The sequence below is a fragment of the Pempheris klunzingeri genome, chromosome 13 (assembly GCF_042242105.1).
Source record: "Pempheris klunzingeri isolate RE-2024b chromosome 13, fPemKlu1.hap1, whole genome shotgun sequence".
NCBI classification, from domain to species: domain Eukaryota; kingdom Metazoa; phylum Chordata; class Actinopteri; order Acropomatiformes; family Pempheridae; genus Pempheris; species Pempheris klunzingeri.
This window is the reverse complement of record NC_092024.1, coordinates 10,718,493-10,849,721: the sequence shown is the minus strand read 5'-3', so window position 1 is coordinate 10,849,721 and position 131,229 is coordinate 10,718,493. Positions and strand designations below refer to the sequence as shown.

General features: G+C 43.1%; 12 protein-coding genes across 15 annotated transcripts; 4 read left to right on the top strand and 8 right to left on the bottom strand.

Annotated features, from left to right (window-relative positions):
* The first annotated feature begins 1,315 nt into the window (after positions 1-1,315).
* Positions 1,316-26,822, top strand: esrrb (estrogen-related receptor beta). Of its 2 annotated transcripts, none has more exons than XM_070842105.1 (6): positions 1,316-1,727; positions 7,504-7,620; positions 13,528-13,663; positions 14,176-14,333; positions 23,178-23,447; positions 26,578-26,822. In XM_070842105.1, exons 1-6 carry the CDS (start codon positions 1,331-1,333, stop codon positions 26,820-26,822), a joined length of 1,323 nt encoding a protein of 440 aa, XP_070698206.1. In that variant the 5' UTR covers positions 1,316-1,330. The 2 variants fall into 2 exon arrangements, with proteins under 2 accessions (XP_070698206.1, XP_070698203.1); XM_070842102.1 differs by having other exon boundaries at positions 1,318-1,727; positions 13,528-13,638; positions 14,172-14,333.
* Positions 26,823-65,044: 38,222 nt separating this feature from the next.
* On the bottom strand, positions 65,045-71,904 carry prox2 (prospero homeobox 2). Its single transcript, XM_070842985.1, has 4 exons — positions 70,351-71,904; positions 68,346-68,453; positions 66,829-67,023; positions 65,045-65,252 (listed from the first exon to the last, which is right to left on the bottom strand). The coding sequence occupies exons 1-4, from the start codon at positions 71,902-71,904 to the stop codon at positions 65,085-65,087; spliced, it is 2,025 nt and encodes a 674-aa protein (XP_070699086.1). The 3' UTR covers positions 65,045-65,084.
* Positions 71,905-74,747: 2,843 nt separating this feature from the next.
* On the top strand, positions 74,748-81,320 carry dlst (dihydrolipoamide S-succinyltransferase). Its single transcript, XM_070842521.1, has 15 exons — positions 74,748-74,874; positions 75,822-75,855; positions 75,968-76,007; positions 76,361-76,422; positions 76,510-76,584; positions 76,716-76,771; positions 76,979-77,087; positions 77,194-77,370; positions 77,552-77,637; positions 77,753-77,850; positions 79,236-79,366; positions 79,761-79,834; positions 79,939-80,022; positions 80,136-80,303; positions 80,652-81,320. Exons 1-15 carry the CDS (start codon positions 74,812-74,814, stop codon positions 80,784-80,786), a joined length of 1,392 nt encoding a protein of 463 aa, XP_070698622.1. The 5' UTR covers positions 74,748-74,811; the 3' UTR covers positions 80,787-81,320.
* A 739-nt stretch (positions 81,321-82,059) lies between these two features.
* rps6kl1 (ribosomal protein S6 kinase-like 1) lies at positions 82,060-87,835 on the bottom strand. Its single transcript, XM_070842617.1, has 12 exons — positions 87,796-87,835; positions 86,921-87,037; positions 86,605-86,778; positions 86,166-86,290; positions 85,783-85,875; positions 85,592-85,639; positions 85,101-85,233; positions 83,478-84,917; positions 83,305-83,394; positions 82,623-82,705; positions 82,444-82,539; positions 82,060-82,333 (listed from the first exon to the last, which is right to left on the bottom strand). Exons 3-12 carry the CDS (start codon positions 86,738-86,740, stop codon positions 82,223-82,225), a joined length of 2,355 nt encoding a protein of 784 aa, XP_070698718.1. The 5' UTR covers positions 86,741-86,778; positions 86,921-87,037; positions 87,796-87,835; the 3' UTR covers positions 82,060-82,222.
* Positions 87,836-88,589: 754 nt separating this feature from the next.
* Positions 88,590-91,422, bottom strand: LOC139212280 (olfactomedin-4-like). The gene is made up of 5 exons (XM_070842791.1): positions 91,346-91,422; positions 91,098-91,262; positions 89,730-89,942; positions 89,518-89,659; positions 88,590-89,431 (listed from the first exon to the last, which is right to left on the bottom strand). The coding sequence occupies exons 1-5, from the start codon at positions 91,400-91,402 to the stop codon at positions 88,638-88,640; spliced, it is 1,371 nt and encodes a 456-aa protein (XP_070698892.1). The 5' UTR covers positions 91,403-91,422; the 3' UTR covers positions 88,590-88,637.
* A 1,397-nt stretch (positions 91,423-92,819) lies between these two features.
* On the bottom strand, positions 92,820-94,693 carry olfm4.2 (olfactomedin 4, tandem duplicate 2). The gene is made up of 5 exons (XM_070842600.1): positions 94,614-94,693; positions 94,365-94,532; positions 94,065-94,277; positions 93,829-93,970; positions 92,820-93,742 (listed from the first exon to the last, which is right to left on the bottom strand). The coding sequence occupies exons 1-5, from the start codon at positions 94,668-94,670 to the stop codon at positions 92,949-92,951; spliced, it is 1,374 nt and encodes a 457-aa protein (XP_070698701.1). The 5' UTR covers positions 94,671-94,693; the 3' UTR covers positions 92,820-92,948.
* A 2,125-nt stretch (positions 94,694-96,818) lies between these two features.
* On the bottom strand, positions 96,819-98,630 carry olfm4.1 (olfactomedin 4, tandem duplicate 1). Its single transcript, XM_070841709.1, has 5 exons — positions 98,556-98,630; positions 98,278-98,451; positions 97,978-98,190; positions 97,753-97,900; positions 96,819-97,664 (listed from the first exon to the last, which is right to left on the bottom strand). The coding sequence occupies exons 1-5, from the start codon at positions 98,607-98,609 to the stop codon at positions 96,838-96,840; spliced, it is 1,416 nt and encodes a 471-aa protein (XP_070697810.1). The 5' UTR covers positions 98,610-98,630; the 3' UTR covers positions 96,819-96,837.
* Positions 98,631-99,080: 450 nt separating this feature from the next.
* LOC139212405 (leucine-rich repeat-containing protein 74A) lies at positions 99,081-102,679 on the bottom strand. Its single transcript, XM_070842946.1, has 13 exons — positions 102,571-102,679; positions 102,178-102,353; positions 101,995-102,102; positions 101,784-101,877; positions 101,581-101,630; positions 101,379-101,460; positions 101,173-101,258; positions 100,913-101,107; positions 100,725-100,820; positions 100,427-100,570; positions 100,169-100,273; positions 99,911-99,996; positions 99,081-99,690 (listed from the first exon to the last, which is right to left on the bottom strand). The coding sequence occupies exons 1-13, from the start codon at positions 102,677-102,679 to the stop codon at positions 99,081-99,083; spliced, it is 1,941 nt and encodes a 646-aa protein (XP_070699047.1).
* Positions 102,680-103,167: 488 nt separating this feature from the next.
* On the top strand, positions 103,168-107,304 carry angel1 (angel homolog 1 (Drosophila)). Its single transcript, XM_070842099.1, has 10 exons — positions 103,168-103,254; positions 103,750-104,634; positions 104,752-104,984; positions 105,110-105,179; positions 105,263-105,705; positions 105,799-105,934; positions 106,071-106,181; positions 106,299-106,332; positions 106,417-106,580; positions 106,675-107,304. The coding sequence occupies exons 1-10, from the start codon at positions 103,188-103,190 to the stop codon at positions 106,833-106,835; spliced, it is 2,304 nt and encodes a 767-aa protein (XP_070698200.1). The 5' UTR covers positions 103,168-103,187; the 3' UTR covers positions 106,836-107,304.
* Positions 107,305-110,862: 3,558 nt separating this feature from the next.
* Positions 110,863-113,961, bottom strand: vash1 (vasohibin 1). The gene is made up of 7 exons (XM_070842836.1): positions 113,740-113,961; positions 113,303-113,391; positions 112,838-112,894; positions 112,370-112,444; positions 111,882-112,263; positions 111,199-111,308; positions 110,863-110,988 (listed from the first exon to the last, which is right to left on the bottom strand). The coding sequence occupies exons 1-7, from the start codon at positions 113,959-113,961 to the stop codon at positions 110,916-110,918; spliced, it is 1,008 nt and encodes a 335-aa protein (XP_070698937.1). The 3' UTR covers positions 110,863-110,915.
* A 1,311-nt stretch (positions 113,962-115,272) lies between these two features.
* fcf1 (FCF1 rRNA-processing protein) lies at positions 115,273-117,667 on the bottom strand. Its single transcript, XM_070842539.1, has 8 exons — positions 117,616-117,667; positions 116,963-117,027; positions 116,780-116,851; positions 116,550-116,698; positions 116,337-116,409; positions 116,144-116,231; positions 115,612-115,706; positions 115,273-115,499 (listed from the first exon to the last, which is right to left on the bottom strand). Exons 1-8 carry the CDS (start codon positions 117,616-117,618, stop codon positions 115,451-115,453), a joined length of 594 nt encoding a protein of 197 aa, XP_070698640.1. The 5' UTR covers positions 117,619-117,667; the 3' UTR covers positions 115,273-115,450.
* Positions 117,668-117,721: 54 nt separating this feature from the next.
* Positions 117,722-130,054, top strand: arel1 (apoptosis resistant E3 ubiquitin protein ligase 1). 3 transcript variants are annotated; one of them, XM_070842649.1, is made up of 22 exons: positions 117,722-117,769; positions 118,661-118,888; positions 119,339-119,507; positions 121,164-121,384; positions 121,739-121,810; positions 122,072-122,298; positions 122,480-122,717; positions 122,826-122,995; positions 123,204-123,384; positions 123,524-123,768; positions 123,927-124,004; positions 124,086-124,227; positions 124,322-124,443; positions 124,538-124,613; positions 124,742-124,851; positions 124,956-125,135; positions 125,462-125,587; positions 126,051-126,180; positions 126,289-126,347; positions 126,433-126,522; positions 126,613-126,788; positions 127,673-130,054. In XM_070842649.1, exons 2-22 carry the CDS (start codon positions 118,741-118,743, stop codon positions 127,773-127,775), a joined length of 3,063 nt encoding a protein of 1,020 aa, XP_070698750.1. In that variant the 5' UTR covers positions 117,722-117,769; positions 118,661-118,740; the 3' UTR covers positions 127,776-130,054. The 3 variants fall into 3 exon arrangements, with proteins under 3 accessions (XP_070698750.1, XP_070698753.1, XP_070698749.1); XM_070842652.1 differs by having other exon boundaries at positions 117,731-117,750; XM_070842648.1 differs by lacking the exon at positions 117,722-117,769 and having other exon boundaries at positions 118,600-118,888.
* The last annotated feature ends 1,175 nt before the right edge of the window (positions 130,055-131,229 follow it).

Here is a 131,229-nt window from a genome sequence, read left to right as displayed (position 1 = left end):
CCCTGTGTCTGAATTTGCATAAACCATGCAAGGCTCAATTTTGTTAATGCAGGCAAGTGCAAGTGACCTTTCACCCCTTCCGTGGTACCTAATGCAAAGGGTTGTGTGTGTATGTAAGTGTGTGACCTCGCCTTGACCTTAAGAGGTCACTATGTCTACACTGCATCCCCCAATACATTGAGTTATCCATCTCCTCTACCAGTCCACTTCTTCACTTCACTCTGTGTGTGGACCAAAAAAAAAAGAGCTGAACATGCCCAGGCTAAGTGTCCCCCCCCCCCACATTGTTCTACCAGTGCAAATTCAACTTAAAGGTTATAATGTGGGACTGAAATAGATTTATACGGGCAAGGACATGCATTTTGTGGCCACAGACAAAAGGTTGCACTTTACTCCGTACACTTTACAGCATCATATTGCATGTACTCCAAAATACAGTTATTAGGCAGACAGTGAAAAAGTCAATATCTTGCCATCGTGTTTCCTTTTGGTTGACTGCTGACTCAAGGAGACATGCCAGGGTCCACTTTACTCTCTCAACTATGGAGATGCCCCTGACTAGATGTGCTCTGCTTGTGTGTGTGTGTGTGTGTGTGTGTGTGTGCACTTGGCGTGTTAAGTTGTTTGAGTGCTCTCTCTCTCTCTCCCTCTTTTTTATCCCTCTCTGAATCTCTCTTTCACCTTCCTTTGTTTCTCTCTCTGTGTTTGTATTATGTGGGGCGCATGTGTGTGTAGTCGTGTGTGTTTGTACACTGAAGATGCTTTTGCAGCTACCGTAGTGTGTGGCTAATGAAGCACTTAGGATCTTCCCTCTGGTTCACTGATATATAGAGAAGGTTAGGACACATACTGATATAGGGAAACACAATGTAGGCATACATTTAAATGTGACTGTTTGACCACATGAAACCTACTTAATGTCTCATCTCCCATCTTACCTGCCCACTGTATAGAAATTGCATATTGAGAAACATATTTTTTCACCATACCTTTATCTACTCTGGAAGAACAGTTGACCAGTGTGGTTGAATATAAGCTGTGCGTCAAGGCTCGTCTTACATTACCTCATAGCCTCTAGACACTTTAAAATGATTTCTAATTAAATGAAAAGAAGATTTTTATTGTAATTGACGTAAATTACCACAGAATCTTTACATTTTGTACTCAAGGTGAATCTAGCATTTTGCTGTTTAGGCATTTATGTCTCTCCACTGGTTGATGAGATTCATTTCTACTCTCTGAAGACCTCTGCTGATCATCATCCTCTTCTCCTCCTCCCTTTCCCATCAACCCTCCCCCTCCCGTCTCTCACCCCAGGCTGCTGAATAGAATGGCCGCTGATGACCGGCACCTACCCTCCAGTTGTGGGTCCTACATCAAGACGGAGCCATCCAGTCCCTCCTCGGTCATCGACACGGTCAGCCACCACAGCCCAAGTGGCAACTCAGACGCCAGTGGTGGCTATGTCAGCACTATGAACAGCCACTCCAACGGCCTGGACTCTCCACCTATGTTCACCCCCAGCGGGCTCGGGGCTGCCACCTGCCGCAAGCGCTATGACGACTGCTCCAGCACCATCATGGAGGACTCGTCCATAAAGTGCGAATACATGTTGAACTCCCTTCCCAAGAGGCTGTGCCTGGTCTGTGGAGATATAGCCTCGGGGTATCACTATGGGGTGGCCTCTTGTGAGGCCTGCAAAGCCTTTTTTAAAAGGACAATACAAGGTATTTTTCTTCTCTCCCCTTCCCCCAACAAACACTCAATACAAGTTATTTCATCGCATGTCGCCGTATCATCTGACATAAAAACACCCTCCATACAAGACACCTTTGGCCTTACAACAACACTGAAACATTCTCAGCTCAAGTGATTTACTATGTAAAAAAATCACTGGAGTGTGGAAGATGTTTTCTTTGCCTCCTGAGACCTCCATAGAAAATCTTTGTTTTGATTTCATTGCAATGTGCAATACCTAACCACTATAGGATAACATTAAAAACAGGCAAAAATACTTCTGTATTACCAAATAACTGTACATTGTAAAAATGAAGAAACAGAAACCAGATGAATATTTTGACATGGAACAGATCAATAGAGTGGGTGTGATTACATCATCTGTCATGGTTGGTGGTGTATGGTGGACATAACATCATCACTCAGGGCTCAGATTTGGTGGAGTGCAGGGGCTATTTGCCCAGATGCCTTGAGGGGGCAGGGGCTCAGAGAACGTGCTTCATTATTCCTGTCCTGTTTTGTGTTTGTGTGTTTATGTGTGTGTGTGCGAGTATGTGTGTGTGTGTGTGTGTGTGTGTGCCTGGGGACTAGGGTGCGATTGGCTATCTGCAAGGCATGATGTAGCGCAGCTTCTCATTAGAGAGGCAATGAAAGGCCCCCCACTGTGAAACTGTGCGCTCTGCTCCAGATTAATCAGGAAGACGGAGATATTGTTGAGCCTGGAAAAAAAAAATCTGCACAACAGGCACAGCTGCCCAGGTCTAAGCTGTGTCGGCTTAGTAGTGGAATACATGCAGAGGAAAACCTAGATAAAATAGATGAAATGAGCCAAAGGGTTGGGGTTTGGTGAAATGAGATGAGTAAGAGTGGAAGAAAAATGGGAATCTGATATTTAAACTAAATGAGTCTGACATCTTTTATCCAGTGCTTTCAGTAAATTTTCACCACCAAATGATTGCAGGCATTACATGGAGAGCAGGCTGTCTGTCTGGATGATAGGTGTTGATTTTGGACCTTACAGTCCTATCAGCTTTAGACAGTCTATGTACCTTTTGCAGGCAAACAAAAGCATTAGGCCAAATCCTCCTGTTTACCCATGCTGCCATCAGCAATCCTGTCTGTTGACAAAAGATGAACATTTTCTCTCAAGTAACATAACTGGGCTTTTGTCCTCTTACTAAAAGTACACTGACGGCAACACAATGGAACAGAAAGGGAGCATCGGGGGAAAGAAAGAGACGTCTTAAGTGGAGCAATGGCCCAAACAATTAAGAAAAAGTTACATGAAAAAAAATTGAAAGCTCTCTCTTTTTTCCCCCCTCACTTTGCATTGTCGATTTGAAATCCCTCTCTTTCTCTTCTTGGAGGGCTGCCTGTAATGGAGCTAATCTGCCGTCGTTTGTCCGAGCCACAGGAGTTTTGTCAATAACAATCAGCGTTTGGAAAGTGTAATTAAGGCCGAGGCTTTTCATTAGGAAGAAGGGAGGGGGCCGTCTCCAGGGACGGGCATGCCAATTAGAAACTCAGGCACGCGTCGCCGGGTAATTTCAGGGAAAGGAGGGGAAAAAAACCCAGGACTTCTTTAGATTGGAGAGGGACCCTGCTGCTCTTTCAGAGGAGAGGAGGAGAGGCTTAATGGCATAATAATCAGACAGGGGTCCCAGGCAGAGAAGGCAGGAGGACGCAGGGACTTTTTGGGGGAGGTGAAAGCCTTCTAAATGATAAAAGAAACACATGCAGGATTGCTGGAGGAAAATGGAGGCAGTAAATAGCGGGATGTAGAGCCCTTGAAAGAATGAGAGGGTGCCGTTGATGAGAACTGATTAATTAAAGGAATAACGAGGCAGTCAAGGGTGGAGTGTGAGACGGCCCTCTCTAATGAGAGGAAAACAAAGGAGCTGTCTTTTCCAGCCCTTTATCACATTGTTCTATAGCACTTAGGGCAAACAACATGCTAAGTTAATGTTAACCATGTACATGACAGTTTCTTTATCACCTTGTGTTCACCTTGTGTAACTCTTTGTATTTTCTTGTGATACAGCAGCCAGTTCGTGAGAGGAAATTTGTTGTTTTTTTAAAAGATATTAATATATAATGAATAATAAAGTATTTAAAATATTTGACTTTGTGTACAAATTTAGGCACTAGCGCACTATCTCTGTTTCACTTCCCACTCCGGCCTCCTCTTCTTCAGGAGATGCACTTACCTTTTCAACAAAAGCGGATTGAAAATCCATCTTCTGTCACCTATTCATCCAGCGAAAAGCCCCCTGAACTCTTGCGTGGAGATAGTTACATTAGTCAAGGCCAGGTCCAAATTAATGTCAACCTGGATCTCCATCCATCCCAGAAATACCCCCACTCTCATTGCTCCCTAATCACCCCCCCCCCATTCCTGTACTCCACGTGCCCCACCAATCAAAAACATAAATCTCTTATTGAACCGTGTTTTCTTCCCATTTTGAACCCAAGTGTAAAATTGCTTGAAAACCAACTGAACTCAGTGGCCCGCTTTTATATGAAGTAATAGACCTTGACAGTAAGCCTGTAAAAGTCAGTTTAGATTTTGATGAGAAATACCTGCCATTTTACTGTAATTTACTTACAAGACCTGACTTTCCCCTCTGTGCCCTGGCATGGGTCCTGAAAACCCATAAAATAGATTGAGACAGATACTTATCAAGAGAAGAAGGAGGGAAATCTTTTTCTTCTCCCTTCACTCTGTAATGTTATTGGTAACCATACCATAACCTCTCTAAAGACAGATAAACTCCAGCATGGCCCTCAGGTTAAAGGGGTTCCCGCCAGTATGCTTCATTTCTGAAAGTGAAACCGGCCGTACTATTACTCTACAGGCCAGGATTTCCAGGCATCATTTCAGAATGGCAAGGTTAAACAAAACGTAAAACATTTTGTAGGTGCGCCCCTTTTTAGTCAGTCTTTAGATTTGCCGTAACTAGACATTCCTGTTTAAATATCAGTATTTAGTTTGACCTCATAAAATGGAAGTAAAAATTCAGTAAATTCAGTTTTCTTTTACCCACTTATCTTGTTTTGTTGTCACAAAATCAGTTAAATCCAGTTAATTTCAGTTTACGTTATATAAGTCTAATTATATTCAGGTCTAAATAGTTTATTCATCCATTAGGCAGGAAATATGTGGTCAATGAGACAGGAAACGACTTAAGACTCGCAGAAACTACATCATTTACGCTCGAAGAGACAAGAAAGACTCAATAGATTTAAAAAGTGAATGAATAATAACTTCATCTTACTGTTATTAATGCCTTCTCTGTTCAAAGTAAGAAGTTAAATGCGTAAATCTAAATATCTATAGCATAGTGATGCAAACAATCATTTAAGAGCATCAGATATTATAATGACTTGAACACAAAAGGGCAAGAAAGGTCTGAGCATACTGGCGGATAAGTTAAGAAGGCATGTTTTGATGTGGGATGTACTCTGATATTGAAACGCTCCCTCTCCTAAATATAAACCAAACACAGAGATGAAAAATTAGTTAATCCACCCTTCTCCGTGCATTGAGCTAAGAGAAGCCTGTGCTGACAGAACATCAGATGCACACAGGGCTTGACAGGACAGGTGGACGCCGCAGCACAGCAGCGTGTGAGCGTGTGTTTGTTTTTGTTTCTGGAGTGTGTGATATCAAAGGGCTAACTCTCTTAGTTAGCCACCAGGTGTGGTTTGTGCACATGTCCCTGGCACCCCTGAGAAAGATTAGGGAAGGGAGGAGGAAAGGAAAATACACCCCATAAACAAAACGTCCTCAGGGACACACAGGGTCAACTGCGCTGTGTTGAGCCTTGCAAGCGAACTTGGAGCCTAGCGTGCACATGTTGCAATTTACTGGAATGATATAATGAAGTGAGAAGGAAAGATTTTTTTAAATTTGCATTTGAAATCCATGTATTGTTTAATGTATTTAGTACTTTATGTCCTATCAAATTGCTGATTGGTTAGTGTAAAAAGGGAACACAAACCAAAAAGATCTGCATGAAATGATTCCAGCACAAGATTGCACTGATTGCCTCCTCCCAGCATATGTGAAATGGATAGGATTATTATGGTCTGGTTCTGCTATGACAACAGAGAAAACACACAGAGGAAAGACAATCAGAGCTCATCAGCCGCTTCCCTCACACCTTTATTTACCCCAATCCCAAAGAGATGAGGAGAATTAGCATAATGATTTCTAACCCAGATATAAGGAGGAATTTCTAATTATTTATAACATCTTGGGACCCTCCACTTGATCTGTCCAATAATGTTAACATAATTGCATAAGTTGTCAAAGGATGTTGGAGGGCTAGTGGTGGAACGCCAGTGGAATATTACACAGTTTTCTGTTTCTCGATACAGAAATATGGAGTGAGGGTCAAAGCTGTGGAGCAGCTACGGGATGTTGGGATGAAATCCTCATGTGTTTGTGTGTGGATTTTTGTCTGCTAACATACTGCAGGCTATTAAAGGGGATTGTGTGTATTTAGTAGTTTCAACAGAAAGCATATTTCATTTCATTACATTTCATTTTTATTTGTTCCACTCATGCTAATGCACAATTCCAGAGAAAAATAGAAAAGTAATTCCCAATCAAAGCACTACTCTCTTTACACATACTTGCCGACATGCTGTTTACTTACATTTATTTTAGTGGATGAGGAAGAATATTGAGGTAATTATAATGATTAAATTACATTTTTACATCGCTGAACTATTTTTTTTAGTTCACCAACAAAGACAAAAAGAATAGGTTAAAAGAAAAGTTTAGAAAAATGCCACCAATGTCAAAAGCTTTAAAGCTGAAAGCCCATTGAAAATAATCATAATTCAAATTCCTAGGCTGAAGCAACCATTATATTGAAACCCTTTATTGAAAACCCCTGAATACAGTAAAATGTAGGGAATAAGACAGAAGCAGAGGAATTGCCTCACATATTCTGCCCTTTCTTTTGCTAATGCTAGAGTAGAGCAGAACCGGCTCTTTTATTGTGTAGCAATGAAACTCTTTTTCATTGCTCCATCCTGGAATCAGACGCTGCAGTTGAATAATGCATAAGGCCTCTTGCCTGAGCACTATGTAAATAGTCAACAATGGCTACAGTGGTAACAACAGGTTTGGGTCTGCGGAGTATTATGTAAAGTGGTCAGGGGCATCGTGTCTGGCTCTCTAGCCTGCTATTGAGGCAGTGGCAGACCCCTCTGAGTGCAGGGGGACATGGCCTGCGCCTGGGGCCCGGAGGGGACGCGCACAGAATTAATGAGGCCAATTTAGTGTTGGACCAGGGTGGCGTCTCCTGATGGGTCCTGAAGGACTATTGTAGCTTTACCACCACCCACCACCCCCAACCTTTACCTCTTACCCCAGCCTCTCCTCCCGCTCCTCCTCCTCCTGGCACTCAGTGTTGGAAGGTTCTGTACTCGCTGGAGAACACCTGAGCCAATGGACTACTGGAATGGATTCTGCGGGAATCCATATGATTAACAAGTGCCCATGCCTGGCTGCCTCATGATTTATGATAGACCATCTCAATGGCGCAGAGAGTACATATTGGTGTTTATTACGTCTGTAGCAACACCCAATTTACCATTATGCTCTGTCTAGTGCCTGGTGAAGTGCTTCCATCTCATATTCTACCCAATATTTGAATATTTACGCCAACATTTCATTTTGAATTATAATTTGTTGGGCCTCAACCAACTGTTGTTGTGTTGGTGATAACTTGGTCTTGTTCTTCTTCTCCACAGGTAACATAGAATACAGCTGTCCTGCCACAAATGAGTGTGAGATCACAAAACGGAGACGCAAATCATGTCAGGCTTGTCGCTTCATGAAATGCCTCAAAGTGGGGATGCTCAAAGAAGGTAAGAAGAGTAAGAGCATATTTATTATTCTTACACGCACAGATACACATACTCTATGCATTTTAACTTTCATAACAGCTTTCACACAACACTCGTGAAAATAAAGAAACCGTCACAGCTGATCTGATAAGGGAGCATCACACACCAGCTGACATGATAGTTCTTTAAAGTCCCAAGCTGCTTTAACAACGAGTCCCACTCGTATTTTACCAGCCCACAGTCAGAGAAACATACACCTGCCTGGCTTAGACAACAGTTCCCAGCCCCCCTGTCCTCCCCCTACCTATACAGCAGTAAATAATGTGCAGTTGAGCTGGGGACAGAAATATGCTGAATAGGTTGATCCCGCTGTCTGAGTAATAGAAATGTAACAGTATTCCGCCTGGGAAGGCTCAGGCCGGGTCCCTGAGCACACACTCGGCACAGTCTCAGCTCTCCCCAGCATATTGATCCACTAAATGTTTTCCGAACATCTCAGCTCTCTTCCTGTGGATGGTTTTTTAAAGTCACGCCAGTAGGGAATTCAGTGACAATTAAACATGCTTCCGATGGATTTGTCTGGCTGGGTTTCTCTGCCCCTCCCTAACGCCACTGACTGAGCCCGCTGAGACCCCGAGGCTTGGCTGCTCTTCCGGGGGGAGACACCTATCCGTTCTCCCTTAACCCATTGCATTAGTGGATGTGTTCTCACCTGCCTCTCTCTTTCTCTCTCTGTCTCTTTCTCACTTGTTGGTTGCACCAGAAAGGCCAGACAAATGAATAATGAAAGATATGTGGCTTGGGGGTGAAGCGGTGGTGTTATATTTATTCAAGCCTCTTCTGGGAGTAGCTCAGGGACTCTGTAAGGAAATGTGTTTTCCTCAAGTGCTGATGAGTATGGGTCAGGTAGCACTTATGTTGTGCAAAGTATGACTGTCCCTCATGGTTATAGAGTGATATAAATACTCTGCCAGATAGAAGCTCTGACAAATGAAATTCTGTAAAAACTTCCACTTTTAAGTTCTCTGTCAAACTCTGGGCAGTATATATATCCCACCATTATTCCTCCTATTATTCACCGGAGAGTGGGATTTATAGATGCATATATTTCCAGTTGCCACCTGAAGCCAGAGTCATAGCCCGTATGGATCTCCACACAGTAACAGAATCCCCTGGACTGCATGCAGCCAGATAAAGCCTTAGTGCCAGAAAGACAGAGTAATCGCATTACTATCTGATGAAAAATTTATGCCAATATATCATCTTGGAGAATAAGAGACTACAAAAATATGTAGCCGTGGCTATAAATGAATGACCAGTGTCAGGTCAGAGTAAAAAGAGTGTAAAACTCAAATATGCAGACTTCGGCTAAGCCCGAGGTTCTAATGCACACTTCTGTGTATTCAGCACATTCCCAGAATAAGAATGACCCTCCTCTTTTACACAGCGGCTGTCATCGCCGCACTGCAACTATTGCAACTGACTGATTGAAGTCTTGTGCAGGTATTAAACACATCTGTCATGATTAACAGAGAGATGTGAAGTGCATTTTTGCGTAAGCTCTGTCTTGAGGCCCTGTACTTTAAAGTGTCACCAAGACGAAATGGAAAGAGAGACACATGGTCTGTGTCCACTATAATCTCTATGAAGCTGTCGGCTCAACGCCACACTCAGGCCCAGGGTGTGGAGATGGCCACCGCTCATGTGACTGAGGTTGCCACTTACTTTCATTACTGCAGAAAGGTCACATTGTGTCTCAATGGAAAACCACCTAATTATAACTTTACAGCTCCTACAAAGTAACGTGCTGCCCCTCAATGAAACAGAAGATTAAATCCATCACTGTCTCAAAGTATAATAGTATTCATCATCTCCGGAGTAAATTAAGGTGCGGAACTTCTGTGTTTACCTTTGTTTATACTCTCGATAGTAAAATTCATACGATAGCAGTATCTACTGACCAAGCACAAAAGCTACATTCGTATCTCAAAGCATGGTAAGAGGTTTAAGGAAAGCGGTCTTCGAAGATCAGCAGTCTGATTACAGGAGACCTGCCTAAACCCTGTGTTGAGTCGCTGTACTTTCCCTTGACTGTATGAAGCAGGAAGTGATCAATAGAAGAATCAAATGTCAGGGGCAACAGGTTTTTCCTCTGATCAATGGAAACGGATCAGAGCTTAGAGCAGAAGAGAAGACAAGATACTATTGAGAGATTACATTGACATCATTCAGTGGCAGTTGCTCTCTGCACTCTTCCTTTCTCCTTCGCTCTCTAACACACAGTTTCTCTCACATACGCAGAGATGCAGAAAATACTATTTCTGTAAAGTTAAATATATATATATATTTTTTTTCTTTGTCTACACATCTGCAGTGTGACCAAAGACAATAGCTTTTTGTTCCATTGTCCTCACTATGTAACAGAGCTATATGTACAGTTAGAAATGAACCTTTCTTACTGTAAGAGAACAGTGTGACAGTCATGAACATTTGCTGAACAAAGGAGCAAAGTGTGTCTGTGCTGATACACAATACACCGCTCATTGTTCAGCAGCCTGGCATGCAAAGAACAACCACATCCCACAATAGCCCCGTCATGATCACATACACACAAACCACACTACACTCACATGTATAGTCACTGAAATACTAGACATGTAATAGTCCACGTGTGTTGCAGGACCTCTGAACCAAATACAGGCTGCCTCCGTGATGCAGTAATAGCAACAGTATAGTAAGTAATAATGAGGCTTTTGCTGAGGCAAACTTCACTTTTTATAAGATTGTAATTTAGAGCAATCTAACGTGTAGTTTAAGTACCATTTAGTCTTTTCAATTAGCAGTACAAGCAGTGATGTCAGCTCACTAGGGATATTGTAGCTAACCTGTAAATGGAGTATGTGACGAGGGTGTCAGTATGGCAGCCCCTGGGGTCAGCAGATGGGGAGGGGGAAATGCGTGACAATTTTTCCGCTACCCTCGCTCATCACCACTCGTGATTAAAAATGCTGAAACACACTTACAAGCATGCAAAGCTGGCAACAGGGGCCCTTTGAAATAGTGCTGACGGCAGTTTAGCGGAGCGGCTTCCTTGAAAGGCAAGGTTCACCATGCCTTGCCATGTGGCCTTCTGATTTTCCCAGCTAAAATAGGGTCCGCCTAAGCCCCCCTTGGCATTGCCAACCATCCCAGACATCCTGACACTTTCCCCAGGGAGAGACACCCAGAACAGGTGAGAGACTCAAAATAAGGGCCCCTACCACGGCCGGCCACACAAAGTGAGTGAAGACAGGCCCTTTTGTAGGAGTGTGCTCAGAGGGGGATTATTATTGTTTTTGGAGAGAAAGAAGAGCCCTAGGTCAGCTGGCCCCAGCCCCCAAACCAAGGCCTGCGCTAATCCGTGCACAAATGCCAGCCGCCTTGGCCAAAAGCCCTCTCCCCTTGCACCCTGCTTTGAAGAGATGATACCCGAGCTCACTCACTGCTACCCTCGCTGCACTATGTAGTGGGCCATAAAACAGTGAGATGACTTTGGATGAGGTGGTACTCAACTCTCTTCACACATTTATAACACACCTACTGTTTATTTTGGAGGGAGCGCAACAAAGTTAGACCACTTAAAGCTTCGGGTGCCACCAAAGGGACATATGAACCTCACAAAGGCCCCCATAAAGTCCTGGCCATAGTGCCCGACAGCATGAGTGAATGAATCTGTCTAGCTGCTCTTAATCACTCTCTCTTCCTCTCTGCCTGTATCTGGCCCTGTTGGACAGTAAAATGAGACAGGTTAGTGCCAAGCTTTAATTCCTGTCAGCATCTGTTAATTATGGCCAGGACTGTTCTAATTAAAAGAGGCACCCATCTACCTTCATCACTGGCTTTACACTGGCTGACACAGCCACATGACTCAACCGGCAGAGAGGATCGTGGAGAGCAGAAGCGCAACCACCTGGCAGCGGCCAAGCTCATCGGGAGAGCCGGAAGAAACAGTAGAAAGGGATGACATCATTTATGAAAATGAGAGGAATTTTCCATTTCTAAAGTGCAGCGTTTAGACCTGAGCAGCAAGTAGAAAGTGTTTGAAGATTCTCAAGACGCCTTCACAGAAGACAATCTTTCTGTATGTGATGCACATGAAAAGGAAATTGTCATGGCGTAAGCGTGTGAGTGTGTGTGATGTACAGGTGGTTGCCATCAGATGATTTCCTGGTGCTTGCTGGGAAAGATGAGGCTCTGTTGGGAATTTGGGGTAATTAGGTTAGTGGGTTGTCAGTGTCAGGAAATTGAAAGACAATCCTAATCAGATTTGTGTTTCTAGGGAATCAAATCATTTATACAGTATAAGTAGAAGAAATCTCTATTCTGCACTTACAAGTTACATGATGATACAGTTTACCAGAGCCGCTGCCCCTCCCCCATGCATTGAGAACGAGAGGCTTTGGCCGTGTAAGATTAGTGGTGAAGATCAAGATGTTTTGAATAAATCCACTGTTGGATTCCTCTTTGTTAAATGAAGGCCACCTCTTCTATCTTCCATCATCTGATTTTCCTTTCCCCCCGTTCACCGTGCGACCTCCAATCACCGAGCATGGGACACATCCAAACTCATCCCCTCCAAGAGCACTTGCTGATGGGCAAATTGTATTAGGCTCATTTGCAGTGGCCACACAATGCCCAGGTTTGACACCGTCCTCCCTGTTATAAAGTGATGAAATCATCAAGGAAGTGCTCTGGCTGCAGGTGTTGTTCGCTCAGAGGACGCAGGCAGCTGACAAATTAACTCCTCCTCCACCGCGAGCATTTCATTGAGCCTTTTCTCATCCCCCCCTTTAGTATTAAATTTGTTTGGGGGGGGGTTACATTATGCATACAAGTTAAATTGAAGGGATTCTCCCTCTTGACAGGATTAAGATATCAGGGATATTTAGGCTGTTGGGTAGCACCGATGCTGGACCAAATATGGGGGTGTAGGATATAAATGTTCGCATACACTTGCATTAAATAACCAAATACCTGCCTGGTGGTATCAAATAAATAGAACAGCGTAGATGAAATATTTTAACTATGTTGAAAATTAATAGAATAGAAAAGACATCCAAATGGAAACATTCTTATCAAATAATGAGATAATAAATAACTTATGTTATGATGAGGCTAGCTTGACATTTACAGTATCAGTGTGCAACCTGGCCCCCTAGCTGTGGCAGGGGGTGATAAGGCCTCAGTGCTACTCCAGTGAAAGAGGGGTGAAATAAGGGTCTTTTATGGGAAAGCAATACCAAGTTATCTATCTGCAGTATGACAGCGGATGTTTTGTACGGTGTGTGTGGGACTACGTCTTTTCTTGTCGGCCGGTTTCTTTTTCTGGACACTGAGGAGCACACACCTGAGCTCACGCAGACTTACACACACACAAGCAAAGAGGCATGTAGCTGGCAGCTAATTAGTATGCAGTCTGCCTCACCCCAAAAGCTAAATAATTAGAGGGCCAGTCTGTGAGATCATTGACCCTGCGTTAAATATTCATATGTTTAGACCTGCTCTGGGCTCAGCTGTGTCACAGTAGACCAGCCAGGCATGGACCACATATGGGAAGGCAGCCGTGCTTCTGACACATCCACACACACACACACACACACACACACACGCACGCACACACACACACACTGGAGTGCATGCTCGCACACACACTTATGCCACTATGCAGTGCTTTTACAGTTCTTACACACAAGACAGAACCCAGCATTCACACTGCTACTTTTACACATGATCACACACTTTTTTGTTCTACTGTGTTAGATGGATTTTCATTTGTTTTAACTTTTTAGTATTAACCAAGTTAATATTCTTGTGTTTGATATCCCTTAAAACCTCGGGGGAAAAAAACACTCTCTTCATCTCATGTCCCTCCTGTCGTTTCTAACCCAGGGGTTCGTCTGGACCGCGTGCGAGGGGGCAGACAGAAGTACAAGCGGAGGTTGGACACAGAAAACAACCCATACCTGGGCTTGACGCTTCCCCCTCCCACCAAAAAGCCTCGTGAGTACTTCTCCATCACTCCTCCATCGCTCCCTCCTCTGCCAGGCCAGGCCGCAGGTAAAACTAAGGCAAAATTCTAGGCCAGACTCGTGTTCCCACTGTCTCTCATGCTGACGGTTGAGAGTTCATTGGTCAGAAATATAGGCCAGGTATTGTTCCAGTCAGAGCTGAATTATGATAAGTCTAGGAGCAGATGACCGATATTAGAAAACTACAGAGTGCTTCAGTACACCAGTGTGTCATATTTTCACACAATAATTTTTTTCCACTTGCATGCATTCTGAAGAGATAAGAGCTATTAGTGCCTTCATTTCACTCATACAAACTCAAGCTCCATCCATTAGTTGGCATAATGAGAAAGAGAGAGAGAGAGTGCGAAAGTGAGGCCACCATTCTGCTGTGTGTTACAGTTTCGCCAAAAGTCCACTGTTTATCACCACGGTGCATCTTTGTGGCTCGCTCAGCTTTGCAGTGATATGACCTTTGACCTCCGCTTTGCTTTGACATCTCCCTCCTTCCTCCTCTATCCCCAGTCACAAAGATAGTGTCTCACCTGTTGGTGGCGGAGCCGGAGAAGATCTATGCCATGCCTGACCCCACCATGCCGGAGAGCGACATCAAGGCTTTGACCACGCTGTGCGACCTGGCTGACCGCGAGCTGGTGGTCATCATCGGCTGGGCCAAGCACATTCCAGGTACAAAACAAAGTGCTTTCGCTCCCTTTTCTTCTTTCTAAAGCACCTTTTCCCGGTTTTATTCGCCCCTGCCTTCCCCTGTCTCCTGTCTCACACACACTTTGTATGAATAAAAATGCACACGCACGTAGATAATTAATGACAGCAGCTCATACAGCCTCAGGGTGTGTGGAGGATGGAGGGGGTGCACAATGGACATAGCTGTGGAAGAAACAAATCAATAGCGCATCTAAAACCCCTGCATTGAATGGAGAGGGGGACACAGACCAAGTGCTAATGTATGTTGTAATCACCAGGGAGATTCAGAACAAAGTTGGGGACCGGCCCAATCAAACAAGACATCATATCACACACAGACACACACATGAATGCACACAAGCGGAAGCACACACACATTGAATTATTGATGGGCATAATCATGTTTCTTCCGTGCCCCATAGGCATTCTGATAGACGAGGTGTTAGGTTATAAGAGGCTGTTGAATTAAGGATACAGCACCTCACGTCAGCAGAGATTTTGCTTCCTTCAAGAGTTTTCCTCTGATTTTGACAGAGAACACATTGTTTAGCCGCTCTGTTTTTTGCAACCAAGGCAGATTCTCCTTGATCTTGAGCTTGACCCCCATAACTCTATAACATTACAGTGCTGTAGGCATGGAGGGGTAACAAACTAAATGAATGTGTCCCTCAGCGGCACCTACATAACCTCTTCTTCTCATCAGCATAACTTGGACAGGCACAGAGCTGTCAGCATGCAGGAAATGTGCGACATCACTTCAGCACTGACGCACACACACGCTGTCAGTCTCCCTCCCTCACACACACATGCGCGTGCGCACACACACACACACACACGCACTCACACATCCACGTGTTTGCATACCTTAAAGTCACATCAGTTAATTCAGAAGATACATTTCAATCCCGATTTATAGATGAAGAAAGGTTCATTTATTTGCAGTAAAGTGAAATGGACTTCAACTGACCTCGGGCAGGTGCATTTTGTACTGAAAAGGTATTAGAGTACTTCTCAGAAGGAGAGGTATTAATCAGGTACAGATCTGATAGTAAGGAGATTAGAGATGGATATGCTCCCAGCCCCTGGCCTCAGCCTCGGCCCCTTACGCATCTAAACTGTTTGGATCACTCCCAATGGGCCCTGCATGGTCAGCAGACTGAGAGTTTAACAAGGAGCTTAGTCAGGACTGGATCACAACTGACCCGATAACACACTCTCATCGTTGTGACCCAAAAATTACACCAGCATCACAGACACGCACAAAAACGACAACATTCCTGGACTGGCTGCTGGTTATAGACTGTGCAGGCTGGGAGACATCACTCACTAAGACTCTCATACGTAGTACAGATGCAGTAAAAAGAGTACCTGTCATCTTTTTGTATTTTCTGTGAAAAAGATACAGAATATCATCTAATGCCAGTTAGATGCCAGTGACCTGAAGCAGGTTAATCAGACTTAATCAGACTTACATGTATTGTGTATGACTCACACTTGTCATTTATCTCGATGAATCATATATTTTTTTAACATATCCTTAATCATGTCTCACCCATTTAAGTGTTAAAGGTTTTAACTTGTATCCTGAAGTGCATCATCATTTTAATATGTGTACACTCTAACTCGGATTTTGTGTGTCACAGCGTTGAAGCGCTGTTAATCAGATTACGCTAACACGTATTGTACAGTGGATAGATTCATAATGTTAATGGGATTTGCCCCACAGATTGCGGCAGAGGACTTATCATTCCAAATGCGTCGATAATGATCATTTAACCCAAAACCTGGGGCAGTAAGCCTGAGTGTCTGTTCCAACTGCGAGCGAATACCTGGAACGGATGCGCTGAACAATGTGCTGCACCTGCGAGATGGTAGACTTTAAGTAGATTATTCTGATCTGCTTCTGTATAAATACGCACAATCACACTTGTGCTTTTGTTTTATATTGGTCATTTTTTAAACTTATGCCATAAAATCACAGATATTCTTCTTTAAAAGGCAATATGATGGGATAAAGACCTCCTCTTCAGCTGAGTGCTCGGTCTGTGTCTGTCCCTTTGGTGGTGTCTGTATTAGGACAGTGGGTGTCCTCTGGCCATGAAATGGCTGCATAATTGAGTTGTACATGGCTGAACCTGATCAGAGACGGTTCACTGGTTGAGCGAGACTCCATGCACTAACACTCTGCGCTACAACGGCACCCCAGGGCAGCCTACCATGCTCAGTTCCTACGATATTTCTCTCTCCATCCGCTCCGGGACAAGAAAGGAACAGGGGGGAAAAACTGCTGATTGCATTCTGATAGATTTTTGCAGCCTTAGGCGATGGAATTAAAAAGATTAACAGTTCATTATGAAGTAGACCACATTGATTAGGCCATTGACAGATGGGCCAATAACTAAAGTCCAAATGTAACAATTTAAATGTCACGAAAATTGGCACTTACCTTCTCCCAATTGATTTTTAATTTCCCCCATTCTCAGCTAACATTTGAAAACGCGTTTTGAAAGTGGCATAATGTGGAGTAGAGTGGCCCCATTGAGTTTTAATTGGAGGGCGATTGGAGGATATCAAAGCTCTAGCATTAGTGTAGATGGTATCTTTGCCTTACAGGGTCCAATGTCAACTTTGTCATCCCAGCCTAGTTAGCATACCATGAAAGGGCAGTTTGCATACATGAAATGCTTTACTGGTTTTACAGTTTTTTTGTCCAATTTTAAATGAAATAAGAGCACAATTAATCAATCAGATCAGGTGCACTTGTTAACTTAGTTTAATGAGGTAGATATTGAAGGCTGGTGTCACATATCAAGAGCTTTTTATCGCAGGTTTGCCATTGCCAGACCACAGCCTTGCCCTCATTCTGAATCTGCCTTTGATTAATTGATAATCGCTGCGGAGCTTTTGGACACCAGTGTCACTGCTCCAAATAGCACCATGAAGCACGGCTGTTGCCTGAGGGTGGTAGGGTCATTAGGAGCCGTGTTAGGGGGATGCTGACAGATGGCTTGTTGCTCCTAAGGTGCTAACAACCTTTGACACACATAGCAGTCCACTGTCCACCCCTCTGGCCTCCTTCCATCCCATAAAACTACATTTCACTCTGTCCACGGGGTTCATGAAGGAACTAAGTATACTGACTACGCTAGAACCTGTTTACCACCTTGACATTGCCGCCTTCTTCAGCACCGATGGGATACCAGTGTGACACCCGTGGCCTCTTGCCACCTCACATCCCTCCCTACCCGCGGTGGGACTGTCATGTGTTCATATGTAAAAACTGCCATGCATGCTGCTTATACAAGTGCTGCTTGTCGTTTGGTGTTTGTCAGCTCTCATCCCAGCTTCCCAGGCCCGAGTGTTTTCAGCTGGGAATTCTTGGAAGGCTAAAGGGCCAAGCAAACATTGACTCACTGCTGCTGCTGCTGCTGCTGCTTTGCCCCAACACAATAAAACATATTTTTGCTCTGGCATGTAAACGCTAGAATGTGAAATATTCAAAAAACATTTAGAACTTATGTTTATAACTTAAAATAATGTATTAAAAAAAGTCCTGCTCATGTGTTAATTTATTTTTCTGTATTTGATTCAGATCAGATTAATCTAATGACACTGTCTTGTTTTCATTGGTGTATTCATTACTGGCGCTCTGGGAATATGCATCATCTGTGCTTTATTGGATCCCAGCTCATCAGCTCTGTAGCTGATAGACAACCGCCTGGCATGTTAGTTGTTAGCATGGTGGCAGCGATGTTAAAAAGAGATCGCGCCTCTTGTATGTTGTCGTGTTTATGTCAGCTCAACCCTCCACCATAATCTCCCACCCACCCACCCACCCATCAGCCCACCCTCCTCCAGCCCCCTCCGGGCTCCTGTTTTCTTTTTGCCATTAAATTGTGAAATCTACTTACTGTGTTTCCAGCCTGATCCCACTCAAGCTGCGTAATCTCCTTGTAATAGAGTGTGAATACTGCCCGGCAATAAATCAGCACCTCATCAGTGCACTTTATTAAATATAGACACCAACAGACAGCTCTTAGTATATTCAATTTACCCTCTGACGTAGGCTTCAACACAGGAGATAAAGATAGATTGAGCAATCAGGTGGATGCTGAGGCCTGAACCCCGGCAGGAGAGCGAGAGGAAGGCGGAAAAGCTGCAGGGAGATTGAGATGGGGGCGTATTGGAGGCAGACAGGCAGTCAGGAGTATGCAGGGCGAAGGAAAGGGACATCTGCCAGGCAGGGTGGGGGAGGGCTTTGTTTAGTGTTTGTTTACTGTGACACATGAACAGGTACATCCAGCATCACAAGTATGTGTTGCCTTTGATTATTTTCACCAAGTTGAATCAGTGTAAAATCAAGGGTCTGAAACTCTGTTGCATCTGTGTAGAATTTTGTCATATTTTATGTAAAATGTTCTGTAGGAAATCTTATATGCTGATGTGCCTTTAAGTGATCGTCAGCAGAGCGCCATCCCTCATTAAGCAATGTTGCTTGATGACAGCGGAGATAAATTATGTGTAATTATGGCAGTGATTAAAGCCTGATTCGTCCTGGTCTTTTGGGGCTAAACAGAGACGTGTAACATCAGTATTGGGCAGTGGGACCCTGGGGAGGGCTAAAGACTCCTGCGTTAGGGTCAGGAGGTCAGAGGGTGCAGATTAAAACAGGGGGATTACTGTATTTAACGTTCTTCATCCTCAAAACGTTCACAGGCTACTGGTCAAATCACCCATTCCCCAGCTACTTACCATGGGATAATGGGCTGGTTATCACGTTGAAAGAAGGCAGATAGCTGACTCTCCTTAAAGTGAGCGCTGGAGCTGAAAAAAACAAGATACATTTTCAGCCATCAACCTCTTATCCACCGAGTCAATTTAGTTTGTATTGACATGATTTTGTCCAATATAAAAACAGCCTTTGTGTCATCAAATCAGTGTCCAGGGAAAGCTTGCAGCAAACTGAGCTGTTTGTGTTGTACATGTGGCTGGACTTCAGGTCAAATTATTTATGTCAAGCACAGCAATTTATTACCAAGCTGCTATTGATTGGGTCCTCCTGACGCTGTCATGTAAATTCAAGAAGAATCATGGTCTGCAGCTGCACGCACACAGATCCACAAAAAACAAGCCTGCAGACACGCGTGCGCTCGCACAGACACACACACGCGCGCACACACACACTCACACCATTATGAAGCTGCTCAAAATTGCCCTTCATCCCTGTATTGGTGATACATCTTACACCGCGGCATGTCACTCTGCCAGATCAGTGGAATCTATACAAATTAGGGGTACATACATTTTCCTCTTGTCCTCTTTTAAATTGCCATCTAAAATAAAAAAGAAACTTTGATATAGAATAAGCTTATGGCAGTATGATCATTCAGCTCAGTTTGAGGTTAGAAAAAAGAGGCGTGCTGAACCCCCGGGGTCCTGTTAGGGGCAGTTTTACTCCAACTGGAGCCCAGAGAGCACTTGACTTGGCTGAGGTGAGATTGCCGCTGGGCAGAAGTCTTCAGGGCCTGCTTGTCCTTCTGATAGCTAGCCATGATAGATCAGCCCCTGTCCAGCCAGAATTACTCTCTTTCCTCTTTCTATCTCCCTCTTCCTTTTCCCCTCATGCTCCGGTCCCCTTTTCGCTCACTGCTGCCGCTTTCTTTCTCTCTTCCTTATCTCTCTCCTCTCTGGCCCATATCTTCTCTTCTCTTGTATCCTCCATTTCTCTCACTCTCTCTCTACTGCCATTTTTTTTTTTCTTTTCTCTCCCTCCCTCTGTCTGCTCTGTTGTCTGATTGAGGGTGAGTTACGAGGGGGCTGCAGCTGGAGGGGGCCACCGTGCCTCGTAATTACATCTCTTTTTATTACCCGCGCTAATGGCCCTCGGGGAGAGGGAAACAATAATAAATTAATAGAATATGAACTCCAGCTCAACAGAAATCTCCAGCATTTCATTTTGGACCGTCCTGTGCTCTGGCAGATGAAACGGTGCTCTGATTAATCTCTGCGAAGGGTTTGAAGCAGCCGTCTGTGGGTTTGGGCTGCCCCCTCCTGCACACAGCCAAGGGCTTTTGGGGAGATAAAGGGAAAGATGATGGTTTTGGCTCCTGTTGTTGGTCTTTAGTGGTCTTGTTTTCACCTTTTGAGCTATGAATGATGGTGTGCTGAGACAGTTAGTGGTCACTAGGCTGCTCTTTAGTGTTGTTTCTCTGTCTCCTATGTTTATTTATTGTTTCCTTTATCTAGATTGAACTGATTTTACCTTGAACGTATTTTACATCTTGTAATTTTGAAAGTGAAAATCCCTTTGAGGCATATGATCGCTGTATGAGCAGGGTGTTTAGGTCAAAGTGAACAAAGAAAAACTCTGCATTGTTATTATCTCTGCATTCCTGCCACAAAGACTTTCAGACAGAAATCTGCCAGTGCTCTCAGCAGTGGAGTGGAAAAGGCCCTTCAAGCGCATAGACAGGCCTCTCTGATTTGGTCAATATTGTGTCATGTTTGGTCAAACCCCGCCAAGGCAGTGGGCTGGAAATGAAGATGTAAATATTGATATTTCATTAGAGGAAATCACCCACTCTGACGGCACTTAACCGGGCCACCTTCAGAGTGCGGCGGCCGGAGCGCCGTGTGACCTGCGGAGTCGGGAAGTCACTTCATTACTCGATTAAATTGAGTGGAAAAAGGCAAGGCAACGACACGAGATCCCATTTGGAGCGATAATTTAGGCCCTGAAGAGAGGGGATGGAGCAGGGGAAAAACACTACCTCTCCATCTCACAACACTGGATTAAATTCAAGGACTTTTAGCGTCAAAGGTAATTGTAGGCTGCTGGGCTGCATGTGTGCATATGGCTGAGAGGTGTCTGCTGTATCAGAACAACTCTAAAGCCTCTCCAACAAGCCCTGAACAAGGCCTTCACACAGGCTGTCACATTGGGAGCAGCGTTTTAGTTCCGCTTCAGTCCTCCTTGGCATTAAAAGGCTAGACAAAGCCTTGCCTGTGATTGTGATGCCAACCTGATGCGGCAATCAAGACCGCGTCCACGCTTGCATGACAATTTCCCTCTGGCCAGTCCACATTCTGTCCAACTTAATGGCCATGTATGCAGACAAGGAAATAACACAACAAGAGATTTTAAGATGCAGTCTGGATATGTGTAATGGCACAGGCCTTTACAAAATATGGCTTATTGCTTCCGCTGATAATAGTCGGGTGTTTTGAGTGCTTTCGGCAGTTTGCTTTGTTGGGTCTAATTTGGGCTCTTCAGACCTCTGACCAGTCCAGCCGGGCACCAGCACCTTTCTGTTAGCACACTATTCTACTGACTATTGATTCCCCTTCAAAATGTGAAGGCCCTCACATTTGATCACAATCTGTTAATTAATGTATCCTCCAGCTCTTCCCCTGCAGTGGTCATCACCACGATAAGGGAAATTGAACACTCAGGTACTCCTCTCCCTGGCTCTTCTTTTTTTCCCCGTGCCTCTCCCTCCGTCCTGTTTCTTTTTCACTTTCTCTCACGCTTCCTCATCATGTCTCTTGTTCTTCTCAAAGTGCACATGTGTGTGTATGTGTGTGCACATGTTCATGGTGTCCTGGCAAGAGCAGATAAACAATAGGCTGATGGCAGCACCCCAGTGAGATCATTTATATTTAAGAGAAAACGTGGGGCATAGGTGCCGTGACTACTCTGGTCAATACTGTAATCTGTCACCTCTTAATCATGCAATGGCAGGTAGTGTGGCAACAGAAAACTTGTAATCATATTAATCAGGGGCGGAGCTGAAGAGCCTAATATGCTGTCAGAATGAGCCGCCTGCAGGCACGCTGTGCAGGGAGAGGGGAGGTGGGAGATGGAGGGGAAAAAGTGGTGTGTGTGTGTGTGTGGGGGGGGGTCATGCAGTTTATTGACAGCTGAAGGGTAGTACGAAGGGAAAAGGGATGAGATGGCTATCTGCTCCTCACGCGCTCTTCCTTTGTCTTTTTGCCTTTATCCTTTTTTAATTTGTTTGAATTTCTCACAGCTCTTTTGGGGATCTCGCAGTTTTTTTTATTTAATGTTCTATTCTGAGCATGTGTAGAGGTGTTGAAGGGGAAATGACAGTGGTTTGATGCGCTTGTCCTCAACAGCTCATCCAGCTGCTGTTGGAGAAGGAGGCCCTGGGTTTAAGCAAGTCTTCAGGCCCGGCTTGAACCATTTGACCCCCCGTGCTCTATTTGTGTGCTTTTATGTGCTTGGATTTATGTGCATACGAATAGGTGACATAATCCGCATGCGCACATGTGCGTCTGCTTGTTTTCCTGGTTGACACACGTTTGTGTATCTGTCCATGTTGCTATGTGTAAGTGTGTGCGTCCCCTCACCACCCTCTCCCGCTACACAGTGCATGTCATGTCCTCAACCCCTCCAACGAGAATGTGTCTTGGTGCTAATCCCCCTCACACCAATAGAAGTGTGACAGGATACAAGGGGTAACCACATGGCTTTGTATATCCTGGACCTTTGCACCGATTTACTGTCCTCACTTATAGTAAAGCCCACTCAAGTGCTCTAACACCGGCTTCAAAGAGGACCTTCTACTGTGCATTTAAATTTAAACACCACTCGCTAACATGTGCCCCGGCATGTACTCCAGGCTGCCAGGGCTTGACAAGTCATGTTTGGTTTACTGACCAACTCAAAGTGCTCTGTTGTTTTACTTTTAAATACTTTCTTTTACTTTTTGATACTCTCAAATAAAAGAAAACATCTGGCTTAATCAAGGAAGAGGCATGAATGTGCATTTTTTTCTCCTAAAGTTTTCCCCTCTGTCCTTCCAGGCTTTTCCTCTCTCTCTCTGGGAGACCAGATGAGTTTACTGCAGAGCGCCTGGATGGAGATCCTCATCCTCAGCATTGTGTTCCGCTCACTGCCATACGAGGACGAGCTGGTGTACGCCGAGGACTACATCATGGACGAGGAGCACTCGCGGCTGACGGGCCTGCTCGACCTCTACGTCTCCATCCTGCAGCTGGTCCGCAAATGCAAGAAGCTCAAAGTGGAGAAGGAAGAGTTTGTCACCCTCAAGGCCATCGCTCTCGCCAACTCAGGTGGGGTGTCTCCTGCGCGCTGACGCATCGTAAATAACTTTAAGGTGTCATGATTTTTAATTGAGGCAAATTTTATGTGCATTTTAATGAAAACTACATTATGTTTTAAATAAGCATCAGAATAACCTTGACAAAAAAGTGAAATTATTCATCTCAGAATTATTTATATTTATACGGGCAGCAGAAACATCGTTCAAAATAGAATGAAATATCGTCCAATTTAGCAAATGTCTTCTGATTAACTATTTATATAAATCATTCCTTTACTAATATATAATAATGATATTTATAATACAGATTTACTAACAGAGGAACAAACCAGTCCCTAAGAAGTCATTGGTTGGGAATATGTATATTATTTTTTGTTTGATATTACCCTTATTGTTTCATTCCATAATGTAATATATTTTTGTTTTAACAACATTTTATTATTCCCACTCAGTTTTAGTTTTGATATTTAAGTATCAGTGCATTAAGTAAAATACAACAAATAACTGCTGAAAAAAACATTTTGTAAAAGCAAATCAAAAATTAAATGCACTTTTTAAAAGTGAAGCCTTTATCATTTTTTATCTACTGAAATAGCAAATAGATATCACTCTGAAGTTATATATTCAACTTTTTAAAAATGCAGACTTCACATGAAAATGTTGGAGACATTCTTCTAGTGTGTTACTCGCTCAGAATATTTCACTTTCTCCGGACTGGACCTCTGGGTAATGCACAGTAGACGGTGTAATATCCAGAAACAGTAAGGTATTGTCTAACACAGTTTCAGAAATGACATTTCTTAGTTTTGCAGGAGTTTTTCAGTGTAACCTTTAGTTTGGAGTGTGAGATGGAGAGATGGAGAGAAGATAAGGGCAGTGTGCGGGAAAGAGCGATGGAGGAGTGAGCTTTTTTAATTGAACACCTTCCATGTTGTGGTATTTCTCCAGCACTCCCTCTCCCCTCTCTTTCTCTATCTCCATAACAGTAGCTGCAGGGCACAGCAGCCACGGGAGATAAATTTAGCATTTCATTAGGAGCACAGGGGCTGTCAATAAAATGTGTTAAGTCGAATGGAATGAGTATCAGGGAGTGATAGGCCTCGTTTGTTCCGATGCCGAGACGGCACGCTGCTATTGACAGGCTCCTTTTGAGGAGGCAGGACCTGTCCCGCTCTGATCAATGCACGCCTGGGTCACTGGGCCGCTTTCCTTGTTTTGTCCGGGGCTGAAAAATGAAAATGCTGATGGTGGGTCTTTGCTTTCAGACAACAGAGCTTCGGAAGGGAGGTAGGGTGAGGGAGAGTGGAAAGATGGGGGAGAGAGGTGGAGGAGGACAAGGAGGAGGAGGAGGAGGAGGAGGAGAGTGTCCGGAATGTTAGAACAAGGTCTCTGGGAGATCGCTCTCTCGGGAGCCCCTCTGTCTGACAGCTGTGAAAATTCATAGCGATTGATTTTGTAATTAGCAGTTTATCAATTGGATCGACGTGGGCTCACTGATGGATTGCGAGGAAATTGTTTCTTCAAAGTTGTTTTTTTAAGTCTACCCCTCCTCCAAGGACTACAAGCTGTGTGCTCGCTGTCTCCTGCCCTCTTTTCCTGCCCATCTGTTGAGATGTCGCTATCTCTCTTTTTATTTTCTCTTCTTTTTCTCTCCTCGCCGCAAAGCATTCAATTACAGAGGGTTCAAATTAGGTTTATTGCTAAAACATGTTTGTGAGTGTGAAAAATAGAGCAAAATATCGGTTTGATTTGTAAAAATGCAGCTTGTTAGGTTATGAATCCAGCCTCTGTGAAAAGAACAAGAGATAATTATGTCACACCACATCCTCATCTGAGATTTTTCTTTTCTTTTTTGCCTTTTGTTCTTCCATCCTCCCCCTCCCACATTCACTTTACAAAACGACCTACTTCATTTTACCACTGTGGATTTGAAAACCGTCAGGGTGAGAAATGTCTCAAGGTCTTGGGAATACAGTTGTTCCAGTCAATGAATTTGGGGCGAAGTCTGAAATCTGTTTTGCCTTTTATTGTCCCGTGTGGTAAAATATGCACCGCCAAGGTGAGACGAGTCAGGCAGCCAATGACATGCCGCCTCCGGAGTGCCAGACACCGGTTAACCAGTGAGAGAAAACGCGACCCCGGACTGTCCCTGAGAGAACTGGGAGATAGAAACAGTGGCAGGAAAAGGCGAGAATGAGAGAGGAGTACTGTAACATGGTGTACAGTAGGATCAGGAAAAAACGGTGGCAGCGTAGCGAAACGTTATAGGAGCAAAGAACCCCGGAGAGAAGCCAGACTGAAACTGTAGACTGCTCTAAAACTGGCCTAGAGGTGGGGGAGATTTGGGCCGACTGGAGCTGAGAAAGTCGCTGCTTTTGTTGTTCACAGTACAATAGAGTAAGCAAGTCCTTTTTTGGATATAGACAAATTATATTAAAAAAATACAGGATAGTTAAAAATGTAGCTGTTATATTCAGATAGCTGCTTTTGTTGTTGATTGTAGCAGTACAATAAACCCATTAGACTTTGTTTTCCCTCCTCTGTGATGCTCAGAAACCCCTTTAAAGGAGGAAGAAAGAAATTAATTGAAAGGAAGTGTTGTATTCATCGCAGGCATGTTTATGGTGTCCAATTCTCTAATGGAGCCCCTCTTTTTTCCTTTTTTTCTTGTTCGAAAACAATCTGTCCTTTGGAACAGTGAGGTGTTTAATGTGGACTCACTCAGCAGAGATTGGGTGCTATTCATGCCATTGTTACTGGAGGATAACATTGATTTTCAGTCTCGCTGGTCAAGGGCCATATGAATATCCCTCCCAGTCCACCACTCAATAAATATATAAATAAATAATAAAATAAAATAGAGCAGATGTTGTTTTTTTCTTTTTTTATGATCTATTCTTTATCTTGTCAGGGTGTGAGCTATACTGATAATGTGTTCCCCACCCCACTGCTACTGACAGAGCAGTAAAGATCCATCATGAGATTTAATTTTGTTTTAGAAAAATCCATTTCCCATCACTTCTGTTATATTTCCGTTGTCTCAAAGTGCAAACTACATTTCTGACATGTTGCTTTTTGTCTTTTCAAATTTCAAAACATATCAATCATCACGCTCCTTTCTCTGCTCTTTGTCCCGTCAGACTCCATGCACATAGAGGACATGGAGGCGGTGCAGAAGCTTCAGGACGCTCTCCACGAGGCCCTGCAGGACTACGAGAGCAGCCAGCACCAGGAGGACCCGCGGCGGGCGGGCAAGCTGCTCATGACCCTGCCTCTGCTGCGGCAGACGGCCACCAAGGCTGTGCAGCACTTTTACAGCATCAAGGTGCAGGGCAAGGTGCCCATGCACAAACTCTTCCTGGAGATGCTGGAGGCCAAGGTCTGATTGGCCACAGCAACAGCTGAGGGCTGCATTAGCGATACAGAAAGTGACTTGAACCACGGCTGAGGGTACTCACGGGATGGAGACCCCCACTGACTGTGCTAGGCAGGACAGAGACTGACCTCTCTCACTCCTCCTCCTGGAACCCTGGGACACTAAATAAAAAAGAAATGCAAAACTTGGTTATTAGTATAAATATAAAAATGATGCAGATTAATTTAAAATATATAAGAAATACAATGTACAGTAATAATTTTTTTTTTTGGTTTTTGCTAATTGTCCGTGGTCATACTGTATATGAAGAAGGACCCTTCTGCCCCTCAGCATCTTCAGAATAAGTAGTTGCCAGTTCAAGATAAAAAGGTTTCTTTTTTCATAAAACTAAAAGTTCTGTCAATTTGTTCTGAAGACAGCAGAGGTGTCAACACCCATAAACAGACTCACTTGTCTCACAGTTGTGTTTTCCTGGACTTGACCAGGACATGTATATATTTATTATCAGAAGGCTGAGTGTACAGTTCAAAGTCTGGTGACCTTGGTGGCCATTTTCTCTTGTTCTCCTCCTGGAAAAAAATGAATGAAAATTGTTACCTAAATGTGAACTCTTACCAGTTTAAATGTACTTGGATATACCTCTCCAGAGCAGTAAGCCGTGTGATCTTTGTGGATCCGTCTCAGACTGGCTGGTCCCATGTTTAATCAAACTAGCATAGGCAGGTACAATTAGTCAGTCGTCTTATTCTGTAGTAACTCAGCAATAAAGGGAGCCAGGCTTAACCTCCTATTTTCATGTGCTTTTTAATGCTGCTGTTGCTAAAAGACCATGCCTGTGTATCTCAGTCCCACCAGTTGGACACACCACTGCACCACTGTTGCACACTAGTGTTCCTCCTCTCCTTTAGTGGTTTGTGTCGGTGCTGCTCATGCAACCCATTGAACCCCAAATTTGGTCATTGTTTAAGCCCATGGAAATTGCCTCTTGGCATGCAAATAGCTGACCTGATTGGGGCTAGGTGAAAGATGATCAGCGGGTTTGGTGTGGCAGTATCAAAGGATTTATGCCGAGTGGCAGAGGTCCAGGAGATTCCATGTTCAAACAATCACAGGGCCATATGTCAAACACTCTATTTTGGGCCCTTTTAAGCCTGTGGCAGAGTCATCCCGCACACAGGGAGCAAGGTGCCCAGCATCTGCTCTCACCATTTTAGGCACCTCCTGTCTTTAAATAGTTGTGGCTGCATTTATAGAGCCTCAACCAAACGGAGGTGAATGGCAGGTGCAGAGCGGCAGTGGTGGCACTTCACACTGGGTTTATTTTTAACCCAGCAGGAGGTTGTTGTCTGCGCGGCCTCCCTCCAGGAGTACAGTAGACACGTGGAACACTTCTTCTTGACCTCATGTTGACACAGTGGCCAGTGCAGAGTAACACCCTTCCCACCGGCCAGGAGAGAGGCAGGCATCTGTGAGGAGAGCTCGGGATGCCCAAGCATGCACACGTGAAAAGCTATGCAAGAAACAAAGTGTCAGCATGCCCCAAAGGGTAACAGCAACCCAACAGTGTGTCAGTACAAGGTGTGATCTCTGGTGGGAGAAAGAGATCTCGTGCTCCCTTCTCCCTGTGTTTAGCTACATGTCCATTATGCTGGGTGTGAGTAATACTGTAGTCCAGTCCAGCAGAGCCGTGCCGATCGTCTCCATGTGAGAGAGAATATGTTGGAGGTGAATGCTTATACTACTGAAGGATTTTATGTGATGTGATAAATTGTGGCGCTGTCACAACAATATGATACTGTGATCAAAGGAATCCCTGACATTGCAGTAGGGTAGAGTTGCAGCCATGCTTGTGATATCAACGGCTAGCACTGATCCAGTGGCCGGCATGACTTTTTTGCAGCAGCCTGATTGGCTGCATAACAGAGGATGCCTACCCACTCCAGTACCCAATCATCCCAACTCGGACTAGCCGCTGTCCAGTTAACAAGCTCCACTGTAGAGGGTGACAATATAACTTGAGTTATTTTACTGTTGTGCAATACAACAGGGACCAATTCTGACTGAAACCATGCTAAAAGCATGCTTTTACTTAGATTTGGGAGAATTTGTATGCTATTAAGTGACATATTCTAAATCCCTCGAATCAGAAACATGTATCCTGTATATCAGATTAACTATATTTGATTTACTCCACTGATAAAAGATTTTTGTGCTTGTTTCAATAAAATTGCAGTATAAATGAACACTTTTGCAAAAAACCTTTACAACTAGAATTTTGTAGTGGCCCAAGATGATCAGCCATAAAAATCATAGTAATGGGAGTCCTCTCATTCTCCCTTTTTTCTTTGTACCTTGCAATATGGCACTGTGTTAAGTAAAAGAGAACATGTCTTACATTACAAGCTGTGTCTAAGTGTGTAAATATATTAGCGTCAATACAGTAGGTTGCCGAAATACCATTGAAAATAAAGTATGCAGCGCCCTGCTGACTACTACCTCATTATCATATTGTCAATATTTCTCTGATTCAAAACCTTCTGCTATTCATCATCCTCACGTCTGTGACAAACCTGAGCCATCCATGTTTTTAAAAAACTTTCTCCCTCAGTGCTCCTGCCAAAATGTTTGTAATTGTAGTTATTGATCTCTTCCCATTCATTCTTCATGGATCTGTTTGTTAAGGTAAAGCATGCTTCACGTTGACCACGTGACTTGGCCATCAGTGGGTGTGACCCCCATTTTGGTCACGAAGCGGGTATGTGTTTTTATGAACATCAATGTGTCAGAATTGGTCCCTTGATGATAAATTGCAGACAGAGGCAGGTAACTGATTTCCTGCGTCTGTGCTATGAGTATTTATGGTGTGAAATATATCATTTGGCAATGGTGTACATTGATATCGCTGAACGTTAAATCACCAATATCTGTGTAACTTTTACGTTTTGATTTTCAAAAAGGTAAAGGATCAATGAATTAAATACTCCCTGAACTCTGTGATTCTTCTGTGGTCTAACTAAAAATCTGTTCATCCATAGCTGCGTCACACATTGCATTAATCCAGTTCAAGCTATCGTAACAGCTTTTAAACAAGAGTGCTGTAAGGCTGCCGGCATGCTAGCACGACAATGCTAGCAAGCTGATATTGAGCATATATGCTTACCATTTTCACCATCTTAGTTTAGCTTACTTATCACGCTAGCATTTGCTAAGTAGCACAAAACAATAAAATACAGCTGAGGCTGATGGGATTGTCGTTGGTTTTGCAGGTATTAGTTCTGAAACTAATACCACACATTAAAAGCTTGCGCAACACGAATGTTTAGAAATCACCAAAGTCTGTACAATTAATTATAGATTCAATCCATCAAACAGTTGTTGAGACATTTCACTGAAAACCCCAAATGTGAAGGAAGGAAAAGTGAGGAGATCACTAACATCATGACGCTACATCATCTGGGAACTATAAATTTGAATAATTGTAATGATTTTAATAATTGTAAAAGCTGTCTAAAAAAGCTGTGCTAGAAATAACTATTGTATCACACACACACACACTTGCTCTTTACTGTGTTTACAATAGTGTGTCCACTTAGTTGAACAGTCCTCACTCTAACCCTGCCCTCTGCTCAGTGTGTTTACTAAGACCAAATTTACCAATCCGCATTGGTGCATCAGCATAAAAGTTTGTGAAGTGACTGCCCCAATTAAAAAAATGTGGACTGGATACAATTTGGGATGAAATTGTGATGCATTGTTTCAAACGTCCTTGTATTGGTAAAATCTGATTTATTACCTCTGGCAGGAGATGGGCCTGAAGGGGATCATCCACTCAGTCGTGTGTGTGTGTGTGTGTGCGTACCTGTGCTTGTCCGTCTGTCCACAGCTTAAAAACTGACATCCATAGAAAAGTCTCGTTTTGAACCGGAGCATCTGCAAATTATTTCTATACCCAACATGTTATGATCCACTAACATGAGGCATGATACCAGATGACTACATCCCCATTTCTGTTATGCTCATGTTGACCCGGGAGACCGGGGAAGACCCGGGTTAGTTGGAACACTTCATTCTCTGGCCAATTTCTCTGGCATAATTTATGTTAGAACAGCACTGAATTAAAGGTTAAGGGTTCAGCTATGAGTGAATGTGTTTTCATGTGCAGAAATGTGCTCTGAAATTAAATGATTTGTGATTAAAGTCATGTTGTGCGTCTGTGCCAACCAATCCCATCAGAAACCTGTCAATAATAGTTTGCCTTCTTTACATTTGAATTTACTTCCTTTTTAAATTTGTTTTGCACTATAAAGGACTTGTGAAAAGGCCTGAGGGCCTAGTGTTTTTAGAGGTCAAAAAGAAACAGCATAACTTCTGACTGAGCTGCAGTACAAGAGATACAAATACGTGAGGTAAAAATGTCACTTTTTTAGTTTGTTTATGATTTTGAGTTTGCTCAAATAGAACCAAACCAATAAATAAAACCCTATATCGACTTGCATAGCAACATATTCTTTTGCATCATGTTGTATTGCGTCAAATCAAATCGTGTCGAATTCCACTGCATCAAAATAGTGGAGAATCGTATCGTATCGCATCGATGGAGTTGCATATGTATCTTTAATGTCGTTGGCAATGTATCGCAATCCAGCCTGCCTGGGTGATGGAGATGCATATCCCTATCGTTTACCCATTCTACCACTCACACACACTATCACACACACTGACAGACGGGGAGTTCAGCGATGGGACAGAACAAAGAGCAGATTCGAGCTCCCAGCAGATGGGTGGCACCAAGCGAGGCAAGTCAGTCAGAGCTTCACGCAGGCCATCCAACCATCCTGCCATCAACCGCAGCCACTGCAGGGCTAGAAGCTGTTGAAAATGGATCCGTCACAGGAAACAGGCAGACAGACACGCTAACGCTGGTGGAGGTGGGGGAAGTGAGGGGCTGTAGCTCCATTATTTCAGGAAGCTGATATTCCAGGGAGTTGAAGAATTCCCTTCTCTATATAATTATAAGAGCCAATTTCCCTTTTTGAAATAATGTCTTGCTAACCAATTAATTGTAATAATCCTCTTCATGGAAACAATGGTATCACAAGACAGGAGACAAGATGACTTGAGAATGAGGGGAAAGAAAAATGAAATCTGGAGGCCCACACAAATAAAATGTAGAGCACGGTTGCCAAGTGCTGTATTTTTAAGAGCAATGTGCTCCTCATTCCTCATGCAAATCGTCCGGTTGGACCAGATTTTGCCATCAATAAGTTTCCCACAGATACAGTAGCATAGCAATCATTTACCTCCATTGACAGGTCAAAACACCTTTCATTAGAGTTACGAGGCATCTCATCAAGATGCGGCCACGCTCGCAGCTGTATGACTGCTGTGTATTGCTTAAGTGTGTTTCATTATTCCCAAAGCAACGTTGATGATGGTGAGGGAAAGGATTACACGTCAGGGTGAGTGATTGGGTTTGAACAGAGCTGCTGCATACACTTTGTATCAACCCAGGGCTCAAATTACACTTAGGTTGAAAACGGAGCACGCAAATGCCCAGGAGAGCTTGTGGCACAGAAATGAAGAGTGGGCCACCATCTCTCTCTCTCTCTCTCTGTTTCCCTCACACACACACACACACACACACACACACACATACATACACTTTTCATCTCTTTCCTTTGGCAAATTTTCTTTTGACCCGCCCCCCCCTCTCTTCTCCTTTCCCCTCCCCACACTCTCCTCCTTGTTTTTGAGGCACAACCATCCTTTATGGGCATTCTTATTGTTCCACTGATTCTGTTATGTGTATTTATTGCTCCATTTGTGAAATTGGAGGCACCGGCCGACAAGCTTATTACTATTCAATAACAGGAGCTGGGCATTTTCACAACCGTGGGCTATCAATGTCCCAGACAGAAACGTTACGTCACATCAATTTCAAACCACAGACAGAATGGTATATTGTTGTTGTGTATTATATTGGAGAGGAAATTTCACCCGTCCCCACAGAGGAAACTGTGAGCGCCAACAGTCAACAACACGTCTGATCTTCAACAAAAGGACAATGGAATCAGCTCAAGAGTGGATCTATTTCCTCACAGATACAGGTTACTGCTGTCCTGTACCTGTCCTACTAGCAGTATCTGAGCCATGCATCCCCACACCTCTGACCCTGCCCAAGACTCTCTTTGGCTGATCAATAGGCTGTCAAAGTGCCTAGCAGGCACACAGGCCAGGCCATCTGAGATTTCGCCCTCTCATTGTCCATCTTCACTGTTTTAAGTGCATTTATCAGGTTACACACCCTCTCTCCTCGCCACTTAATGCATGGCTGAGCTGCTGTCCTAAAAAACCTAATGGCCATCAGCGGACCTTTGTCCCAGTTTGTCAAATTGCTCTGGTTACATTTTTCATCAGACTATTATACAATCATCCGATGAAAGGCAAGACTTTCAGGATAAGTACAGTTTGAATCCCCATTTTCTGTCAATCTGCTGCAGGTGTCAGACAAAAATCTGGAATAAAAAAGAAAATGAAATTTGACATCAGGGCTTGTATTCCATGTACAGTAACATCACAGTAAGTAAAACTGTTTCTGGGCCAAACTGTGGTTCTGGTCCTACAGAAGGAGCTGCATGAGCAAGCTTCACTATTTCAGCTGATAAGCACTGTAGAAATTAAGTGAGACCACAAAATCCCCTGAGAGCAAGTCCCAAAGGATGCAGAGAGAAGTGAACCACCGAGGCGCCGCCACACAGGATGCCTGTTAGGATGAGACCACAGTGACCCTCCAGAGAGAAAATACTGCTTTTAGCTAAAATCGGTGCACTTGTGTTCCCTAACACTTGAACATTGTAAGAACACAAGCGTTGTGAAAGAGCAGGCAGGTAATAAACTCTACACACACACACACACACACACACACTGCACGCAGACACTCACGTCACACACACACCCACAAGATAACTGCATGTGAAGGGTTTTGTTCCTTCATTTGAGATTTATTTGCCCAACTGTATCTTTATCTGTGCAGCTCACTGATATGAAGCTGTGGGGGGAGCAGAAATATTTCCAACTATCTGCTGAATGTATCTCCCTTCACCCAAGGAAAACACTGCTGTGGGACATGGGGGGGCTCTTCTCCCTACTGTTTTATTGCCTCTGCCATGTATTCACACGTTCTTATGGGCTTTTCCAATTTAACCACTGGTTTGGAAATAATGAAGGGAGATAAGGAACATCGATAAGCATGGATACGTCCATCAAATGGAGAAAAACTCACACGGGGTGCTTTGTGTGCTCACTTCACAGGCGTTTAACACAATTATCGTGTTATTACTGTTGGCCGAGCCTGTGTTTTGAATTATATTAAGACATTGCCTTCCTCTGGCTGATTGTTCATTTTTCCAGACATATTTTAAAAATTTTTGTAAAAATTTTTAATGTGTAATTTTCCATTAACATGAACCCTATTATTTTTCGCTTTTTTCTATCAAATATACATATTGGTTTTAGTGTGTCAATATAATTAATACATTTATTAAGTTGCTTATTAAGGTATCCTGATCAAGGATTCAAAATTAGTGATCTGTGATTTAAGCAAAAAGACACATTTTTTGTCATTTTCTGCACTTTGCTCGTTGGCACCGTGGATTTCCTGGGGTCCAAAGGAGCAGGGGAGGAAATGGTCAGGCTCAACTCCAGAGGGAAGCCACGGATGGGCCTGACCTTTTCGGCATGTCAAGCAAAGGTTAGAAATCTCCACTGGCCTTAAAACAAATGCACTTGTTTGCCATAATGGAGGAGGCCCCTGCCTTCTTTCAGCTAGAGACCAGGTCTGGTCCCGAGAGAGTTCCCTCTGATGGAATTCTCTCTGCACACATAAGCACCTACATACGCACACACACACACACACACACACGCACACACAGAGTACTGTCTCTATTGCAGCCTGCTTTACTGTTTATTAAGTTCAAGTAAAAGTGTCAAGCTTTCTTGTATCAAACAAGCCAAATTCAACATGTTTTTTAGTTATAAATTACAAGTATTTCAGCTCATAAAATGCGGCACGCCATGTTTTTTATTGTGATCATCCTCCGTTCCATTTTCATGTCATTTGCATTTCAAAAAGAGATGAACAGGGAGTCAAACAGTCAACAGCATGATGAGCCTGCACGCGATGTGAGAAATAGATCCGTGATCAACCACCTAAGACCCCAGCAAGGAAATCACCCGTCCGTTATCCTCCTACGAGATATACTGTAGAAATCTCATAAATATTGGCAAGACACTCTGTCTGGGACCTATAGACATATTGTACATCATATAACACATATGACCGCTCGTAATTCACACATTTATATTCATAAACGTGATTTTGTATTTAAAATATGACTCATAAAGCATGATATATGGAAATTGACAGATCATATGTGATTCCTGAATTAAATATCAAATAGATCACATGTTTTATGTCCTTTTCTCTCCTCTCTCCTTGCCTGAGAAAGGAGCCTTGACCATGCAGGTAATTTACAGTGTTATGGGATGAGTGCAAAACATGCTGTAAATAAATAAGAGTCGACCCATTTCATTTTAGGACAGGCGGGAGGTTAGCCACCCCCCTCACACCCCTCCTCGTTGCCCCTTTGAAACAGTGATGTCCCATCACTGGGTGCATCTGTATATCACCCGGAGAAGAGGGGACCTCAAATGGGGCAGCAAGCGACACTATGCAGTCCATTTGCTAATTTCAATATGGTGTCCGTCTGTGTGGGTATGGCCTTGGGCACAGTAGCAACCCCCCTCTTAGTTCACCACCACTCCCCCCTGTGTCCCTTTGACCTTGCACTCAATCACAAACAGACCTCATCCGCACACATATTCACTCTATAAGAAACAGTACACAAATCACACCTCGTTTCCAGCCCTTGATATGCTCCTGTTTTTACACCACGCACGCGAGAACTCTCAGATGAATTTGATCTTACACAATTATGCCAGTTTATTCATTGCAGTGTTCATTGTCCGGGCATTTTCCTTTGTACTGTCACTCGTGCAAAAAGCAGCGACCCAAAGTGCCTCTAACATTGTTAGTCTATACCAGACCAGAAGGTTGTCGATGCCTGACAAGCATCAATACCTTCAGTGTGCAGCTGCGGGACTCCACCTATTGTCTTTGTGCTGTAAAAGCCCACATATCGGCAGGCATTTTAGGACACTTTTCAGTGGAATTAACACTGTCAATGAGCACTGTCAGAGGATAGATTATTTTAGAAGTGTGTGTGTGTGTGTGTGTGTGTGTGTGTGCGTGTGTGTGTGTGCGCGTGTGTGTGTGGGTATGGCCCCAGCAGCACTGAGATACACTGCATATGGCCGTGTTTGAATTGCTGTGATTTGCTCAATAACTCTCTACAGTGATATTGCTATGATCATTGCCCTGCTGTACACTGTAATATCAAATGAGCAAATTAAGTGTGCTTTTGTTCTGATATTGTTCTCCTGTGTCATCTGCCCACCTTCAACTCAACTGTTTAATCGTATGCAGACCAGTCTCACAAACTTTGAAGAACTATAAAAAAAAAATGTAATAATCTGAAAAGAAAAAACAAAGAAGCAACTTTATTTTGTTTCCGTGCTGCACCCTTCGATCATATAACACTGTCATTGTTTTGTCCTCACTGCCCAGCAGATCTGACTGACTGCAGTTTAAAGGTTTACTGGCCCATGAATCGTGATTAAAACATCTCCCATGAAATGTTTTACGGCTGTTGCAGTTTGTGCCTATCCACAACCTCCTAACGTATCCGTGTCTGTATGTCTTCCCTCACCCTCCTCCTCATTTCATCTGTGTGCGTGTGTGTGTGTGTGTGTGTGTGAGAGAGAGAGAGAGAGAGAGAGAGAGAGAGAGAGAGAGGGGGATAGGTGTTAGAGCAGAAGCAGAGGGAATATTACACAATCCTCTGTGCATTATTGTAATTAGATTTCCCAGGATAGCTCAATTAAGTCATACTGCTCCGGGGACCCGGTGGTTTGTGGTTTGACACCCGCTCACAGGGGGTCCAGTGTGTTAAGTAAGGCAGAGAAACACAACTATTAAAATGGTCACTATATCATTTTGAGACCAAGTTACATATATCTCAATGCTTCTCCCTCAGTAAGGCAGCATGTTTGTTTTCCTGCAGCCTTTTTTTCTGCTTGCACAGAGGGCAGGTAAAGGTAGAGCCCACACTGCAGCTCAGCTCTGCAGCTGGTGAAGAATGAAGGACAGCGCACAGTTACCCGAGGACAGCTTTGTAATGTAATGTCATATATTCTAATGAGAAGAGCTCCATCTATGGACCACCTGTTGAACTGCATTCATGATTAAAAAAAAAAAACCCTTGAATCCAGCTGAAGAGAAGATAGTTATTCGAGTGTGCTAAAGAAAATGCTCCTGGGTGGTAAATAATATCAAAGCACTATTTTTAGTAGCCACAGGATAAATCTGATGGACACTCAGTGTTGCTGTAGAGGTCAGCTTTAAAGGGCTGTCCTGGCTTTCTGTGATTATTTATTTGTATGAATGGCAACAAAACGTGAATATGTTTGGAGGAATTGCACGTCATGTGTGGTGACAAAGGGAGATTCAGCACTTTTGATGATATGTGGTTACATTACTGGTCTCAAGGCTGGCGCCGAGTTTAAATGCTCCAGTAACATTTCCTTTTATTTATATCCGCAGACCTTGGCTGAAATAAATGAGTTGAGACAAGTGTGAGGGGCCGATGTTACGAACAATTTCTTCCTGACATCGGGAAACGAGTATGCGCAAGACATTCAACTCTTTCACTGCCAGTGGCTGACAGGCCGTCCCGGCTCGGCAGCAGGAGGCCTCTTAAAAAGATTCAATGTCGGCATCAACGTGAAAGTCGTTGTGTCATTATCTTAAATCTTAACTATCCAGCAGGATTAAAGTGTGAGAGACAACCATATCTGTCAGGGGTCGGCAGGAGATGTTTTATTCTCTGTGTACAGTGAGTGCCCCTCTCACGCGCTGAGATTAGCAGTCCAAACCGAGGAAGTCACTCCACAAGGGTCATTCTGCAGCCTGCCTTCAATTTACTGCCACTTTTAATATTCTGTCATAGTTAAAATTTTTATAGCCCACTTTTATGACCATATCCTTATGTCCCATGCTTATGAACTTTTCTATGCAAATCACTCACTTGAATCAAAAATGGAGTCCTGTCCTCCTTGTTTTCAGGTTTCTAACTCTGCCTTTTTCCTGCCATCAAGCTCCTCTGCTGCATTTTTGCTACTGCAACCCTTCAGTTCTCAGTGTGTGTGTGTGGTCTGGTGGACGGAAGGGCGCAGCTGTCTGGACCAAACAACTGAAGAAACAGTCCAAGATATTTGGAATTCAAAATGACGTCAACCCGCTGTGTTTCGTACCAAAATATTCAGAACAAGTGAAAGTTTCTTCACGTGTGTTAGAAAGTGGGTGAGTCTACTGTGAGAACAAACAGCAAATCCTGAGCTGAGTGTAATGATTCTGTCTCTGCTTTTTTTTTTTTTTTTTTTCTGTTGCACTGCACATGGACTCACAGGGGACTAGTTTCTCTGAGCTCAACATTTGTACTTGCTTCACCTCACTGTATTTTCACACTCTTCTTCCTCCCTGACGACTGCCCCGTTCTTGTTTTCTCTTCCTCTGAGGCTTGACAGGCCAGCGGGCGTCGGCAGAGAAAGAGAAAAAAAGGAGAGAAGAAGAGCATGAGCCGAAGATTTACGACTGTATGGATCTGCCACTTTGAGGATGAAGTTTATGAATACATTTAGATTTTGTCCTCTGATGCTGCTGTCCTGTGTGCTCTAGGTTATAGAGCTCCATGCAAAGACACAGAGAAACATGCCTTTTAATCTGCTGCAGTACGGATCATCCAGGCAGCTGAGTGGGGGAGTAGGGAGACAGAAGAGGCGGCTGGGAGACTGACCAGTGGCCAGAAGGACTGGACTATTGTCCTGATGCCATGGTGACTGGGGCCAATCAATATTACATTAGTATGACCGCGTTATATGGATACAACTATCTTTGTGACTGCCTCTTTTGCTCTCTGTGTCTCTCTCACATTTACACACACACACACACACACACACACATTGGCTTTTAATGATAGTTATTTGATTGGGAAAGGTGCATCGAGGAGAGGGCAGACCTGACCGGGGTGATGTGTGGATGTGAAGGGGGCCTCTAAGTGCTCATGAATGGCCCTAATGAGGGTAGAAAATGGAGACATAAAGAGGGAATGGGTACACTTTTCACTTTAGTCTGACATACCGTTGCTGCCCCCTGAAGCCCTTGAGGGGGCATTTGGAGAGGGTGCGACCATGCTTCAAATCCTCCTCCTCCTCCCCGGACTAATTGTTGAGGATATTGACCTTGGGAAGGAGGAGAGAACGAGGGAGGGGAAATTGGGTGAAGGGTTGAGGTGGCTCACAGTTCACGTTGGTTACTTGGCCTACAGAGAATTTATTCCTTCCTCAAAGCGGTCCACACACACAGTTTACAGTGTGTATGCCGCATGTGGCATGAGAAGGATCGAAAGAAGAGTCGTGCGAATGAAAAGGCATCAATGAATGCAGCATCATAACTGCTGGAATCAATCACTTCAATTTCAGGCCTCATTTTCGCCCCATGTCATTGATTAGGAGCACACACAGCACTATTGGATCCATGCGGGAGAGTGCGGGAGTCTCATACCGACACACACAAACAAACATCCCCATCCCCTGTCCCTTGGCCTGACCCTGATCTGTGTGAGGCAAGTTCACCATCCTGTTCTTCCTCAAGTCCCAGTCAATGGGTGTCAATACGTTGGATTGGCCGGGCGACAGGGGCTAGAAGGGGAGTCGATGAGGGGCTGATAAGCAGCGAGAGGCTGCTTTGTTTTAGTAATGACGGCTTAAACGAACACCCACCGGCCCTTCCCTTAACCCACAGCTTCACCTCAAACAACGAGCTTTCATCAATAAAGGGACAGACACAAAGTATGGACAGAAGCATCCACACATATCCCACAGCCATCAGACAACTACTTCTTGAAAATGTTTATGTTTATGTTAATGTTTGTCACCTCAGACATTTGTTTTATGCACTTTGAGTATTTCCTGCGAAGTCAACAACTTTATGGGATCCTTTTAACGTTAGAATCTTACCGTAGAGTCTGCAGGGATTTATTTTCAACACTCTTTACTTTCCACACACAGTATTGTGTAGAAATGAGAAATCTATGGTTTTGGAGCAGTAAAACACTTCCTTTTTATTTTTCATGCTGATTAATTATGAGCTTAATGGCATTTTATAATGTTACATTAACACTTTAACGATTTAATACTCTTGGATCTGCAATGTCACATCCAAAGTTCATTAGAAGTAAATCATCTCATTACTGATGGTGCCATGGTTATTGAAATTGTAATTCTGATTTATATCTCAACAAGATATGTAGTATCGTTGAAAATCAGCAATGCACCAAATGTTACTACATACATAGTGTGAAGCCCACATGTACGCACCCATGTGTGCACACGCACTTGGAAATGTTAGATTACACTTGAGAGAGCACAGGGCAAACAAAAGTCAGAATATATGTTCTGGTCTCCAAAGTTATTGATTCAGACTCAGCGCTTGTTTTGTGTCTGCGCCATCATCCCACCTTGCTGCAGGCAGGCATGACTGTATGTTAGTATAGTCATCAGAAACAACTGGAATAGTTGCTCTGCACGCTTACTGGTTTTTAACCAATAGTTTACAGCTTGCTCAGTGTGACAGCCCTGCTATAATAAACGTGGTTTGACCTAATGCCTCTGTCCTATTTCAAAAATCCTTCATACACTGCAGTTTTTCCACCCAACTGTTAATATGAAGGTATTACTTGCAGTCCAGTGTCACATAATAGGACCTGCATTGTCATTTTACTCCTTTAATTGACTCATATACTCCTGCTCACAGTGTTAATTTTACAATATGTAGACAAGGCTTACAGACATAACAAAACACTAAGACAATGTAAATCACTACAATATAAAAGAGAATTGCTGCGATATGTTTATTGCATTAATATGTGAGGCAGTAGAAAATAAAAGAGTCATGTTTTCAATGGATCATTGCCCCTGTTAACATTTAGCGTAAAGGCTGTTCCACTATTGCTTTGACCACTTGCAGTACTGTATGACTGCAAACAATAGTCTTTTACTAGAAAGCCCTCCTCCTCTCCTATGACAGGCTTTTATGGTGTGACAGTTGCACTATACCTCCGCAATTACTTTTCAATTAGCGCGATGAACATTTCCAACACTGCGGCGCAATTATTTTATAGCCCAGTGTCTTAGCCCATTAATGGTGCTACCAACAGCACAGGAAGTGATAAACCATCTGGCGAGGCTCCCAAAGAGATAGAGCACACTTAATGGAGTGAAAAAGTAAAAGCAATTAATGTCACATTAATATAATGATAATAATGCCTTCCCTTACAGCTCTGGCAGGCAGAGCAGGGGACTGGGACAGGGCTTTCATAAGCGCTGCTAAGCTGAGGAGAGGAACTCTGCTGGGACTCTGCACAGCCCCCAAACAGCCTGCAGGACGGGGAAAACAAGCTCTCTGCTCCTGCAGCTGTAATGTGAATGGAAACATTACTCCAGCCAGGAAGAAGAAGTCTGACTAGAGAATGAGCCAGATATAGCAGCAAGTAGCCAGTACTGTCGGACAATTAGTGTGTGCACATCTGGATTTTGGCTTTTAAAAACGGACTCATAATTGCTTTTAACAAAGAGATCACAGTTTGTCTCCTTCAATATCCCTGCTGTCAAAAATAACAACATCTTGCAGTGTGACAGCACTCAGCAAATTCCGACATACAGGTTGACTTAATTTTGTGTATGTTAGCATGTGTGCCTCTAAACGCATGTGTGCGGATAGGGTGTGAGCGCATAAATAAATAAGAAAGTGTGTATGAGCATGTCTGCATGTGTGCATGCTCAGAAACAGTGTGTGTTTCATTTTATTTGAGCGTGTGTGTGTGTGTGTGTGTGTGTGGGGGTGTGTGGCAGCGCCTGTCTCAGGAGTAGCTCCCCTGTCCTATCTCCTGACCCCTCTGTGTTCCCGCCGCCCTGCTCTGTTTGTGTTAATTCCTCTACATCTCCAGGGTGGCTTACATTAGAATATCTTAACCACTGGGCTGCATTAGCATAGTGTGATGGATGCCGCTGAATCTCCATGCCAGATAATGTCCACATTTTGCATTTTAAACTAAGCTACGCTATGGACGTGCTATCCATTTTCACAGGGGGAAATTAGGTCCTGGTGGGAGAGCGCCTGGCACTCTGTCATCCCAAGCAAAGCTCCCTGCCCAGGTTTTATGACACCTCTGGGGCACCATACAGAGACAGGTTGAGGGTCATTGTCTAGCACTGGTCAGCTGTGAAGTCACATAAACACTTAGTAAACTTGGGTGTCAGTTTACTCCCCTTGCTCTTTAAAAGCTCGCCAAAGTTGGGGATGGAGTGCTTGTGCAGTTTCCGCGTGCAATATTCATGCGTTCCTGTATGTCCACCTGTCCGCCAGTCTTTCTGCAATACATGCTGTATTTCTTCTCATGGAGTTACTTTCAAGTCAAGCGTGATAAATCATGCTTAATTTCCATTTTAATCCGTATAGTCCAGCAGACGACTTGTGTGCATATGTCTCATTGCAACCAGAGTGCCTTGGCGGTGGGGGAGTGTTGATTTCCGTTACAAGGCTGTTGCAGCCCCCGGCAGTTGATCAATAGGAATAAATCAGTGGGCTCCTTTATGTGACATGAGATAGTTGTACATTTATAAGCCTCTTTATGAGATAAGATCTCAACACTTGAGCTTGCGTCATACACACTGACACAATAACATGCACAGCCAGGTGCTGGATGCTTATTAAGCAACAACACACTACATGTCTGTATACTTTGCCTGAAGAAGGATCTTTCTCAACAGATATCCACACACAGGTTAATATTTTTATCCTTATTGACAGTGATAGCAGTGCTCAGATGGGGTATTACCCAGTCCCAGCCTTTAAATCTGATTGTATGTATATATGTTGTGTTACAGTGCAGTATATGAACGCTATCCATATCCATAGAATTATAGGCTCATCGATTAGTCGTCTCCTTGCTTTCTCTTCACACAAGCATGAAAGGCATTGCTGTGCAGCCTAGTCATTCTGTAATGTTCTGCTAATTACGTTTGACTAATTATGATTCTTTTATGTGGCAATATAAGCTGGGAGTTTCCCCCCTTATTACGATATGGGTCCTCGCTCTGCTTCATTGATCATGAGTTGATACCAAGGCCTCCGTTTTCTGTTTATTTTCTAATTAAATATTAGCTTTAACCACTTTGGGGGGAGATAATTAAACTATTACACCCCCCACCCATTGACCGCTCCAGAATGTGATCAAGTGAGACTTAAGCTTTAATTAGATGCTTGGACGTTAGTGTTTTTTTCAGGTTAGGAAAACTAGGCAGGATGCTTTCAACACCAAGCACATTGACTGAGCTCAAATTACATCCGCCTTTAAGTAGCAGATTGATTGGGGAAGGGGAGGCCGTCTTTACGAGCTAAGTGTTTCTGAATAGAGCTGCAGCACATACCTCCTCTTCTGTCCTTTCACATGCCCCATAAAGAGAGCTCCCCTGGAATGGAGTGTGGAGTATGTGAAAAACAGGAGGGATAATTTAACAACACACGTGTAGAGGAAAAGGAGGGGGGGCAAGTGCACTGTGGCAAAGACAGGATGTCTCAACAGAGAGAAAGAGAGAGGAGTATGCTGGGAAAGGTGTGCATGTATGTGTGTGTGTGTGTGTGTGTGTGTGTGTGTGTGTGCATGCTTGCAGGGGGGGGTTGGAGGTGGAAAGCAAAGTGCCACTGCGCTCTCTTTCTATTTCTCCACAGATGATGGATAGCAACAGTGGGGAGAACAAAACCAAGCATTCCTCATGCTGTCACCACAATGAAACAGGGACATAACAGGATTTGGTCACAATGCGAGCGGAGCACTTCAGAGAGATGCCAGGCCATCATGCCACTTCTACTGGAAGTCAAAGACTCCATCCATCACGTATAACGTCCCCTTAGCATTTGACTGGGGCTGGCGCTGCTGTCTTCCCTGGGACTTCCCGGTCTAACTCACGAGTCTGTGTGATGAATTCATTGCACTGGCCATTGTTTTGCTGTTGTTGTTATTCCATTGAGGAGAGGGCTGTGAGCAAAGGTGTGGAGCATTTAATATAATGTATGTATTCAGAAAGAAAGCATATTTGGTTATTTCTTTAAAGTGGTTTTTGAAATAGTTGGACGTTTTATTCACTTTCTGGCGGGAGTTACCACTGACACAGTTGTCTGTTTGTAGTTTGTAGATGGAGCAGACAGCTGCTTAGCTTAGCGTAAAGACTGGAAACAGGGAGAAACAACTAGCCTGGCTCTGTCCAAAGGTAGAAAAAAATCAACCTACCATCAATTAGCTGCTCACAGGAAAGACATTTTTGGCATTTTTGCACTTTAATTTATGTACGGATAGAATGAAAAAGATTTTTTTTAAAAGTACTAATTAATGAATTCCAGAGATGCTGGGTGCACATTCTGTAATTGTTGCATGGAGCCAGGCTAACTCTTTCCCTCTGTTTGTACTCTTTATGCTAAGCTAAGCTAACTGGCTGCTCATTTAGCTTATTTTTTCATGGACAGATCTGAGAGTCATATTGATGTTCTCGATATAATCTCGGCAGAAAACTAATAAAAGCATTTCCCGAAATGTCAAACCATTCCTTCTAAGTGGACTTCAGACATCAAGGTGCTGTTCTTTTAATAAGTTGTATAATTAAGTAATATTCTTCACCAATGCTTTGCATTGATCTTTACAATAAAAATAGACACATCTGAAGTAGGGGTACAGTAGGGTTATATTTTAGTCCAGCTTATTTTATTTTTTGCATTGCTCCTGTCTATTGATGGGTCAAGTCTACATCCAGGGAGTGCAAAGCTAGCAGGTGTTTCCCCTTTATCCAGAGCTAAAAGATCAGCTATATCTATAGTGGTGGGCTGCGCTCCTGTCTGTAACGTGAAGCCCCACAGTCACACTACACAAAAGGAGAACTGAGGGGGAGGACAGCATTTACAATCAGCTGGCACTCGGTGATAAACATGATTGTGTAATGCTCCTGTATGTGATAATGTGAATATTGTGCTGTGAGGAGCGGCGTGGGCAGGGCGGGGGGGGGGGGCGGCGGCGGTGGAGGGGGGCAGAAAATGAGGGATTGGAGGAGGGGAGTGCTGAAGGGGGAGTTGCATTCTCAAAATTAAAAGTTGTAGCCTATTAGTCTGTGTTTGGTAGCTGAGCACGCGCCCATGCCTAACACGGCTGCTAATAGGAAAAGATGTGTGGAAGTGTATGATTTATGGTTGCACGCAGGCAGGGGTGGAATAATTTGGTGCAGAACGGGTACTTACTGAACGGCAACAACTCGGCTACTTATCCGTACTTTCTGGTGATAAATTAGCCCTTGTTTAAAGTAGCCGGAGACCCATTTTTCATTTTGATTACTACACTTGATATCTCTTTCTTTCTTACTCTCTCTTTGTCAGCAGTGGTTCTTAGCATTTTTTGTGTATGGTTTGGAGCATGGTATATGTGTTTGTGTGTATTTAGTCCAGCCTCTGGTCTTTAACTCCTCAGTGACTGGACACTGCAGCACCCGCTCCTGTAAAAACAAGGTAGCGTTGTTAATTGTGAGGAGACCCAATATGGCCAGAGTGACACGGCTTTTCTCATTGACCGTGAGCTGTCCTGCTGCCAGCTGGATGCAGGACTCCTGTCAATCAGCGGCCGACCCCTGCCAGGACCTTCCCCTGCTCAGACAAGGTTCCCATTGATCCCTCCGTCGCCCCACTGACAGGAAGCAGCCTCAGTGGGGGAAATAAGCAGGTGAAATATTAAGTTATAAGTCAGCTTCCAATCAATAAACAGAGCCAGGAGCAGGGAGGGGCAGGGCCAAGTCCCCAAAGCGGGAGCCCCACTAGCCAGGGGGTAATGCGATTGAGGTCTGTGGATCACCCCAAAGACCTGCAGGCAGAGCTGAAACCATCTCTCTGCTCCCTGACTGAGGCCATCACACTGAGTCCACTGCCAAGTCCTGCAGCGCTTGCTGGCACCCGCTCTTATTGTCCTCTGTTTGGCACTGCCACCCATGCCAGTGCCCAGGCAGAGCTGGACACTCTACAGACGGCATAAATAAAACATATGAGAGCTGTAATGAGAAAAAAGCTGCAGGGCCAACAGAGCCAGAGAGCAGTGTCCATTGATATACACAGATAGACTGCTCAAAAGGAGTCCAGTACAATTACAGTTGTAACAGACGGCTGTAGAGCCAACAGCTCCACCCTTAGTTGTCACTGAGAGCTGCAGAGTGACATTGATCACACGTCTCCATGTGTCTCAAGTCCATTGTCCCGAGTAGTTTATTTGAATCAGTGCGTCTCTGGCCCCGGGGTTGGATAGCTTGGCAGGTGTCAGCAGTTATCTTGGCCTGTCTTCTGTGGACAGGACAACTGAGGAGATGGTGCAGAGCCCCTGTCAGCCCCCTCCCTGTTAGGCCTGGAGGGGGCAGGGGCGTGGGGGCAGCAGGGAAACTCGGAGAAGGCCCTTTTTCCTGCAGGGCTGCATCTCCGGGGCATGCTCCTCCAGCCCCCTCTCCACTCCCCTCCATGCTCGTGCTGCTGACTGACAGCTATCTTCCAGCTGCGGGACATGCACTCCAGCAACCCACCGCTGATAAAATGTTAATGTAATTAACAGATAATGGCTGTTGTTTTTAGCTGTCAATACTCGGACTGGGAAAGGATAAAGGATTGGAGCTGCACAAAGTCACATTCAGATATCTGCCAGCCATTGTAGAATTCAATTATTTCGGCAACACTACCCCCACCTGTCTTCAGCTACCAACCTCCACACCACCATCACAGGCCCCCTCCACCTGCCATTATTGCATAGTAGCACACATCTGATCGTCTTCATGTGATACTGACAGCGTTTCCTCTGGCCTGCTGTTTAGGGAGGACAGGCCTGCTCTCTGGCCAACTATTGTGAACTTTTTCATATTCAGCCATGTCTTCCTGCTTGCTGCTTTTAGATCATAAATCATGTGACTGAGGCAGGCAGCCACGGGGCTCCTCTCACCTCGGACAGCGCGTCGGACACAGACGCTCCCAGCCAGCCAGCCAGCCAGCCAGCCAGCCCGCCACAAGACAAATGTATTTATATTTGTAACCAAAAACACGGCGCCTATCAGGACATGGCCAGCGCTGCTTTGGACATCTGCTGCCTGACTATTCTGGTATTTTAATAAGTATCAAGCCCAAACAAGATTAGGCGCTTCCAGTTTACAAAATGTCAGTGAAGGCAGCGCTATCACTCATAATAAATGGGCTTATGCAAACACTGGGGTTTTTGCCATGCATAAGAGCTTGTTTGGTGTGCACCACGGTGATGCTGTATGCTGATATGCAATTATTCTAAAGAGTATCAAAGTTCAGGTGTGAGTCTACCATCTTGTTGTAGCAGTGGGGGATGCTCTGAGCACCTACAGATTACCACAGGAATATTCCATGAATAAAGAGGAAAAAACTTGGGACGATAAGGGGAAGCCTGAGAGTATGATAAAATACACTCCATAATGGATGGTTCTCTGTGTATTCATATTTTGTTTTTGGTCCGGCTGTTATAGCTGATAGGAGCGATAATTCTGTAGCCCGACCCTTAGCTGGATTTAGTCTTAACGATGTCAGACTGGGACTTTGATCAGTCCATCTCAAGTGTTTGTGCTCCTGCTCCCTAATTAACCCAGTTTGTATGTGCTAATGACACCTAATTATCATTTGTGTAACAAGATTGCTCTCATTGCCATAATGAGAAAAACTCCTTCAAATGTTGCACCACTTACAAGCGGGTTTCTGTTATTAGCAGAGTGTTTATGCAATCACATCTAATTGAAGTGTTAATTAAATCAGGAATACCATTTTGCTAAACAAAGACGCTAAGTAGTGGGAGTTGTGCTAAAAGCTTTAACGCTCCCTTTCCCATCAACCATCACTGTGGGTACCCTTCAAACCACAACTTCCCTACCCCGCACACCACCCCACCTGTCCCCCAGCAGCCCACACCGGAGGAGGAAGAGCCAATCAGAGTTGATTGGCACTTTGACTGGCTAGTGAAATCAGGCCCCTCCCTCCCACAGCTTTAATGTTAATTGCCATGCACGAGGCGGTTGGAGGGCCGCTGGCTCTTGACCTTGTCTACCGGTCAATATCCACGCAACTGTGGACGAGGGCGATCTCAGATGACCAGATGCACACAGGACAAAAGGAATTACCAGTAGTCAGCAGCAAGAGAGACAGTGCATATAATAAGACATCTAGTATGTGTGTAGTAGGCAAAGAGTGACTGGTGTGGAGCTTTTCTTGGATAATGTTTGCGCAGTATTTAATTGTATCATACTGAAATAGATTATGACTTTGTTGCTCTGAGAGAAGCTTGACACACTATTTTTTTTGGCCTGATTCTCACTTTATTTTATAGGATCTTCACATAAGAACACAGCTGCCTGTTTCCTTCAAATAATTGCTGAAGTCAGAGTGAGGCAGATTATGGGTTATGAATTTATATGATACATTATCATATTATAAATACTGTGAGTCATGATAAAAGCCAGTTCTTACTAAATAGCGGCCGAAGATGAAATAATCTGTGTTTTTTGGATACTGACGGATGGATTTGCAACCTTCCTCCAAAGGATGAATTCATTTATTTGTAGGTTAAGAGAGACTGAGTACGAGCAGAGGACAGGACTGCAGGAAGACATGTTTAAAGAACAAGTTGAAGTTGAGAAAACTGTTTTAAAACTACTGTATGTAAATCTTGATTTAGTTTTCAAAAAGCTCTTGTTAGCTGGTACTCAACAGAAGCTGGCAGTTAGCCTAGTGAACAAAAGGCACCTGTTTCTGTGTTTTGCTCAAGAATCAACATATAAACCAGCGTAAAGAAAAAGGGATGAAGTCTTTAAACATGTGCAAAAAGGAAAAGTACAGGCACTCACACAAGGAGGAGTAGCCTGGGTCAGGGTCAGGGTTCACCTGTACAGTGAGTCTGCTCTCACAGAGCTGACATCAGCCTCGTTTAGTTTCCTGTTGAGCTGTATGACTGAAATGCACAGTTATGTTTCTGTAGCCTCTAGGCATTACGTATATTCAAAAAATAAAGTATGTGTTGGTGTTGTTCTCTGCACAGGGTGGCCAGGACCTGAAGCATAAAAAAGATTGATTATTAACTGATATTTCAACTTTTTGATGAGTATACCAAACTGTAAATTGGTCAAAATAAAAAGAAAAACTATCCAAAACCTAAAAATAAAGGCTAGCTTGTTCTGGATGTATCCCACTGACATTACGAATGAATTGCATATTCTCTTAACGTTTTCATGGTTCATTTTAAAGTACCAATATTTTGGTTACATTTTTTCATCAGTTATTAATTTAAACGTCTGACAATTCTTTGTTTTTTTTCATTCAGCTGTTTTTTTTTTTTTTTTTGAACAAATGTCTATATTACATCTACATCATTTGGTATTTGTTGCAGCACAAATAAATAAATAAGTGAACGAATAATATGTTCCCTACATCACCCCGTATATCCAGACAATATTTTAAAACTGAGTAATTCAGTAAGTGCCGGAGCTACATCTGCCATCCAGCTTTCATACTCGTTCCCGGCTCTGCTCTCGCCTTTCTCCGCCTCAGAAGGATGATCCATTTCTCTCCTCTGTCTTTACGTTCCCTTCCTCCTCCTCTCAATCTCATTTCATACCCCAGTCATTATGTCTCTCCCCCTTCTCCCATCCTGCTCCCGAACAGGACCCATTGGCCCTGATTAATCTGCTGCATTTGACTTAATGAGAGGTCATTCACATATCTGATCACAATGGCTACAGGAATCAATGATAGATGGCCACTTGGCAGAAATACTGAGGTGCTGAAAAAAACCAACTGAATCTGTTAAGACTTTATTAGACATTCCCCCTCTGCTCTGTGTACCTTAGTGTGTTGTAGCAGTGTGTGTAAAACATATCTTTCCAACCTTTAAAATACTCAGAGATTGCTTCTTTTTTCATTTCTGTGGTATTGCAGACAATGTCTGTAAGGCAAGTAACACAACTGTGCTATTTAGATTCTCAGTTCAACACTCTTGTTGGATGAGGTGAGTGTTCTGACTGAAATGTGTGTTTGTGTGTGTTAAGACTAGATTCACAATAGGTCATTCGATAGTACAGCATCGTGATACAAACATCTAGGAAGAGAGAGATACAGCAGGTATCGGCCCACACGCACGCACGCACACAGAAAAACCTTCAGTTAGGAGATTATGAATTGATTTCTTCCGCCCTATAAAGCCCATGTCTTCCTCACTGAATGCAGTAATGCGTCCACTTGACCTTTCTTGGTGGGCTCCTTTCTGGTGAATTGACTCCTAAGTGTTTGGCCCTGGCCTTTTCAGCACCATGGGTGTCCTCCATCTGCAGTGTGGCCTGGCTGGCAGACATCAGCAGCCTGTCAGCACATCATGCTCGCTGTGCAAATGCAAAACGCACTCTCTCTCCATCACACACACACAAACACATGTGCACTGAACTGCTGAGACAGAGAAGGCCTCATTGCAGAACAGCGTGCCCATCTAAGGCTGTAACAATGCATGCAGCTGCATTTTGTTCAAACTTGCAGTTTAGGCAGATGGAAAACAAGATGTTGCATGACGGCACCGCATGACATTTTACTTTGGTGACCTACAACATGTATGTAGCCTATTAAACTGTACTGTAGATATAGTTCTACACATCACACTAGCCTGTCAGTGATCCATTCCACTACATTATGCAGAGTGAGACACGTGTGTTGAGTATTTGCTGCCACTGAATTTCCTGGTCTTTTTCCAAGTGCCATCTCAGGTCCATGGAGTGTTGTGGCAATGAGACTGGTCAGTGACACTGAGGTCCCGGGCATCTGAACTAGCATCTGTTGCGGACGGGAGCAGCACAGCGGCCGCCCTGTCCTCGCTGTTGGCTCGACACCATCCTGCACTATCCACTGTCTGTCACACCCGGCGCCCTGCAAAGTTAATTGTGAACTGGAGTGGCGCTTTGGGGCCCTCTTGCTAAGCAGCCCCTAATGACAGGCAGAGAGACAGCTACACATGTTCGCTGGCTCTCCCTCTGGAGGAGGCTACAGATAGCGCTCCGGCACAGACACTGACCTGTCACAAAGCTGTCAGCAGCCAGCCTGTCAGCCATGCAGCCCAGCACGCAGCCCAGCTATCCCAGGTGCTCGGCTGACAATCTCCGCACCCTGTTCTGTCGGCTGCTCTGCCAAGCCTGCTGCTGCTAAGATTCATTAAGGCTTTATTCAAAGCGGCATTGGCCATTTCATTATGAACACACCTAAGAATGTGTGGGACACAAATAAACAGCACTTTTCATGCTTTGAATTGCTGTCCGGAGTCTTCCAGAGTCCATGTTGTTTAGTCATCTTGTACTCTGGTGTTACATTTCCAGAAAACTCTCACTAGGCTGTTCCACTTGGTCTCCCTTGTTAAGATGACTCCTGAGGTGTGCGTTTTGTGTTTATGAAGGATTCTCCTGGTAGCGTAATGGAGCTCAGCACAGACGTATGGAACACATGTGCTAATATCTCCTCATAGGAGCCCAAATGAGCCATTACAGGAGCTAATCTGACAGGCATACTGCATTCAGTTCCCCATCTGCCAGCCACGGTGCTGAGAGCCACAGTGTGTTCCTCCTGAGTGCAGAGCCAGGATGGATGGGCCAGATGGAAAACACCCTACTTTAGAAGCAAGCCGCTGACCATGGATGCAGAGAAATGCAGAGAGGAAGAGGACAACTGAGAGCTTGGTCACACCACGGATGAATCACTTGGAGAGAGAGTGGTGTTTGGGAGAATCAACAACCAATTCAGCACTTTAGTTGCTGGGATAAATGTGTTTACAGGAAGCTGTGGTATCTACTTGGGAATGGTGGCCCTCAACCTCTTTGCCTTGCATGCGGTTTCTCGGTTTGGTCCACACTCTTAACCCATGGAGAGCAAGAGGAGAAAATGTGGAGGGAACAAAGGGGCAATATAGGCTGCCGTCTACCTCTTGGGGAAGAAGACATATAACATTAATGGTATCCGTTAACATCTCCTTAACCCCAATCCCCCTTGCTTGCCGAGCACCTCCCATCCCCTGCTTTTCCCCCTGCAGCCAACCACAACCCGCTCACAACCTCACCACGGTCCCCTCTACCTCCACCCCCCTCAGGCTCTGCTCCCTGGGGGCCTGTTTGTTTCCCTGCCAGGGGCACAGGCGGCGGAACACTGATGAGGTGCTCAGGCCACCGTGAAATGCGCCATAACCTGCCAGCGCAGGGGCCTGGTGAGATTGCCGTATTTACTTTTTAATCTGGCCGCCTTAATACATGCGATAAAAACTTTGTCACATTAGATGGTGACAGATGGGCCCGGAGATGTTATTACTGGTCGGGGGAGGCAGGGGGGTGAGGGTGTTGGGAGGAGCGGGTGCGGGCTAGGGAGCACAGGGCGGCGAAGGGGGATGAGAGGGAGAGAGGCAATGCCCCCAATCACGATAATTTTTCATCACCCCAATTACATTGTTGAGTGCATCTCGGCGGTGGCATGTGCACACCCAGTCCTGCTGCTGGGTAAAGAGCGAGGCAGAGAGACATAAATAAAGATAAAATGAGGTGCCCTAGGTCTTCTATCCCGCTGACTACTCCTCTGCCATCTCTCCAAACTGATGGAGGCCCCGTTTAAATGAAGGCTAAATCTTATTTAGATAAGAGAACTGAACTGCTGCCCGGGACGAGAGCATCATTGTTTGTTACTGATGGCTGGAGAGGAGGAGAGGGGGGGAGGAGGGCTCGAGGGGGGGAGTGGCTGGTCTTTGCATGTTCTTATGCTATAAGAGAGATTGAATGTTGTTTGCGTGTTTGCAGCAGCGCAGGCGTACAGGCCACATGCAGAGAATATCTGTCACTTTACAGATAGGTAAGGTTTTTGTTTTCTAAGTGTGCATTTGTGAACTGAGTCCCTTGGTAATAAAATTTCATTGTAGTATATCCATCCTAATGTCGTTTCCTATCTCGGAGCTCTTTGGCAGTGTATTGGATGGAACACAATATCAAAATATAGCTGTTGTTTATAGCTTCTCTTTACTGCTGAACATCAAAATGTGTGTTGGTGTGTGTCTATTTGTTGCACAAACATTTTGTTTGAGCCATTGAGCACACAGCACTCAGCTGCCTCAAGCAGCACAAGTTTAGCAACTGTTTTCCTTTTTAATTGTTGTGGAAATTAAATAAGAGTGTTTGTGACATGAGTGTTGTAGGTAATGAGAGCCCAAGAGCAGCTGGGAGGCTACGGGCCTGCGTGCGCATCATTAGGAGCTCAGAGGCTCCCAGGCTCCACGCTAGCGTAAGCCGCTAATGAAAAGAATGTAGTCACAGATCTCATTTTTCAGGCAATTCTTGTGTAAACTGGAGATTTTCCAGTGTATGCACAGTGGAACAGGGGCCCCACATAAATCACACAGGCTGGCTGCCTCCAGTGAAAGAAAGAGGGGGTTTGGAGCACATGCTAACCACACAGACATATGCTGCAGGAAACTAGAAATCTGCAGTGGCACAGCTAGAGAGAGAGCCACTCACAGCACCTACACCTGTCCACCCCCGTCCCCCACCCCACCCACTTCTCCCCATCTCTTCTAGCTCTCTATCCATCTCCACTGTGCTGTCCAAAAGCCCAACCCCCATCCTCCCCCCTCCCTAACATCCCCTCTTGAACATCCCCTCCTACCCGCAGGCAAACCAACCAGCAACGCCTGCATGCAAGCCATTGAAATGGGTCATTTTTTAATTAAATACAATATTAATTACTGCGAGCATCATTACCGATATGTGAGATTTGACTAATTAGTGTAATAGTTTTGGAGTCACGCTCATTAAATATGAAAATTACAGCAGTAGAAAAGATTGGTTCCGTGATCAATCTTGTATGGACAGAGAGGAAATGATTTAGAGAATAGCTTTTATTGTACAATTAACTCCATTACAACCTGCCAGACAAGAATAAAGAGAGCAGGGAATTTGGTCGGTGTTAAGAGTTTCACACAAGTGCTGCCTTCGGCTGCAGGCTCTCCCTCACTTTCAAATGCAATCTTTTGCCTGTAACTAGATGAGACACTTGCCAAAGCATACAATACCCTCCAGAGAAGCCGTAGCCTCATCACCCACTCAATTAGAACAGCTGCTAAATGGAAGACTTGTTGATCTCTTCTATTTGACACCCTTAGAGTTCATTGTACTTTAGTTTGACAGCTTTGCACTCAAATAGAAAAGCAGGTCATTGTCAGCTGACAGGACTGATTGTTCTGTGGCTCATTTTGATCTTCATCTGAGCTCAGAAGCTGTCTGTGGAAATGGCAAGTGGGCCTTCTAGCACTGATCTTTTACCACATCAAACACTACAAGCAGAGAGCACTAACATAGGAAAGATGATTTAGTTATCACATTGAAGTTCAGAAAAGTAACAGTAATAGTAAAAGTATTCAAACGGGAATTATTGTACAAAATGAACAGTCCTCAAGCTAGAAATAGAGTATGGATTGTCTCCAAGGTGGTATGTGGGCACCGAGCTCTACTGTTGTTTGTGTGTATGAGGGTCTCTCTCCACTGCTCTGGTAAACACATTGCACAGGACCACAGCCAGTGCATAAGAGCTGAACAGAGCTCTTCTATGTGTATGACTAAACACTGAGCAACAGAAATTGGCCCCTTTGCTGGAGTGGGTTTTGTGTGTTTAGCATATCAAAGCTGTGAAAATAACCATGTTTGCGTTGCCTCTTCTCTTTCCAGGTGGTCTATCATATCTGGGCCCTCAGACACTGTGTGTGTTGATCACTGTGGCATCTGGGTACGGGGAACACCCCTGGCTGGCACCGCAAGTGTGTTAGTTTCAATACAAGTGATGGCAGCCATGACAGAGCAAACAAGACACAAACCTCATTCCAGTTAGGCTTCTTTTTACACAAATGTGAAAATGGTGACAGACAAATGCCACCAGGTACAGTGCTGAGCGTGCCCTTGTAATTGTTATTTCATAGATTATTGGTGGAGTAATTGATTACTATTTATATTAATGATTAAAGACATTTATGTAATGCACTGATCTTTCTTCATTGACATTTAAATAGTAGTGGGATTTGAATGACATTTATAATTTACAGGAATTAGAATTATGATTGCAAAGTATTTATTATTGTAATACATTTGTGATCATTTTGCTCTTTATTTGCATTACCTACAATGCAGCAATAAAACTCTCCATTGCTTTTGACCTTGTGCCTTGAATGTCTTTGTGAACCTCTGCTTCTATACGTATGTACCATAAACATTTTCCCCTCTTTGAATATATGCAATAATCCTATCTCCAGCCACATGAATACTGGTCCTCCATATTATTGTAATGCTAACCTCCAGACTGCATGCCTGATAGCCAATACTTTATCACAGCTTTGCCTTTTTTATGGGTCTGGTGTCTCTTTAAAAATGATTGCCCCTGTTTTGATCTGATTAATTTTGTGTGAGCACAAACAATTACTTTTCATCTTTATCTGCTCAAGGAATCACCCCCTTTTATGGGTATCATTTATTACAGGTGGACAGCTACTTGTTTATTAGAATTTCAAGCAGCCTATCGCAGCCGAGATCTCCCGCGGTCTATATTTACATTTCAACTTCAGCTAAACAGGCATGACAAACACACATAGCAAAGGGCCAGCCACGGCCACACTTCATTTTCATACTGCCTCCTCGCAGGCCAGACGGGCTGGACTTAATGCAAAAGTTCCTGACATGGTGGCAGAAGGTGCTGAGCAGGAGGGAGAAGAGAAAAGGAGAGATGGAAAGCAACTGAATGAGCAAGGAAGTGAGAGACAGAGAAGGGGAAGGCGGTGGGATGGTGAGAGCGGGTTAACTGAGTATGTATTTGAGCTTTCAGGTGAGTGTCCATCATTCAGGGAAAGAGGATGGGTTCATGGCCTCTGAAATCCATCCATGGCAAGGGGGTCTTCACAGTGAATATAAATATATGTGTGTGTGCCATGGCCAGGGCCACTCTTGACAAGCCAACAGCTGTTAATTATGAATTGGCCTGCAGAGAGGGAGACAGCCTGGTGAATATGCAGAGCTGAAGGAACGCGCAGAGCCCATGCAACATAAGTGTCAGACCCCCACTGTACCCGGAGTGGCAGGGGTTGACCTGGGTGTCAATCACTAGCACTGGCCAAGCAACAGAACAGGGATTGCTTGGAATTGACCCAAAAAACTGCAGTTTGACTCACATGGTAATTAACTTTTTTTGTTTTATGCTAGCACAAGAAAGTTAAGTAGGCTATCATCTCTTCCGAACAAATATTGGGATATTGACAATAAAGGTTTAAGTGTTTGTTACGAGGCAAAATAGAAACAATTTCATCTTTGCGCATCTCCACTGTCCTATATAACATGTTCAAGGGACTTCAGAGTGTTTGGTTCTTAATGTCCATTGGCTGGTCAATGCAGTACGATGGCAATCACCCCTTGTGACAACTTGAAGGCAGGTTAATCATGGTCAGAGCACCTAAACGAACATCGGAAATGCAGTTCATATCGTGGATCAGAGCAACGGAGAAACCAAGAGCATCTCAAGAGAAAGTGAGGAACATCCTGCACTTCACAATATAAGACAAAAGTAACAGACATAAAACACATGCACAATCTTAAGAGTAAAATTAGTAGTAACAACAGGAGTCTGCTGCCATGCTGGTGGCTCTGTGGAGCTGTGCTTGGCTACAGCAGTCCTTTGAACTCAATGCTAATGTCAGCGTGCTAATATGCTCACAATGACAATGCTGATATGCTGATGTTTAGCAGGTATAATGCTAAACAGTTAGTACTAAACATAAAGCTAAGGCTGATGTGAATGTCATTTGTTTTGGATGTTTTTGGCCATAAACCGTATTACAATTAGTATTACAATTTTGACTTTGGCAGGGGTTAACAAGATAAAAAGTTCAGGGTTCATCAAAGTTATTGCAATTCACTCTGAGAGGCACATGAATGTCTGTGCTGAATTTCATGATAAAACATCCAATAGTTGCCACGACATAATGGCGCAAAAGGAAAAGTAAGGGGATCATTAAAGTCAGTAAGACTGATCCTCTGGGCACCATGAATCTCAAAGTTTCATGTCCATCCTTAGCCCCTAAAACTGGCTAAAAATGCATGAAGGCTAATCTTCAGCTGCTATATAAATGTGCCCACAGTGTCCACAGATCTTAAGAATAAAAGAGATGTTTTGTATTGTATTCTACATTTGATTGGGATCTAGTGTAAGGAAATGTAAGGGAAATACCAGAACAAATACAAAGGGCACTGAATCTTAAATAACCCCAGTTAAGGGAGAGATTCTTAAAGCCTATTTGTCATCCCTTAAAATCTCACATATTTCCTTCCAGTCACTGTGGAGCGCCCCTCTGTGTACGCACTAGCCATTCACAGTAGGACCCGGGTTAACAGGGCCTGTGCCTTTAATGACAGGAATATCTCCAGGAATTTTAATTAATTTTCCACTCTTAGCAGCTGAATCTGCGTTAATTTTCCCCTCAAGGACTTTTATAAATTTCATCATTAATAAAATCAGACATTCAATTAGTCCCAAAATCCAGATTGCCAACTGTTTCATAACAGTCCGGGTCTGATTTCCCTTTTTTATTAGGTTGGGTGAAAAAAAGTTAAAACTAATTTCATTAATCTAATTGTCATAACTTCGAACCATCTCTTAATTAGTTCAAATTAATATGATTAATCACAATAATGACAAAAACTCATTCAATTACAGGTTTTCAATGGCAAGTGGATGTGTTGAGGGTGATAGGGGCATAAAGGATGAGGGCGGGAAGCAGAGCTGGCTGCGAGCGACGGGATTGGTCATGATTATTCCGATGACTGACAGGTTATCAATCATGCAGCACGTTTAATAAAGGCTGGTGGAACTTCAGTGGAAGGCCTGTCTCAGTTGTCTTCTTTCTTGTTTTATTTCTTCAAAATCCTTTGGAACTCCTTATTCCTCCATGAAATATGATCCTCCTTTGAATGACTTGAGCCGCACATTTTAATGAAGAGAGTGGTGTGCATAAAAACAAAAATGGACTCATCCATATGTAAATAAAATGATGGCAGTGCATGTGCTCATCTCCACTACCCCATTATTGCAGAAAATTGCATACGTCTATGCACTGGAATGATATCACTTTATTTTCATTTGTCTGAGCGTTCACTTAAGCCGCAGATGAGTCTGCCCCCTCTCTGCAGACATATGGATCTGAGGGATGCCTGCTGCGTTGCTTTCAATCAGGGCCACCGATCTAACAAAGCAGGGGAGCAGAAGCATGTCACCATTTGTCACATGCCAATGGGGCACAAGCCGAGCAGCAGGCACACCCTCGGGTGTGTTAGGCCAGGAGGGAGTGCTGCAGCTGCCAGTCGTATGCAGGTTCCCTCTTGTCCCACGCTGTCCCCCTGGGACCAGCCACCCAAATGTCCCTAGTTAGTTGTCTGCGACGATTTGACCTGTGATCCACCCATCTGGATGGAGGGCTGCATTGAGCGGGCTGCTAAGCTTCCATCACCCTGAGGAAGGAGTCTGAGGATCAGGGAGCCCATCTGGGGATAGAGATCCCCCCTGGAGAGTCCAAACCTCGGAGTCCTAAAGACACCCCTTCTCTGTAGTTCTCTTAGCTATTCATGCCTGCTCATTCTCTGTGCTACTTCAAACGCTGCTGTTTTGAACCTCTCACTCCTGAGCTATGGCACTGAGCTCGGGAATTCACCTGCCACCGCAGGTAAAGTCAACCAAAGTCTGCTGAAGCGTTAAGCAAAGCATAGCATAGATACATATGTTATGTCTCTGTGACAGTGCTTATCATGCAGCTCAAGGGCTCCCATCCTTTACCCAATGGTTATATCTCACACAGCATTGAATCCATGTCCGATGCATATCTTGGCTGACAGCATAGTTGAAAGCCTGGAGCATGACAGACATGTAAAAGTGTACATTGTACACTGTGCTGAGCATTGTCCACTGTGGCTTTTAAGTTTCTGTACTCTGCTGTGGCATGTGTTTACCAAGTGGTTTTGTTTTTAGAGCCTGGTGATTAGAGGCTACTGGAAGAGATGCAGAACCAGACACTGAGCAGTGCCATACTTTCAGGATGCTGTGACCACATGGGGCAGCATATGGAGCTATTTCCCCTTCTCTCTCCAAGACTTTTTAGACATGTCAGTTGGGCCTTAATCATGCATTTTTCTGCATGAAGGGAGAACTGGAGTATGCGTACCGAGCTGGCTTCTGTGCCCTGCGGTTCTCCACTAACACAGTCAATCAATAGTGCCCATGCACTGCTGTGTACACAACACACATGCACACTTATAGACACGCAAGCTCCATTTTGGAGCCTCTGCTCATTCTGTCCATTATTCAGGCCGACATGCTTTCGACCATTTCCTTATTGTCATCATGTTTTTTAATTAGAGGAGAGTGGGAACTGGTGGATGGGGGACCATACCTCAATAGTTCAGCCTTCCAGAGACTCAGGGACAAAAGGGGCATTTTTCAAGGTCTAAACCCACCCTCCCCTTATATGCACAGCCATCTCTGAGTCCCCAGCCACCCTTGAGAGGGAAGCACAGCCTTCCATGTGCATAAAGTTGAAATAAACTGCAGTCTGTATTTTCATTGGGGAAAGTGAACCCAATTTACACGCTGCTCCATTGGAGATGAGCACTCTAGCGTACCCTAGCTGGTAATCTTGCCCAGATTCCCCCTTTGTGTCCTGCATTATTGTTGAAATAAATAACCTTTCACTGCAATCAGTGTGGGGATCTTCACTTAAATTATCGCCCCACAGATAGCTCACTCATGATCTGCTTCTATATCCATTAACTATCCGGGAAAGTGATTTATTGGTGAAGGGTAAGAAAAAAGGAATGAGGAGGGCGAAGGAGGCGTTTGGTTAGACAATAGTGCCCTCTACTGTTTGCAAAGCGCATCGTTTCAACAGAGGGGTGCTGTGGAAACTGGCACTGATATCATCTTCAGCACTAATGTGCTGATGAAGTTTTGGAGCAGGGATCTATATGTCTTCAAACCTAAAAAAACAGGCTTTAAATGTGGCCATCTTTAATTACAATGACTGAACAGAATTCAGGGCCAGTTCCAGCAATAAAATGCAAACCTAGATTCAGAATAAGGCATCAGAAATGACAATATTAACAATTTTCTACAGCAAGAAAAAGCACCAACTTTAGGTACAGTTCAGATGGAAGTATGGCCATGGACGTTATGCCCTCTCTCAGCAGCAATTCAAGCCAGGGCTCCAGTACCTAACCCCTCCTCCATCCTTCCATCCCCTCCGCCGCAGTCCCTCCTTCCCCACACTCCTGTGATGTGTCGTTACACGCTCGGCTGGCTCCTCTTCCATGACAGACTGTTACTTCCTGGAGCGGAAACGCATTTGATTGTTAACATCTGGGCCATTACAATTGCAAACTAGGGCTCTGTACATCAATCAGGAAGTGATTTCAAAACAAAGAGACCGTCCTCCAATCAATCTATTGGGAAGCGGGGGCATTACATGCTCCTGTAATCCTGGCTAATTAGCGGGATAATGGGAATGAGATTTATGAATCTGCTGAGGAGAGTGGAGGTGCGAGGGCACACTCAAATTAGCAGGGATGCACACCAGCCAAAGCTGCAATAAGGAGGATGTGCTGTTGGTTTTTATCAACTTCTTGCTGCCTGGCCACCTTTGGCTCAGCTCAGTGTTACTGTGAAGAGAGCATCACTGGCTAATGTATAGGCACTATGTCAGGCACCGTTACAGTACATCAAATCTCTGTTTGAAATGGAGTTGAACTTCGTGTTAACATCTATCACTTTCTCATTGCTTCTGCTAATCGTCTGGTATTTATCAAAAAAGGAACGTGCTGTACATCATTACAATATAAGAGTAGAGCGTTTAGAGAATTACCATAAACAGCGGATAATATCAGATTTGCTTTCTTTCTGTGGATGTTCAGATTTGTTTCCTTAAAACCAGTGGTTCCCAGTCTTTTTCAAACTCTTTCAAGGGGATTTTCATCCTCTTTCGCACCCACCCACCCAACACATGCACCACTGATGACACCATGGACATCTGCTGTAAGGAGACCCAATAAAACGCTGATGAAGATATGAAACACATGCAAACTCACATCAGTATGAAGTACAGTTATATGAGCCAATTCTCAATCACTCAGAAAAAAAAAAGGGTTTATATTATGTTGCTGAATGTGAAATAAACATCAGTAAAGGGGGGGATGCCACTCTGACACTGATGGTTGGTTTATGCCAGCTCACACGGGTATGATGTTTGGAACAGCAACACCTACAGACTGTGAAGTTAAATATGAATATCTGTGTCCCACAAGTAGCTATATCATATCAATGTCATAATATCGATATGATATTGAAAATGCCATGGCACCCACTTTGGGAACCGCTGCAATAGATTAATGTTGATAGAAATGCTCTTATGATTCTGAATGGCACGTTATCAGTACCCCACTGACTTAGATGAAGTGCTCGTCTGTCATCTTCATCTGTGTCCCCTAAACTTTCCCATTTGTCTCCATAATAAGCAAGGCAAAAGGGCCAAACGATAATGTGAATAAATATTATTGAGAAAAACGACCACGCAGCGCTGACTGAGCTTCCAACCTCACTCCATTTTCAACAGTACACCAGAATCTCCATACTCCTCCATTAATCCCATTTTTCCGGGATTATTTGTAAACCGCGTAAATGAGGGAGAGTGTACGCACAACACTGATTGTGTGTGTGTGAGGCAGTGTATCCCTGGAGGTGGCTGCCTCGGTGCCACCCTGAAGCTTCTTCCTCCCCAGCGGCCCCAGGCCTGACCTTGCCCGCTGGTGGGGGACATCTCCTATTAAAGCAGCGCATTGTGATAAGGCCATTTCTTTTCCTTCAGCATCCCTTTAATGTCATCCCTGAAATATGAAGTCATTAAGCGATATTAAAACAGTGCTGACAAACTAATTAACAGAAGACATTATACGGGATGGGCTCGATTAATCCGCTTTAATTGCTCTTTTAAATGGGGGCTCCAATTAAAATTAATAAAGATTTACTAGTGATCACACCAAACTACACCAAGAAGTGGTTGTCTGAAGGGCAGCCTAAAGTCAGCGGCCTCCATTCTCAAGTTGCACTCCCTTTTGCTCCCTGCGCCCTCCCAGTGCTCGCATGCCAAAAAAGCCCGTATCTATGAGCAGGAGATTAAACAGAGGGACTGTCCCAATGCCCCCAGTCCCCCAGCTCCTTTTGTCTCCAGCTCAGGGAAGTTTGATCCTGCCTTTGTCTTTCCAGGACCCTGCTAAGGAGACACTGGCTCATTTTCCCATTAATATTACGCCACACACATACACTGACTGTGCACAATCAGCCGTGATTTTCCAACTCACAAATGTATAGAATATGATTTTGACAATTATGAAGGATTTCATGGTGTCCGCTTCCTTGAAGTGCCTGCTGGGAGAGAAACCCAGCGGTGTTGAAGAATCCCTGAGCTCCAGTTCAGTTTCTACACAGTGACAAGTGCACCCCTCTGTGGAGATTTAAGTAAACAACAGAGTCTGATGCTGCGTATCTCACAGTGTAAAACACTGATTTATAGTGTAGATTTGATTTTAAAAGAATGGTAATGATTAGCTAAAATAGAAAAATAACAACAATGAAAATAAAAACAGTTTGCATGCACTAAAGTATATCACATTTGCACTGCCGGAGATGAAACAGTTGACTTTGAGGTGAGCTGAGCCGTGTGTATTACAGCAGGGATTCACTAGATGATGCTGTTGCTCTTTTCTGTCCATCCATCTCCAAGAACTGAGCGACTGGCTCTGATGTGAATTCTCTTTATTTTGTGTCTTTCAGCGTGAAATCTGAGAAAATGGCTTCATCAAAATCAGCTTTTCATGTAAACATGCCTTTCTGGGAAGTCAAACTCATAACACAGAGCACAAACACAGTGTTTTTGTTTGAATTTGATCACATCCTGTTGCCTTTTTACTTTTCATTTCATCTTCATTACCAAGCTTGCTCTGTTTTATCTGAGACTCTCTAATACAGAACATAATTTCATATCGTACGGTTTAGGTTGAAGCCTTGCCAGCCAGAGGCGGTTAAACAACTGAAGGTATTTTCTTTGTTTTCTTTCATTATATCAGAGGTTACCAAGTCTTGTTCAGAAAATGTTACACAACAAATTAATTTGAGCAAAGCACTTTGGTTCAACCGGAGGCATTTTAATTGAGTTGAGAATGTAAATCAATTTACTGAAGAAGACAGATCTAATTGAAAAGAAATGTCTATTAAAAGATTAGTGCAGTTTATTGTCTCCAGTCTTTGTCATCAACCATTCCAACTAATGTTTTAATTTCCTTAATGTTATCATTTCTGATGTAATTGGTGCTTGGGTGCCTAACAGGTTTTCCAATTAAATGTTTGGTTTTGGGCACTGACAATGTAATCTCACGCAGTGACAAGAAGCGTTGTACCTTTATGAAAGTGTTTCATGTTGTTGTGCATGCTGCAGTCCCATCTCTATTCTTGTATTTTAAAGGCACCTTGTTGCCTTTTTTGTTCAAGTTTTAGGGTTAAAATTACCTGTAAACACGCAGTAACAGTGTAGATGTGCTGAATGCTGCAATATACATTTGGCAGTTAAATCAATGTGACATTTGATTAACTGCTGTGATTTTTGGCTTTATATCAAGCCCAAGGCATCAAAAGTTGTTCATCTGTGATTTTTGTGACATCACCAAACTTGGGTGTGTGTGTGTGTGCACGTGTGTGTGTGTGTTTGCGATCAGCGTGCTTTGAGTGGGTGCCTAGAAGAAAGAGTCAACGGGTTTGTGGAATTTTGCTTTGGTGGCACAACTGTGATATGAGGTCACCTCGGGCGTTAGTCATTAGGAGGGAATGCATTGTGGTTGTTTTTAAGACATGGCAGTTGTCTGCATCCGCAGCGGCCACACAATGAATGCAGGCCTTAGAAAGTTGACTTGAATTGGCTTCGGTGGACAATGTGAACAGCATAGTTTGGGGGACATTTAACAGCTGGCTGCTGGACGTGGATTAGAGGCACCTTAGGGGTCGGCAGTGGCACACAGCGTTTTCGTAGTTAAACATGTACAGCTAAAAACAATTACCTGGTGTGTCTTGTTTCTTTACATTTTAGAACTTGTTCATGTGGACATTATTGCCAGAGAAAAACCATAAAACACAGTATTATATTATAATTTAGTGCATCTTTAATTTCAATAATCATCCAGTACAATGTCTGACTGAAATATCTGAAAATGATTGTACTTTACATGACCTTTATACATGATAATAAAACCCATGACAGTCACTTGCATTATTTTCACATGCACATTCTGTCAAGCTAATAGCTTACAACATAATTAGAGAACATTATGCAACATACAACAGCAGCACATGTACATTTACACAACACACGCACAAAACTAGGAAATGCAATAGAATAGAAAGCAAAGTAATACTGACGGTAATTGCCAAAAAACTCTTCCAGTTCAACTAAATCAGGCTACACTATACTTATAATAATAATATCGAAAAGAAGGATTACACTTTGTAAACATTTTTACACACCTACAAACTCAGTAACTCTCTAAATGTGTTGTGGCAGATTATATAAGTAAACACTAAACAATAAAATAAACCACAAGAGCATCAAAATGTATCTGCTTGTTGGTAAAAGTAGAACATACAGCATTTATGACTATAGAAACTTTCTCAATTTTTTAAATGGTGTGTGTGCGTGTGTTTTTACAGATCTACAAAATGATTAATTATCCAACATCTACATTTCACCTCACTAAAATGCACTACAAGAAAGGAAGAAATAATACTGTCGGGTGACTAACTTCAATTCCTTCACTGTTATAACTTTCCACTTAGGCCTATAAATAGGAAGATGTCTTGAACTCCTCGGGGACGTCACTGTCCAGTTTACAGATCACCTTGTATATGGCCTTTTTCCAAGAGGGGTCTGAATCTTTGGCAGCAGAGATGGCATTGTAAAACTCATGCAGGGTGATTTCAGCCACCTCCAGGAATCTGTCAGGAACCTGTAAAAAGAGGGGAAAAGTAGAAACTTATACATGAAGTCAAAGCTTATTCTTCTCATTCATGTGTTACAATTATCATGAACAGTCTGTTTCTTCAGTATTCTCAAAGTCAAAAACATATGAAATGAAGACCTGTAGCGCAATTCTTCAAACACTCAAACTGATGAAAGGGAGCTCATCTCTTTGTTCTCAGCGCACATACTATAAATGCAATGCTGCAATCATTAACTTTCATTTAGAGGCCTCTTTGATTAGCCAGTCTTGTTTTCTTGAACCTAAACTAACAACTGGTGAGCTTTCTTCCCAGGGATTTCTACCCAGCACGGCCAACAAAGCACGATTATGAATCACACCAGGAATACGGCCAGAAGCTGAAGATTAAAATGACTGGTATAAGACCTGAGGTGGTTAGATTTAGGTAAAAAAACTAGAGCTAATTCTGGTCATGTAAGGATTTGATGTGATTAAAAGTTGGGGAAAGAATCTGTTAGTGACTGAAATCTAAATGCAAAGGATGCTGGGAGAATAAAACCGCCCTGCAGCACTCGTTTCCCATCCACTGGCCAGTTAACACAACAGTTGTTGGCATAAGTTATTTTTCTTTCCCCTCATCTCCTGACACAAAAGCATCCCTGGGAAAGGAATGTCTTGGTCCCAAGGTAAAGAAAACGGTCTCGTCCCTTTCCCACCAAACGGCCTTCTCCCTCGGAATCCACAGCGTCTTTCTCAGCATTCCGCATCAGTAGCAATCTCAGTCTCGCTCAGGCGTACTGGTCCTCTAATCCTGAGTTGTTTTAGTGGGATTTTGCGGCTTCCTCTTCCCACAGTTTGATAAAGCATCACTCTGGAGTTTAGATAATGGCTGCAAAGGCTGGCAAGCCACAGGTGCAGTGTGACAAACAGGTCAGCGCACGGACATACGTGACCACAATTACGTGCTAACAGGAGAACATACTTCAGCAGGTTAGCAACTGCTGTGGTCAATGTGTCAACTCCAGTGCTTTAAAGGAATAGTTCAAAATTTGGGGAAATGCTCATTCGCTTTCTGGCAGATTCTGGCAGAACTAAAATCATAAAGTGTAAAAACGCTAACAAAAAAAACAACATATAGCTTTTTAATGTGGAGATTTAGAGCTGCTGGTAGGTATATTTTGTTACATGTGGACAGAGCCAGGCTGTTTGCCCCTGTTTCCAGTCTTTATGCTAAGCTAACCAGTTGCTTTCATGTTGAACTGACAGAAATGAGTGATTTCCATCTCCTCACCAAACTCTCAGAACTCGCCAGAAAATGAATAACCACATTAAGCACTTGTCAAACGTATATATATTTCATCTTATCATGTAAAAAAATAATTATTCCAGGTGGGTGACCCTGTGGGTCAGGGATAGAGAACAGAACAGAAAATGTATTCTTCCCACTTGAGAAAACCTTGTTTTCTGCTGCACAGCGTATGTGCAGAATGAGAGCAATCTGTCATTCGAAAAACCCTCGTACGGAAAAGATGAGCTAGAATGATCTCGACGTGAACAATACAAACTGCAGCATAAAAGAATGAATGACTAATGTGAGACTTACGTGGAAGTCATTGGCTTTGTTGTAGTGCATGTTCAGTGCCCGGAACAGCTCTGAATCCCTGCTAACTGTAATGTCTTTGACATCACTGATGCCGTCAACGATGGCCTGACGGGCAAACTTCTCCATCTGGATGTAGTAGAACTCCCTGAAGTTACTGAACCACTTGATCAGCTGAGAGGTGATGCAGCGGTTAAACTGGAAAAGAGTGAAATCAGAGTACTATACAGATAAATTAAAAATTAAATTAAATGTGTAATTTCAGAATTAAATTTTAGACTTCAATGAGAGCATACAGAAATTAATCTCCATGCTTTTCAATTAAAAATCAAATGGTCGCCCGATGCTTTGGCACTAGTCACCCTTTCCATAATTGACTGAAAACCTGCATTTGGTACCTGTAGGGCAAAATGCTACCAAATGGTCTGTCACTCTACGCAACATTAATTGCTCTGATCCTTTCCCACCAATGTCCAGGGTGAAAAAACATCTGTCAGGGCTCTGTATTTCTAAACTCAGTCTTGACATTAGTCTTGTTATTCTATCTCCTCATCCAGAAAGACAGAAAAAAATGCCTAAGGGCTGGGCAGGCATCAAAGACGCTTCTTCTCTCTGGTGTGGTGGGTGAGAAAGCGGCAGCATAAGGACAGAAGGAAGCTTCCCTCTCATTGACTCGGGCTGATAGGATGGAATCAGACACTGGGATTAGGTGCTCTTTTGTTCAGTGCCACTTCCCACCACAGGATTGTAAGCAAGGAGGAGACGTTCGCAGGACTGCAGCAACAGCATCCTCCCCCCTGACCCTGGGGGTCAGAGCAGATTGAGAGGCAGGGGCCCTCACTGGCTCAGAGATCCAGGGCCGTGGTGGAAGGAGAGGAGATAGGAGAGGAGATGGAGGAGAAACTTGAGAGGTGTTTGGAGAACAGTGGAAGGGAGGCAGGAGAGGAGGTTGGAGTAGGAGCTTGTAATATAAGCAGGAGCGATATACTGTTCTTATTGGAAAAGACAAAAGAGAAGGAAGTAGAGATAAACGTGGTCAATGAGAGGAGTTAACAACAGGACACAGATAAGAAGACAAGAGAGAAGACAAAAAGAGGAGAAGAAGAGGAGGCATGACACGACACCAAGGCCAAAATACACAGGATGTTGTGTTTAGGGACAGCTCATCACCGCCTGGTTGCTGCCGCACAAGTCTCTAATACCAACTCTCTGTTGACACTCAATAGCAATGCCTTGCCTACAGAGTCCTTTGTCACTCCATTTGCTGACTGGAGTGGCTTTTTTAAAGAGAGAATGCCCCTGTATCTCCCTCTGCCCCCAGGACATACTAGCAGCTCAGTGGCTTTGTTATTTAAACCCTCTGCGTTTTTGTTTCTCTCCTCCGTCACACTGCTGATTTTTCTGTCCCAAACACACACTGACAAGTAGATACCGGGGAGCTAAATGCAGAACAAACAATTCTGCAGGTTGTTTGACATGTTAGATAAAAAGTGACATTGTTTTATATGTGAAAAATGTACCTTGACATCAGGGAAGAAGGTTTTCAGCACATTGGAGCTGGGGTAGCGGGTGTAGAAGAACATTAGCTTTGCCTTCTTCAGATGGCTCGGGGTGAGACCCTCCTGGATGTACACATTTACGTTAAGGCAGAGAAACTGACAATTAAATATAAAGCACAGCATACAGTCCAATGCAAAGTGATCGCAGACCAGAGTATTGTATTGCCTCAATCTTCAGCTAAATTGAATTTCCCTAAAGAACAGCTCGGCATTAACCAGTGAGTCAATAATGACCCTAACATGTTCTTATTGGCAAAACAGAATTATGAATTGGATTAGGGTTTTTTAATTAGAGAGCAAAACACTTCATGTCTGGCAGTTAAGACAGCTTGTTCTGAAATGTTTTGAAAAATGAGCTGACTTTCTGATATAATTAAGTGAATTTAAAGGCAATATATGTTCCTATATATTTTTCCCTGGGCAAAGCAATGCAAAAAGGGAGAATTTGGTAAAATCCTACAAAAATATAAATAGGTTACAGAAAATATATATTCTAAATTGTTTACTAGGTTATGTGGTATATGTAATATATTCAAATGGTGTAAAATGTGTCCAGTATATATAAAAAAACATATATTTCCTTTATTGTCAATATGAGAAAAAATCTATACTTTCTCAAGTTTTCTCCCTATGGCAATGAAGATGCTCAGGAGAATTTCCTCTGTAGTCCACCATCATGCCTTAGGTCATAATATTTCCTTATCAGGTCACCACACCATACATTTTATCATAGGGAACCCTACCTTTGAAATAAGGAGGCTGGGATGAAAGATTTATGTGGCATTGTTCAAAGAGAAGCAGAACTCTTTGCACTGTAAAGATAAAGCGAAACCTGAGAGGCACCACGTAATAGTGCTCTCTAATGCCTTGCGACAAGACAATTAACAAAACTGATTATTTGTTCCATTTATTATTATCATTATTTCATGATTATTTACTTTATAATAAATGATAGTAGATAAATTATTTATTTCAATTAAATTAGACAATGCCTGATGAATTGTAGATATCGTTCAAATCATATTAATCGTGGATAACCGCAAACGCACAATTTAAAAAAATGTTATTTTAGTTTTTAATGGCTAATTTTTTACCCCGTCCCAGCGTGCTTTTTTTTTTTTAACTTCCTGTGAGGCAAGAATACTATTATCTTGCACTCTATTTCAATCATGTACATTCTGACAAAGGTATCCAACAACAAATGCTCAAGACAAGAGCTCAAGTGTTGTGGTTGGGAGGCACTTTTGATTTCCACCAGCACTCAGATGTGACCTTTTAGATGCACCCCTATCACTCTGATGATGGAGAAATAGATCCTGCACCTTTTCAAGTCTGAAAAAACGACGCTTCCTGAAACAGAAACCAATGCTTTCTCTGCCTTTGAAAAATTGGCTTTTGTTCCTGGCAATTCTTATCAAAGCCTTGTATTCCTTTTTATTTGTCTTTTTCTAAACTTAAAGTCATTACTCTGCTCAGATTAAAGAAGACGCTATAATTTTCTATGGGGTTAGCGAGATCAAAGAAAAAATTCTCCTTGAAGTTTGTTACTGAAACTGTCCATGCTGCAATGAGCCTCAACCAGCCATTGTTCAAATGGAAGAGCTGAAATATAGGGAGTTTGTGTAAAATAAAAAGATAAATACAGCATATATAAGATATCATCAAACATACCCTGCTGTAATGGGAATAGCACAGAATACTGTGATACGACATTGAGGTTTTCACTGCAAATTTTGTCAACTTGCACAAGCAGATTTTTTTTAGCCTTATGTAAATAAACGTATAATAAAAAGCAGTCGATCTATAAAAGCACTTTCAATCTGCATATGTCGAAAAAAAAACATCTGACTGTCTATATTTTTTTATCATCATCAATTAAACAATATAGGTTTTCATCCTTCATCAAGAAAAAGCCTAAAGAAAAGCCGATCTAACTCGCTATATTTCTTTTAAAATGAAAGGATATGTTGAGGGACATGTAGGGGTTTCGCTCAGCCATGCTCTGCAGTTCACCACACTCGATTTTGACATGAGGGAGACACAGATTGTCGACTGTCACTGCCCCCAGGGCGGAGGGACGAGGGTGGTGGCCGAGGTGGCTGGACGTCACCTTGGACCTCATGGCGATGGTGTCCCAGGGCAGGTCCACTGAGTCTGGTGAGGTCCTGTCCATTGATGGGGGCATGCAAGGGAGACCTCCAAAGTTGGAATGGGGCCCGTATTTAAGAAGATGCTCCAGGATCTGACTGTCATGCAGAGGGGTGCTGTAATTGAACTGAAATGGTGTCTGGTGTACAGGATAGGGCCTCTTCACTGTCGGGGTGACTGAGCTCAGAGGGGTCACTGCCGGCTTGCGGACCACCAGTGACAGCGCCTCTGTCTGGTCCTGTGGGCTTTGAGCCTCAGAGCTTTCATAATACTCCAAAGATCGGGGTTTCACTGCAGCCTCTTCGGCCTGGGGCTGTTCCTGGGTGGAGCCGGCCTGTTGGCTCTTCCTGTCCGCGCCCATGCTGATCTGCATCTCTGGAGATGAGCACATGCGCTGCTGAGGGGACAGATCCAGCCCTGTGGAGGACACCTTCTTGAACACCCTGTCCACACAGTCATTCACCGCCCTGGAGAGCTCCTGCTTCAGGGTCTCCTGTAGGTTCTGACTTTCTCTTTGGTGCATAAGATAATCAACTACTTTCATACGGTCCTTACACTCTGCAGCCGCTCTGCTATTCTTCCTCTCGCAATCGTCTTCAGCGCTTATGTAGTGGGACTCCATGCTTTCTCCCAGGGTGTCATGCTCAGCAGCGACTTCTGTCTCATCTCTGTCATTGTGTTCAAGGTCTTCCTGGTTGTAAACTTGGAGGAACTTTTCCTGGAGCTGACGCAGGAGCCTCTGCATGCTGTGGAGCTGCTCTTTCAGCTTGTGACACTCCTCGTCCTTTGTGTTGCAGCTATCGCTGTTGCTGCTTCCAGGTCTTCTGCTTGCCGGTCCTCCAACACTGTGTTCCTGATGCTGAGGCAGGCGCTGTTTACGTTTGTTCTCCCTGTATGCTTCTCTGGCCTCTCTGGTGTCTCTGGTATCTGTGTCAGACCTCTCACTGTCTCCGTGCTGCCTGCTGTTGGGAGAGCCCGCCATGACCCTTATAATGTTTTCCACTCTGGCCCTCTTGGCCTGCAGGTGGTCAGTTATGGGATGCTCCCCCTCTGGGCTGGCTCCTGTAGAAACATGACCACTGGGAGAGGCAGCTTCCACCGTGCTGTCCTTTGAGGAGACACTGCTCTGGTCCTCCTGGCCGGAGTCAGCAGCAGTGGAGCTGGAAAGATAGAAATGGCTTTCGTCTAGGGCCCTTTTATTGTGGATTGTCTTGCGGAGCAGTTGAGAGATGATGGATCCGTTGGAGTACGAGGCCAGAGGCTCGTCATACATGTTTCTGCGGAAGCAAGGCAACATGACATCAGGTTTGTCGTCCTCTAGGCAGCCTTCACTGGAGTTGTGCATGTTCTGGTCGGGAAGACTGAGGTTCATGCTCACTGAAAGAACTGTTGAGGGCTTCAGCTACACACGTTGCAGAATCACAGTTATGTAAAATGCAAGAATCTGAAATGACACAAAAATGGAAAACAGTTAAGATAGTAAAAATGAAACAAAACATTAAATTAGGATAAAATATAGCAAAATAACACATAGCACCTAACAATTTTTAAATCCAAAAAGTGTCATTGGTTTAAATTGCTCATATTTTTAGTAAAAAATGACACCTTAATGTGTTTTGTGTCTTTGCCTGCAGTGGCATTCAAATAAACAATAGTTTATTTATTTGTAACAAATAGTTATGACAGTGGCATGTGATGAATCTTCATTTTTGGGTAGATATAGCAAAGATAAGTGTTTTGATTTTTAAAATTATTACATTAGTTTAGTAGATAAAACCTGAGCAGGCAATTCTGTTCGTAAAAAATAAACTGACACCTGTGGTTTTAAAATTACAACATTAACAAGCAAATGAACAGAAACAATGTAGAAATTCTGTTAAATATAATAAGAAATCAAAGAACCCTGTGTTAGTCTGGTCCAATATCCTCAGTTCCGTCATGAATAAATAAATTAAAATAAACACTTGATCTTAAGCTATAAGAAAGAGCATATATGGTGTTGTAATAATGGTTAACTTAAAGGATAAAAAGAGCAACAGACCATGCACAAGAAACGGCTCTGTGTGTACATTTCACAAGAGAAAGTATCAAGAAAACCTCTTTATCTTTTCATGGTTTTCATCTTCAGGAATGATTAAGAGATGATCTTCAGTCGTGAAAATAAAACGCTCAACAGCCTGATTCTGCGGTCACACGCTTCACTCCCTTTAAGTGTTTAATTTAATACTTTCCGTGCTGTAACACAAAATATAGCCACACAGTGGGCTGCAAGTGCATTGTTAAATTAATTGAATATACATCTGTATAAACAAACGGACCTGAAATAGATAGAATTTGCATTATATTTTGACATTAGACAATGGATTCTATATCAGTAATTTACACAACTTAAGAAGCCCCACTTATGTTTCTGTTTCTTACTTTTAATAGGCTGTAAATAAATAAAAAAAAATACTATATCAAAAAGACTAAACTGCTGTCAGAGGATGTGTAAAAACAAGTAGACTCATATATTCCACAAAGCAACATTTATGATAATTTAATTTTCATTTGAGGACAGAGTAAGTAATGTCAATGTTTCCTTTACTTTTTGTTAATTTCCCTACAATATAACAGGCTGTGGACTTTCTCTTTGTATGGGAGATTAGTTGACGCAGACTGCCTGAAGAAGAACATTCACTTTACAGAAATGTTCAACTGATTTACACAGGAAACTATAGTGATGGTGCAGCCTGATTTGGTTTGTCTATTCTATCCTTAAAAAGAAAAAAATATAAAAAGCTAGATATAATCCTACAAAGCAAACCAAAAATGTCTGAGTTATAAACCCTTGAACATTCACTCCACAGTCAATAAACACTTCATACCTGAATTAAAAACTCACCAAACATGTGCTCATAGCTGCCTGCTGTACTGTCAGAAACACCCCCAACAAGTGCAAATCTCTCTCATGAAAACCCACTAAAGTGTAGAGATGAGTTGTGAAGCGAGGAGAGCTGCAGGCATACAGTCCGTCTCACTGCGGCTTCACCTCGGATCACAGAGACACGGTGAGCGGCGGTGATGGGACCTTACCTGTTGCGCCGGGACGTGCTTCCGTGCCGCTGGCCTGCGCAGACTGTGAGTGAGTTGGACAGGAGCGCTGCAGGAGAGGCGATGCATCAAACCCAGCTGGGGCGTGGCCATCACAAAGCTATGCTGTGGCCGCACACCAGCCACATCATGTTAAGAGGAGGAAGGTATCTGAAAGGTGTTTGAGTGACAGTCTGCTCGCAGTGGATGGGAGCTGATGGACTGAGGCCACACAACAAAGCAGAGACTGCTCATATCCCCAGCCTAGTAATTCAGTCTAAATCACATCTGTGAGCATGATGCACGTGCACAGGCCTACATGATGTATAGGCCCACATAAATAATAACCGCATTATGTGATATAGAGACAGAATAAAACACCAAGCTCGCGTAAACACAAAGAAGACAGGAGAGAAAGCCAGAGTACACAAGTTAAATAAGTTAAAAAGCAAACCTATCCTCTATACTCATTATAGCATTTTAGGGTAAAAGACCACTCTAAGATTGTCAGGTGAAAAAGTCATCTTAATTTAATGTTTCTCCATTGTATTGTTTTCTATTATATATATATCACAGTGGTGCCTGTCTTCATTGTCTAATCTTATCATATTTTATTCTTTTTTTTATTCTCTTTTATTTTTTATATTGTTACTTGTAGGTATGTTGCCTTGTCTTATCTTATTACTTTTCTATTCTATTCTATGCTTTACACAGGTACCTATAGATATGTTATCTCTATTCTATTCTGTTCTTATCTATTCTATTTTTACTTTATTTCTAATCTATTCTATTCTATGCTTTACACTGGTACTTATAGATATGTTATCTCTATTCTATTATATTTTTATTCTATTCTACTCTATGCTTCACACTGGTACCTGTTATCCCTATTCTATTCTATTAAATTCTACTCTATTCTAGTTTCATTTTTTTTTTTTTTCTAATACATTTGTATTCTTAAGTTGTTCCCTGTGTCTGTAGAGGTGGGTAAAGGTGTGCACTTTTTATTTGTAGATCATTTCTCAGTAGTTACATTAGTGTGGGGGTCAGAGGGGACCACAGTGAGGACTCCCCCGCCCCTCCCCCCTCCAGTTGGACCACTTGGTTTGTCCCACACTACTTCCTTGGTTGTTGCGCGTGCACGTCCTAGCCTGTCGGTGTGACCAGAGTTTCCCTTCCGCCGACAGGCTGCTGTCACACAGCCATCATGCTATCCCATTCCCGGTGTCTCACCAGGAATTTTGGCCGTTCTATCTCTGCCCTCCGCCAGGTAGGCAACAAGCAAATAAAATGTTGTCGTTGCCACTCGCGACGGTCCTCCTCGTTGTCTTTGGCTTCAGCTTCTGCCTGTTCAGCTCTGTCAGAGCTAGCATTAGCATTAGCCGGCTCTCTGCTGTAGGCCACGGTCAGGCCGTAACATTGCCAGCCAAGGACAGGAGGACACTTTCCTTTTCAAGTCTTTGCTGCAGTCTGTGTTTAAGTTAAAAGCGGTGCCTTCTGCGTTGGGTTGGTGTCACGTTTTGACTTAACATTTGAAGGCGGTTGACCTATGAAGAAAGTGTCTGGTCCATGTTCATGTACAGCTAACACAAACTTCAGTAGTATTTATGTAGCCTGCTAGCAAGAACATGCTAGCTATATTAAGCTAAATGTACGGGTTAGCAGGGTGATTTTAGCTGTCACGCTGAGGTCATTTTCTGCTTTATGTCTGCGGGAAAAAACGCCCAGTTTAGCTAATTTAATGTTTTTCTTCATTTAAGGGCATAACTTTCTGTAGTGGCATCAGAAGATAAGTCGTCAAAGTCAGATGTCATCTGTCATTGAGATTAGTACTGGGCCATTAAGCTTTATAGCAGCCGTTCAATTAGATGCTCCAGTAAAAATATCTGTTTTACATTTGCTGGTTTAGGTCTAATGCAAAACCACATAAACCACCTGTTTACCAGATGATTTTATTGATTAAAGGTCAAAGGTCATTGTAGCGTGCAGATATGACCTTTGATCAAAAGCACCGATTTCTACCCCCTGTTGTTGACTCTATTGCCATTTTTCTACAGTTCCACCTTTATTGATCTAACCTTGATGTCAGAGTTAACTTATAGGTGTATATTTTCCAGAAATCCTGTACTTAAAGAGTTGTTATTATTCTGCACAATACTTAACATTCAAAATGTAGTGGCCGTGTTGTAATGTTTGACTGTGTCTGTCTTTTCACAGGGGAATAATGTGTTAGCTCGTCGGGCCACGGCAGGTATGTGTGCTGTGCACTGTTCAAGTATTAAGTCTTGAATCCCAATCTCTGCTTCGAGATAGTCCTGCTGCAAGAAGTTACTAACACAGTGCTCTTGTCCATTTCTTTACAGCTCTGTCAGTTAGCCATTCTGTCACTCTCAACAACACTGTGTAAGTACTATAATTCATTTAAAAGCACTGACCTTTTTTTAAGAGAAAAGGACCTTTACTATGTAATTACACCATTCAGACTGTAGATCTGAATGAATGAGTTGTCAACACCGGTTCACTCAGTGCCAGCCATGCACTGCCAAAAGCCTATTAATATCCATCAATAAATCTGTCAGTCTTGTCTTGTCAGTCTGCAATTTTATCCAACTCAATGATGCACAGTATAAAATGCTGTTCCATATACACAAGACAAGCTTGAATCAGCAATTTTTGCAGACCTGATTGATAACTTCAATCATTTTTGGGGGGATTTTTGTTACTTGTCTAATTTAACTGTATTCTGATTTCTTTAGAAAATCTGATCCCCGGTCCAGCGTCTTCCAAATCCACTACTTCAGGACATCTGTTGCCCACAGTATGTTTCAGTCTGCATTCCTTTAATTTATCTGAATAAGAAGCACAACCACTGATGCATTTCTTCTCGCTTGTCTTTGTACTCCAGGAAATGAAGTTGTCACAGTCAAGACTCCTGCGTTTGCAGAATCTGTCACAGAGGGGGACGTGAGGTGGGAGAAAGGTAACTTTTATTGATTAATGAATATAAATTACTACAGTTGCTTCTGATAACGACACCAGCCAAATCACAACCAAACTGAACAAAAGATAGTACATTTGTACTCAGATGGTAAAACAGTGTTCTTCTTACAGCGGTTGGAGACACCGTCTCCGAGGATGAGGTGGTGTGCGAAATTGAGACTGATAAGGTAAAACTAAAAAGCCAAAAAGTAAATATCGTGCACATTCCTGGCCTTCTGTTCTCAGCCCTCAATGCTATTCTAGATTGTGTGTGTGTGATTGTGTGGCACAACGTGAATGAAATAATTAGGGCATGCTGTGTTTTTTTGCCTAAAATAACATTTCACTTTACCCTCAAAATTTTATTTTATTTTTTTTCTTCTCTCTGCTCTTAGACATCAGTGCAGGTTCCCTCTCCTGCTGCTGGAGTGATCGAGGAGCTTTTGGTTCCCGATGGAGGGAAGGTTGAGGGAGGAACTCCACTTTTTAAGCTTCGCAAAGGAGGTATTGATTATCGCACTTTTATTGAAAAATGTACAAAAAATAGAATTATTAAGATAATACATTTAAAGTCAGTTTTATCCTAATTGTTACCTGTTTGCGTCTTTAGCTGGTGCACCCAAAGCTGCAGAGGCTCCAAAAGCGGAGCCCCCGGCCGCTTCAGCCCCCCCACCACCTTCTGCTGCTCCTCCTCCTCCCCCTCCTCCCCCCTCAGCTGTGGGGCCCATTCCCACCACTATGCCCCCTGTGCCACCTGTGCCAGCACATGCTATGGACACTAAACCAGGTTAGATTTAATGAGACAGACGGTCTGTGTCATGTGAGAACTGTTTTGCTTGACATCTGTGCTCTTGACCTCGAGCTTACATGATTAATCATTGTTCGGCTTTCTGTAGGCAGTGGCTTTCGCCCGTTCAACTGAACTGATGTCTAGAGATACTAACTGCTTCTTTATGTCTTTTTCATAGTTTCAGCTATCAAACCCACTGCTGCTCCAGCTGCACCAGTGGCCCAAGCAGAGGGAGTGGCTAAAGGAGCCAGAACAGAGAGCAGGGTAACTCCTTAAAATAGAATTTCTGATGAGTTTTAGATATGTTTAATGGCCTAGCAAAGTTCAGTGAGAGTGGAATTTTTTTACAGAATCTCATAATTCTTGTTTTTCAATTTAGGTTAAGATGAACCGCATGAGACTGAGAATTGCCCAGAGACTGAAGGAAGCTCAAAACACCTGTGCTATGTTGACTACGTTTAATGAGGTCGACATGAGGTAGGAAATGGTGAATTAGTTGGCCTACATTATTAAGCCCTCAGTGCTATTTTCTTATAATAAATGTGAAATGTGTTCTGCCACATAAACACATTCCATTTCTGGAAGCCATTTAGGAGAAAAAGACTTTATAGACTGTAGGCGTTCAAATATGTCTACATTTTTCTAAACATTTTTATGAAATAGAATAGAAACATTTGTATGCAGTTCATATGCAGCATCCATACTGTATGTATATACTGTATCTGGCTTAAAAGCCAAAACATCACTAGCACAAATGGTTATAGATTGGAATCTGCCCAGTAGGAAAAGCTTTTTGAAACCTGATAGCCTCTTAAATGCTGGAATGTAAATATTTGGTCGTAATGCCATCTAAAACGAAGATAAGAATTGTTAAAACAGGTTTTATTAATTTACAAGGAAATGTTATTGTCTGCACTTGCCCCCTGTGCTGAAGAGGACACTTTGAGGATTTCTTTTCCCCACAAATGTGTGGTGTCAGCTTTCGGCTATTCAGGGTTTTCTATGTATCCTAATTGGATTGACATTGACGGTCTGGAGGAAGACTTCCCAGGCTAGGGCTCATCTGGAGCCGAAGGAGCTAGTCAGAGCAGGAGGCTGGAGCATCTGTAGGGGCCCACAGAGACCTGCGCTCTGAGTGGAAAAGCTGCCTCAACCGATATGGGCTTTTATGACAGCCCAATAAGATTTACAGGCTCTAGAAAGTGAAGATTTTTATCGCTTCTTCTCTCCTTTCTCGGAGAGTCTGTGTCTTGGGAGGGGCTAATTATGTTAGCGGAGAAACCCTAGAGCTTCAACAGGGTTAGAGACAGGAAAACAAACAATTAAAAGGGGAGATACAAGAGAAAAATGAGCAATGTTGAAACGATTAGCTGGCCAATTTCAATAGCTTTAATTCACCACGATCTGTAACAGCATTCTTTTATAGCCATAAAAAGTCATCGTTTTTTCCCTTTTTATATGATGTTAAACTGTATCTTCGATAACCTGGTTATAATATTTGGACAAACTATTTTCATTTTTCAGTAGTATCTGTGTCTGTTTGTCAGTTTCCATTATATCTTAGAGTCAAGTATTCCTCAAGGCTTCTGATATAATATTTCAAGCCAAAGCCATGTATCGTCTTATTTTAGCTAGTTTAGTTTCTTCAGCCTTTCATCAATGCCATTTATTAATTGCTTTTGATTTTAAAAACTTCTGTCTATCTGAAGTTCTAAGAACATTAATTCCTAAATCTTGTCCGAAGGTTTTTTTCTCTAAGAATTTTTATTTTCATAGCTGCCATCAAATTCACTATCACTAACCCTGCTTGGTGGCTTAATGCCAAATTGTTAGTTGATGCATTTTTTTCTGTTTCCCTACAGCAACATCACAGAGATGAGGAAGGCTTACAAAGATGCCTTCCTGAAAAAGCATAACATGAAGTTGGGCTTCATGTCTGCATTTGTGAAGGCTGCTGCCTATGCTCTGGCTGACCAACCTGCTGTCAATGCCGGTATAGGTTTAACCTTTAAAGACCGAGAAACCTTACTTTGTGGTGTCAGTTTGACTGTGTCTTAGAATGCTTGATATCAAGTCACTGCAAGTGTTCTTGCTGGAGAAAATGATTCAAGTTGTGTTTTCATTGCCAAACCTCAAAACCAGCACTAACTTATTTACTGCCTTTAGAGCACTCTGACCTATTTAGATAGACCACAGTGAGGTAGGGGTGGTCCGTAAAAAAAAAAAATATCTATCTATTTAAAATTTTCTGTGGCTTTCACTTGCATGCAAAATGGCATGCCTAAAAAGGAAATCAATCTTGGTTATGATTTACAATTTGAACTGTATTTTTACTATAGACACAATATTGTGTGTGTAAAATGTTCATGCTTTCTTTGTGCTTTCAGTAATTGATGACACAACCAAAGAGATTGTGTACAGGGATTACGTGGACATTAGTGTGGCTGTGGCCACGCCAAAGGTAAGAGAAGTGCATTATATTATAATGTTAAGTGTAAGTGCTTGGCAGGCCACTTGTCTCTAATGTGAAGAGCAGAACATTCAGTCATGTGACTTCTCTCTCAGGGTCTGGTGGTTCCCGTAATCCGAAACGTAGAGGGAATGAATTTTGCTGGTATTGAGAAGGCCATCAGTTTGCTGGGAGAAAAGGTAATATTTTCTATCACGTTACATCACGTGTTTGTCATTGTTTTGTTTTTTACACTTGCTGTGAAAAGTTCTTATCCTGACGTTTCCTCATAATGTCGGATGTGTGTTTGTAGGCACGTAAGAATGAGCTGGCGGTTGAGGACATGGATGGTGGAACCTTCACCATCAGCAATGGTGGCGTGTTTGGGTCCTTGTTCGGCACACCTATAATCAATCCACCGCAGTCTGCTATTTTAGGCATGCATGGCATCTTTGACAGGCCTGTTGCAGTTGGTGGCAAGGTTTGTTTTTTCATTGTTAAACATGCAAATACATAATAAGACAACACATTTAACAATAGAATGGATGCAATTTGGAAAACAAATGTTGAAAATGAATTGAAAATGCATTACATAGTAACTTCAATAGATGAAATAATAATTGAATTGATTAATTTGCAGTTTCTGGGCCTATAATATTGAATACAGTGGTGTGAATGATAGATGTATTTCAAATGAACCCTGTTTTCTCATTCTGTATATAAGATCAAGCTAAACTAAGAAAAATGTATAAATTATGCCTTTATTCTCTGTTTTGCCAATTCTGTTAAGAGTGTTAGAATTTGGTCTCAGCGATTTTGTCTTGTTTAGGTGGAGATCCGTCCCATGATGTATGTTGCCCTGACGTACGACCATCGTCTGATCGACGGAAGAGAGGCTGTCACTTTCCTGCGCAAGATCAAGTCAGTGGTGGAAGACCCCAGGGTGCTGCTCCTTGACATGTGAACCCTTGTGAGCTCCAGGCCCAACCAAACAAACCACTCTACACTGACGAACATTACCGTAACTGCAGTTGATGTAATGTTGTATTGGTTAACTAGAAAAAAAGGGGGTTTTGGAGAACATTAGGGTTGTGCAATGGACATTGTAAGGCTGGCAGTGATAAAAGGTTTGGTACTGTTGTGGAGAAATGTCAGAGGGTTTCTGTGGTGCTGGTCTCTAGATCAAAGTATATTCTATAACTCCTAAGCGCCATATGTCATTTTCTACATACAACTGAAAAGTTTTCAAGTTATTACGTGATGAAAGGCAAACCTGGATAACCTGCATAGCAACATTTCATTTTTGGTTGAGAGAAGAACAATGAGCACACATTGGGCCAGAAACTAAGTATTGCCATGTTCGAAAATGTCCAAAATGAAGAAATCCTCTAAATTTATGCCATCTGTTTCACAAAAATGAGGGAAATTCTCTTTATGCTGTGTATGAAAGACTATTTAAGAAAAAAGAAAGTTTTAAACAATAAAAGCTGCATTACTCAACTGTAGTTTTTGTTATTTTTGTGCTGTCATACTGACAGTCTGGGTAGCTATATTGACAAGAATAAACCCAGTGCATCGATGGCTTGAAAGCAACAGAAAAAATAAAACCAGCATAAAGTTAGTCATTAGCAAGTGGGTTGTGGAATATTGGTTGATAACCAATTCGATGAAAAGGTAAATCTATCTTATAGGTAAAAAAAAAATGTCAAGGTGATCTCTTAAGAGTAGAAGAGCAGACTAATATGAGAAAAGAAAGTGACAAGAAAAGTCTCAATCAAACTGGATTGAGCCTTTGACTCAACAACTGATTAAAAACAGGAACTTGACAATGTGTCCGCCCCAGTGCAGTGTTCTGGGATTCACTTTTGGTGTGAAGTGCTTGATGCTCCATTGTCTAGTATATTTTTAGGTGTGAGGTTTGTATCTCCTAACCTTACATGTACAGTAATAAAACTCTTCTTTGGAACCATACATAGTCAGTTACAACACATCAGGACAAAGGCCTCAACAGTGACTGAAATACCAGGGATAGAGAAGAGGCACACATTTATTGCCTAATATCCTTATATGTTTTTCTACATATTTGATGGCAGACAGTCCAAACAATAATGAAGTTGGTAATCATAGATACTATAAAATGAAAACTTATCAAAAGTCCCATCATATATGAGTCTCAAAAGTTAAAATAAAGTCTGTTAGTCTCATATTTTGGAAGGGACACGGTAAACCAGTTTTGTTTATGTTTTAGTTTTTATTGTGTTTTCTTTGGGAAGCACAAAATGCAAAGGAAACCAGGATCTGGTGCTGTGTCCATTTTGGCCTCACGTGGATGCTTGGATTCAGGGACGTGTTCGATTCCAGTGCAGGACAAAGGGGCCAGAGGTGCTGCAGCTGCACCCGCTAGCAGCTCAGAGCTTTCCAGGAGACACTGCTGAAGAAGGGGTGACACTTGATGTCACTCACACCTCCACCTCCGCAACCCAAGCGATAGCCGGCGTCAAACTGGAGCAACTGTGGAGCAGCATAACGGAGAGTGGTGATACAGTGATGGTTCATTTAATGTCGCAAAGCAGAACATTTAGAACAGAAAACTTTGCTGTTCTAATGCCATATAATCTGACCTCAGTGAGCAGAGACGCAGCTGCGGCGCTCAGGTGGTCGGGGATGAGCAGCTGGGTGTGGGAGTGGATTCCTGCTGGGTGGAGCTGCCACAGCGGCTGCAGGTACAGTAAGCAGAGTGTGTGAGAAACGCTCTGTAACAAACCGTAAGACTGCACATGCTTGGAGAGCCTTCGCTTACCATTCCTGTTAGGAGTTCAAACAGCAAAGCCCCAAGACTCCACCAGTCGCACGCCTCTGTCACCCTGGACACCCCACCGATTTCTGTCAACACACAGTGAGGTGAGTTTAGCTGTTTTCAGACACAACAGTTCTTCACATCCCCAAACAATATGCAGCGCTAAAAGAGAATTTTGTTGACCTTGTACTGGCTGCCCATTTGTTTTAAGATTGATTTTGAGATTTTACTTTTTACCTTTAAACCTTTTCATGGCCTCTCCCCAGAATATATATTTGAACTGCTATCTCTTTGACCAACCAGTGTGCAGCCTGAGATCCTTTCAGACTGAAAAAGTGTTTTCTGCCAGTGCTCCTCGGCTGTGAAATGACCTACCTGAGAAATTACAGCTTGCTGCATCGATTTTGTCTTTCAAAATACTTAAAGGACTTTTTTTATCGAAAGGCTTTTGTATTTTTTTTCTCAATTTTTGAATCTATTTTTAATCTTAACTATTGTGCTACACTGCACTCTATTATTGATCAATTACTGTGAATTTTTCTGCTGTAACGTTGGTAACTTTATTATTTTTTAGTACTTGACCTGTTACTCAGAATAAAGTGGGCCAACTGAATCTTGCCACTAGGTGGCAGGTTACACCACAGAACATCCAGAGGCCTTAGCTCACAGTAAGGCACATCTTTACCTGGAGCACAGTACATCTGTTCCATGGCTGTGGAGCAAATCTCTGCCTGAACCTCGCTCCACTGGCCGAAAAATGTCAAACACACCTTTCCTGTGAAAACATTATGTCTGATCAAAATCAAAGGTATTGCAGTGCTCAACATGCAGTCTTCTACGGGTATCTGACGAACTCACCATTGCTGGTGAGCAGAACATTTCTAGGGTTGAGGTCCCGGCACAGGATGCCTTGCTGATGCAGACTCTCCAGGGCCAGCAGGATCTGAGCCCCCCAGACACGCACCTCTGCTTCAGGAAGCCCCCAGCTGGTCTGCATGGCCTTATCTGCAGGCGTGGTGGACTTGACAGGGAACCGAGGCAGGTGGCACCAGCCATCCACCTCTATGATCTGGTCCTCCCCTTGCCCCTTCTTACATCCATATGATTTAAGGAAATCATCCCTCTCCTCTGTCTTCCTGTTGGGTGGTACTGCAGAGGAGAACCAGCCCACAAATGATCGCTCTCTTGCAGGCACCACCTTCTCCGTGGGACTCAACAGTTTGCATGTCTCCTCTACACCCTCTCTTGCCTCACTGGAACGTGTTTCCCCTTTGTACTTCACCCCTGAGAGGGGTACCCCTGAAAAACTCCCCTGTTTTCCTGCAATGCCGTGGCAGAGGGAAGCAGGGGAGGGCCTGGAGCTTTCTGAGGTGATACTTGTGTCTGCGTGGTCAGAAAATACTGCTCTGTCTGTGCTCCTGATGACTACCATCCCATTTCTTTCCTCTGTGGTGGGACTGCTGCTGTCCTGCTTTGAGTCTGTGACCATATCTGCGGAATTACTACTCAAAATAGATCCTTGGTGAGCACCATTAATATCCCATGATGCCCTGCCACGGATCTGGGTTTGGCAATGGAGAGGAAGATGCAAAATGGCAGGGGAGGAACTCAAACCCTTATTTTCACTGTTTGGTGATCCTGCTTTTATAAATGAGGTCTGACTTGTATGAGGTGTTTGTCCTAGCGTGCTATGTGAATGACTGTCAGTCACTGCATAGGGGTTTATTTTCTCACAGTTATGTGCTGGATCCACAGCTTTCCAAGCCACTTCAAACTCAGAGCTGCACTCTGTCAGGCCCATTCCAGCTTTCTTTGCCAGGCGCTCCGACATGACATCCAGAGCTTGACTGACACGAGTGCAAGAGAGAGGAAGTGCAGGCTGTTCCTGAGTTTCACTGGAGTGCAAACACAAACTAGGAGCTGGTGGATGGATGCGGGGGTCGACCTGTGTCCTCGTCGAGCCAGAATGTAGAGACAGTCGATCGAGCTTGGTATAAAATGATCGCGCGGAGCGTGTGTTCTGCAGACAGCCCGTCTCTTCGATGTAGGAGTGGGTCCCACAGCTCTCCAGTCGCTGCTGAGTCTCGTCCCATGAAGTGGGGAAGTCCGTATCTGGGCTCTCATCGTTTAATTTCTCTCCTGTGCTCCCCTGGCTGTTGTGCTGGTAGTCTGTGCTGATTGTGGGCGAGGTGAAGCTGGTCTTCATCTTGATGTTGTGCTGGCCGGAAGTGAAGCATTCTGGGTGTTCCTTGGCCCTCTCATTCCTCAGCTTGTGCAGTTTGGAGAAGAGCCTCCCACCTGTGGCGACAGGGGAAGAAAGGCTGGATCAGACACAGGAGCGAGGAACAGGAGCAATGATGCTTTTCATTGTTGCTGATGCTACAGTGCCACTTTGCTTAAATGCTCATTCTGGAAAAAAATCTAAATTCATCAAACATTTTCCCAGCAGCTCTGAGAACAGCACAGTCGTTCACAGCTCACCTTTGACGTGCTCAAGATGCAGGTACACAGCATCCTCGCTGACATAATATCTTAGCAGCTTAACCATGTACGGTACCCCCTGAGGAATGATGGTTGGCTGGTCCCTGCTCTCCCAGCTCGACTTGATCAGACTCTGCAAGAACATATGCACACAATGACTGCTTGGAGCGCCCCTTTAGACGTTAGTGCCTGTCTGTTACCATGTCTCTGTGGTCACTGGAATGTGAGGCGCACTTGCAGTGTCTAAAAGGGTGAGAACTTTCAGGCAGATCAATGCTGGATGGTACTCAGGGAGACAGGACAGAGAGAGCTCCCATCGACTAGCCTGCCATAGAATACGAGGACTGGCTTGCTGCCAGATGACAACCCCCAAAGCCTCCCTGCTATCAGTGGATGGATGCTGGCCAATGGGCCTGTCTTTAATTAAAATGTATTGTAATATAGAGCATTTTTACTGAATTTCTCGAACCCGTGGAAAACTGAACACTCACCTTTACGACAAATGTCTCCTTATTGACCATACTTTGGACAATCAGGACCTTTGGAATAAAAAAGAAACATCTTCAGGCTACCTCAGCAAAGCAGATACAAACGGGAATGTTGATACACAAAGCCAACACTGATACTGAAGCACACAGGTTGTAAGCAAGTGTTGAAGTACAAAAAAAAAAGTCTGTCTCACCTTATCAGTCACTCCCACCACCTTACACATCTCCAGGTCCTCCACGGGCGAGCTCAAGTGTCTGATTGGACGGAATCTCAGGCTGCTGTAACCCTGGTGATGAAAGCCCACGGAGGATATTAGCAACAGTACAATGAAGTATCTTATTGTGAGACACACATGCATTAAATGTCTCGTCTAACATAAAAAAGCAATACTGGAGGTGCTCTTTTGTGCTCTACAAGCCAGGATTGCTGACGTTTCAATACGGCTTATCCTTTATTAGATATATGTGAAGAACCCTGACGATGTCTTAACCCTACACCGAGAGCAAATGAGTGACACTTTGAAGGTGTGAACAAGATGTACTGTTTGTAGATGATGGAGAAGGATGACTGTCCTACCCCTAAATGAGAGCTTCCCTTCCCGAGGTTGTCCTGCAGATGAGTTATGAAGATTTCTTCAGCTCTCTTCAGGTACTGGGTTGTCTTCCTCTTCACAGCCTCCCGTCGATCCTTGTTCGGGTCCACTGTAAAACAATTAAGCTCTATCAGACAAAATATTGTATTTACTGTACGAATAGACTAAATGGAACAGACAAGACCCTGTCCTGGCAAAACCTTGGCGTGTCTCTAGGATGAGGTAAGATTCGTAATACACAGCCAACTATTGACACTGTGGGGGGAAATATCTGGCCAGCAAGGAAATCTGTGTTTAACCTTTGGTTTGTGACTTCCTGTTTTTATTCTGGTCCACGTGCTCCCATCACATGTCTTGTGTAAACACACCTCTTCCCCATTCAAACTATCACATAAATGCTTGTGTGAAATGTTGCCCACTTACACTGAACCCCATTCAGCAGCAGGTCCACCCCATTCTTATAGTAACTGAAAGCTGCCTCATAGTCCTCATTGACCTCGCTGTCCAGCGCCATGCGGATCTGTTTGGCCGCCTCCACCAAGTAATCTCTCTTTGCCATTGTTGCCTTGTGTTGGACCCGTCAGGGACCAGATGAGCCTGAGCACAGCATAAAAAAATAGAAATTACTGTTGATTCAGCTGGTTTGCATTCAAACATGGCAGATTGCTTCATCAAATTTGAAACAGAAAATGAATCTAAAGCTGCTGTAAGGGAATCACACCCGTAACTTGGGACTCACCTTTGCTCTCTCGTCTTATCAATAGCAGGACACATCTCTGTTTGTCGCCGCTGGGCTCGGTGTGTGTCTGCCCCCAGTGACCCCAAGGCTCAGGTCTTTGCAGCAGGGCATGATCATCTGAGCCAGTGGAAACAAAGAGTTAACCTCCTGACCAGCACAGGAAGTGAGTACAAGCTCCTGCCTACTATTTCTGCTGAATGGAAAGAAGCAGAGTTGCAAACGTCCAAGATGACAGGGAGATGACTCAGAGCACAGAGGCACATTGTGGTGTGGTAAATCTCACAGTCATTAATGCCTCCAACATGGTGGACACCTAAAGATCACAGTGGAGAAGGTGTCAACACCCAAATCTGATATTGTCCCAATAACACATGTTACACTGTAGACACACTGGTGTGGTCTAAGACACAAACACACACACTTTCATGAATGATGTGAAATGAATTATTTCAAAGGGGCAAATTCATTCTCTGCTGTCATTTTTTTAAATTACTAGTATAATACAATTAAGCTTTGTTACACTATCCAAATATATTACCAGTCAGACAGAGAAGGCTAACGCTGATTAAAATACCAATCGATGTTAAATATGACATTTCTTTCCCCTAAAATCGGGTTAAGACAGGAACATAAACATCACACACACACACACACACACACACACCATACTGGTTACAGCCATGGAGGCGACATCATCTAAGGAGTGTTACGAAACACACAAAGCCATCTCCACTCTCCTCCACCATCAGCCATCATCTTCTCAGCGTGCACGAGTTCGCTCTCCGCCATGATAAACAAATGAAGAAATGACAGAGAAAACAGGCGTACACACACACACACACACACACACACACACACACACACACACACTGTACCTGATGTGAGGCGAGCATGTCCTGGACCCTTCGCCTCAGCTGCAGCATCAGCAGCGGTAGCAGACCGTGGCTCCGGCAGCCTGCACACACTCATCTGAGCAGCGGAGGCGGAGGAGAGAGCTCAGGCGAGGTTGCTGATTGGCTGAGCATGATGTCACTTTAAGGTACCACCTCACACAAGGCGCTCACTTCCCCCCTCTCATCCTCACAGATGCTGGCCGATTTAAAGAGACAGTACTGTTCTATGTGCCTTCTTCAGCCCTGAGGTTTACTTCCAAAATCAATATAGAGGTGACCACTGACAAGTCCCACATGAAAAATCGCTGAATTTGTGAAGTGATTATGAATGACAGTATTTATGTGACGCCTCCCATCCACTGTGAATGGAGGGATCACGCCTCCCTGAATCGATAATCTGCTGGGTGTTGGTTGTTCAGTACCAGATGGAGCCAGGCTCCAAATGGAGCACAAAGGAGAGACGTTCCTCCCCAAGGGAGGGCCGGCTTACAGAGGCGGGGTGGAGGCTCCATCATGGAGCAGAGGGGTGAGAGCGGTGGGGGGCTTAAGATGTATCAGATGCTGCAAACTCAACCAAAATGCAGACGAGGAGAGGGAGGGGTTCGATTCATCACACTCAAATGTTCAGTCAGTGGCATTTTATTTCTCATACTTTTAATCAAAGCAAAACAGGACACTCATGTGAATGCTCAATTTTGATTTTATTCCAGAAACAAAAGTGTACACAGTGTGTCTGTGCACTACACAAATATCAGAGTGTTGAGGGAAAGTCAGCGTAGATCATTTGTATCAATCACAATACAGCAGATCAAGGACAGGAGGCATCATTCTTTGTTGAACCTCACACTGTAGGACACATAATAGCCATTGTTGTACATGTAAAGCTTCTGATCAGTGGGATTATAATGCAGGTTGACAAATTTCTCCTGGAATTTCTGAAGGGGAATACTCATGTATTTCTCCTCTCCAGTCTTGGTGTCGTATGAGTAATAGATCTCCTCTGTCTTCAGATCTCCTGGCCTGGTGGCATACATAACCCCACACACCATAAATGCATTCCCTACCAGAGGCTTGAACGCATTAGTGGTCCATTCATCCTCAATACCAAATGATTTCTCATCTATCTTGGCGATGGCAATTTTACCCATGGCCTCCTCTGTGGCATACAATACCCACAATCCTTTCTCATCAGCTGAAAAATCCAGGAACTGGTTTGGTGAATACATGTAGGTGAATCTTTCGCTTGCTTTTGTGATTTGTCTGTGACTATAAAGGGAGGAGGTCAGATTTAATTTGGACATTCTGAATGGGTTGGCAGCCTGGTAATACACAGTGTTACCATGAACGATGTAATTATTACCAGTGCCTTCGTACCCTTGAGGTAGACCATGGTGTGTGAAAGAAGACCTCTGAAGGAGTTTGTCGTAATTAGAGTACAAGTAGAACTCATACACAGATGGAGTGCTGTATGCGCCATACCAGTACATTGACTCATAGCCCCGAACAGGTTTGGAGTCTTTTCCCCAGCCCCCATACTGGTATCCAGGGTTCAAATGAGCATTCAGCTGGAATACTACAGGCTTGTTGACTCTCATGATTCCTGTGTGGTTGCAGTTGCCTGGGAAGAAAAGAACGGTTCCAACACTGTCACAAGCAGCTACAATCTGATGGTCAGTTACTGCAAAAAATGGCTGATGGCCTCACCAATATCTGGCTCGACGAACTCCTGCTCCTGCTGGCACTCGTCCAGCTTCTTCTGCAGCTTAGCAAACTCGATGCGGATCACTTCCAGGTTGCTCTTGTCGAAAGTCTCCAGTTGATTCACAATGAGGGTCATGTTGTGAATCTGGCACAGACAGACACAGTTAGTAGTCCGTACAAAGATGGAGGCAGTGAAGCTCAAGCTCTCGTCTCACCTCCGTGTACAGGCTGTCAAGCGTAGGTGAGGTGGAGTTGAAGGAGTCTTTGAGCTGAGACACCAGAGCCTCAAACTCTCTGAGTTCAATCCTGAGTAGCTCAAAGTCCAGTTTGATGTAATTGTCGGGACTGCTCTCCAGCATGGCCACTCTCACAGTCAGGTCCATCAGTTCTCCTAAGAAGATATCCAGTTTGCCTCCATAGTGGACAAGCTACAAGACACACACTGTTCCGTTTACATACTTTAAACCAATTACTGTCATGCAATTGCATTTAACAATTCATCTTGTCTTTAAAGATCCCATATTATGATCAGTGCTACATCCTACAGATCCTACAGGAATAGGCTTGCATGGTTTAATGCATAAAAAACTACATTTTTTCTCACACCAGACACAGTTGTTGCAGCTGTTTTCAGCCTCCTTCTGTATGCTCTGTTTTAAAAAAAGACCTTTATTCATACCTTCAGTATCTTTGTGTTGCCAGGGGCTGGTGTTAGTGAGTGAACTATAAGGGACAGCATGGTGGACACTCAGCCTGCTGAAGTGCTGGAGGTGGTCACATGTTCTTATGACATCATAAAGGGAGCAAAATCTTAACAGTGTGTTACGCATTTACTGAGGATGGTCTTTTCTCATAGTTGCAATCGTTAGGCACACTGGCAACACATATTTATGTTGAAAATACATTAAAAAGTGCATTTTGCATAATGTGGGACCTTTAACAACATAACCACCAAGTGGTTTGTTTTCATATACAAAGAGATTGATGCAAATGGTATTATGAATTAATTTAGAAAACTGGTGGATTTTTACCACTATGCATTAGAATTCTTGGCTTTACATGATATATAAACAGAATCAGAATAAATTATACTTTTTTACCAGCAGTTAAGTTTGAAAATAGATACACAAATCATCTGAACGTATGCAGTTTGATATCCAGGTTAAATTGTTTGCTTATAAGAGCATGAAATATTGCTGGAATAAACACTGCACAAGTAATATAAGTAAATTGCACAGTACAGGCTGTGTGAGTCAATAAAAATAGCCATGGTCACAATGCTCAACATGTAGATATTTATTCATTTTTATGGATCAATATTGTAACTCCTTATCGAAAATATTATTGAATTATGTGTGAATTATGTTTGAATTCATCTTAATAGACTATATACTGCATATTTTTATTGATAATGTATTCATAAAATGCCTATACCACTCTCATACGACAAGTCAGCGCTGTGGAGTTCAGATTCTTCTCTGATGACTAAAATCATCGACTCTAAATGTGGCTTTTTCAGCTGCAGCATATAAAAAAACATCCAAACAACATGAAAAAGACAGAAATCCCTGTTTTGTACTCACTTTATTCATGTGGATCTCCACTTCCAGCCTCAGATCAGTGGTGACCTGCTGCATGTGTTGCACTCGGTCAGCAGGGAAGGTGCTGTCAGGCAGGAACACACTGCAAACACACTCCAGTCCTCCACCAGATGTGGTCACATTCCCGGACTCCCAGTCTTCCACCGGCTGCAGGCAAATTCGGTTATTTTATTTTGATATAACACATAATACTATTTAATAAGGAACAGCAGTCATTTTTTTAAACTTACGAGCCAAGCCAGTACAGGGCTCAGTATGTGAAAGAGTAGCAGCAGAGTCAGAGGCATTGTGTCTCTACCTTGTCTGATGTAATTGCTTCTAAGATCTGTCAGTTTTACATCTCTTATCGACCAAGGTAAAGCATGTGACATCATTCCGTAACTCTTTGTTTGCATCCTTGAGATCAGTGCAGGTGTGCATGTTAAACAAACTATCTTGGGTTTTAGTTCATCTGCTCTGTCTCTGGTGAGTGTGCTTTTAAATTTTTTATTGGTATTGAGCAACAGAGTCATCTTAACCTTGATTATTCTATAAGTATGTATGATTAGAAAAACAGGAAAAAGGAATATTTGACTACTGAATGGACATGTCCTGTTGCTGAATACTGTTAATAGGCATACTTTGATAAAATATCTCATTGTTCTTAAATCTAATGTTTTTTTTATAGGAATTTATTTTATGGTGCTTTCTAGGCCAGTAAAAGAGATTTTGAATCTCAATGGGAATAGAAATAGAAAATAAAATAATAAAATAATATAAAAAAAACAAATAAAATTTTGTGTCAGTGTGTAAGTAGTACCAGCTCTCTGTACATCCTGATATAATTGCTGTGAACCAGAATTTATAGTTTATAGTTTTTTCATTAGTTATTATCTTTATTTCCTAATTGTTGTTTTTAATCAGTTAAGGTTCATTTAGTTTCAAAAGAGGGTTTGCTCATTTCAGTTTAGTCTTTATTGTTGATAAAATGTTTTTAGTTTTGTTTTTATTAGTTTCGACTACATACATTTTATTGAAGTGTGGGGGGTATTTTAAGAGGGGGGAGATTATAAGATGTTCAGATTCTGTATTACAGTACACACATACGATGCTTTCACTGGACGTGATGTCTTAGTGTCAGTTTCTCCTCTCAGTCAGTTTGTATTTTGATTGGCAGATGCTTCAGGATAATTGGCTCAGTTTTATTATTATACTTTCAGTATATCCTTAAGATGAAATATGAGTCTAACAAACATTTTGTCTCCTCCATTCAAGCAGCAGAGAGCAATGAGAGCTCATATGGTTGAGACAGACGATCTGTTTGTGTGATCGTCAAAAGATACAGTGATTGATTACATCCGTCTGCTGCAGTACTCAAGCTTTTGTACTTTTTATACATTTTTACTTTTTGTAGATTTTCTGTCTTTATTATACTGTACATCTCTATTCTTCTGCTGTGGACCCATTATTCAGTTTGATTCAGTTCTCGTTTAACCTGCTATCCAATGACAAATGCACAAATATTTTAGATTGACCGGTATGCATTTATGCTTTATGTCTACGTCTGCACCCAAGTCATTTGAAGTCATTTGAAGTCAAATTGCTTAGTGAATTTGAGCACCTGGAAATCATTTTTAGTCTTAAACTACTGATTTTATTGTATATATGAATAATTTCTGTGATAGTGTTACTTATATATGTAAAAAGTAAAAGCAGTTGACACAGTTTTAATGCTTCAGTTTGATTTTATTCAGGAAAAGACAGTAAAAAGTCAATGTGGAACAGTATATAGCTTTATAGAGCATGCAGATCAGTTGTATCAATCACAATACGGTAGAGCACAAAGAAAAGGGATCATTCTTTGTTGAACTTCACATTGTAAGACGCATAGTAGCCGTTGTTGTACATGTAGAGCTTTTGATCAGTGGGATTGTAGTCCAGGTTGGTGTAACTCTCCTGGAACTTCTTGAAGCGAATGTTGAGGTGTTTCACCTCCTTGGACTTGGTGTTGAATGCGTAGTAGATCTCCTCTGTGTTCATATCCACTGACCTGGTAGCATACATGACTCCACAGGCCATGAAAGCATTGCCTGCCAGCTGCTTGAAAACACCGGTGTTAAACTCATCTGCAATGCCAAAAGATTTCTCGTCTATTTTAGCGAGAACTATTTTACCTTTGCTCTCCTCTGAGGCATACATTACCCACAAGCCATTTTCATCAGCTGCAAAGTCCATGTTCTGATTGTCTGAGTAACTGTATGAGAACCTTTGACTGGCAGCTGGAATCACTCTGGAGTCATATTTGGAGCTGGTCATATTCAGTTTGGTCATACTGAAAGGCGTGTTGTGCTGGTAATATATGGTGTTGCCTCGAACAACATAATTGTTACCGGTGCCTTCCCACCCGCTTGGTAGGTCATGGTGTTTGAATGCAGACCTCAGAATCAGCTTTTCATAATCAGAGTACAAATAGAAGTCATGCACAGAGGGACTGCTGTACGCACCATAGAAGTACATTGATTCATAGCCTCTAACAGGATTGGAGTCCTTTCCCCAGCCCCCATACTGAAAACCTGCATTCAAATGAGCATTCATCTGGACCACCATTGGCTTGCTGACATCCATGATTCCTGTGTTGTTGCAGTTGCCTGGAAAGAAAAGAGAAACATCGACATTAACTGTCAATTTCTGCTATTAAAACTATTATACACAATCTTCTGACTAGTTGCCTCACCAATATCTGGCTTGGTGAACTCCTGCTCCTGCTGGCACTCCTCCAGCTTCTTCTGCAGCTTAGCAAACTCGATGCGGATCACTTCCAGGTTGCTCTTGTCATAAGTCTCCAGTTGATTGACGATGGCGGTCATGTTGCGGATCTGGCAATAGACACATAAATCAAATAGAGATCTAGTATTCTAACTATGAAGGAGGCCGCTTTGTTTGAAAGCAGGTTAAAAATGGCTCTTTCACCTCAGTGTACAGACTGTCAAATAAGGGAGAGGAGGAGTTGAAGGAGTCTTTGAGCTGAGACACCAGAGCCTCAAACTCTCGGAGCTCAATCCTGAGTAGCTCAAAGTCCAGTTTGATGTAATTGTCGGGACTGCTCTCCAGCATGGCCACTCTCACAGTCAGGTCCAACAGTTCCTCCAAGTAGATGCTCAACTTAGCATCATAGCTCACCATCTGAAATAGTGAAAAAACGTGCATCAGCATGATGATGTCTCAGCAAAATGCATGTTTTAAACGTGTAAATACTGTGAATGACTGCACCTTGTTCATTTGAATTTCCACCTCCAGGATCAGATCCTTGCTGACTTGCTGCATGTGCTGAACCCGGTCGGCAGGGAAGCTGGTTTCCGGCAGATACACGTGACACACACACTGGCCTGATTCACCCACTGATGTGGTCACATTGCCAGACTCCCAGTCCTCAACTGGCTGAAAACCAATTATCACTATTAAAGTTGAATTCTAGTAAATCCACCTGCATGTTTTTAATAGAAAATAAAGGTCACTTACAATCCAAGCCAGAGCAGGACTGAGGGCCGGTAGAAGCAGCAGCAGAGATGGCAGCATCGTGTCTCAGATAACCTCTCAAGTGTCTCCTTGGTGGCCTTTTCAGAGACTTTTTAAAGACAGCTCTTGTTACATCATCGCGGACACCTTTCCTCTTCCCATAGTTATTATGCCTACAGCTATTAGCCTATGACGGACATTATCCATGTTTGCTCACATTAACTTTGGGGACATCCCACCACATCCGGTTTGATCTGAACATGGGGTGTTGATGAGAAAAATGCCATATGCTGTGAATTCTGGCAGCGCCTTGCTGTGTTTATGGCTTAATAGCTGAGTGCTACATGTGAAGCAGACTCTGTTTCAGGCTGTGTAATTTAATTTAAACTAACCCAGAAAGACTTGACAGATCACGTTTGTTTGTAAGTCATCATCTCACAAGTCAGCCCTCACTGTACTGTGAATGAAATTATTAAATGGTTTCTTTGTATTGCTTCCTCATCCACATGGTTAATTGCATAATCTTACACATGTGACTTGGGTGGTGCTTTTGAACGGCATGATTCATGTGTAGGAGATATTGTGCCACAAGGGAACACTCTGCTGGAGCAAGTTTACTCACTTCATTAGCAACACAGAAAAAAGGGACACGTGTAAAGTTTGCAGGTAGATATAGAGCCTCTGATGTGAAAAGCAAACATTAAGGACCTTAATCAGAATGTTTCTTAGGTTGTCATGTACACAAAATGTTCTGTCTGTTTTAAGCAGAAATATAAAATATTAAATCAGTCCGCATGTTCCCTTAAATCGGCTTCTATATATGATGGTTTGATAAGAAAATTATGTGGAGTATATGCTTTGTTTTACAGTTCCACACTTTGACACGTCACAGCAGGAAAAATGTAAATAGTTGATTAATTATGGGTGCATTACTTTTAGCTGTGCGTGTACATAATAGCACACAAGGGCAATTTAAAGCTTTGTTAAAAGTCCATGTAACTGAGAACTCCAACTGCCTTAATTAAGTGAAATTTCTCTTCGTGTCTTGTCATGTCTCTTGAAATGTCTCTTTCTTGTGTGTTTCTAACTGGAGTACTGTCTTGGCTAGCTGGCCCTCAGAAACGGTCTTCCTGGTTACATAAAGGATCAAATAAAATGAGATTATCTTACAGGGAGCTGTAATGAATGTTAATGGTAACACTTGTGGATTTTCATCGATGACAAGTTCAAATGTCTGCTGTGCAAAAGGCTTTAGTTAACAGTTGCTATGGACCCACATGTCAGACAGCACTCTCCATCATCATCATCATCATCATCAAAACATCACACTGAAGTGCTCTCCTAATTTTCTAACTTCTGATCATCATGGTAGAATATTGCTCTGTTATCCATCAAAGTATGCTCAGCAGACATTTTGACTTGTCAAAGTAGGACAAGCACCGGTGCTGCTGGTAGCATTAATGACGGCTCTGCTCTACTGAAGTGTGTCATTAAGCCATGACAGTGTGACAATGAGCCAGCTTTCCTCTTTAAACTGAAGCAACTAAATGGAATACAGCCATCATCATTTATTTTTTATTTACTGTCACTGCCAAAACACATCATGTCTTCTGTGAAAAAGGCGTATTGTGCAGTTGTAGGCACCTAGATAAAATATATGATATTTATATTACGTTGAAACACAAATCTAGCCACTTCTGTGACACAACACTATGGCAGCAGACTGCAAGTAGCAACTCTGCAGACACATCAGAAATACAAGGAAAGCCGATATAGTATAGTATAGTAAATTGATTTACTGAGCATGCAATCCAACATTTAAATTCAAATGTCATGTACATTGTATGATCAAAAATGGTCAACTAATAGTTTGTAAGCATGTTCATGGAAGTCACTCACAAGTAAACTGAAAGAGGCCTTTTCTGTCTACTTTGACAACTATTACAAATGCAACTAAACCATAAATAGTGAAATGATTCTGCCACCACAGGCTGAACTTTGAATGTGTGTGACGCACAGGAGAGAATGAGTGAGAGAATTAAATGTCATTAGAGAATCAGGTGTTTTATTCATGAGCATTTGCACAAGGACACACTTGACACTTTTCTAATGCTTGAGATCATTTATTAGAGATCAGAAAGAAGGATAAATGATGCAGGACATGAGAAAAAATGGGAGATCACAACTTCACAAAGATTCACAACTTCAGTAAATCACAGAAAATGATTTAGACCAGAAGTGGTGGTTCCACAGTGGCTTTTGTTGTGTGGTTGAACCACAGGTGGTAGTTAACATAGTAGCCATCATTGTACATGTAGAGCTTCTGGTCAGTGGGATTGTAGTCCAGGTTGGAGAACTTTTCCTGGAACCTGTCAAAGGGAACGCTGATGTAGCTCTCTTGTTTGGTTTTGGTGTCATACTTGTAAAATATTTCTTCAGTCTGGATATCAATTGTTCTGACTGCGTACAGAACACCACACACCATGAATGCATTGCTCACACCCGGTTTATAGACACTAGTCTGCCATTCCTCCTCTACGCCAAAAGAAGGCTCGTCTATTTTAGCAATGACCATCCGACCACTGGACTCCTCTGTAGCATAGGTCACCCACAGGCCCGTTTCATCAGCAGCAAAGTCAAAGTTCTGATTGGGGGAGGTAGTGTAGGAGAATCTGGTGCTAGCCCTGGGAATCACCCTGGATTCATATTCCATGGTGGTGAAATTCAGTTTGGCCAACCCAAACGGCCTGTTGATCTGATAATACAGGCTGTTGTCACGGATGATGAAATTGTTCCCTGTGCCAGTCCAGCTGCTGTGTAAGTTGTGATGCTGGAAGTGGTTTCTCAAAATTAGGTTCTTGTAGTTGGTGTAGAACCTAATGTCAACAATGGATGCACTACTGTAGCCGGAGTACCAGTACATAGATTCTCTATCAGGAACAGGCTTTGAATCTTTCCCCCAGCCTCCATATTTGTGGGCAGCATTGAGATGGGCATTCAGTTGGCTTACGATGGGTTTGCTGACCCTGATGATGCCTGTGTGTGCGCAAGACCCTGTAGAGAAAGAGGAAAAAATTGTTTAATGAGTCCAAAGAGGTCTTAGATTTCCAGTAAATGTGGATGTTAGTGTAAATGAACTTACCAATGTTGGGATTGAAAAGCTCCTGGTGGCGTCTCTCGCACTCCTCTAGTTGAAGCTGCACCTTGATGTACTCCCGACGCACCACCAGCACCACATTCTTATCGTAGGTCTTCTCCAGCCTGTCCAGGGTCACCACCATGGCTGTGATCTGAGAGGAAACACACGGTTTGAGCGTGCATTGGCATTATGTCGGTTGATGTGGTGACCACCATCGCCAGGACTTACCTGCACACGCAGAACCTCAAAGACGGTGGTGGAGCCTTTGATGGAGAGCTGCAGCTCTTTAATCAGAGCCTCCACTTGTTTAATCTCCACCTTCGTCTCATCCATGTCGGCTTCGGTGTATGCATCAGGGTTCTTCTCCATTTTTTCAATTTCTGCTGTCAGCTTTATTATCTTCTCTGCATATGCTGTCAGCTTGGTCTCATACTCTTCCAGCTGAAATTAAAAAAAAGATTTACACTTTTTTCGTCTGTCTGAAATATGTCACCATCTATTTTACATGCTACTAATATGCCTGAGTACCTTGCCCATCTCCAGTTCCACTTTGTGTGTGATTTCCACCGCCGTCTGCTCTACCACCACCAGGTCTTTGATGGGAAAGGTAGAACTGGGCAAGAAGGCATCACAAGTGCACCTGTCCCCGCTTCCACCTCCTGTCTCATTCCTCATACTCCCCTCGCGCCACAGGCCTACACGCTGAAAAGGTCACATGATAATTCAGCAGATCAGCTTACCTCTAATGTGGGAAGAACCTCAAAGACTAAAGATGAATCACTTGATCTAAGTCATGTCATACGTACCCCCCAGGCCATCGTGGAGCTCAGCAGTGCTAAGAAATACAGAGTGCCGATCATTGCGGTGCAGTCACAGTTGTCATGAATGACAGAGCTGGATCTTTGGGGCTTATATAGCCTCTTTCAGTGTTTTACAGGTGGCAGCACCTGTCCAAGTTCACAGCATTGTTAGCTGAAGAACACGCCAAGATACAACACTTAATGTTATCTTCAGCAAACAGATGTGTTTACACAGACAGTTGTTTGAAACTATCCTCAAATGTTTGGTTGTGCATCAGAATTCAAAGAATCACTGATGGGTGGGTCTACCATCTGACTGAGTTCCCAAGTGTTATGACATGTTTTGTTTCCCCGGGTGATCCAGTGTGGGTGAGAGATGAATGAATGCTGACTATACCATGACATTTGTCATTAGAAGCAAGATCAATCATCAAAATCAATTTTTATTTAATAATTGTTAATAACAAAACAGCCAACTGTGTCAGGCAAAAAGAATCGTAACATCTCACAGCATGACAAAGAGTTTGACAGTCATTTGACAGTTTGTTTAGGATTCTTTGAACTTTTATTCACACGTTTGATAGCTTTCTTTTTCTTAACTTTCTTGGTTTTGGCTTTAACCTCTGGCTGCTTGGCATTAAGAGCAGGTCTGGACCTGGTCAGGTGGTTAGCAGTGGGGCTCAGCTTGCTATGGCCCATCTCTGGATCGGAGCGTATTCCCTGGGCAGAGATGGACTTGCCTGGAGCAGAGCGAGGGGAGTCATCCAGTAGGTTTGGCTGGGAGTAGGAGCGCATACCCGGGGAGCTGGTGGGGCGGTAAGGTGTGGAGCCACTTAACATGGGCAGGTGGACATGCTCATTGCTCAGATTAGTGACAGAATAGCGACTGCTGTTGGACATGACGATGTGGTGCCAAGAACTGAGAGGGGTGGCAGAGAAGTGCTGAGGGCCACTTGAATCCTCTCTGGCACCACCTGGAGATATGACCATGGAGCTGCGTGGCGTTACGGCCTCCACGGCGCTCTGGAAGGTCTTGAGAATGCGGTCACTCTTCTGCTTCTCTTTCTTCTGACGGGATTCAACCTTCCTCAGCTGGCGGCGGTGATCCCTCATCATCTGTTTCCTTGTATCTGCCAGCCCCCTGCAATGAAACATCAGATAACACTCTTGGACTTTAGAACTTCACTGAATTTACTACCCATACACAAACATCTTTCACAAAGTCATTTTTCTAGGCGTCTCTCAAATTCAAAATCTGGACATATTCCCAGCTCATGACTAAAACGCACCTTAACCGACTATGAGAATCAATTTAGAAGGCCCATCTGTGAGCATGATCAAACAGTAGGACACATGCTCACCTGTAGTCTACCATCCCCGTCCTGTCACGATCAAGTCTCTGAATCAGCTCCTCAATCTGGTACCGATCCAAAGGGATACTTGATTGCTGTCATGTTTTCACAGGACAGAAGGAAAATCTCAGAGTCTACACTAGAAGAAAACTCATCATACATGATTTCAGAGGACGATCTCATGGTATTCTGTCAGTGCGGTACTTCCTGCAGATGTCACTGACTCTGCACAGATCAATACATCAATACATCAGTTCATTTGGAAACCTGCACGGCCCTCCTGAAGTCAGCTACAGGGACTCGCATGGTGCCATCTTTATCAATGTTCCGAAAGAAATCCCACAGGCGCAGCTTGCGTTGGTCCAAATAATCCTTAAAAGAAAGAGACAGTTTGACAGTTTCACTAAGTTTGTGAGTAGATTACATATTAGGCACAATACAGGAATATAAGATTGCATTTTTATATAAAATTATGGAATATAGATATTAATTTCAGATTTTTTTTGTGTTCTCAACCAATCAGACCTGAATGACTTTCATAGGATCAATGCGTTTTGGTGGCTTCTTAGCGATGAAGCCTCCCACTCCACCATACTGTACTTCCAGACTGGGGTGCTCCTGACATGTCACCTCCAACAGATGCACAAAGTTCTCATTTACCAGCACATTCTAAAAAAAAAAAAAAAAGGTAACTCACAACAACGGTGCGCATGATATCAGGTAGTCATTGTGCTTTGTTTCTTGGTGAAAGACGTGATTTGTTTGAACTGACATCAAATTATATGACAGAATAATCCGATCAGGACGTGAGACATTCACTCACACATATGTTGATCTCCTCCAAGGCGGTTTTAGGCGTGTTCTTCACCACATTAACCAGAGCCAGAGCTCCCTCTACTGTTAAAGAGTTGTAAGCCAGCTGCAGGAGTGTAAGAATAACACATCACCTTAAGATGGATCTATAGTTGTACTGATGATATAAATTACCTCAATATAACCTTGCCCACCTACCAGTAGGACTCGGAGTGTGTCATTGAACTCAAGACCCCGGCACAGCATGCCAACGCCCTCATTGGTGAGGCGGTTGTTGTTGAGGTTGAGGTGCACCAGAGTGTTGTTGAATTTTAGGGCCTCCCCCATGGCCAGGGCGCCCTCGTTCCCAAAACCGTTCCATGATAAGTCAAGGTGTTTCAACATCATATTCACCTGCATATGGAGACTGATGAGATGCACGCCAAGTCGTTGACCAGATGAATTTCTTACAGCCATACCTTGAGTCCAGCGCAAAAAGCCACAGCCCCTTTCATTCTCAGATGATTCCAGCTGAGATCCAGCACCTCAAGGCCCTCATTGTTTGCTGTAGAAATGGAGTCGGATCTTGTGGTCATTTTCTTTGGTTTGGTATAACATTTGTAAAGTCTAACAATGCATTTGGCCACATCTGTAGTGACATGAAGATGAGTGAATTTTACCGTACCCAGCAGTTGTCCCAAATGTTCCCCTCCTTTTCCGCAAAACTCATTATGGCTCAAGTCCAGTTCCTTTAATCTGGAATTTATCTAAATGCAGTAAATATTAGTGACATAATAACTGCAAAAGTAATCAAATAATCTGCTTTAAAATGAAATATCAAACCACAGCTACAATGTGTTTGGATTAACTGATCATTAATCACTTACTGAGAGGGCTTCTGCAAAATACCTGCCGTCATCATCAGTAAATCCATTTCCTGTTGGGGTAAATATTGAAAGTTTAAATGTGCGAAATAAGAAGACTGATGAATACAATTAAGCATGTTATTGCCATTTTTGTTGGGCTCACTGATCCTGAGCACAGGGCTTGAAACTGTATGCTTGTGTCTAGCCTGGTCTCAGTGCAGTACCTGAAAGTTTCATAGATTTTAATGAAATGTTGTCCAGCAACAGTTTAGCGACATGCTCAGCTCCTGCAGACTGCAGACCGTTGTTGGACAAATCCTGAAAGCAGAAGACATGCTGGTTCAGTCTGCAGCATTCTCCACTGGAAAAGTCAAGCACAAATGTCACCTGAAAGCCACTTGTGCCCTCTAGTGGTAGGTGTGCAGTCTGACATACCAGGTGCTGAATGGTGAAATTGGCCCTCAGCATTTCCACAAGGTATTTGGCTCCCTCCGCTTGAATGCCATTGTCTGCCAGTTCCAGTGTGTTGATATGCATGTCAGTCTAAATGCAAACAGCTTATCAGAAATGTTCTATCTAAAAAAAAACATCACAAACACTCAATAATACAAAACGTACCACTAAAGCAATAGCAAGAGCCTTGCACCCCAAAGGCCCAAGCCCATGGTGGCTGAGGGTCATGGTTGTAGACTCGAGGTTTCGTATAAAATAGGAGACTGGCACCACACCCACCAGCCTGCAGGCCTGGCGGTACACTTCAGATATAGAGGCCTCGTTCTTCATCTCCTCTTTTTCTGTAATGAGTGAACCCATACAGGATGAGTACCACTGAATAGGCTTTTGTTTCACAGCAACACTTCATTTATTTGTTTATGTATTTGGAAATTGGTCATATTTTACCTCAGAATTATTAACAGGACAAAATTGACAGCTTTACAGTAAGAACAGCAACATGACTCATATATTATATTTATCCAAGAGGGGATCCGAGAATTAATTTAACGTACTTACCATTCAGCTCCAAGTCTGTGTCGAACTCATCCTCCACATCCTGGGGTTGAGTTGGAGATGGACTATCATCATCTTTTAAGCAGAGGGACTCAAAAGACAGTGTCGACATTGCTGTCTGCCCTCTGTCCCCCCTAACCCTAACCCTAGGCCCTGTATGAAGCCATTGCCTATACACAAAGAGAATACAGTCCTCTGGGTTATTTGTTCATTTTCCCCTGTGTCTTCTGTCTGGTGTAGCACTGTGAAATGCAACAGGCCCTTGCTGTCCAGCAGGGTAACTCTACCCCTTAGATAATGTGTCACGTGTGGTGACATTAACAATTTATGCCTCAGTGTGGTTACAATCAGGTGTTTTTAGTAACTGCATGCCAAACAGTAAGCAGCCTTTTGTACAGCATGAAGTAGTATGTGAGGTGAGGTGTGAAAGAAAAGTAGCATTTTTACATTATGTTGCACATGCTCATACTATCACAGATTTCACAGACTTCTGTATTTTTTTTTTTTTTTTTACCTGATTAAGACAAATAAAAATAATTTGATAAAACTGTTGGCCCTGAACCTCTCACGCCACCACCTTCATGTTCAGACTGCGCATGCGCTGACTCCGCTAAAACACCATGATTGGCACTCTGTTATGTTATGCGCTCTACCCGTTGTCACGGTACCTGACCGGTCGACTGTCAGGTAAATTTGTTTAAAACTGTCAAAGTGACTTTAAGTTGTATTGAAACCATGTGTATATTTCAAGCGTTACTGGTCGCTGGTGTTAAGTTTCGGTCGCTGCTGACGGAGCAGTTTGCCTCGGCAGTTGTTGGCGCTAGTTATGTTGGCCATCTAAACTTCTATATCCGTGTGACACGTTCTTTTGTTCCCTTAGTGTGTTATTATAGTTCCTCTTTTGTGATACGGAAACTAATGGCACACTGTGCTATAGTTGCTTAGCTAGCGTTAGCTCGTGGAAACGTGTGTTAGCATGCACTCTCTAGACGCCCCCCTGACGTCAACACGTGTGTCTTGTTTTGCTGCGCCGTTTATGTTCAGAGAGTCTGATTTCTCTGTCTCATCTAACACAGGGTGTCATTATTTTGGCTAAACAAGTTACACAAACTAAAGAGCTTTGCATGCTTTTATCTTACTGTGAATGCATGCATGCTCTCTGACACTAGTGTTGTCTTACAGAGGCCTCAAAGAAGGGAGTCCCCCCTGCAGTGGTTAATGGTACGGCAGTGTGGGATGGTGGTGTTGTCACAACCAGAAGGTTCACCCAGTCTCAGACAACCCTGCTGGACCAGTGGCCCGGCCCACACAGTGGGACGAAGGGAGAAACGAAAGAAAGGATGAAAGAACCAAGGCCAGAAAAGGAAAACGATGGCTCTGATGGCAAAGATCAGTTGGTGACAGTCCTGCAGGAAGAAACAAAGAGCGAAGATGCTTCCAAGATGAGTGGGGTGCAACCTGCAGCGGAGGAGAAAGAAGCAGAGATGGGAGGTGAACTGCAACAAGAGAGAGTGGATGCTCTCAAGCTAGAGGGCGGGGAAATAACCATTCACCCTACGGAGCAAAACACAGGGGATGAAAGTATTTTTCCAACTGAGGACATTAGTCCAGAGCAAACACTTTGGACACAACTGGAGTGCCTTCAAACAGAAGACAACACTCAGAAAACCAACTGTCCAGTGAAGGAAAAAACACACATACAAAGCTTGGAAGAGTTAGTAACTCCAGCTTTGACCAGCATACAAGAAAGTGCCTGTCCAGTGCAGGACCAAACACAGATAACAAGCTTGGAAGAGTCGGCAACTGCTGCTAAAACTACAGCTGAAATAACTGAGTGCTGGGATGAATATGTAGCTCCGGCTGCTGATGAGATGCATGGTGGGGAGATATTTGCCTCCCTTCTCTCAGACACTCAAACCCACTTTAACTTCAGCGAGCATCATGATACACAAACACGCTGGCACTTTCCTGCAGGACCAGGCCTGGCAGAAGAAGTGCAGTGCCCACTGTTGCAATTTCCTGCCGGGAGCTATTACCCTCCAGCAGAGCCGACAGTGCCCTTCGAAGGTGAGCAACTGATTGTTTTTTTTCTCTTCTCTGCTGAAGTGCCTAAATTGTACTGTATTTTAATATCCAGCTGTTAATTTGCACAGCCTCGTATGTGTGTGTTTGATTTTCACCCAGTAATGTGGAGAGTATGGGAAATGGAGGAAGATGCCTCTGCAGCAGAGACTGCCCTGACACCCTTCCCATTCGAAAAGACAGTGATGAACTTCACTGTTATGTCCTACAACATCCTCGCTGACGACCTTCTACTGGCCAACCAGGAGCTGTACACACACTGCCCTCTGGAGGTGCTGGACTGGCACTACCGTTACAGCCTACTATTAGAGGAAATACTGAAATGGACACCAGATGTGAGTCACGCGCCAGCTGACTGAAAATAGAGAGTAGATGTGGCTTGTTTCATTCATAAATTCAAACTAGATACATTTTAACTGTGATCTTTAGCTCTCCACTGCATGTGTCCTCTGGTGTGTAGATTTTGTGTCTTCAAGAGGTTCAGGAGAACCACTACCGTGAACAACTGTGTCCAGTCTTGTCTCAGATGGGTAGGTCATCAGAGATAATACTAACTATAGGATATTATGATTATGAAGACATTACATATGTTGTTTTCATGGTGTCACTCCAGGCTACACCTGTGTGTACAAGCGGCGTACAGGGACTAAGACAGACGGCTGTGCTACTTGCTATCGTGGCAGTTGCTTCTCCGAGGTATCAGTCACCCTGCTGGAGTTCTTCAGGCCTGAGATGGAGCTGCTGGACCGGCACAATGTGGGCATCGTTTTGCTGCTTCGGCCAGTGGTCACCCAGGGATCAGAGGTCAAAGTGAAGGGCCCACCCCTCTGCGTGGCCAACACACACCTGCTCTTCAACCCCAGGAGGGGTGATGTGAAGCTGACTCAGCTAGCCATAATGCTAGCAGAAATCGACAGAGTGGTGAAGTCCTGTAGGGCCAAAGGCGAGCACTGTAACCTTATTTTGTGTGGGGACTTTAACTCTGTGCCCCACATGCCGCTGTACCAGCTGATCACCACCGGTGAGCTCTACTTCCAGGGTCTACCGGCATGGATGGTGAGACTAAAACACGGCAGTGACAGGTTTAACCATAATGATGCTTGCAGGAATGACCTCTGTAACCATGCATGTGCTCATAATGTCCAACAGATATCAGGTCAAGAGGACCTATCATACAAAGCCCATTGTTACAGACTGTTTGCTCCCCTTTGGCCCTCCTGTCTGGGAATCACTGACAGCTGCCAGTACGCAAGTTTGAAGGAGACATTTAAGAGCCAGAAACCAGGTCAGTGTGTGAGATCATAGCATGTTTTTAACACTGTTATTTTTGTAACCTTGATCCATGGAATGGACTTCAGTCTTTTGTGTTTCATTTCCTTGCTCTCTTCACTTCCTGTCTTGTATTTGTGCTTCTCTTGCAGGGAAATGTCAGTTCAGCCATGATTTCCTCCTGCAGCTGCGCTTCTGTCCAGCTGCATGTGTCCGTCCTCTGGACCTGGAGCTGATCCCAGGCGTGACTGACAACACACCAGGTAGCAGTCTTACTATACAAAAACCACAACATCATTTTGCATCACTTCTATTTACACAACCTAATTTTCTTATCAGAATGCTTTGAATATCTGTCTTTTATTTCTTTTTGTGCGCAGATGCTTCAAGGGAAAATCAGCCTTATGAGAAAAAGTCAGTTTAACTGCAGTTTTTTGTCATCTTGTCTTCATACATATGTAGAGTATCAGATCAGAAAGTGTTCATTTTGTCTCACAGGTTCAGACACGCTCTGAGTCATCGGTTAAACCTGGAGTCGGTCTACAAACACGTTCTCCCCGGCTCTGGCAATCCAGAAGTCACGACCCTGCACTCTGAAGGGGGAGCTACCGTAGACTACATCTTCTACACTCCAAGGTGCATCTCAGCCACTGATGAAAAAGGTATGAGGACATGACACAAAAGGACATGTTTGCAGCTCTGAATGAATTCTCTACTGTGGAAAACATTTGTTCTGATTTTTCTTTTTTTTGTCAGCTGGCGGTGACTCTGTGAGTGAGGGTCTGAAGCTGATTGGTTCTCTCTCCCTCCTCTCAGAGGACGTCTTGTGGTCAATGATGGGCCTTCCCAATCACAGATTCCCCTCAGACCATCTCAGTCTTCTGGCCAAATTCCAGCTTGACCTGAACACTGCATGATTGAAAAGACTGGGTGAAGCATTTTTGACTTAAGTCTTGCTTTGTACACATTTGGTTTTGGTTTTTGTTAGTATAAATACCATTACTTGTGGCTCAGCCCTGGCATCAAAGTCATAGTTTTGTAACTCAATAGAAGTTAATATTTTTGTTCAAAAGAGCCAGGAAAATTAATGGATGCCAATATTCAGTATTGTGCCACATGGTTTTCATCTGATAAATGATGGAGAGCTATGACTGAGACATGACAGATTTTATTAATGATGCTGTAAGTCATTTAAAAAAAATGAAAGCAATGATTGCTTTAATTCTTATTGATTTGATAATAAAACTGGCCTGGTCATATGCAGTTGACAGCTGCTCTGTCACATTTTAATTTATCTTAAACCTAATTTTGAGATGAGAATTAGATTTCTCTGATTGTGAGTTATATTTTTTTAGAAATATTTCAAAATATTGAATAAATATTTTCCGTAGATTTGTGGCTCTGTCGTATTATTTGCTCTTTCAACACTTGAGAAAAAGCACAAAGCCTGACTTCAGGCATTATTTGAGAATTTGTGGCTCTTTCCTGAGTTTATAACGTAACAGTTAAATGCATCCACTCACATTAAATCCTCCAGTTGGTGTCTGGCACCTTGTGTATCCTGTCTGGTCTAGTGCTGAGATTGTGACCTGAATGTTGGCTCTGCCCCTTCCATCCTGGTACACTAAGGCACTCAGTTTGTCAGGGCAAACATGTTTGTGCGTATATGAGTGTGGGTCTATCTGGTTGATGCATGAATGAATAATTCATTTAGATAGTTGAGTGTTCATGCATGATGGGGCTCCATAAGAGAGCTTTGTGTGGTGTGTGCGTGCATGTGTGCTGTAGAGCATTTACAAAGGTGATTCCCATCTTTCACCTGCTCCTTATTCATTGTTGTCAGTATGCTATGTAAATATATTTCCAATAATACAACCATTGCAAACCTCATAGGGATTTTATATCAGATTGTGGATGTCTTTACTCCCCCTGTGGCGTCAAAGACATGCAAGTAAATGAAGTAGGTCAGTAGGATTTTTTTTCTCCCCAAATAGGTCATTATGCCTTCTGTTTCTATATCTTTACAAACAGTCATGGTCAATGTGTTTGACATCTGGAATCCACTGGAAGCGAAGATAGGGAGTTGTTTATCTCAATCATGCCACAACATTAACAAACCCTTGTTTTAGGAGCTTGCTTACACAAATCTCCCCACTCTCCATCTTACACTTGGTTCTGCAGCAGTACATGGGAACATGACAGTATTTTACCTCACACCTTTCAGAGGTGCAATATTTGCCTATGCATGAAAGTGGCTCCCTCTTTCACTAAATGCTGCAGCCATTAAACCTTATTAGCTGGTGGCTGTGCAGTGAGGTGGACTTCCATTAAACAGCAGGATCCCTGATCGTGACAGCAGTACACATATTACTAGTATACCCCAGACATTTAAAATAGATTTAGAATTTACTGTTCCAGATAGTTTTGTTTTCACTGCCAGTTCAACACAGAAGCCGCACACACAAACACAGCAGCGCCCTGACAATATATAGACTCATATTTCTTTATAGACAGTTACTGTCATTGAGTAGTTTGAGAATGGCAGTGCCATCAGAGTCTTTGAGGTATGTGGAGATGGGTGAGAGACGGGTGCAGGGACTTGTGTAGACAAAGGGACTGAGGACACTGCCCTCAGGGGCTCCAGTGTTGGTCATGACATTTGATGATGATACTGGGCCTATTCTGACAGCGTGTGGTGTGTTGCTACAACACCCTCTGTCCCTGTAGGCAAACTGATGGGGTTCCAGCTGTGGTCTGAAGACTAACAGGATGATATTCAAGAACAATTTCTTACAGGAATTAAAGTGAGTGTGACCAGTCGGTAATAGTTTCCTTGGTACTAGTGTGATGGTGGATGTTTTCCAGCGGGTGGGTGTTGATGCTGATGCCCAGAAGATGGAGAGGAGGATGGGGGAGAGCACCACGGCATGGAGCTTGAGCACCTCAGCCGGGATGCCATCTGGCCTTGGTGCCTTGCTAGGCTTACACCTGGCCAGCAGCAGCTCCTCACAGACAGCAGAGTGATTATGGGTGTCAAACCGTTTGAAGAAATAATTCAGAGTGCTTGTAGAGGTGGTGGATTCTGTTATTGTGGAACGATCTTGACTTAGATTTATAAGCCCGCAGCACACACTGGCAACACCTAAACAATATGATGATGAGCAAAGGATGTCTGTTTTACTTGTGACGGAATAGTTTTTCCATTTGAGTTGCTGTTTGATTGATATTCATATTGATATAACATGTTGAAACTCTCCCACTTGGTCTGGCTCTGTGTTTTTAATTCACTGTTTTGCTGCATACAGAGACCAATTCTTCCCTTTTATGGAGCTGTTGGCATGAAGTTTCCTAAACCTTACGAGTAGCGTTAAGACATCTCCTGAATCTGCTCTCGTCATCATCTGCCTTGGTGCCAAAAGCTGCCCATAAAACTGAGGACATCCTGTACGCAGTTTCAACTACTGGTTGACAGAAAACTGGCTCAATTCCCCGCCTGACACTTAATTACAGCAGACTCATTGATTAGACACTGAATTTCTGGATCTATTTGGATGTGTACTGCTTAAATAAGGGCAGGCAACTTAAATGCATTACCGTGAATTTCTAAAAATCATCACAAAGAGGAATAAGAAAAAAAATGGTGTCGCCACAACTCAAATGAGCCTTTATTGTTATCCTGTAAATCAACAGTCTCTTGGTACAAAACAATCGTGTTAAAGAGCGCTGAAATTCAAAATGGACAACACTTACAGTACTGTACATAAAAATGTTGGCTGTAGCAACATATTCAGAACTGTGTGGTACATATGAAGTGGTCTACTGGTACTCACCAACACTGAGGGAAGTATAAAACGACAGAATCTTTCCAATAAAAAAAACAAAACAAATAAAATACAGATAAAAGTGTTGTAAACAAACTTCTTCACAGCTTAGCTTAAATGGAAGTCAGCTGCTTGGATACCACTTAAGGCAAGTGAAATATTAAAGTTGCTACAAATAAAAGTTACAATGTATATATAAAGCAGTTATACAGTACATATAAACTGACTTCTCATTACTTTACATCCCCATTAAATGCAGATGTGGTCGTTCAGCCACGTTGCCACGAGTCACGTTGATAATTGTCTTGGTTCGTGTGAAGGATTCTCCTGTTGCTCATATTATCGCTAAACAGATGCCTTCATACCCTTAAATATACCTTTTGTATATTGTCTATTCAATCCTATATTCAATCAGCATCTCATTAAGGTAAATAACATGCTAAATAAGCTAGCATCTGGATATCAGATGTCAGAAAACTGTCTCACAGTTCATTTCATTCATTTTCAGTATTTTGGAAGAGCAGAGGTTATGCTGCTTTGAGTTTAGTTATGCAATGAGAATAATAGGTCGGATACAAAAAGTCATTTTCTTTTCTTTGAATTTTCATACAAGGCACGAGGGTCGTGGTTTGCAAACTAGTCACTACACAAGCAGTTGCTGCCCAGCAGAGCCTAAGTGGATTCGAAATTACATTACATGTATTTGCACACTTATAGTACGACGATACCGATCGCAGACGAGCCTTAAGAGCTTTTGTTGAACATAATAACACCACAAAAACCTATGATATGTCCAGTAGCACATTTACACTGAGTGGCAGTCTTGCCCAGTGTCAGAGAAGAGTCATATTTCTCATTGCGTTGTGTTAGCAAAACTCTGCAGCTGTTTAAAATGTTTACAAAGTACTGCACTTTTGTCCCCTTTTTATAATTTGGGAGCATTGCCAGCACCAATTACTATCCACAGGAGCTGCTCCACAAAACGCCTCTAACAACATAGACATAGCTGAATGAGGCATTTGTTTTCGAGAGGAAAAGTTGCTGGTGACCTATTCAACATTGCATTGTGTGAATAAGCCAAAGTGTACCGAGGATTAAGCCTCTGAGGAAGTCTATGGCCCCCGTGAAACAAGTGTGTGGTACCTTGTTACTTTCCAAGCAAACTAAAATTCCTCCTCAGACTCTAATCTGGTATCCATTTATGTCTGCAGATGATTTTTGTTCCAAAACCTTCTTCTCTCCGGAGGGACTGCAACAAAACAAACACAAGTGCATGAGACAAGACAATGAGTTTTATTCACATTAGAAGGAACCTGTGACTAATTCATGAACTACTTCTCCTTCCCCTTAGGTCATGGGACATCTGTGGTCCAACACTACCATCATTTCACATCATTGGCCGTAGTGCCTGTATTTTTAGTGAAAAACCAAATTATCAGGAGCACATGATTAACCATACCGTCTCTCGACCCGGCTGATCCTGCGGATGGGGCTGGCTGGCCCTCTGAGGGGTGAACCCATGCTGTTTCTCCTGTCTTTGGTGGGAGAGGGCGGTGCAGGCTTTCCGATCTGCAAGCACAATCCACACAGAAGATCAACATAGAATTTCAATCAATCACTTTAAAACACTGCATACAAGTAAGGTAACTAGGCCCGGCGTCAGTGTCTGGAGTCTGCCTGTATATTTAATGTGATTGTGCACAGCACTCACTGCAAAAGATCAGCTATTGATGGATTGATCCAGCCATGCATGAACCACAGCAGAGCAGAGTCAAGCCATCAAATTCGTTTTATTATGCACAGAGCTAAGCACCAAGGCCGCCTTCATTATGCCAGCATGAGAGGTGATGAGAGAGCGTTGTTTGAGAGAAAGATTGCTCCTCAATCAGCAGGGCAAGTCGGTGTCACCGCGCATGAAGACGGCATGTCAAAAGAAATCTAATAAGCAGTTAGGGAAGGACAAATTATGTTCCTCATCATTGGCATAAGTCTTGCAACAGCCCCATAAACTTGGTGCTTGGTGTCAGCAGCATAATGAGATTTAAACAACTGAATAAAAAAAAGATTTGGAAGAAATATAAAGTGAAAGTTAGACTTCACAATGATCACGAAAACTCCACTACAGACAGCACTGTGCCACACCTTCAGCCTCATGTCTCGAGTGTGCCTGTCCAGCTCCTTCCGTAATTCCTCCTTGGTCAGCTTGTCCACGTCAAGTATCGAATGTTTCCATTCTATCTGCTCCACGCTGTGAGGGTCGTGGGACACGTACTGGCCAATCCTGACCTTGCGCAGGGTGTGCCAGTAGCCCCTGTAGGCTCCTTCAAATTCTTGCACCAAGTCCATCAACGTGCGGAACTCCAGGGGCTTGAACATGAGGTCCTCCCTCCGGCTGATGCCCAGCGCGCCGAAGCGTCCCCCGCTGTGGACTCCCAACACGATGTGGTGGAAGTGGTTCCCTGAGAAGTGAGACTGAAAGCTGAGGGGGAAGCGCTCCACACCTGGCATATTGTTGGTGAGGTAACTGTGTAAACGTGGGTCAAGGAAATTGACATTTGATCTCTGACTCTCAAGTATAGAGTCAAAATCTGGTAAAACAACAATATGCTAAAAACACGCTGTAAAGATACATCCCCAGGATCACCGCCTCCAGGCATTTGATTGGCAGAGCCTCCCGTGTCATCTCTTTAGCGATGTCCATCAACCTGTGCAGAGCAATTGAATAAGAGAGCAGCATCTGTGATATAAGCACACTACTGAGAGCACTACGTGTGACACGAACACACTGTTATTGATTTTAAGCAGTCAAACAAAAACATTTTCCATCAGCCATGGAAATAAAATTTGTGCTGCTAAATCTAATAACGCACGGTCAGGAAAACTGTGATCCAGGCCTCTGCTGCTTGACTTGAGTGTCTACTCCTGCAGCCCTGGGGTGAACCAGAGATGCTGCACAGCTGATCCACACGTACCAGGCATTAGCAGCACAGGCTGAACCATAGGAAATCAACAAACGCCATCGCAGACATCTTGTGACTGCTGCCATAAAGCCCTACAAGTGTAACGCAGACGACTGATGATAAAGAAAATGTGCTTACGCAGTAAGAGGCCGACTCTTCTTGATTTCAAAAAACTGTGTTCCTGTGTGATTGTACCTGTGGGACACGGTTAAGGCCAAAATGTAACAGAACAACGTGAAACTGCAGTGGGACAATACTCCGCTGCATGCAGCTTGGCGAAGAGACGACCACTTAAAGTGCTTTGTGATATTCATAGGTTGTTTGTTAATTATGGATGAATTTCTGCTCTGACTGGAAATCAAGCTTAATATAGAATATAGTATCTACAGCGGCCTACTTTCTGATGTTTGGCCCATATTTATCAAAGTGTGCCAAAACAGTGGGAGTCAGTGGGGCTCATAAAATTTAATTTGTGAGCACAATACCTGCATCTTACATCCAAGGTCGGTGCGTGAAATATAGCTTTCTTAACTATACATGACAAATTATCAAGAATAGTTACTGTTTTAAGCTCACTGTGGGACTAACTTAGTCAAAGGATACTGCAATTCCCTGATGTATTTCTGTATGGCTTCCAGGCGCTGTGGGATAGTGGTGGTAGGCTGGTATGTAGGCACACTCGGTATTGGAATCTGTGAGACAGAGCATCCAAACAACTGCATTACCATCATACAATCCCAACATTCATTGCAGCTGGAGAATGTAGTCTTGTGCGATGCACCAACTAATGGCTAGAGTATCTTGCTCTTTAACCACCCTCGTGAGGAATGAATGAAAAGTGCCATTCTTCTGTGACTAAAGCACATTTTAAAGCATTTCGTTTTAGTGCTGTGATGACTAATGAGCAAAAATAATCATTTCTACTGGAGTATTTATGGCATGAGCGTTAATTGTTTCTCCAGCCTGTGTAAGTTTCACATGCACAGTGAGAAGTGCACCAGCTCCTCCTGTCATGCAGCTTTACATATCCAACACTTTACCTTGGGCAGGTCAGTGGCACCCCGGATCTCCTTCCCCAAAGCTTCACCATTGGGGTGTATTCGAGCCACATGGCGCCACATCCTCTCCCAAGTCTCTTCATCCACCGGGAGGCCTCCTCTGTTCACGTAGAAAGGCACCCCTCCATCCCTCAACTCTTCCTCGCCTTCGTCCTCCTGCTCCTCCTCCCTCTCCTGCACTGAGCCCACAGTGGCCCTCAGCATCCCTCCTCCACCAGGAAGCCAACAGGCACAGAAACGTCCTGACTGATGCCCTGGACCTGTCTCTGGTTAATCTGCTTGCAGGTTTGAGTAGGTTTCCACAACAGATGGCCAGCTCATGACATCCAACAGCCTGTGCCACCAATGACTTAAAGCTAAAGGTGATCTGCTGTGATTAAGACTCACCACTGTGATAATTTCACAAGTGAAGTACAAAGGAGGGGGAAAAAAGCCTCTTTTTGGAATAAAGAATGACTTTGCCTTTAACTATCCAGCACTTTGGTTAAATCTAGTGGACTATAGGCCATTCAGTGATCACATATTCATGTGGATACATACATATAAAGACACAATGGTGATTCAAGCATTAGATGTGTAGCCTATTTTAATGTGAAAGTTCATCAGCAAGCCCGCCAATCTAACGCTATCACAGTCTGTAAAAGGATTGACTCTGCAGACAACAAAGTATTAGAAATTACTAATTCCCTGTACCGTTAGAGGTCATTCACACCACACATATATCCCGAAAATCACTGCTGGTGTCCGGTCCGATCACCTCTGAGCTCCGCAGACATCCAGTCCATCTGCGTTTCAAATGATTTCCTTCCAAGTCAGCCGGTTCATTGTTCATGCAGATGCTCCTGGCTTCAGCGGCTGCGGGTGGGATTCACGTCCAACGAGCCGCTCAGACACTCCCAGACCTCCGCTTACTGCGCATGCTCCGTACTCAGCGGAAGATCTCAGCCGTGACAAATGCTGCATTCAAGTGCTCCCCGAAAGGTGTGAACCTCAGCTCCGCTCGTTATACATTCATCAGTTAAAAGTGCTTGCGGTTATTAACAGTGCCACAACGCACCAGTTTGGGGTTGTGTTTCAATTTAGTAACCTAAAAGTAGAGTGTTTGGTGCTGTGGTGGAAGGATGAAGTAATTTTATTTCAGACATAAAATTAAAAAACACTAATGAAAAAGAGACATCCTACAGTTTAAGTTTCAACATGTCTATCTCAGTCGATTAGTGATTAATTTCTCATTAATTTACTAGTTATACTAGCTTGCTTTGCTTCGATCTTGTATCTATATTTCCATTATACATTTCAATTAAAAGCATCATTGGAAAAAAAAACAAACAAGCCTTAAAATATTTCCTCTGTAATCAAATTAAAAGGAAATAGAATAGGATAATTATTAACGGGCAATTAGTCCAAAGTGCACCCTGCCTCTCGATCAATGTCATGTGGGATTGGCTCCAGCCGTCATATAACACGTCTTTACACAAGTTGCGATGTTGGAAAAACTGGAGACCAACGATAACATGCATTGCAACTCATTTATTCTTAAAACAAAATGTTTTCAAGTAATTTACATTATGATCAAACACAGCCCACCCTCACCTTCAAACCCTCACAATTTTGATATACATGATAGGCAAATAAAGCACTATTAAACAGGAAACTTCAGTCTATTTACAAGTGTAGTTCAGTTGTAGAGATATTAAAACCTTGGGGCACCATAATCATCAGGCATCCGTTCAATATTGTACCTGAATGAAAGAAAAGATGAAAAAAGTTCACATTTTATGCAAAAAAGAAGAAAAAACACATATAAAAAGTTACCATATGTTTAAAGCAAAAATTGGAATAGTGTTACTGTACCTGTGGTTTGAGATGTACATGATGGGAACTCCGGGTATCTTCCGGATCCTTCTCTTCAGATCTCTGTCCACAGTTGCCAGGATGTAACATTTGTGCTGTAGAGATATATTTACGTAAATGAGTGCCAAAACTACACAGTGTTACACGACATACATTTACCCACGATAATATTATGATAACTGTTGTGCCACTTGCAGTTCATCTCAGCTGGGTCTCCTGTTGCTAATAGCAGCCATAACTGGAGCAGTTCTATAAAAGTTTTATTGCTTCAAAGACCACCTGTGCTGCAGGGTCAGTTTATAAGAAACAACCGCAAATGCTTTTGCATTACAATGCTCTGGATTAATTTCTCTGCTTGGACATGTAATGCACTCTCTGTATTCAATGTATAGTTTCATGCAGGTTTTTGGATGCAATTCCAAGTATGATTGTAAATACATCCTAAAATGTAAATTACTGTCCAAGTGGGACAGCCATCTGGTCATTAGATAAGGGTATCTACACTTTGGCATTACATTAAAAAGCACATTACCTGTGTCACCCTATCGACTAAACAGTCGTCGGCGTATGTTCCCTTGTGTGTGCACGGCAAGCGCTCAAACCTTGAATCCTTGGCAATCCTGTAGAAACAAAACAAGCAAAAAATGTCATCACAAAAAAGTAACTTGTGCATAAACAGAATACGTTCATGCCCCAAATGCAATCTGAAACTCAATAGCTTGTACCTGAGTGCGACTCTGTATTTCATTCCAAGTTTTTCAATCTCTGCCATCACGCAGTCAGTGATATATGGTATACCTGGATTGGATGAAATTGCAGAACAAATATGACATTTCTATGTTATCATTAAATAATATTCTGAATAGTTACATATAAATAATACATTGGAAAATGGTCATTATCCTCATTAATATGGTGTGACTGACAACAATACTTACATTTTGCATACAGGCAATCCATCATAGACTGAACAATGTCCAGTTTGGCCTTGATGGAGAAGTTGATGAAATTGGTGTCGACCAAGACGTGGTACGGTGGTCCAAGCTGAGTATTGTACTGGAAGAACAGGCATGATGGATGCTTTGCCCTGCAGAAAAATTAAGAAAAAGTGAAGGTGCCATCCACCACAAGTCATCATCCACTTCAAGAACTTGTGTGACCAACTTACACTTCTCTCTCCTTCAGCGCTGAGGGATCTTTCTTCTTTGTCTCTCTTCGTTTAGCGCGATCTTTCTCTTTTCTACAAAACAAACAAGGAGTTACAGTGTTTTTACAGATCTTAAAGACGCCCCCCGCAACACACAGTGGTGACTGGTCTTTTAAAAAAAAGAAATTAATTTGTAAAACTCACAGTCGATGATCTTTCAAATTAATCATTCTCTTCATTACAGCAAACTTCTTGGTTTTCTGCTTCCCCTAGGGTGAAGAAGTTACAAACACAGAAATTAAAGCAAACAGCATCTGTTGCTGTGTTAGTGGAGGCTTTGAGACCACACAAGACAACACAAGCACTCCATTGATTCTATCGATACCACCACTCACAGCTTAACGCTTAATCACAAAAAAACACAAATACTGAACTTACTGAAGGTGTTCTTTCAATAGGAAGTGGACCTACACTACGAAATCTACATCTACAAAACACATGCTGAAATTGATTAGCTAGCATTAAACACTAGGGCTGCATCCATGGTCACTTAGGGAAGTTGGTTGAATTTAATAAATCTTGAGACTAATCTCTGAAGATCTATGAAAATGAATTATATAATTAGATGAGTATTATTCCTGTCAGTCGTCGTGGCGTTGTAAGTGTTAGCACACTCTTTAATGCCTATGAGCATCGCTTACTTCAGGTTAGAAGCTAGGCTAGCTAACTTAGCTTAGCAGTCTTCCTGCTAAAAAGCTTCAACGTCTGATTAATATAGTACAAAACAGCATACTTTAACGGACATACATTATCAAGACAGTCTTCGTGAAGCTTTAAACTTGTTAGATAATACATACCATGGTTAAAATTTGAGACCACAGAAACTCGCTCCCCTTCTCCTCGTGTATCGATAAGATTACCGGTGACGTAATCAAAGCTCGACGCCTCTCCTGCGCATTTTCCGGTTGTTAAGCTAAAGCTAACAAACGAAGGTAGATCCACTGTTTAAAGGTATAGATTAAGGACATTTTTACATTTGAAGTTTTGCGCTGTGTGGCTGTGATATTGCGAGCGGTGTCTCGTGGACATGTTGTTGATGTGCACCTTTATGACCGCCTTGGTTTGGCGACGAGGTTTCTAAAAATTACGACTGACATTGTTGGCTAACTTGGCTAGCCGTTAGCATTGTGCTGTCGTTCGCCAGTCAAGTAAAGCCACAGTAGCAGATTGTCTGTGCGATGCTAACAGTTTTTAGCATGTTAGCATCCAGCTTTACATCGCGCCCCTGTTGTCTTAGCCAGGCGAGAAATGATGGTGATGCAGCTAGCCTGTTTGTGATCTGCTCCCGGTGTTGTTTTTGAAACGTGATTCGTGGAGTTGTCCGCTAAACGTAACTAAGCCAAAGCTAACTGGTTTTTTTAATCAACATTAGCTATCCAGCTGATGACAACGGTGGCAGCGGATGACATTTGGAAACGTTTTGACACCTGAGCTAGCACGCCTCATCATCACCAGTACCGTTTGCATCATCTGTCGTAGTTGGATGGCATTTACAGTGTATTTAGACTGTAAGTGACCTGGTTTCTTTGACTTGTGTAGTTTGCCCAGGCTCAACAGATACCGGTGAGAGTTTTATGACCATTCTGTAGCCAAGTTGTTCATGCATAATTCAGTGCTGTGGATTACATGTAATGTTATTCTCCCATCAGCCAACACTTCTCCAAGGTGACACTTAAATATTCATGCTTTCTTGGCAGAGCAGCTTATTGTGAAACTCTCGGGCATAGTCATTTCTCGTCTTGATGACCAGAGTGCCTCATTAGGATCCATTTGTAGAAAACTTTTGTTGTGTATTTTGATCTAGTTGTTTTGGATCTAAATCAGGTTTGTCTTCGGTTGTAGGAATCTTGACAAGCCCCCTGGTGAGTGGCAGTTTTCCTTTGAGCACGGAGGTGTCTGAGTGAAGGCTGAAAGATGGTCTGATGGACCGCCGCTTCTTCCTGACCTTCCTGCTCTGCTCAGTGTCGTGGATCTTCTTCTGGGAAGTGCGCTGGAAGAAAGGAAAAGAGAGTCAAATTGAGGAATGGCTCCAAGGACATAGCCTCTCTCAATACAGGCACTTATTTGAAGGTCAGTGGGCTATAGCTGTCTTCATTTGAGATTTGCATGACTATTACAGCTTAGAAGTTTGGTTGCTCCTCTAACCCAGGCTGAAGAAAGCACAAGGACACTTCTGCAGAACTGGTTATTATCGCTTGAAAGTCTTTGGTTATGCTGGTTTTCTAACTATGAGCTTATCCACCATCTTTCAGAGCTTTTGTGAAAAAAATACCAGAGATAAGTGTCAGGTTTAACTGGACGTGAACTGTGTTTAACCTTGGTCATGATTTGGTTTTGAACACGGAACATTCAGGCTTATGAGTTGCATGTGGCATGCATGGACAATCAGCACAGGCTTAAATACTCATTATAATAGACTTTAATGAGTATTTAAGCCGGTTCCGGGGAATTACTGATAGTCATTTGGTTGGCCAGTGTGTGATTGGGGATTTTTTTATGTGCTGTTCATGTGTCAAACAGATGTACAGACACTGGAGGAACTGAGTCTGAGTGTACTGAGTCGACTGGAAGAGGTGGTGAAGGAACAGCAGCGGTGGAGGGAAATTGCAGAGGCCCATATCCAGCTGCTCCGAGACTTTGCCTTCCAGGAGTGGCTTTTCTCCCAGAACCTGGAGCACTATTACCATACGTAAGCAATGAAAGGTCTTAAGTTTAACATTTACACCAATTTGGCAAACAATCATGAGCAGCTTTACTTATTCTAAAACAATTACTGGCTGGCATGTCATAAATGTAGATTTTTCCCCATAGTGTTTTTTTTAAATGTCTTGAATTGGTTATGTTGTTATGGACATGTTTTACGTTGGCTATATTTACGTATGTCCACTTGAGGGCAGCCTCTCCATGCATGGTTAGCTGAGTTTGCTGACACTGAGCTGCACAGGCTGCAGTGTTTCAGAGGGTCACTGCAGTAAAAAGTATTCTTTAGAGACTGCAAGTGTGAGACCCTGCAGCAATGCAGATGTTGGTGTGTGTGTGTGCATCTTGGATGCTCTCTATTGATGCAATAAGGACCAGCTATGACAAGTAGACACTGCTTTATTAAATTGTTGCCTGTTTGCCCTGCCTCAGCGTAAGGAAAGTCGATTCTAATGTTTCTAAAGGTCAATTGTGTTTCTCAAAAACATAGTCATATGATAGTTATCATTTTTTAAGGAAAACTGTCCAACATTTCCGATGGGACACAGTGTCACATTTCTGAAGGTCATGACTGTCACACTATCACTGCCTCCATTGCTATTTTGACAGACTGGATTTTTAAACCTTTATCACACGTAATTATGTCTTCAATTTAGTAACTAACTGTGTAGTAACAGAAGATGACCTGTGCGCTCATTTAAAAATATTATACTGTATATGGCGGAATTGAAATTGCAGACTAACATTAACCTCTCATTACTTCTCAGAGCAAGTGTAGTTGGGAGTTGGATGATAAAAAACACATATATACACTTATATTTTTGATTATGAACATATAAGATTTTTTTTTTTTTTATCATTATCACAGTAACAAACACAAGGCAGGTAATCAACCACACAGCATACTGTACATTTTTCATCGTATTAGACAAAGAAAGCAATGTGAGATGCATTGGCTTTGTTGAAAAATGTCTTGTTGACAGTGTAAATTTGGTAGTTGGAAAAAAAAAGTCCCGTTTATTTTTCTGTACAAAGTTGTGATAGAAATTTTTGGATTGAGAGTGTGTTTGAAAATGCAAAAAAAAAAAGGTTTTCAGCGTGTTTTCTAGTTACTGAAGTGGTAGAATTTCTTTTTATCTCATTATAGTAATAATAGAGATAATATATTGTGTCGCAATAATTTTGGCCATGTTATGAAAGGCTACTTGCAGACGAAGACACAGTGTTGCAGTAGCAGCTTTACAATAGGAGATTATGTTTCAGTTTTAATGGTTGCAACCATTTATCTGCCCTGCAGTGCTTATCTAGCCCTTTCCATGTAATAAAGCTTTACGGCTTTAATCTGAAGTCTTTTGGTAAGGCCAGATGCAACATGTCACACCATCTCACTACTTCCTGTTGACATAACTAAAGAGTCAAGCTGATAGGATCCAGGTTCCTCGTCATGCAGTGTTTCACAAAAACTGTTTGTTTTGTGTGTGGGCCAACGTGTTGTGCGCAGTTATTTCAGCAGTTTTGCTCAACAGGCCTAGAAACTGAAACTTAGCAGCCTTGGTGGCGTTGTACTTCTAAAGGCTGTATACAGTCAATATTTATTACTTTATTATTATTTATCATGTACTTTCACTTTTGTTTTCCGCTGCAGACTGAAGACCTTGGGCTGTTTGAATCTGGATGATCTGTCTGTGTTTGACAGTCAACTGCAGCTGTCTCTAGCTGCCTGGGGCTACTACTACGAAGACTACATAAAGCTGTCTACAGGTATTAAGATCCTCCAGACGTCCAGGGGGAGTCGTGACCAGGACTACGAGATCCGGCTGGTGCACAGCCTTGCTGAGAGGCGTCTGAATGAGAAGTGGTCAATTGGTGAGATCCTTTATTCATTCAGATATAACACATACACTTAAATTGGATTAGTGGTGCTGCTAAAGGAGTCCCAGTTCAGTGTTGCTTCATTTCTATGTACAGACCACCATCTTTTTCTCTCTCATAAAAACAAACATAAATGCAGGACAATTAACAGAAATAAATGTTTTAACTTTTTGCCTCTTCATTCGACAGGACGCCGTGTAAAATATAGTCATGCTGATGTTCATCCTAGGGTTGTGTAGTCATAAAACAAAGTCTTAAAAAGAAAAGAACATAAGACCATTAAAATGTAAACTGTGTATTGTCTTCATTTAGATTATTGATTGGTCCAATGTCCACTTGTTGTTTCAGCTGGAGCCCTCATATTTGGCTGTACTGTGGCGCTGTGCTTCTTGATAAGGGACCTCATGTTTTACGTGATTGGTAAGTCCTACGTTAGCTGTATAGATCGAATCCTCCTTAGTCAGTCCTCACTCTCACGGTTTCTGCAAGAATATACTTTAACTGTAAAGTGGTACAACCAGTTTCATAAATTGCTTTACAGTATTTGCATAGCCCAAGGATTTTTCAGAAGATTTTGCTCTCATAAATTTTTGACAAATGTTCTTTCCTATGTTTGAATAGATATATTGTGTTTATTGCAAATAAAACTTTTCTCCTGTGCGTCTTCCCTTCTTGTGGCAGGTGGAATTACTGTTTCCATCATAGCGTTTGTCTTTACCATCAAGTTCCTCTGTGAGCTTGCAGCGAGGGTGGTCAGCTTCCTGCAGAATGAGGATCCAGGGCGACGCGGTGACCGCAGCATCTATGACTATGTCCGGGGCAACTACCTGGACCCACGCTCCTGCAAGGTGTCTTGGGATTGGAAGGAACCGCAGGAAGTCGGGCAGACTATGAGCTTTAGAGTTCAGGTGAACAGTGAGTCCTATTGAAGCTAATGATGCACTGTACCTCTTGTTCCTACTGTAACTGACTTTCTTACACACGCAGCAGTGTCTAGAGTATTTGGTTAGCAAAACTATGTTCGCAAATGTAAAACTGACTTGTGCGTTCTCTGAAATAAATTGTACTTTTGTACTTCTGTCCTCTCAGCTGTACTATAAGAATGGCCAGCCTTTCCCAGCCCATCGGCCTGTGGGACTGAGGGTCAACATCACCCACATTGAATTGGCTCTGGACATCCCTGTTACACAGGAGGTTCTGCAAGAACCAGAGTCCAATGTAGTCAAAGTGGCCTTCACTGTGCGCAAGGCTGGACGCTATGAGGTTGCTGTCAAGCTGGGTGGCCTCAATGTAGCCTACAGCCCTTATTACAAGATATTTCAGCCAGGTATTACCACTTATACTACTATTTGTTTTTAATTATTAGGAAGTCATTAGTACTTAAACAAGTTTGTCTTGCTGACTGAGTATTTTTCCGTTCTTTTGTTCACTTCAGGTACAGTTGTCCCGTCCAAAACCAAGATAGCCTACCATTTCTCCACACTGGTGCTAACAAATGGCCAGCAGCACACTTTGCAGATTGAGCCCAGGGACGAGTATGGAAACCCCACCAGTAACTCCACATCTCTCACAGATGAGGCCAACTACAGCGTCCGTGTGCACTCTGTAAGCCAACCAGCCCCTTTTTTATTACCCGTTGTAATTACTGTAATTTAGAGATTTAATTCTTGATTACGAGGGTAAAAATGAAAGCTGGTATTTCTTTGCAGCCTTCTGTTCCCAATTGCAAAAGTCACTAGCTTTTAAATAGTACAGGTTCTCACCGGTCCAACCGTCTGACCTGGGATTCATTTTAGTTTTCCTGTTCTTCCAGCTGGGCACAGTGGATGACGACGGTCTGGATGAGTACTGCAGTAAGTCCGTTTCACTCAACAAGCAGCAGTGCCAGGTTCTGCTGAGACTGACCCTGAGGAAGACGGGCTGTTTCCGGGCCCGCATCTCCTACAAGGACCAGCCGCTCAGCAATGGGGAATTTGACATTATTGTTCTCAGTGGTGAGCAGACAGAAAAACATTTTTCTTTAGAACAAATCGCACCCAGAAAAGCAGTATTTTTCTGATAACTTTTTAAGGCGCTGTAGAGGTTTAGGGGGATGTGTTTCTTCAGCCTAACACTCATACCATCATATTGCAGAGAATGAGAAGGCCTGCGTGGAGAAGAATGTGTCCACTCCAGGCATAAGTATCTACTTTGAGGCATACCTTTACAGCAATGGGAACTACAGCAGTTCCTCATGGCAGTTACCGGCCTCCTCTTTGCTGGCTCCTCAGAGGAGGCCCTCCATGGGTGAAGAGGAGGATGAGCACGACTCTCCTGTGGAGGGGCAACCCGAGAAGGTCAAGAAACCAAAAAAGGTCTACTGTTACATATCGCCAAAGGTGAGTGGCCAGGATAGAAAGATTAGGTTTAATTATTTTTTCCTCTTCAGCTTTTGGGTATATGAGCAAGAGACAGTAACAGATCTTGTGTTTGAGAAGGTAGAACTCAACATGCGTTAATGTATGATGACCCTGATTTGTACTTTGATGTCAAACAGCAACTATCCGTGAAGGAGTTCTACCTGAAAATTATTCCGTGGCGCCTTTTCACGTTTCGAGTATGCCCAGGAACGAAGGTAAGAAGAACCAATGGCAGAAAACACTGGAGATCCTTCAGTTGGTTTGACAAAACTCATGGTAATCTTCTGTCTTTTCAGTTTACCTACTATGGTCCCGATCCGGTTCACAAGTATCTAACTCTAGTGGTGGATGATGGGATACAGCCTCCCGTGGAGCTCAGCTGCAAAGACAGGAACATCATGGCTGCCACCTTCATTCGCTTTCTGCACAAGAACATTGGTTTGTGTCGAGAGTACTCTTGCCTTGAGCTGCACTTATTCAGCTGCGCTTATTTGTGGAGGCCATAGCGGTAATTTGATGGTGTTGTCCACAGGCGGCTCTGAAACGTTCCAAGACAAGGTGAACTTCTTTCAACGTGAACTCAGGCACATCCACTCCAAGAGACCTCGCACCAAGACCTGCCTAAAAATCACCCGCCACTCCATTCTAGATTCAGTGAGTGCTGCTTTACTGTATTATGATGCATAAGCTGTGCTTGAGGAAAATAGGTGAGCACTTGAGTTCATCTTTCCCTCTTTGTGTTGCTCAGTCCCTGAAGGCTACAAGGAACTTCTCGGTGTCAGACTGGAGTAAGAACTTTGAGGTCGTGTTTCAGGACGAGGAAGGTAAACAAAACATCTGAATATAACCGAGAGAGCATCCCTCCGAAGTGTTTAGTTCATGTACTACTGAAAGCTACAGACAGTAATCCAAGAGGTTAGCACGCTGCTCAAACTGAGACATTTCTCTGCAGCTCTGGATTGGGGAGGGCCTCGCAGGGAGTGGTTCGAGCTGATTTGTAAGACCCTCTTTGACACCTCAAACCAGCTGTTCACCCGCTTCAGCGACAACAACCAGGGCCTCGTAAGTTAGTCCTTTTAACCACCTATACTTTGAAATCCACTTGCAGATGCTTAAACACACATGCAAATAAAACTAATAAGAGAGCATTTATTTTCATTTTCCAGGTGCACCCAAACGCTGAGCGGCCAGCCCACCTGCGTCTAAAGATGTATGAGTTTGCAGGTCGCATTGTCGGAAAGTGTCTTTACGAGTCCGCTCTGGGTGGGGCCTACAAACAGCTGGTCCGAGCTCGCTTTACGCGTTCCTTCTTGGCCCAGATCATTGGCCTCAGGATGAACTACAAGGTATGGAACACGGTACATCAGCACAGACAAGACGGTTTCCTCGGAAGTTGGAAGGTCATGTTTTGATTGTTTACCTTCTGATGTCAACTGGTCTCATCACTTTAACATTCTTCACGCAGCCAAGGAACCTGAGTTGTTTCTTGGCATGGCTTATTTCATGGAGAACTAGCCAGCGTGTTTTGCTGTTTATCCAACTTCCTAAGATTTCAAAGCTCCGAAGTAAAACCGACCCAATTACAGCTTTATCCTTCCACCGAGGAGATGAAGGGCCGTGTTTATTTAAAAACGTCATTTTCCTGTGTTTTCGTTTTATTTTCCACACGCAGTACTTTGAGACGGACGACCAGGAGTTCTACAAAACTAAAGTCTGCTTCATCCTAAACAATGACGTGAGTGAAATGGACCTTGTGTTTGCCGAGGAGAAGTACAGCAAGTCAGGACAGCTGGAGAAGGTGAGGCAACACGTTGGAAAGGAACATCCCCCTTTTATCCCTGATGTAATTTCACAGGAGATAGGAGCAATAAACCAAACAAAAGAAACCATATTGCTTGTTTGGCAAGTATCTAGTTTTTCGTAAAGAGGGGGAGTGGTGAGTTTACATGAAGGTGAATGAGAGCAGTTTGGCATCTGTGGCCCTTTTCAAAACTTTGTTGCTCAGTTATAAAATACCACAGAATAACTGGCTGTGTAACTCCCCTTGTTGAAACAAAGTATCTTTCTAATTAGATACATCTTAGATTCATATAAATAGATTTTACAGGTAAAGGAAGTTTCTGAACTCTTACATATGCCAATCCCGTCTCTCCTATCTTGCCTTTACAGGCAACTTCTTTAAACTGTTTAATGCCTTGTGTTGTTTTACCGTTATGTGTATTCTGCCTGATATTTATGTCCTGCCACATGTTCTCTTGCAGGTGGTGGAGCTGATATCAGGGGGAGCTCAGATCGCTGTTACCAATGAAAACAAGATGCATTATCTCAACCTGCTGGCCCAGTACAGGCTGGCCAGCCAGGTGAGAGATGAGGTGGAACACTTCCTGAAAGGTAAGGTAACTAGCACAGCTGCAGTCTGCCATTTTTTTGCCAATTGATCTCATTTGAGATCTCCGGTTAATGTGCACATAATTAGTGTAATTTCCTGACCCATTGCAGGTTTGAACGAACTGGTTCCAGAAAACCTGCTAGCCATATTTGATGAGAATGAGTTGGAGGTACGTGTGATGTTTATAATAAAATCCTGTTGAGCTTTAAAATACCGCGGGGTAATTAAAATTTCTTGCTTTTTGATCTCCTCAGCTGTTGATGTGTGGCACCGGTGATATAAATGTGCAGGACTTCAAGGCCCACGCTGTGATTGTCGGAGGATCGTGGCACTTCAGAGAGAAAGTATGTCATGGAAATTCTCCGTCTTTGTTTTCGTCCAACTGCGGGCCACTGATGAAAGTGTCTGAGAATGTTGATCTTCTGCTGCCACAGGTGATGAAGTGGTTCTGGGCGGTGGTGTCCAGCTTCACCCAGGAGGAGTTGGCCCGTCTGCTACAGTTCACCACCGGCTCCTCTCAGCTTCCCCCTGGGGGATTCAACACCCTTTGCCCCTCCTTCCAGATCATCGCCGCCCCCACACACAGCACCTTGCCCACTGCACACACATGGTGAGGAGGAAAACGCAGGCTTTGGTCTTTATTGGTTGGTCAGACTGAAATATCTCAACGACTACTATTGTCATTGGCTTGTCATGAAATTTTGTGCAAACATTCACGGTCCTTAGAGGCACCGGTTGTTGGCACACTCATTCATGGTCCCCAGGTGATGTATCCTAATGACTGTGGCGATCCTTTTCTCTAGCAGCATCATTTGGTCAAACTCGTCTTTGTCCCGGTTCGAGTACAGCAGGAGACACCTGTTGTGTCTCTGCCCCACGCACAGTCTACTACGGGAATGAAATGACCAAAAAAAGAAATTTAGAAAGTTTGATTGGTTTGATATTTTAAAGAATTCCCATCACCCTGAACTGTACTTTGTTTAGTGCCAATTTGCATGATAATACACACTAATACTAATATGCCGGAGATGATGAACACAATTTTTATACCTGGAAAAACCTTAGCTCAGAGCATCACTGTGCCTTAGTACAGCCTCACAGCGCTGCCAGCGTGGTTTTCGACTCTTCTGTTTTGCTAAAAATGGCTCAGTAATTTCCCAGAACAGCTTGGAACTGTAGCAAAGTAATAGTAAATAGAGTAAATGGGGCATTTCTTGGTGATTCTTCTCTAGTGAGTATTTCCAGCAGCAGAATGGTGTATATGGGATAAAGTTAAAATAAACTACATTTGCTGTGTTTATGGTTGCGACGAACCACTCAGTGCAAGAGAGTGGCTCATTAATGTGTTTTTAATAGTTCTTGGCTTTTGTTTTTTCATTGGATTTGTTAAGAGTATTACCACTTTTTGAATAGCATTATGCCTAATTATCATATAAAGGCTTTAGCAGGATCTCAAAATTAGCTGTCTCTCACTGTTCCTCTCTTCTGTTTTAGTTTTAACCAGCTGTGCCTCCCCACCTATGACTCCTATGAGGAGCTGCACAAGATGTTGAAGCTGGCCATCAGCGAGGGAAGCGAGGGCTTCGGCATGCTCTGACTCCCCCCGTCACTGGCACTGTGGTTCCACTTGTACAAGAGGAAGACCAGCACTGTCCACCCCAGTGCACCAGTTCCCTGCATTCATCTGTATTTAACAGTGGGCTTCTTAGCACAGAATCCCCCAGACTCCCTATAAAATACTCTCTCAGGATGAGAGGCAGTCAGAAGTCCCAGATGGCTGTCCTGAAACCGGGACTGAGTCAAATGAACTCTCACGCTACTGTGTGTATATAAAATATCTCGCTTTTGTAAGAAAAAAAAAAAAAAAAAAAGGAAACCAGGAACTGCTGTAAAAAGGTGAGGTTTGGGCTAGTTTTATTTCTTAATGCTAAAGTTTGCTTAGTTTTATATGTTTGAAAGACATGATGTTAGAGCAAAGGCCTTGAGTATTACTGTATAACTGCTTCTTTCGCATTTTGCAAACTGAGGAACACTTAAGTGCAACAGCAGCCTACGTGCGATGTGGGTGCGTCTGCAGCACTTTGGCCTTAATCGATCAGGGACTGATGTGTGTATGTAAATATATAATATCACTCTTTTATTTCAATACTTGTACATACTAGTGTGCATACATAGGTTTTCATCCTGTTACTTTATTTGATTTAACGTTTAAGGAGAAGGGATTTCTTTATTACTGCACGTTTGATGGGTTGAGAGTTTATATGATTTCTATAAGCTTTTTTTTTTTTTTTTTCTCCTTTAAGAAAAGGGTTTTAAAAGAAAGCCAAGTAATTTCTATTGTTTATACATGTTTTTAACTTATTGTGTCTTTGAACAAAATTCTGTTGAAAATCCGTTCGTCTGGAGGGGTAAATGTTTTTGTTATGTTTTATAACCTGCCTTATTCATGTCCTTTGCCTCTGATTGTATCCAGAGAGGTGCGTAGGTGAGAGAAGTTTAGTCGACAATAATAAGTCGTAGTTAGATAATGACATTTCTACTAGTACGTGCAGGGGTCACTGTGGATGTGAGTGTTGGTTGGATGTTGTGGAGAGCCCATATATAACATTTTGTTATATATGCTGCATGCTTTATCCTTTTTTCATCCCCAGCCTGTTATGGGTTTACCTCAGAATCTCCTATGTCACCTTTGCATCCTCTGACACAGGTGTATATGTGTTTACGCACATGCATAGCAAAGCATACACACATGGTCTGTTCATAGTTGCCTCCTTCCAGTGCTGTCCGTACAACCTTTAGCCATATTATCCAACATCCTCAGTAAACTACAGCATTATATCAGTGGAGATTATGTCATTTTATGTTACTGTAAAAACTATTTATCTTTAATGCTGTCAGTCAATATCTTGAGCCAACAGAGTTGTCTTCTTTTTTTTTTTTTTTTCTATTCACAATTGTGTAGCATTCCTTTACTGTTCCAGAGTTTACATGTTCTTTAGCCATTTTGTTATCGTGTGTGCTGCCAGTCAGAGTGGTTGTAGAGCATATAAGAAAAGTCTTAGATTATTCAACTCTGAAGGAAAAAAGAAAACGTCAATGGATGATTCTTCTCAATAGTATTTTGGTTTGAATACGCTCATGTTCCACCACCGAGCACTCTGGATGCACTTTCTGTCTCACAGTAAGCTGCACAAGTTTGACTCAGCCACTGCGGGATTTCTCGTCACCGTTGTCGAATGGCAAAGATGTCACATTTTGACTGTAGTTGCTGCCAGTTGGGATTAATTGCATGGTTCACCCGAGCCAATACTGCGTCCGCTTGGGATTTGATGAGCATTTGCTTGTGCTTTAGCTGGCCTTTTACAGTGTTAAGAGGTTTATAAGAGGGTTTATGGATTTTTGTTTGTTTGGGTTGTGCAATGTTGACCTAATGTACTGAGGAGAGAAGTGAAAATGTTATAAGTGCTTATGAAAATGTTTCATTAAGGGTGTGTTTTCAGCACCAATACCAATGGCTGATATATTTATCAGAAGTAAAGCTGGTCTAAGCATTTCATGTGTTAGTTGTTCCATTAGATGTGACCATTATAAACAAATACGAAGGAGGTCTGTCCTGTAGTTTTATGTTCTTGTTTAATGTTTTGCTTTTCAAGAGCATCTGCTTCTCTGTTTTATGTTTGGATTGTTTTTGGGTTAGACGAGTGTGACTTTTAGCAATGTAGATATTGTGAAATATTTGGCTATGACTTTGAAGCTCGGGTACTTTTTTCTTTTTTTTAATGGCAAGCCTCTGCTGATGAATGCTTGAGATTCTCTGCACTGCAGGCCCTTTGTTTATGGGAATAAAAAACGATGGACTGAATTCTTATCACTTCATCTCACTTTTTGTGCATCATATTTGGATTGTGTGAAGTAGTGTTATCACACTCCCTTTTCACGCTGTCAAATCTCGATGTGGACTCGAAGATGGCACGTGGCTGAGCATGAACACCATCGGTGTCTAAGCTGGGGTCCGAAAATTGCCAAGAGGACCAAAGGTCTTCTCAACATAATGAAGATTACGTCCACAATAGATTGGTGTTTACTTGAAGTTTACAACAGATGTGACATTTTATCACTGGTACCGCTATTTTCTTAATAAGTGGGACAAAGTTTGTGGTACAAAAGCACCAATAATTTGGTTCCTGATCGTAAGACTGGTCCCTGACAAAAAGTATGCTCTTTCATAATCACTTTATTTCTTCCACTTTATTTCTTTTCATGTTTTAGACACAAGGGGGCAGTGGCTCTCCATATGACGGGAATAGAGGACGTGTCCTTCCTCTGCTGTCGTCCCTCAGGACAGCTCGCCAGCAGTAAATGATGAGGAGCTTTCCTGTCTTCAGCTGACCCTCTGCACCTCCAGTCTTCAACACAGAGCAAGCTAAATTAAATCCCCTCCATTACAGACATTTCTCATTTCCCCACACACGTACGACACATACCTTACCAACACATGAAAATAAACAAAGCTCATTCAAACCTGCTGCTTTCACATCAGCTGAAGAAGTAATGGACGCAATCTTTTGGGAGCTCTGCTGAGCATGGAATGTGATAATACCAAACTGAAAACAAGGGCTCCCTTTCCTTACAGCATATGGAGATGGTGGCATAACTGACAACCATATCAGCACAAGATGTGTTAGGAACACACTCTTGCATGACTGAATGTTTGCACGTCCGATAATGGACTCCACGAGGAGAAATCCTTTTTTAATTGCTTTGCTTGAAGGCTGTGGACACGCAGGCCCCATGGCTCTCCACACTACACCCACATGTTCCTGGCGTGTCTCCTCACACTGTGGTCTGAACACTATCAGGAGCAGGCAGAAAGGCATCTTGAAGTACTTGGAGGCAGGAGTCCAGTTATTTGGTCTTGGCATGCACCTGTGGATTTGCATAATGGTCTCTCTCAAATTTCCCCCAGGAATGCTTGCTAAAGAGGGACCACAAATCAGAAAGTCATCCTCTGGCGCTCACCAAGAGTAATGTACCATGTTGGAACGGTTGTC

Bases quoted from the DNA above. Each gene is read 5' to 3' on its own strand.
- esrrb (XM_070842105.1), top strand. From the start codon at position 1,331: ATGGCCGCTGATGACCGGCACCTACCCTCCAGTTGTGGGTCCTACATC. The intron at 13,664-14,175 runs ATCGCTCCCTCC...ATCCCCAGTCAC, and splicing joins TACTTCTCCATCACTCCTCC to AAAGATAGTGTCTCACCTGT. The intron at 23,448-26,577 runs GTGGGGTGTCTC...TTGTCCCGTCAG, and splicing joins CATCGCTCTCGCCAACTCAG to ACTCCATGCACATAGAGGAC.
- prox2 (XM_070842985.1), bottom strand. From the start codon at position 71,904: ATGAACCTCAGTCTTCCCGACCAGAACATGCACAACTCCAGTGAAGGC. The intron at 68,454-70,350 runs ATATCCTTTCAT...GTAAATGTGTAC, and splicing joins ACCCCTACATGTCCCTCAAC to ATCCAGGAGGGTCTCACCCC. The intron at 65,253-66,828 runs GTAAGTCTCACA...CTCTTTTTACAG, and splicing joins ACAAAGCCAATGACTTCCAC to GTTCCTGACAGATTCCTGGA.
- dlst (XM_070842521.1), top strand. From the start codon at position 74,812: ATGCTATCCCATTCCCGGTGTCTCACCAGGAATTTTGGCCGTTCTATC. The intron at 76,423-76,509 runs GTATGTTTCAGT...TTTGTACTCCAG, and splicing joins CAGGACATCTGTTGCCCACA to GAAATGAAGTTGTCACAGTC. The intron at 76,772-76,978 runs GTAAAACTAAAA...CTCTGCTCTTAG, and splicing joins GCGAAATTGAGACTGATAAG to ACATCAGTGCAGGTTCCCTC.
- rps6kl1 (XM_070842617.1), bottom strand. From the start codon at position 86,740: ATGGCAAAGAGAGATTACTTGGTGGAGGCGGCCAAACAGATCCGCATG. The intron at 83,395-83,477 runs GTGAGTTCGTCA...ATGTTTTCACAG, and splicing joins TGTTCTGCTCACCAGCAATG to GAAAGGTGTGTTTGACATTT. The intron at 82,540-82,622 runs GTAAGCGAAGGC...CTGTACCTGCAG, and splicing joins TTGAACTCCTAACAGGAATG to CCGCTGTGGCAGCTCCACCC.
- LOC139212280 (XM_070842791.1), bottom strand. From the start codon at position 91,402: ATGCCTCTGACTCTGCTGCTACTCTTTCACATACTGAGCCCTGTACTG. The intron at 91,263-91,345 runs GTAAGTTTAAAA...ATTTGCCTGCAG, and splicing joins GCCCTGTACTGGCTTGGCTC to CCGGTGGAAGACTGGGAGTC. The intron at 89,660-89,729 runs GTGAGACGAGAG...TGTCTGTGCCAG, and splicing joins TTGACAGCCTGTACACGGAG to ATTCACAACATGACCCTCAT.
- olfm4.2 (XM_070842600.1), bottom strand. From the start codon at position 94,670: ATGCTGCCATCTCTGCTGCTGCTTCTACCGGCCCTCAGTCCTGCTCTG. The intron at 94,533-94,613 runs GTAAGTGACCTT...ATTGGTTTTCAG, and splicing joins GTCCTGCTCTGGCTTGGATT to CCAGTTGAGGACTGGGAGTC. The intron at 93,743-93,828 runs GTGAGGCAACTA...TTTTCTTTCCAG, and splicing joins GTTCACCAAGCCAGATATTG to GCAACTGCAACAACACAGGA.
- olfm4.1 (XM_070841709.1), bottom strand. From the start codon at position 98,609: ATGATCGGCACTCTGTATTTCTTAGCACTGCTGAGCTCCACGATGGCC. The intron at 98,452-98,555 runs GTACGTATGACA...TGACCTTTTCAG, and splicing joins GCTCCACGATGGCCTGGGGG to CGTGTAGGCCTGTGGCGCGA. The intron at 97,665-97,752 runs GTAAGTTCATTT...CTTTCTCTACAG, and splicing joins GCTTTTCAATCCCAACATTG to GGTCTTGCGCACACACAGGC.
- LOC139212405 (XM_070842946.1), bottom strand. From the start codon at position 102,679: ATGTCGACACTGTCTTTTGAGTCCCTCTGCTTAAAAGATGATGATAGT. The intron at 101,259-101,378 runs GTACGGTAAAAT...CCATTTCTACAG, and splicing joins ACATTTGGGACAACTGCTGG to CAAACAATGAGGGCCTTGAG. The intron at 99,997-100,168 runs GTTTCCAAATGA...AAAACATGACAG, and splicing joins ACTTCAGGAGGGCCGTGCAG to CAATCAAGTATCCCTTTGGA.
- angel1 (XM_070842099.1), top strand. From the start codon at position 103,188: ATGATTGGCACTCTGTTATGTTATGCGCTCTACCCGTTGTCACGGTAC. The intron at 104,635-104,751 runs GTGAGCAACTGA...ATTTTCACCCAG, and splicing joins GCCGACAGTGCCCTTCGAAG to TAATGTGGAGAGTATGGGAA. The intron at 105,706-105,798 runs GTGAGACTAAAA...AATGTCCAACAG, and splicing joins AGGGTCTACCGGCATGGATG to ATATCAGGTCAAGAGGACCT.
- vash1 (XM_070842836.1), bottom strand. From the start codon at position 113,961: ATGCTGAGGGCCACTGTGGGCTCAGTGCAGGAGAGGGAGGAGGAGCAG. The intron at 112,264-112,369 runs GTATCTTTACAG...ACGTTTACACAG, and splicing joins GAGGCGGTGATCCTGGGGAT to TTACCTCACCAACAATATGC. The intron at 110,989-111,198 runs GTATGGTTAATC...GTTTTGTTGCAG, and splicing joins ATCAGCCGGGTCGAGAGACG to TCCCTCCGGAGAGAAGAAGG.
- fcf1 (XM_070842539.1), bottom strand. The intron at 116,852-116,962 runs GTGAGTTTTACA...TTTGTTTTGTAG, and splicing joins AATTTGAAAGATCATCGACT to AAAAGAGAAAGATCGCGCTA. The intron at 116,410-116,549 runs GTAAGTATTGTT...CATCCAATCCAG, and splicing joins GGATTGCCTGTATGCAAAAT to GTATACCATATATCACTGAC.
- arel1 (XM_070842649.1), top strand. From the start codon at position 118,741: ATGGACCGCCGCTTCTTCCTGACCTTCCTGCTCTGCTCAGTGTCGTGG. The intron at 122,996-123,203 runs GTAAGCCAACCA...CTGTTCTTCCAG, and splicing joins ACAGCGTCCGTGTGCACTCT to CTGGGCACAGTGGATGACGA. The intron at 124,852-124,955 runs GTAAGTTAGTCC...TTCATTTTCCAG, and splicing joins GCGACAACAACCAGGGCCTC to GTGCACCCAAACGCTGAGCG.